Raw genomic sequence first — 104,475 nt, 5'->3', positions numbered from 1 at the left:
CACTCAATTTATTATCTTTATTTATAACTGGCATTATTGTTTCATTCTGTTATAGAATCTTACAAGAAAGAGGCAAAATTGTATTCCATTGTGCTTTATTAGCGGCTTCGGTGAAAAACAAATCAACAATGCAAAAAAAACCCCAAAAACATATCAAAACAACATACTCATCACTTGATTGCTCCAATACAACATTTGGGCACATATATGCGGGACTTTTCGTGGCTGTTTTGATAACTCTCTCTCTCTTAACCGATCAAATCCCGCTTTGGTAGCAGCTTTACACTCAGTATAACCCAAGTTGATAGAGGGTGCCCAGTCTGGATCGCATTCCAGCATTTTATTAGACTCGTTTTCCTACAAAACACAACAAACATTAGCCTGCAAAGCCACAGCAAACAAAGCAGCATAACGCAACAAATTCAATTCAAATCATTATAAGACTTTTTTGTAACCTACATCAACAATTATGTTATTTATGTGATAAATCATGTAATAACTACAACAGAAGACTTACCTTTATGGAAATGCTTGGAGCAGACTAACATGTGAGCTGAAGTGTTTTGGAACATTATATTTGGTCTTCGAATGGCTGCAATCCAGGCCATCGTTCTGCTCTTTGTTACTTGGCTTGAACAATTTCTCTTCCACGACGTAATCGGATAACAACCGCTCTCTTTACCCGTCAGCTTCCCATGGCTGTCATGCGACCGGCTATTGCAGTTAATAATACAACAGCTTCTTGCCATTTTTTGTGTTTCTTTTTATCGCTGTCTGACTTTTCATGTGAAAGCCTGCATGCGCTAGTACCGCTTACCACTCGTACTTACAATTCTTTGCGGTTTTACCCTGGAAATAACATCACATTTTCAATCTCTATACTGGGGCACATAGGTGACTGATCTCCATTCCTGTTTACTTTTCACACCTCAGATATCTACTACAACTGTGAAACATGCCACCTACAGAAGCTCTCTGATGACACCGCATTGGTTGGGTGTATTAAGGGTAAACAGGAACTGGAGTACAGGAGGCTGTTGAGAAACTTACAAGTGAGGCTGGTGACTCAAATAAATTTATCCTCATCAACAGAGGTCTTCCTTTCCGGGGGCGGTCCTCATGTGAGCCAGTGTCATCCAGCGCTTGATGGTTTTTGCTACTGCAATTAGGGGCACATTTAAAGTTTTAGCAATATTTTGGGTTTTAAATGCACATTAGAACAGACATGCATCAACACTACATATGAGCGGGCGGAGGGAGGTTTGGAGTCTTCACACACCCCCATTCTGTGCTGCCTGTTGGAGTGGGGGGGGGGGGGGGGGGGGGGGGGGGCTGAGAGGAGGAGTTGGCCGTCCGATTGGGGTCTGGAATGTGGGGCCTTCCTGTTGCTGCCAAGTCGGGGCAGTCTGCTTCTCTCCACCCCAGGGAAAAAGGTAACGCTGCCTGGGTCTGGGTGCAGTTTCCCCCTCCCGGGGCAAGGGTACCTAGACCTGGGGCTTAGAGTACGCTTTGGGAGTGTGATTGTGTGTACAGTGTCTCTTTATGTCTGTCTCTATGTTGGGTGAGTGTTGAGTAATTGCATATGAGAGCATGAGGGTGGGAATGGATGTTTGTATCTGTGTGTGCCTGTTTGTCTGTGTCCATATGTCAGGTTGGGTATCAGACGCCACCTCTCTAGGGACATCTCAGGCCCTCCAAGGTACGGAGGCCTAGCTCCCCCCACCACTTACCCTGCCATGGGCAGACGCCCTCAGACATCAGTGCATTGGTGGTTCTTTGTGTCCAGGGATGGGTGTCCAGGTACACACCGGCTCACTCCTTGTGGCTGCTTGTCAGGGCCTGGAGCCTGGGGCTTGCTCGGGCCACTTTGGGAGTGGGGTGCCCTCGGCCTCTCTGCCTGGGGCTCGGTCACTCTGGCACAGCTGGCTGCCGGTGGAGCTCACGGGCATGTCACTGCAACCCCCCCTGGCTTCTGCTCCGCGGCTGCTGAGTGACCTCTCATCTGGGACTCTCCTCAGCTCTTTCCGGGATAGTGGCCCGGCTGCCCCTCTGTTGGTCTACCTTGATCTCTTGTGTTCTGAGGGCCTCTGGATGTCTGGAGTTTTGATCTCCTCCATACCTGCTTCATGCCCTGGAGGACGGGGCTGTGGCCCCCCACACCCTCTAGCACAGGGGTGGGCAATTCCAGGCCCCGAGGGCCGGTGTCCTGCAGGTTTTAGATCTCACCTTGGGTCAACACACCTGAATCACATGAAGAGTTCGTTACCAGGCCTCTGGAGAACTTCAGGACATGTTGAGAAGCTAATTTAGTCATTTAAATCAGCTGTGTTGGTTCAAAGACACATCTAAAACTTGCAGGGACACCGGCCCTCGGGGCCTGGAATTGCCCACCCCTGCTCTAGCAGATCATTACATGAAGGAACCTTTTAAATACAAGCGCGCTCATGCTCACAGGTGTACACACGGGTGCTCACCTTTTTGGCTCCTATCTCAAAGCATACTGTGCGCTGTTGATCTTACAGTAATGTTTAATATTTAGTATTTACTATTATATTCCCATAGATCAACGTGATGATGTTTATTATATTGCTCTTTTTTTCTGCTTGTTTTCTCTTTTTTCTTTCTCAACAGGTGATCCAGGTGATTGATATATGTATTTTTTGTCTGCTTATTTTGTTGGTTTTTGTTTTTTGCCCTTTATCATCGTTCCTCTTCCCCGCTGTTTTTCTTTCCCTCTTTCTTTCTCCCCTTTCTTTTCCCCAGTCAAGTCTGTCCCGTATTTAGCAAGTGAAAATAAAATAAAATAAAATAAACAATAAAAGGTGAATCAAATAGACCATTACGGCAATCTGGGATGGTCCATTTAGTAAAGTAAATCCGTTGGGCATCTTTCTTCGCCTTTAGACAATAATTCTGATGGCAAAAGAGCCAAACGGGACAGGCAAAAATAAATAAATAAATAAATAAATAAAGCAATGTTCTGGACTGCCACAATATGAATTCTAACAGTTATCAAAAAGGGCTGTCAGATGTGTACCAACCCAGACTTCTGCACAACACAATTAATGGTCCCAACCCCATTATTACGGCAAGAAATTCCACAAATGAACACCTGATTCACTAACTGGTGACTACATCAATGAAGCTCACTGAGAAAAGGCCAAGGGTTTGCAGCGCTCACAACAATGCAAAAGGTAGCTACTTTGAGAAATCTAAAATATAATACATTGAGAGTTATTTATCAAAATTTTCTTTACTATATAATTCAATATATCTTGCTTGATATATTGGATGTCTTCAATATGTATCTACAATGTAGAAAGTAGTACAAATAAAGACAAATCATTAAATGAGAAAGTCTGTCCAAACTTTTGACTGGTAGTGTAAGATCTTGTAGTGTCACCATCTCATAAAATAAGCCACTTATGGGTGGTCAAAGGAGCTTGCAAAGAAAAGCGTCTGGACTTCTTTAAGTTACTTGAAGACATTTCCCCTCTCATCCGAGAAGCTTCTTCAGTTCTAAGGTCAAATGGTGGAGAGTCCCAGATATAAGCCTAGTGGGAGTGACCCCCCACAGAGGGACAAAAGGACCCCCTGATGAGCCTCTAATCGCCTGAGCCAAGGTGTGAAAATGGGTGTGGGTCCCAATCAGCCAGAGTTTCGGGTGAGTTCATTGTGAAACCTGGCCCCACCTTATCATGCGAATTCCTAAGATCAGATGGCCCAGGATGTGAGTGGGCGTTAAGGCGTCTGGTGAGGGAACTCAAAACTGGATTATAGATGGCAGAGAGTTGGTGTCGTAAACCACCGCCTCTGTTCAAAGATGGTCGCTCACAGTGGACATAGATGGCTTCTTTCACTCCTCTTTCAAACCATCTGTCCTCTCTGTCCAAAATGTGAACATTGGCATCCTCGAAAGAGTGTCCTTTATCCTTAAGATGCAGATGGACTGCTGAGTCTTCTCCTGTGGAGGTGGCTCTTCTGTGTTGTGCCATGCGCTTGTGAAGTGGCTGTTTGGTCTGTCCAATGTAGAGGTCTGGGTATTCCTCGCTGCACTGTACAGCATACACCACATTGTTAAGTCTGTGTTTTGGCGTTTTGTCTTTCGGGTGAACCAGTTTTTGTCTGAGCGTGTTGCTGGGTCTGAAATGCACCGGGATGTCATGCTTGGAGAAAACTCTCCTGAGTTTTTCTGATACACCGGCTATATATATATATACACCCTCTCCCACCCTATGGGAGATGCCCCCAAGGGTGGTGGAGAATGACCGAGCTAAAATCCTGTGGGACTTCCAGATACAGACGGACAAAATGGTGGTGGCTAACCAACCGGACATAGTGGTGGTAGACAAACAGAAGAATACGGCCGTAGTGATCGATGTAGCGGTTCCGAATGACAGCAATATCAGGAAGAAGGAACATGAGAAGCTGGAGAAATACCAAGGGCTCAGAGAAGAGCTTGAGAGGATGTGGAGGGTGAAGGTAACAGTAGTCCCCGTGGTAATCGGAGCACTAGGTGCGGTGACTCCCAAGCTAGGCGAGTGGCTTCAGCAGATCCCGGGAACAACATCGGAGATCTCTGTCCAGAAGAGCGCAGTCCTGGGAACAGCTAAGATACTGCGCAGGACCCTCAAGCTCCCAGGCCTCTGGTAGAGGACCCGAGCTTGAAGGATAAACCGCCCGCAGGGGCGTGCTGGGTGTTTTTTTTGTTTTGTTTTTATATATGTGTATGTATATGCATGTATGTAGTGAGCAATCAGAACAATCAGATCTGGAATTTGGGAAATTAAACTTTTTTGTGTGTTCTTTACCAATTTAAATGCAAACCTGTGTTTCCTTTCCATTCATGTTCATTGCTGTCATTGTGTCACAAAGGTTTTATGTTTACATTTGATATTTGAATATTCTTAAGACTGAGGTTTGTTAATATGACTTCGATGTGTTACTAAGATTCCCAACTTTGCAGATTGAGCATCACAGTAAATGTTTTAGTGGTTACTGATCCGTTTAAGCTTTATTAGGAAAACCTCTCCCTAATTGTAGTGATCTACTTATCTAAATGCCATCAAATACCAGTGTTAAAAAACTATTTTTGGTAACTTGCTTTTTAAATTTTGTTTACATATAAATAAGATAACCTTTATTAGTCCCACGCGTGGGACATTTTTTGGGTTAGAATGACAATGCCATGGTCCTGGGTCATTTTGACCCAGCGTTCTTAGTTTTCCTGTCGTTTTGTATTTTGTTCTTTATGTTCCCAGGATTGTTTGGTTTGGTTTCTTTGGATTCTCCCTGTGTCCGTGCTCATATTGTGGTGTTTGTTCTGGTACCGTGTTCCCACTCCTTGTGTTCTCCTCATCCCCTCATGTATTCCTTCATGTTCTCTGCCTCTCTCTCTGCCTCTCTCTGTGTTATGTTTAAGGTCTGTGTGTTGGTGTCAGTGTTTTCAGTTTCGTGTCCTCTCCGTGCTATCATAAGTAATTGTCCTCAGCTGTGTTCCCCGTGTGTTCCCACTTCCCTCATTACCTTCTGTGCATTTATGTCAGAGTATCCCTTTGTTCCATGTTGCGTCGTCCCTCTTGCTGTGTGGATCTCCCTGTGTGCCTCTCTGTAAAGTGTAGTTTATATTTTCCCTAGTGTAGTTTAGTTTTGTATTCGTGCCAGCCAATAAAGCTGTTATTTTGAGTTAATCCCTTCAGTCCAGCGCCTGGATTTTGGGTCCAACTCCTGCCTGCCACACAGCGCTTCTTGACAGCCGACCTTTGCCAGCGCCATCTTACCCTTCCGACTATACATACATTACACAACATCACATGAGGAAGACAGGTCAGAGAGGTATAACAATGGAAAATGCACAACATGAGGAAAGACAAGGAGAAATAATAACTCCCCCCAGACTGAGCTCCAACAGGGAGATCAGTTTGAGAAGAGAAAAAAAAAACACCTGAGCACATAGCACATGTGTTTGGTTAGTGCTTGTTTTGGGTAGTGTGAACAAACTGTTTCTAATTTTACAGTTGGTCTAATGTCCGTCACTAGTCACCAGGTCTCTCAATTCCCGTTGTTCTTCTTCAAGATGTTATCCATATAGCAGGGCCATGAACGTCTCCTGGATCTCATTCATATTGCGTTTAAAAACACAGAGTACTCACAGCTTTGCCCATTGTCTATCATGGCGGCTACAGCCTTGTGGGATTTTGAACAGCTGTAGCCGCTTCTTGTTCATCAGGTCCGAGCCAGCTTCAATCAGCCAGAACTCTGTTATCGTGGTTCCAAATTGGTAGATGTTGTTCAATGTCTTCCATCGAGAGTGTTGCCAGACACACGTCGCAACCGACCATTGAGTATCCAGCAGAAAACGTTTCCGCAGGAAAATCAGGCTCTCCCATTCCCCGGGGGTTGTCAGTTTCGTTAAGGGACCAGTTGATAAAATCCATACAACTAAATTACATTATGTTTTATAATCGTTGAACTTGAGATTTCTGGTACAACACTTAACATAAACACTTTATACATATATGATTCTAAAAAAATTAATTAACACGTCCTGTAATGCAGTTTAAATCAGCCCAACTTTAATTTTCAAATATAAAAATGTATATTTGCCAACACACTGGACACCCTTCTGCTGAACAATGACAAGTATATTGCCACAAATGCAGCTGGTGTTATTTAATAACACTTTAAACATGATCAAATTTCAGATTTATATTTATTTTTTTAAACGATTTAAACTTTAAAAACCTTAAAATGAAACAAGTCTGAAATTTAATTATTCTGAAACTAGGTTTAGGCTTCTCAAACTTTGTATTGCAAGTTACATTACTGATATAATCAATATAAAATGTATTTATTTTTCAGCCACAAGTACAGTCTCTAGCTCAATCAACACAGTTGTTTAACAATCAAACACAGATGCTTGTTACATTGTAACATTTGTAATGGTGTTTTGTTTCTCCGTCCTGGCATTACTGCCTAAATGGCTGTCATGGATTTAGGTGATACAAATGCAATGATGAAAGTCTTTAACATTGTTGTAATTTCCCTTAAGTACAGTGGAAGTGGATGTGGGTTTGAGATGCAATGACTGTGAACCTGCATTTGGCCATCTTCACTGATAACACCATCTGAGATGGAGAGCTCATCTGTCCTGGTGTCCTGCAAGGAAACAATCATATTCTTTAGAAAATTAAGTGATATTTCCATAAAAAAATGTTTCTGCATCTGCTGTAGAACAGATCTTAAGTTTGACAATCTGCATTATTACACTATTACCAAAGAAATACTGTAACTTTGACATAAACAATTATGCCATCCATACACCCATCAATTTTCTTACACTTATCTGCAAGGAAGCTGGCAGCCTAAATAAAGAATCCCCTCCCTCTCCCCTCCTCCAGTGAAATTCCAGCAGGTCCTGGTTCTGCTCCGGGGCCTTTCGTGTTAGCACATGGCCAGAAGACTTCACCCAACAGACGCACAGGAATCATTCTTGTCAGATGTCTGTACCACCACAACAGTCCATTTGTCGATAGCTTGTTCCCCTCTTTGCTCACTCGTGAACAACAGCCTGACATACATAAAGTCCTCCACTTGAGGCAGCAACTCATCCCTGATGTAGATTGGGCACTTCATTCTTTTCCTGCTGAGGGCCATGAACACAGAGTTGATGATTAATATTCCCACCGCTCCATACTCAGCTGTGAACTGCTCCAGAGATAGCCGGATCCACCACCTGATGGTTATCCAAGCCCAACAGGACCCCTCGTCAGCTTGATGGTAATTACGACCACGACAGGCATCAACCACCTTGTGGCCACTGCTCCTTGCAGCAGCAACCAGCTATGGAAGTGCAGAACTACCTAGCCTCCCTCAGAATGCTGTGAAACTGGGAGTTGATGATCTGCTGAACTGGGGTCTCTGTCAGGCATCCTCAGTGCACCCTCACTATACAATTGGGCTTGCCAGGTCTGTCCAGCATGCTCCTTCACCACCTGATCAAACTGACCTGTGAGTTTTGATCAGTTGACAGCTCAGCCCCTGTCTTCACTGAGTGTAAATAACATACAGCTGCAGATAGCCAAGCTTTGCATTGAGATGAGTATCTTTCAACCTCCTGCACTCACTCCCCACTGGAGAGATGACATTCAGTGTCCCACTTGTGAGTCTTGATAACCCTGACCACCATCCAACACACATTAATGTCGTGAAAGCTTATTTTTAAAAAGGGCTACGCAAAAATCGCCACTAAATTTTATTTCTGGTGATCTGCTGAATAATTTGGGCACAAAAAATAATTTTGCTGTTCAAAAACAGCGGATATGGGATATGATCTTTCAAAAACTTCAGACCAAACTGTTGTTGTTTGTATTTACTTACACAGCATGTCTCGCAGAATGTACTGGAGCAGCAACAGCATAGAGCAGTCATATCTCAAGTCCAAAAACAGAAGAAAGGGAAAGATCAGTAAAGCCAGCACACAAATAAAGCGAGAAGTTAAGGTCTAAAGTATGATTAAAGTTTAGCATGATTAACATAAATGACACTGAAGATTACGGTACTAATATTTTGGCAAATCAAAATCTTACCACTTAGTTGATGTCTTTCTTTCCAAAAGCTCCTTTTCTAGACATGTAAGAGTTTTATGTATTTTGGGTGCTGGTCTGAGCATCAAACAAACTAAAAAAGCAAGTAGAGGGAGAAAAAAAACAGAAAATTGTTTATTAGCTGACTTGATCCTTTGATTTGAACTTATAACACAGAAAGTCAATATACTTGTCATACAACCAAATTACACTAACACATATAGTACTTGTTAATAAAATTAGCGATTTAAAATCCACCACTATGTCTAAATGGTTTTCTAAATGTGTGGTATTGTGACATTTTTATTTCTGTATTTGGCATTACAATTTCTAATAAGCACTGACCAGATAAAGCATGTGGCATTGTTTATCATAGACTACCCCAAAATGTTTCTGATTCTGATTGTGGATATAGAATTTAACTTGTTTATTTAGAAGCACAAGATAATTACTTTTTTCCCCATCTTTAAAACCAACCAAGATGTTCAACATTTAGCAGGCCCATAATCTGGTTCATAGATGTGATAAATTTGGCTTTCACAACAAGACTTGTATCTGAATATGATTTTAAACCAAACAAAAACTATTAAGACTACTAATTTAAGAAAAGTTAGTAGACTTACTACTAAGTTAGTAGTAGACTAGAAAAGTTTGGGTTACAAAACCTTTGCTCACAGACTGTTGCTGAGGGATCACCTATTCCTAACTATTTAAAACTACCAGAATGAAATCACTGTAGCACCTGTTTGACATTCCTTTACACAAGTCTTCACTTAGCAATCAGTATGGAGGCCTTCGAAGGTGCCACGTCTGCGTTGTTCTTTACCATCATGAATGGAGGAACTGAGAAGGCAGGTGCGAGTCGGAGTAAGAGACGGGGGTCCGAGGAAGACGAGTGCTCAGTAGTATTTGATAAACTGGAAATGGAAAGCTCACATGTAAGTTCTCGTGTTTTTAAATCAGATATTGGATCTGTACATGCGACATTATATTTTTCTTTAAATTGTGAAACTTGCTGTAAATACAACTGAGGTAAACTAACAGTCTTATTTAGAAACTGCATAAAAAAAACCTTTGCAGGTTGGTGCAGGACAAACAGGTTAGCCTGCTGTACTGTGATGGTTTAAAGTAAAGAACAGTGTGTGACTGGCGCACAGCAGCTGCGATTTGATGATCAGAGTAAGGTTACATGTGTAGCAGAGATTCATATAAATTTTAACTAATGATGCTTAAATCCATTTACTGAATTCTACCCTCACACCAGTTTTACAAAATCAAAAAGACAGCATAAACAGTGTACTGCCAGACATTTACTGTACATAAATTCACTGAGCATTGGAAGCCTGCGTCTGAGTCCAACTTTTTAGGTCACCCTATCAGGTTGTGTGAAACTACTCTGCAGGTCAGTGCAGGATAAACAGGTTAGTTTGCTGTACTGCAATGGATTTAACCTCCTAAGACCCGGACTCTTCCACGGCATGCATTTTTAATTTCTCTTTGATATTTGGGCTGATTGGGACCTGATGGATGTAAAAACAAAGAATTACCAGATTTTTTTTTTTTACCTAATTTTTGTTTCTAAGAAAAATGAGAGCCATATATGAGGATATTTTTTTAAATTTTCAATAGAACAGTAGCAGTATAATGTCCTCGTAAGTGGATATCAGGCCCTTGTAGAGCAAAATTAAGTATTTTGGTCTAAATAACCCAAAATGTGATGTCCACATGTGTGGATGCCAGGTCCTAAGAGGTTAAAGTAAAGAACAGTGTGTGGGACTGCTATCAGTGGCTGTATTGCTCATGGTCATTCAGGTTACATAAAGGGTAGCAGAGATTTGTATAAATTTAGCTGATGCTAGTAGCCTGATTAGATCCAGTGACTGAATTCAACCTTTGTATCAACTTTCTAGAGTCTAGAAATGCATACAGTCAGTGTGGGCAATGGAAATCAGCCAGGACAACTCGTGAAAAGTGTGCAGTTGAGGTGGTACAATTTAGTTGTGTAAATCCACAAAGGTCAGCTGATCAAAGCATGTACATCAGGAAAATCTACTGTAGTGCTCAATAGAAATTGTTGTGATTCTTTTACCCACACTGAGCCACTACAACTGATTTTAGAGTTCCCCCACCTGCTGAATCCACTTTAACCTCTAAATGTACCAATTTTTCTGCTTAGATTCAAAGACATCCTCTACAATGTAGGCAACAGAAAATAGAGTATTTTTATTTCCCTTTTTATCTCTTCAGATCTGAGCTGGGCACAATTAGAATAAAAAACGGTTAGACTAAAGTTATTTTATAATTGTGTTAATATAAGACACAAAAACAGAAACATCCTCCAAAGAGCTTTTTAATTACTTTGAGTACATTTCGGAGCCTGTACATTTTTTTACTTCTACTTGATTCACGAAGTTGAAACAGTACTTCAACTTTTGCTGAAATACTTTTTAACAGTTGTATTTGTACTTCTACTTAAGTACAGAATGTCCCTACTTGGTGGCTTCACAAGTTTTGAACCAACAGAGAATAAAACTGGGGACTTTTGTGTTTTCAGAACTAGCAAGTTCTCAAAGGCTCAGATGGCTTCCACTAATTAAGGGTAGCAAATGCAGAGCTTATGAAAGAGCTATGTATCCCAGAAACCTCCAAGAATTTAAAAAAGACAGTAAAACTCAAGAAAGAGTGATAAATAATTTTAATTGTCATTTAATAAGATCAGGAAGGTCACAGTTTTCTTCATTTCATGCAATACAGTACAGTATTAAGGACATAAACAATATGCATCCCTGATAAATAATTTTGTTCATCTAAGAAAGTAACACACAAAGCCTTCATAACATGAACTTCATAAATGAGTCATCAGGTTTTCATTTTCCATTTTGTGGTTTTAGCTACCAGTGCACTTTAAATGCATTAGTAGCTGCACTGATGGAGGCAAAATGAAAACTTGTGCATGTCATTGCTTAAAGTAAACTAGACTGATATGTAACAACAGCCAAGTTCTTTGTAGCAGGTAGCCATAATCAAGAAATAGCAGAAATAACATGGGAGCAGAGGAAGCCTTCACCTTCATAAATTACTTTTCACACTTTTTATGATTATGTCAAACATAAAGAGCTCCATTAGAAATCAGCGAAGCTCAGTTTTAATTAAATGGGGAAAGAATGCATGTGCTGAAGTGAGGCAACAGGTTGATCAGCAAAGTTGCTGATGATGTCCTCTTTCTATTTTAGCTCCAACTCGAGCCCAGTGTAAGGCTGAGGAGCAGCAGACCCAGGGAGAAGCAGGTTGTGGAGGCAGAACTGTTGCTCCTCTGAGTCCAGACTATTCTATCTCTTTGGTTTTGTACACTTCTGTAGACGTTTGTCATGAGTTGTGATGTGCTGTCGTTGAAGTGCAGTGTGGTGCTGAAGAGGTCAATCTGGTAGTGAGACATTTTTTTGTTTCCAGTTAGCTCCATGAACCACTAACAGTGTTTATGTGCTTGCAGCAATGATAATTAGGAGACACAAGGAAGAAATGAAATAACACCTACCAGATCTTTGCTGACTTTAATTGGTTCCTTAAAAACGGTCCAGACCACCGCCTCATTACAAGCGGGGATCGTCAAAGATCCAAGGTAGCGGTAATACTTAGAGAGAGACACATTGCCAAGCAGGTCTTTCAGGGAAAACCCAGCTGCAGCCGAATTAAACGAAACGTTGTTGTCTGAGGACAGAAACAAGGCCTACATGAAGGAACTATTAATGAGACGATTTCGAGCCAGAAACAGGAGAGGAGTTGTTTTTTTTAAAAAATGTTACCTTTTTCTGTGATGTTGGCCAAGTAAGAGGTCAAATTGCGCCAGCTTTCCGGCTGACCAGTTGAGTTGCCTGACATTACCTGGGAAAAAAAATGTGTATTGATTGTGTTGTTTTCCCCACCTCATAGTTTAAAATAGACCAACACGGAAAAACACCTCAATGATATAGTGACGTTGTAATACATAATAATTGTAATACATAATAATTATCTCTAAGACATAACAGCTATATCTGAAGTAGACAGCAGGCATTATAAAAACTTGCTTGCTGCTTCTCTCACCTCAATAAAGAAACCAAGTGCAGCAATTCCGATGGGATCTTTAGCAGCTTCAATTATATTCCGATTGTAGATTGGCTTGGTGTTCACAATATGCAACTGGGAAAAGTAAGTTATTTAGTTGGATTTTTTCTTGTTTTTAATATCAATATTAAGATTTTATTAGCAAAAAGAAATGTCAATATCATCAATACAAAATGAAAAAAATCTGTGCCTCCATAGGATAGCGCTTTCCATCCACTGTGTGCTCTGAGCCGGGGACAGAGGAGCCGTTGCCCCAGTGGAAGTGGAATTGCACGGTGTCATATTCTCCGCACAGGTCCCCTCCTGAAATCTTAACTCCGCTCTTAAGGGTCACTTTGACTGGAAGAAGGAGGAAAAACAAAAACATGGTGAAGTTACACCTAACCTGAAAGAAGTAAGAGGAAATGTTCAGGTCCAAGGCAGTTTAATTGTAGAGAAGAGGGGGGCGCTGAAATCCAAGTAAGACATGTTGTCTTTTTTTTCTTTTTCAAATTATTATTACTATTATTATTATCTAAAAAACACGAGATGACACTTTTGTGGCCTTACACCCGGTGTTTACCTGTGTCGCCAGTATTTTCTATGGATGTCATTGCGGAGGTGTTGTCATACTTGAAAAAAGTGAATTCAGTCAGTTTGTCGTTCGGTGTGGCTGATGCTGAGACGATGTTAATGGGTGACTGTCGGGTGCCGTTGCAATATTCCGGGGAAATTGTTGACCAGGTTGTGTCATCTATAAGCAGAAAGGGCACATAAAGTCACCGGAGAGCGGTCACCCAGTGGGCAACATGGAATAGATAATGGAGATATTGGGTACTTACTGCAGGATGGGAGATGATAACACCAGGCTAGATAAAAAAAAAAAGAAGATGGGGTTAAAACAGGACATTCAGATTCCCTTATGTAGACAAAAAGCTCTTAAGTGAATACATACCTATAGAGTCCGATGCGCAGTGAGCGGTGGGTAGGACGCACACAACAAACGCAACAACTTTAAACCACTCCATCTGAAAAGAGCAAAAAGCCACATTGTTTAGAATCGCACATATTTAAAAAAAATACATTAAATTAAATTAAAATACTTTGAAAAAATGTAAAACACAGAAATAAATGAATGAATTTATGAATTAACATGTTGCTGTATGGAATGACAAATATAAAAACTTTCACCATTCAATTCTAAAAATTAACTAGTGCTAAAATTTCAAATGCTGCAGTTAATAGAGAAAAGAATGCAACAAATGCAGGTTTCTAACTGTAGCCACTTCACCTGAGCAGCACAGTGTCTTACCTTTGATGCACCTGTGCCTCTGTTCAGCCTGTTTTCAGATGCAGCTCACCTCACCCTCCCTCTTTTTATTCCCTCAGTGCATCCTGCAGCTGGCTGGACACCGCCTCCATGTAACATGTGAGTTGGTCTTTATCTCTCCGCAATAATTTCGCGGAAGTACAACGGAGTATTAATGCGACATTAAGAAAAAAAAATACATTATCGATCATTTTGAGAATAAAGTCGAAATTTCGAGTTTAAAGTCGTAATTCTAGATTACACTCGTTATTTCAAGACAAAGCGGAATCGCACTTCAGAATCGGTTTGCGTAACAAGAAAATAAATACTTTTTCTTTTGGCACATTGACAAAGTGTAGGTGTCATTATAAAAAGGTGAAAATATGAAGAAAACTGCACCTTGGGCAGACGGAAAAAACACACAACTTTGGACAGAAAGGTTATGTAAAGGTTATTACAGCCTCGTGCAATAAATATGATGCATGTTTTATAACAAGACGGCTGATAAATTTAATCCAAACAAGGCATTTTGTAAAGGGTACAGCAAACTTTTTCTTCAAAATAGTTTCGACTTCAATCTCAAAATGATCAAAATGATCGTTTTTCTTAATGTGGCCTTAATACTGTGTCGTGATGATTAATGATCTCACTTTTTTCATTTATTGTTTTACACAATCAGGAACTGTTTTGTTTTTGTTTTGTTTTTTTTTTGTTTTTTTGCCTGTCCCGTTTGGCTCTTTTGCCATCAGAATTGTTGTCTAAAGGCAAAGAAAGATGCCCAACGGATTTACTTTACCAAATTGACCATCCCAGCCTTGCCGTAATGGTCCATTTGATTCACCTTTTATTGTTTATTTTATTTTCACTTGCTGAATACGGGACAGACTTGACTGGGGGAAAGAAGGGGAGAAAGAAAGAGGGAAAGAGAAACAGCTGAGAAGAGGGACGGGGGAGAAGGGCAAAAAACAAAAACCAACAGAATGAGCAGAAAAAAAAAGAAAAAGAAAAAAAATGCATATATCAATCACCTGGATCACCTGTTGAGAAAGAAAAAAGAAAACAAGCAGAAGAGAACAAGAGTAATAGAATAAACAACATCACAATGATATATGGGAATATGACAGTAAATACTAAATATTAAACATTATTGTGCAGCACATAAGATCAACAGAACACAGTGTGCTTTGAGGTAGGAGCCAAAAAGGGTGTCGTTTGTGGGTGTGATCACCCGTGTGTACACCTGTGAGCATGGACGCGCTTGTTTTTTTTTTAAAAGGTTCCTTCATGTAATGATCTGCTAGAGGGTGTGGGGGGGGGGGCACAGCCCCGTCCTCCAGGGCATGAAGCAGGTATGGAGGAGATCAAAACTCCAGACATCCAGAGGCCCCCAGAACACAAGAGACCAAGGAAGACCAACAGAGGGGCAGCTGCGCCACTGTCCCAGTAAGAGCTGAGGAGAGTCCCAGATGAGGGCTCACTCAGCAGCCGCAGAGCAGAAGCCAGGGGGGGTTGCAGTGACGCGCCCGTGAGCTCCACCGGCAGCCAGCTGTGCTTGAGTGACCGAGCCCCACCTCCGAAGTGGCCCGAGCGAGCCCCAGGCTCCAGGCCCCGATAAGCAGCCACCAAGGAGTGAGCCGGTGTGTACCTGGGCGCCCATCCCCAGACACAAGTCCGCCACTGGCAGGGGAAGTGGTGGTGGGGGGAGATAGGCCTCCAAACCTTGGAGGGCCTGAGATGTCCCCAGAGAGGTGGCGTCTGATACCCAACCTGACATATAGACACAGACATACAGGCACACACAGATACAAACATCCATTCCCACCCTCATGCTCTCATATGCACTTACTCCACACTCAACCAACGTGGAGACAAACATAAAGAGACGCTGTACACACGATCACACTCCCCAAGCGTACTCTACGAACCGAGTCTAGGTACCCTTGCCCCTGGAGGGGGGAACTGCACCTAGACCCAGGTGGTGTTACCCTTTTCCCTTCGGTGGGGAGAGGCAGACCGCCCCGACTCCGCAGCAGCAGGGAGGCCCCACACTCCAGACCGCAGTCGGACGGCCAACTCCTCCTCCTAGCCCCCTGCTCCAGCAGGCCGCAGAGAACGGGGGTGGAACTGTGCAGTGAACAAGAATGAAAACCGTTTGACAAAGAGGGAGATTGTTTTATCATCGGGTTTTTTTTTAAATCATGTTCTATTTGTGTTTTCGTGTGATTGTGTCGATTCATGAATAATAAGACGATTTAATGCGACTCACTGCTAAAACAACATATCAGTCTTTGCCTTGGTAGGACTGTTCCTAGACACCCAGTAGACAATTACAGACAGCATGCTTTCCATCATTCAGGAGCATTTATGCTTTCCTATGTTGATCTGCATGACTTTTTTTTTCTTTTGTGTTTTTCTTGAAAGGTGATAGGTGTGAATGCATGACAGTTAAGTGCAGGTGACAGCTTGGGTTTTGAGTAGCGATCCATCAATAGTGTTTTCAATGCCAGCATTTTTGTTTTAATTAAATGACAAACATTGCAACTAACCAGAATGCTATGTGGGTAATTACACTAACAAGTAATCTTAGATCTCTGCTACAGTTTCTTCTTCTTGAAAGATCCTGGGAAGCTGGTTGAACACACAAAGCTTTGCAATACGATAGACGTATTGATAGACAGTTCGAGTGTGTTATCACCCATCCAAATCAGTAACAGGAAGACAGCAGCATCTGATTGAGAGTCGTTGCTGTCATTAAAATGGAATGGGTTTTTTTTTCAGTTTTTCAAATTTCCCACAACCGGTTTTTAGTGAACATATGTGACGCACATTGACTGAAAGAAGGTGAAAAAACAAAAACACGATAAAGTTACAGCTAACCTGCGAGGAGTCAGAGGAAACATTCAGGCGCAAGGCCAGTCCCTCCTGTAATGTTAACTTCTTTCGTAAGGTTAACTCTGACTGTAAGAGAATGGGAATACAAAAACAGGATGAATTTATACCAAACCTGTGAGACCTAAGAGAAAATGCTCAGGTGGAAGGCTTGTGCATTTAATTTTAGGATAGGGAACTGCATTGCAATTCCAGTTAGACAATTTAGCATATTTTTGTTATTTTGTTTGTTTTGTAGTTGCTAAAGTAAGTCGAAAACAGAACTTTCAGGGGACAAAAACATTTTTGTAGCCACTACTTTCTGTTTTTTGCTCTTGACGAAGGCGGTCGCTTTTTACTTTTTGTTTTTACTTTTCCTTGGAACACTCTCTCACAGTCTGTTTCTAAAACCTAAAAGAGAATTATGGATTTGATTAACTGGGCTCGGGACAGCCCGAGTGCCCTGGAGGTACTTTCCCTGCTGGATACACGATGGACGGGTGACAGACATGGAGGATCGTATGCCTGGCGGGACTGTCGATCGAGGACGCTGAAGATATCTACCTATTCGGAACCATGATAACAGAGTTCTTGCTGATCGGAGCTGGCTTGGCCCTGGCTTATCGAAGAATTAAGAAAGCGGAACCGGCTGTTCAAATCCCCACAAGGCTGCCTGCTGGGATTGAAACGATAGGACGAGGAGTGAGTTTATCAAAATGGGCTCATTGAGTGGAGCATGAATAAGATCTTGGAGAAGCTTACGGCTGCCATGAATACTCAGAATAAAATCTCTGAGTGCAAACTGGATTACATCTTGGAGAAGCTCACTGTGGTTGTGAGTTCTCAGAATCGGCTCTTTGAGCACAAGAATGACAACATCACGGAGCGTAAGGTTGATAACATCATGGAGAAGCTCGTGGCTCTCCAACGGGAGATTGAGAGACCAGTGTTAGACTGTTAGAACAGCTTTGAAATTCATATGAGTTGTTCACACTAAAGTAAAAAACACCATCACTTCATGCGGATACCCTTTCGGCGCCAGCTGCGGTCTCAAGGCTGGAGCCAAACAAAAACACACTGATAACGACTGTGTTTAGATTGTTCTTCCCATTCTACCTGGGTTGGCTAGAAGACTGTTTACTTAGCCTGGCAGGGTGAAGGACACTGTCTCAGCTGAACTCTGGACACATACACACACGCACACAGACATATATACACATGCAGATGTACACTCATCCCTCTTCCCCCTCCAAACGCCTTCGACACTTATTCCCCTCCGATGCTGACGGTGGATGCACTGTCTACACTGGCTGTCTCTCACCCTTTACCCACCCCTTTTGCTTGTCATGTGTTTCTTTGGTGTATTAAAAGTTTTTTTCATGTCCTATGTGCAGAGGTTTTTTTTTTGTTCTCAAACTGATCTCCCTGTTGGAGCTCAGTCTGGGGGGAGTTATTTTTTCTCCTTATTCAAATTCAAATTCAAATTCAAATTCAAATTTTATTTGTCACGTACACAGTCATACACAGTACGATATGTAGTGAAATGCTTGGACAACTGCTCGTGACCTAAAGAAAACAAAAAAAGGAAAAGGCTATGAATAAGATAGGAAATAAATATGAAAAATTAAAAAGGGTAAATTTAACTAGGAAGGAATAGAATATAAATTAAGGTTAAAAATGAAATAACTGTACAACACAAATTAGAATGAAGGGTAAATTTAACTGGGAAGGAATAAAATATAAATTAAGGTTAAAAATGAAATAACTGTACAACACAAATTAGAATGAAGGGTAAATTTAACTGGGAAGAATAAGATAAAGATAAATATATAAATTAAAGTTGAAAATAAAATAACTGTACAACAAAATACACAATACACAATATAGAACTATATAAGAATGTATGAAGAAATCTAAATATAAATAAATATATACACAATAACAGCAGCTGTACAAGTATTAACCGGAAATGAAGAATATAGTGACCAGTGTTGTGCAAAACCAAAGTCCAGAAAGTCCAGTGTGTGTGTAAGAACCATATGTGTGGGTCAGTACTGTGTGGTGGTGTGATTGAGAGACCGTATCGCCTGCGGGAAGAAGCTCCTCCTCAGTCTCTCTGTGTTGGTCTTCAGGGAGCGGAATCGCTTTCCTGACCTCAACAGAGAGAACAGTCTGTTGTTGGGATGGCTGAGGTCCTTCACGATCTTCCTGGCCTTGGTCCAGCACCGCCTGCTGTAGATTGAGTGCAGGTCAGGGAGCTCGGAGCGGATGGTGCGCTCAGCTGATCGCACAACCCTCTGTAGAGCTCGTCTGTCCTGCATGGTGCTGTTCCCGAACCAGGTTAAGATGTTTCCCGCCAGGATGCTCTCTATGGTGCACGAGTAAAAGTTCCTGAGCACCTTATCTTTCCTCATGTGGTGCATTTTCCATTGTTATACCTTTCTGACCTGTCTTTCCCATGTGATGTTTTTGTGTAATGTATGTATGGTCGGAGGCTAAGATGGCCCCGCCATTGCGTGCAATAGGTCGGCAGCTTTAACATGAAATTTCCCCTTGTGGGACTAATAAAGGTATCTTCTCTTCTCTTCTCTTCTCTTCTCTTCTCTTCGTGTTGTTTTTCTTCAAAATCTTTGAAATGAAAAGTTGTAATATATTCATATTCCAGGTATTCCTCATAAAATATGTTTGTAACATGAGGCCATTTGCATTTTTATTTATTTTTTCATTAATTAAAAATAAAAATGCAGTTTTTGTATCACTACCCCACTCTTCCACAAGTGGGGTCAAAAATGACCCCAAGGAGTTCCTAAGGAATCTTGTATGAAACTTTCATTCTTAGCAACTCTGACTGTCCCACTTACATTTCTGATAGAAAAGGGAATTAATTTTTACAGAGTAACATACACGATTTATACTCAGGGCTGCACATAAGTGGTCTGCAGGTACGCATTCGCTGTCAAATTAAAGTATTCCCGGAAATTTAGAGAATACGTGCTTCTTTTGCGGTGGAGGGACAACAAAGTAATTGCTTATGGAGTTTGGTTCTTCGACATCTTTAAGAGTTCTGAACAAATGTCTGTCCTCCTCCAGAACATCTTATGTACGCAAACGCGAGTTCCAACTTCTTATCTGGTACATGTCTTTTATTTTGACAGCGAATTCGCACCTGCGGACCATTTATGTGCAGCCCTGTTTATAGTTTTCTGTGCATTTCAAACATTGTCCTTTCTGAAGTTTTTTTTTAAATATCTAAAGCAACATGGCTGCTATGAGTTCAAATAGGATCCCTGTGGATCTTGCCCTACAAGTGATCCTGGACGGATGGGATGAAGAACCCATCGGAGGCATTGACCCAGAATCTGACATCTAAGATATACAGGACCCAGACTATTGTGCCCCCCACTGAACAAAGCCAGTCAGATACAGAGGAGTCCTCTGATGAGTCCTCTGAAGAGGAAATGGATATTGAGTCCAACAGTATGAGCCCCTCTTACTGCTCTAGCCACAATATTCTGAATTAGTCAGTCAGCCAGGGCTTGCACCTGGGTTTAGTACTGTCTCCCCAATAGATGCATGGAAGATGTTCATGTCTGATAATATAATAGAAGAGGTTCTGACATGCACAAACATGGAGGCACGAAGAGTAGCCACAGACAGGGGAAAAGAGTGGAAAAATGTAATCAAACATAAGCTCCTGGCCTTCATTTGACTGACCATTCTTGCAGGAAGTGAGAAGAACTGGGATGTACCAGTCTGTGTGTTTTTGGGGAGTCCTCTGCATAACCCATTGTACAAGGCCATTATGTTAATTCAAAGATTTAAAGATATTTGCCGTTTCTTGCACTTTGATGACAAGAAGAGCAGAGCCTACTGACTGAAAACAAACCACATGGCCACAAACCACATTTCTGCTACATATGGGGCCTGTTCCTGGTCAACTGTCGACAGAAATTCATCCTCAGTGATTGTGTTACAGTGGATGAACAACTTGTGCCTTTCAGAGGGAAGACCCAGCTTCTGCAGTATATGTCAAGCAAGCATACAAAAGTGATACAAGTGATATAAAAAACTGCAATTTCTTAAAATTAATGAAAAAATAAATGAAAATGCAAAGGGCCTCATGTCACAATCATGTTTTATGAGGAATACCTCAAATATGAAAACCTTACAACCCCTTTTCTTTTTTAAAGATTTTGGAGAATAACATCTGAGTTTATAGCAAAATGCATTGTTTCTATTTGGGGTCATTTTTGACCCCTCTCGTGGAAGAGTGTAGGTATTGGTAGGTTGCGCATCCAAGGGTTAAGTATTGTTTTTTTCACCTTGAAGCACTGTCAAGGAAAAAGGGATAACAGCCCTTTGCAAGAGAAAGGCTGTTTTGTCGCAGGGTTTTGGTTTAAATCATGTTATTTGTGTGAATTAATGATGAATACGAGGAAGTAAACTGAATCCTTGACTGCTATCAGTTTTTCATTTTTTTTGTTTTTATACCAACCCCTTTAAACGAATATAAAAATCTTCAACATATATGTGGTTTGCCCTGTACTTTCTGGGAAACACAGAAACCAGTTCGGGAAATTCAAACAATCCTCTGAATAATTGTTGCTTCAAGTTTTCTGTTATAACATTTAGGCCTAATTCTTTAATTTAACTTATAGCAACAGGACAACAGCACCATTCCCCAAATAATCTGATCAAATGCTTAAACCTTGAACTACATACAAGATATACAAGCTGAGAGGAGACAGACTTTATCATTTTTAATTTGGTACCTGAAAGTCTGCGTACACACAGAGCCATCACTCATACATGAAACTGTACTTTTGGCAGCGATCCCTTCACAAGCATTTCCTCTTGAAGACTTTATTAATCCCTGAGAAAATTATGTGATCACAGTTGCTCCAAGACAATAAGGACAGGACCAACTATTAAGACAAAATGTCCTCTGGGATTAATAAAGTACTCTGTTTCTGATTGTTTTAAGATTTAAATAAAGTTAAACTACAGCACTCATCATTCCATCCAGAGCAACAGAGACTAGAAGAAATGTTTATGAAGGCTGGATGGATTGCTGCCAAAAGTACAGTTTTATGTATGACTGATGTTGAATGATGTCTGGGTGTGTAACTAGACTTTCAAGATCTAAATTAACTGGCTTTGTGTGTAACTATTTACACACCAAGCCATTACTCATCAGTACTCATACATGAAACTGTACTTTTGGCACCAATCCATTCAGCCTTCATGAGCATTTCCAAGACAATAAAGACAAGAGCAACTCTTACCACAAAATCTCCTCTGGGATTAATAAAGTTCTCTTATTTTGATTGTTGTAATACTTAAATAAAGTTAAATTACAGCACTGTTCATTCCATTCAGAGCAACATAGACTAGAGTAAATGCTAGGTTAGATTAAAATGGATGAATGAAGAAAACTGTTTACTGGAAATAGTTTTATAGAGTTAGAGTGCAAAACGTCTGAATGGTCAAACTGACCATAAAGTATTATTCCTTTGTAATTTGTACACCTCAGATTACCAGTGCGACAGTGAAACACTCCACCTGAAGAAGTTCTCTGATGGCACCACAGTAGTTGGATGTATTAAGGGTAGGTAGGAGCTGGAGTACAGGGAGCTCTGTTGAGTAGTCCAGAAGAAATCACCTCCATCTGAATGTCAGCAAGAAAACAGAGGTGGTGGTTAACTTGATGCATCTTGATGAATGCTCAATCATCCAGCTAAGGAAATCCCCAAAATTTGATTCTGTTCATCTGTAAGTAGCGTTTTCAGTGAGAGAAACGTTGTGTCACTCCAATCCAATCCAATCCAATTTTATTTATAAAGCACTTTAAAATACCCAGCACAGGAACAAAGTGCTGTACAGAAAATAAGTTAAAACAATAGAATAACAGAAAACAGCACAACAAATAAATAAAACACATAAAACATAACATTAAAACAGCCCTATATTAAAACAAAAACAAGATAAAACAGCATTGAATCACCTAAAAACAACTGAAATAAAAAAAATAAAAAAATAAAAACCAACATCTCACGTGGTGTCAAAGGCCAGGGTAAAGAGGTGGGTTTTCAAGAGTGACTTAAAAACAGATAAAGAATTGGCCTGTCTAATCTCTAAAGGAAGCTCGTTCCACAGTTTTGAAGCTGCTACAGCAAAAGCACGATCTCCTCTAAGTTTACGCCCAGTCCTGGGTATCTTCAGGAGCAGCTGATCAGCTGACCTGAGAGAGCGGGTGGGTGTATAAGGCTGTAGCAGCTCAGAGAGATACGATGGGGCGAGTCCATGGAGAGCTTCACAAGTAAATAAAAGAATTTTAAAATAAATCCTAAAAGAAACGGGCAACCAGTGAAGTGAAGCTAAAACAGGGGAAATGTGCTCAAACTTTCGAGTGCCAGTTAAAAGACGAGCTGCGGCATTTTGCACCCTCTGTAGATGAGTAATATATGATGCGCTGACCCCAATATAAAGTGCATTACAGTAATCCAGCCGAGTGCTAACAAAGGCGTGGATCATTGTCTTAAAGTGCTGCCGTGAAAGAATTGGCTTTATTTTTGACAGCTGCCTGAGGTGAAAGAAGCTAGATTTTACCACTGCCTTAATTTGATTATTAAACTTCAGATCAAAGTCCACTTTGACCCCCAGGTTTGTGACAGTTGGCTTAACATACTGGGCCAGGGCAGAGCGTTCTCACTCCCGAGGCGTAACATGTCGACGTTTTGTCACGTCCCGCGGCGTTCCTGAGGAACGCGAAAGGAGACCTTCGGCGTTCTTATGGTACGCGGCGGGTTATGGCTGGAATCCAGTGCAATGACGCTCCCGCGGTAGTAGACGTTCCAGCCCTGTATTCCAGCCCTAAACCTAACCTTATCCCTAGCCCTGACCATAACCTTATTCCTGACCTTAACCAGGACTTTAATGATGTTAAATAGCGTGTTTCTAAGCGATTTGAAGAAAAAGAGCGAACATGTGTAGGTTCAGTCCAGACGGTTTTCATATTTCGTCTTTTTCCGAGGTCGTCATTTAGGAACGTGGTGGGTAGCCGAAAACGTAATATGGTGACGATTTGTCACCTAGCGTAAAATGTTACGCTTTGGGAGTGAGAACGGGTTGGCCAGGGAATCTACATACACATTGGGGGTCTCAGTGGAGCTACCAAAAACCATCACCTCTGTCTTTTTATCATTGAATTTTAAAAAGTTAACAGACATCCAAGCCTTAATGTCATCGAGACACTGAAGTAATGGCTGTGTAAAGTATCTGCCTTTTTTCTTTAGAGGGACATAGATCTGACAGTCATCAGCATAAAAGTGGAAAGCAATGCCGTGCATGCTTTCTCAGTACAGAACCAAGAGGAAGCAGATATAAAGAGAAGAGGAGGGGGTCTAGAACTGAGCCCTGTAGGACACCACACAAGAGGGGAGCCGAGGACGACACAAAAAGTTCGCCCCGCCAAGTAGGACCTGAACCACTCCAGTGCTGTGCCCCTAATGCCCACCCAGTGCTCCAAACGAGAGAATAAAATGGCATGATCCACGGTATCAAATGCAGCTGTCAAATCTAAAAGCACAAGAACAACACAGTCCCCAGCATCAGTCGCTAAAAATATGTCATTAAAAACTTTTAAAAGGGCTGATTCAGTGCTATGAAAGGGTTTAAAACCAGATTGGAAAACCTCTAACACATTTTGCTTTTCCAGGAAGGCCATTATTTGGCTGTAAACTACCTTTTGAAGAATTTTGGAAATAAAAGGTAGTTTGGAGATAGGCCTGTAATTTGCAAGAACCGTAGGATCAAGAGCAGGTTTTTTAATCAGGGGTTTGACTACTGCATGTTTAAAATCTTTAGGGACAACACCTGACATCAGACTATGGTTTACCAGCTCAAGAACCAAAGGACCAACTGTAGGTAACACCTCTTTTAAAAGTCGAGGAGGGACAGCATTATTTGGAGACCCTGCAGGCTTAAGATGACCAACAGTCTCCTTTAAAAAGGACAGAGTCACAGGCTCAAACCTGTCAAAGACAGCAGAGCAGGAAACAGAGACTGAGAGGTCATGAGCACAAGGATAGATTTGAGCCCTTGTGGAGGAGACCTTCTCAATAAAAAAGTGTAAAAAATTTTCACAGTCTTCTGATGAGGGCTCGATACAGTCAGTATATGGTGCACTAAGAACAGAGTTAATAGTTTTAAATAAAACACGTGGGTTGTGGCAGTTTGACAAAATAATGTCAGATAAGTGTTTTCTTTTGGCATCTTTTACAGCATCTGGAATGACACTTGTAGTTTGTCCTTTTTCCACTTGCGCTCAGCTCGACGACAGTCGTGTCTGACAGCTCGAGTCATGTTGTTCAGCCAGGGCTCAGATTTACTTTTAGGCAGTCTGGTTTTTAATGGAGCCACAGTGTCCAAAGCAGTCCGACAGGTGGAATAAAACCATGAGCTCAGTTCCTCAGTCTGGCTGCATAAAAAATCCGGGATCTTACAGATCTGGTCAAAGACTCTTGAAAAGTGCTCAGCAGTGGAGGAGTTAAAAACACGACAGAGCTGAGCAGCAGCGCGAGGTTTAACTGAGGCACAGACAAGAGGAACTTCAAACATCACAGGACTGTGGTCAGAAAACACAGCATCACAAATCTCTATGTTAAAAACAGAAAAGCCATGAGATAAAACAAGATCAAGTGTGTGTCCACGTTCATGTGTGGGACCTGTCACACATTGCACCAGATTAAACGAATCAATAAGGTTTAAAAAGCCCTTCGCCATGGGCATATCAGGACAACACACTTGAATATTAAAATCCCCAACAATAAGAACACGATCATATTTTGGCATGAATTCAGCCAAGAAGTCAGCAAAATCACTCACAAAATCCTTATTGCATTTTGGAGGCCGATAAACCACCGCACACAACACTGTGTGAGAGCAGCCCAGCTCAAACACAGACAGTTCAAAGCTGGTAAACGACGGGGTTGATAGCTGCTTACATTTAAAATGACATTTAAAGATCGTAGCTATTCCTCCTCCTCGGCCCAACATACATGGGGAATTAAAATAGCAGCAATCGCCAGGTAGAAGATCTGAGAAGATGCTACACTCACCGGCGCTCAGCCACGTCTCGCACACACAGAGAAAATCCAGTCCTCGGGATGTGAAAAAATCCTTCAGGATAAACGTTTTGTTCGGTAGGGACCTAGCATTTACCAGGCCAATCCTGGCGGTAAGCGGCGGATTCCCGTCGCTACCCGTCCTAGAAGCCCGACACAGAGGCCGCAGGTTCCGCAGATTCACACCACGCTGGCGGGGGCGAGGATAGCAGAGTTTTCGGGACTGGAACATCCCATCCGGGCCGATGACAGGTACCAGCCAGGTACCAACAGGTTCCAACGATTGCCGAGAGAAACAGAAGTTTGGCACCGCTCCTTGTTTTCTGGATAAGGGCTTAAGAGAATACCTTAAAGAAGCTTTCACCTTCACCAGGAAGCCAGCCCTTCGACCCCGGCGACGGCACTTATGCCGGAGTGGTGGATCTGGAACACGGCACAGGTGAGCCGGGATCTCCGATATTAGCGGGGGCAAAGTTTTATGTCCAGTTTGGTTCCACTTTGCCCAGCCTTTGGCAGAAGGTCCGAGATCGAGTAGGGTTAGGCGATCATACACCAAGAGAGAGTTGGCATTTATTACAATAGTCAATAAAATCAAAACAAACAAACATAACACTGGCAGTGATAGACGGCAAGCCACACGCACCGGCGCCATCTTCTCCACATGTCATGATCTAACATGCGATAAGTATGTCCCATTTGACCTCTTCAGCCTCAGCTGACTTCAGGTTTCCCAACCTTATAAATCGTACCTTTGCTCAATGACTGAAACTTAGCATCACTGGTGAACAATGGACAGGGAGGTCAGTTAAAAAACTTGCTAACCACACAGTAGTCTCAAATTGAGTCTCAATGGCATAAAAAGGTACCCCACAGTGTTTCTATGAATACTTTTTCTCATCTGAAACATATTGCTACCCTTTTGTATTGGATTACACAGAGCCAACGTCAAGAAAGCAATGACATTTAACACCACAAACCAGCACACAGGCTACTTACTCATAATGAGGTCTTTTTTAACTGTCTTAATTTTGGATGATGGTCAATCAAATACACTTAACAGCATGTTATTTATATTTCTGAAAATATACATTTATGGTTTTATCTTTGTGCCTTTTCTTATATTTCAAGAATATATAGCGCACAAGCAGATCTCGACTTTTTTAAAAATTAGTTTTTTTACACATTTACATACAAGCATTTGTTTTCTTTCCATTTATGTTAATTGCTGTCATTTTAGAACTTTTAAATGTTTTATGTTTAAATTTTAGTTTTTAAGCTGAACTTTTTGAATAAGACTGTGATGTGTCACTAAGATGCCGAAGCTGCTGCATTGAACTGCGGCCGCAAGGTGGTTGGTGCTAGCAAACCGTCAGGCGTCTCAGGAGGGGACAGCGGTGCTCTACTTGCACTGTGTATAGTGCTGGCGGAGCGCTGCTGACTTTGACTGAGAAAATTGTCAGGCGGTGGAAGGAATACTTCGTCTTCTGAGGAGGAAGCAGAGTCTGGAGATGAGGGGAATAACCCGCCAATTTCCGCAGGCGAGGCCATTGAGTAAGTTAAACAACTCCTTGGTGGCAGAGCCCCTGCTGTTGATGAGGTCCGCCCCGAGTTCCTGAAGGCTCTGGACGTTGTGGGGCTGTCCTGGTTGACACGCCTCTACAATGTTACGTGGAGATCAGGGGCAGTACCCCTGGACTGGCAGACTGGGGTGGTGGTCCCCATCTTTAAGAAGGAGGAACAGAGGGTGTGTTCCAACTACAGGGGGGATCACAATCACAAGTGGCAGAGGGCTTTCACTTCAGTGGCCTCAGAATCTCATCTCTGCTTTTTGCACATGATGTGGTTCAGTTGGCTTCATCGGGTGAAGGCCTCCAGCGCGCACTGGAACGGTTCGCAGCCGAGTGTGAAGCAGCGGGAATGAGGATCAGCACCTTCAAATCTGAGGCCATGGTTCTCAGCCGGAAAAGGGTGGAGTGCCCACTCCGAGTCGGGGATGAGTTCCTGCCCCAAGTGGAGGAGTTCAAGTATCTCGGGGTCTTGTTCACGAGTGATGGGAGAAGGGAGTCGGAGATCGACAGACGGATTGGGGCTGCAGCTGCCGTGATGCAGACGCTGCACCGGTCCGTCTTGGTGAAGAGGGAGGTGAGTGTAAAAGCGAAGCTCTCAATTTACCGGTCGATCTACGTCCCTACCCTCACCTATGGCCAATAGCTCTGTGTAGTGACCAAAAGAACGATACAAGCAGCGGAAATTAGCTTCCTCCGGAGGGTGGCTGGCCTCTCCCTTAAAGATAGGGTGAGAGGTTCGGCCATCCGGGAGGGGCTCAGAGTAGAGCCGCTGCTCCTCCACATCGAAAGGAGCCAGCTGAGGTGTTTTGGGCATCTGACAAGGATGCACCCTGGGTGAGGTGTTCCGGATATGTCCCAGCAGGAGGAGGCCTCGGGGCAGAACCAGGACACACTGGAGAGATTATATCTCTCGGCTGGCCTGGGAATGCCTTGGTGTTCCCCCGGATAAGCTGGAGGAGGTGGCTGGGGAGATGGAGGTCTGGGCTTCTCTGCTTAGGCTGCTGTCCCCGCGACCCGGCCCCGGATAAAGCGGATGAAGATGGATGGATGGATGTGTCACTAAGATGCTTAACTTTGCAGATGGTTTTAAACACTTAAGTCAGATAGACTTACTGTAAAATGACAATCTAAACTTCCTAAAATCTGTAAGAAATGCATCTCAGATGGAAACTTTTATAAGTGATGAGAAAAGATTAAAATATCCATGTTGAATGTATTTACCTTTGGTTTCAGTTATCTCAATACCATCAAATAGCTTTGTTACAAAAGCAGGAACAGCATCGTGAGAATGGTGCGTGTTGTTTAGCCTGATATTTCAACATTTCATTGATGATATAGCTCGTTAACCACTACACATTCGTACATTTGTAAGGTTAAAACGAGAGTGGGAAAAACAATGGCAGCTTCACAGCTTTTAAACCAACTGGGAATAAAACTGCACACTTTTTTCTGAAGGTACATGGTTTAAGCACTTTTTGTGAACTAGAACAGCAAGCTCTTAAAATATTAAACAACTTGGCCTGGTTAAGGAAACCAAATGCGGCTATGAAAGAGTCCAGCCAGCAATGTATCATTTTAAAATGGCCGAAACTTCCAAGAGGGAAAATTGCAGAAACAGTCACAAATAGTTTTCATTGTCATTTAATAAGATGAAGTCACAGTTTTCTTCATGTTCAAGCAATACAGGAAAGAATTAAGGAAATAAACAATGTGCATCAATAATAAATGAACTTCATTTTTTGTCATGTGCAGCGAAGGTTGGACCCCTTCCGACCATACATCCATGGCTCGTTGGGAGGACAGGTTGGAGAGAGGTAAAATGATAAGAATAACAATGAAATTAAACAACATCAGGGTCATGGGGAGAAAAGAGAACTATCCTCAGACTGAGCTCCTAACTGGGAGAGCAGCTTGAGGACGGTAAAAAAAGCACTGCAGCACATAAAAAAAAATATGAATCTTCACATCTTACACCATGTCAAAAGGACGTCGTAACCACTATTGTTTTATAAAGCTTTAAGCCTAGTTATCACTGGTGTCACCAGTGTTTTCTATGAATGTCATCGTAAAGGTCTCAATATAGTTGCCAATTTCCATCAGGTTGTTAATATTCAGAATGCCATGAATACAAATAAAATTTCTGAGATTATACAACATCTCAGAAACAAAGCTCATGAATGAATACACATGTGATTCCTGCTTGCAGGAAATGGTGGGCACAAAGATGCATACAGCAAAGGCAGCTACTACAAATCACTTCATGTGAAACGAGTGAAAAGCCAAATTGTTTATAACAATAATATTGTTAATAATAATAATAATAATAATAATAACCATCATCATCATCAACTAAAATGAATTAATAATACACTAGTGTTTGAAATAGCTAATTTACTTAAAAATAAACTTTGAACATTAACTTGAATATTAAATAAAGCTAAACTTTTATTTGTTACAGTCAGCTTCCATTTTAGACTTTGACCTCATTCCATCCAGAGCAACATAGACTAGAATAAATCCTCATGAAGACTGGATGGATTAATGCCAAAAGTACAGTTTTATTTATGAGTGATGACACATAAGTAGACTTTCAGGAACTAAATTTACTGAAGTACTTAAAGCAGTTTAGGTGCTTTCGGTTTTGGAACTGCTTCTGTCAGTTGTGTCTAATGTTTTTGTGTGAGAATTTTCATTTTAATTATGTAAAATATGCAGTTAAGCAGAATGCTATGTGCAAAGTCACATGAAACAGGTTTCTGAGATGTCTGTGCTCCAGTTTCTCAGAAACTCTGTACTGTTTAAAGGACATATGGGCATTATTAGCAGGTATCTGTGCAATGTAGTCAGTACAATCTATGTACACACCTGCAGGCCTGATAGCATTTTTGTCCAAGTATAACTTTAGGAGTGGCTCTTTTGAAGTCAGAATAAATTAGCAGTTAGGTATATTTTTAACATAGCAAAGTTGCAAAGGCTTTACTGAAAAAATAATTTCACCTTTGATTTTCACTTCATGGTAAAGGTTGTTATCTGAAGATGAAGAAAAAAACAGACAAACAAACAAATGTTCTGATCATGTATTGGGCGTATTATGGCACATGCAATTGTATTCCATGTGATTAAAGCTAAAATAATTTCCACGTACTCTCAGCCTACTCTTTCTAATGGTGCCCATTTTGAAGGGGAAGATTAAAAATCTGTCACTCAGTAGTGTCAGATCTATGAATTAATCACACAACAAATTAAATCTTTTTTTAAAATATGCAAATTATCCAATAATATTAATCTGTCCAAATAAGATCTAAAAAATACAATTGACCATAGCTGGTAAGTTAATAGATAACTTGGAAGAATTTGGGTCAATTTGGACATAGGTTTTGTGTTAAAATAGTAAATTAAAACACCACTTAATATTAAGAGAAAACATTGCATTTCCTTTCATTGGCCTCCTCAATCCGCGCTTCCCAGGACACTGTGAGGCCTCAGAAATAATGATCATGCCTGGCCGGAGGGATGTTTTTGCAATGTGCTGTGGGAACTTTAGCAGTTTAGCCAGGTCAGCCTGTAGCTTCCAATCCGAGGCTGTGTTAAGGAGGCCGGTTGTTAAATGTGGGCGCACCTGGGGTTTCTCTCCAGCCTTAACGAAAGAGATTGCCCTCCTCGGAGCATGATGGTGCTTGCTGGTGCTGATTGCTGAGTCAATCTTTTCAGCAACTACTCTGAGCACCTGGTCATGCTGCCAACGATACCGACCATCGGCCAAGGCCTTTGGGCAGCTGCTAAGGAGGTGTTTTAGGGTCCCTCTTCCAGGGACAGAAGGGTCGCTCGCTCTTCCCCCACAGATGGAGGTTTGCTGGGCTTGGCAGAGTGTCATATACTGCCTGCACTAGGAAATGGATCCGGTGGAAGTCTGCCCGCATGATGTTTGCCCATGTGACCTTACGCTGCAAGGTGCTCTCCCACCTTGTCCATGCTCCCTGCCGCTTCACAGTAGTTATTGGAACTGTATAGACAAGCAGAGGCACAGGATTCGGGGCAGGATGGAATGCTGGTAGATCCAGGCTTTAAATCTTTTCAGAACATAAAATCATTAGTAAACATGAGCAGAACATACAGGGAGTGCAGAATTATTAGGCAAGTTGTATTTTTGAGGAATAATTTTATTATTGAACAACCATGTTCTCATTGAACTCAAAAAACTCATTAATATCAAAGCTGAATGTTTTTGGAAGTAGTTTTTAGTTTGTTTTTAGTTTTAGCTATTTTAGGGGGATATCTGTGTGTGCAGGTGACTATTACTGTGCATAATTATTAGGCAACTTAACAAAAGACAAATATATACCCATCCATCCATCCATTCGCTTCCGCTTATCCTTTTCAGGGTCGCGGGGGGTGCTGGAGCCCATCCCAGCTGTCATAGGGCGAGAGGCAGGGTACACCCTGGACAGGTCGCCAGTCTGTCGCAGGGCCAACACACAGGGACAGACAACCATTCGCGCTCACATTCATTCGCACATTCACACCTAGTGACAATTTAGATTATCCAATTAACCTATCCCCACAAGCTGCTTGTCTTTGGACGGTGGGAGGAAGCCGGAGTACCCGGAGGGAACCCACACAAACACGGGGAGAACATGCAAACTCCACACAGAAAGACCCCGGCCTGATGTTGGAATTGAACTCAGGACCTTCTTGCTGTGCGGCAACAGTGCTAACCACCGTGCCACCGTGTGATGGAGCATTGTCCTGCATGAAAATCATGTTTGTTTTTTTTGTTTTGTTTTTTGCCTGTCCCATTTGGTTCTTTAGCCATCAGAATTGTTGTCTGAAGACCAACAAGGATACCCAATGGATTTACTTTGCCAAATGGATCATCGTGGCATTGCCGTATTGGTCCATTTGATCAACCTTTGTTTTTATTATTTATTATATTTTATTTTCAGATGTTACAGACGGGACAGACATGAGTGAGGGATAGGAAAGGGAGAGAGAAAGAGGAAGGAAAAGAAAAACAGAAGGGGAGAGGGACAGTGAGAAAGGGGGGGAGAAGAAAAAAAAATCTCCTGGATCACCTGTTGAGAGAAGAAGAATAGAAAACAGGCAAAGAAAAAAACCAAAGCAACATACTAAACACAACACCATCGCATTAATCTAGCTAAGTGTAGACAGCAGTAAATACTAAATATTCAATGTTGTTGTGCAGCACGCAGGACAGACAGCGCACAATGTGCTTTGAAGTAGCAGCCAAGAAAGGTGTAATTTAAGTCTACGAGCAGTGAACACCCGTGTGCACACCTGTGTGGATCAGCGCGCTTGTATTTAAATGGTTTCCACGTGTAATGGTCTGCAAGAGGATGTAGCGAGCCATAGCCCCGTCCCCCAGGGCATGAAGCAGGCATGGAGGAGATCCAGGCCCCAGACATCCAGAGGCCTCAGAGGGCATCCGTGCCACCCTAATGGGAAGGGCTGAGGATCCCCAGACGAGGCGTCACCCAGTAGCCACCGAGCAGAAGCAAGAGGGGGCTGCACCGGCATGCCCGCCGGCTCTGCCGGCAGCCAGCTGTGCCAGAGTGAACCGAGCCGCAGGCCCAGAGGCCGGAGGCCCGAGAGGCCCCCCGCACCCCGGAGAAGGCCTGACCGAGCAACAGGCGCCAGGCCCCGCCAGGTAGCCACCGGGAGTGAGCTGGTACATACCTGAGTGCCCAGCCCCGGACACCAAGAACCACCAATGCACCGACCCCTGAGGGCATCAGTCACCGGCAGGGAGTGTGGTGAGGGGAGATAGGCCTTGGAGGGCCTGGGAGTTCCCAGAGAGGTGGAGTCTAAGACCCGACCTGACATATAGACACAGACAAACAGGCACACACAGACACAAACATGCATTCCCACCCTCATGCACACATGCATCACCAGTGTGTGAATGTGTGCGTGAATGGGTGGATGACTGGATATGTAAAGCACTTTGGGGTCCTTAAGGACTAGTAAAGCGCTGTATAAATACAGGCCATTTACCATTTTTTACCATATACAAACACTCAGCACTCACCCAACGTAAAGATTTGACATAAATGGACATGTACACACAATCACACTCCCCAAACATACTCTATACCCCGGGTCCAGGTACCCTCGCCCCCAGAGGGGGAAACAGAACCCAGACCCAAGAGATGTTACCCTTCCCCCCGGGGTGGAGGCAAGCAGACCGTCCCAGGCCCCGCAGCAGCAGGGAGGCCAATCGGACAGCCAACATCTCCTCCCAGCACCCCCGCCCCAATGGCTAGCAGAGAACGGGGGTGTGTGAAAACCCCATACCTCCCTCCTCCCGCTCATGTGTAGTGTTGCTGCGTGTTGTTCTAAAGTGCATTTAAAACAAGGGAGAGCATGGTGCTGCTGCCAGAGAGCAGCAGGTGTTAGCACGGCCCCTCCCGAGAACCCTCAATGTCTACATGGATTTAAAATTGAGAGGTGGGCACCAGCGCCAGAGGTAGGTTTGAGTACACAGACCGTCCACTGGACGCTGTTAACGTGCCCACCCTCAAGGCCCTATATATATATGTATGTTATGAGAGTGTAAGTAATGTGGATGTCTAAGTTGTGAGATAAAATTGAGGCACAGGTGGCCAGAAGGGGACAGGGGGCGGGGGGGAATGTCTCCCCTGCACCCTTGTGACACACCCGCACCCCAAGGCCCTACCTGTGTGCGTGAGTGTGGTGGAGCGGGAAGAGGGAGGTAGCCGGGGATGGGGAGGAAAAGGAGGGAGGGGAGGATGCCCCTCCCTAGGGCCAGCTCCCCCACTGACCCCAGTAGGCACCCCCGTCCTCTGGTACCCACCGGGGAAAGGGAGCCCAGGTCCATCCAAACCGGGGCCTACGGTAGCACTGCCAAGCCCCACAGGACCTGGGGCAGCCCACCCTACCCCACCGCAGAGGAAACTGTACCCACCCCAACATTCAATCGTCTCCCAGACTACACAAGACAACAGACACCCAGGTTAAGTTTATTCTCCACCTCTCCTATGTCTCTCCCCCACCTGCAGAGTGGACTCCTGCAAGGATGGAACAACCTCCCTGCCAGTTGAAGAGCCCCCCAGTTAGGCCGATGCACAAGAGGCCCCCTGCGCCAGAGCTGAGCCCCCGTGCACCCACCCGCTCACAACCTCGGTGACACACCGACGAGGACCGAAGCCCCCAAGGCCCAGCCAGAGCCCCAGCACGGAGGCGAGGCACCCCCGAACCCCAAACCCCCACGCCTGCCCCGGATCCACTCAGGGGCAGCCAGGCCACCAGGCCAGTAACCTATGTCCACCAGTACAGACCATCCTCCAGCCCCGCTGCACGCAGCCACGAGGAGAACAACCTCTAAGAGCGACCAGAGCCACTAACCAGGTTACCTTAGAAAAATCAGTCTTGAGATATTTCATGGCCCAGTCTTGACATTTCAGCTTGTGTGTCTTGTTCAGTGGTGGTCGTCTTTCAGCCTTTCTTACCTTGGCCATGTCTCCGAGTTTTGCACACCTTGTGCTTTTGGGCACTCCAGTGATGTTGCAGCTCTGAAATATGGCCAAACTGGTGGCAAGTGGCATCTTGGCAGCTGCACGCTTGACTTTTCTCAGTTCATGGGCAGTTATTTTGCGCCTTGGTTTTTCCACACGCTTCTTGCGACCCTGTTGACTATTTTGAATGAAACGCTTGATTGTTCGATGATCACACTTCAGAAGCTTTGCAATTTTGAGACTGCTGCATCCCTCTGCAAGATATCTCACTATTTTTGACTTTTCTGAGCCTGTCAAGTCCTTCTTTTGACCCATTTTGCCAAAGGAAAGGAAGTTGCCTAATAATTATGCACACCTGATATAGGGTGTTGATGTCATTAGACCACACCCCTTCTCATTACAGAGATGCACATCACCTAATATGCTTAATTGGTAGTAGGCTTTCGAGCCTATACAGCTTGGAGTAAGACAACATACATGAAGAGGATGATGTGGACAAAATACTCATTTGCCTAATAATTCTGCACTCCCTGTAAGCTGCCTCAGTTTTACAACTACATGTCAACTCTTGGCCATTTCTTTTTGCTCTCTCTACCCTCTCCGTATTCCTCTCGCAGTCATTGTACTGTAACAACAAAGGTAAATGAAACAGCAAAATCATTTATTACCTAATAAAAGCCTGATGTATACTGCTTTTTGACAATATTTTAACTGAATAAGGGCTGCTTCTAGGCACTGACAAGTAACATCCTTCTGACTTTCTCTCTGGAGCTCTGTTGTGTTGTAAATAAGCTCTGAAGCCCAGTTCAGCCAGAATAAAAAACTAATAAGCTACCTCAGCTCCTTGGCTGACAACTAGTGATAGCAGACTTATAGCATGCAACTTATTGAAGCTGGAGAATTGATTTATGCCACTGAATTTTCTCTTCTTCTTCTTTCAGCTGCAGCAACACAAGTCTAATTTATTAACACACCATGCTACTAAAGCATGCAAAGCCTCTGCGTAAGTGCACTGTAACATTATAACATCAAGAACATTGGACATTTAAACTTGTTTTCATTGCAGCATGCACTGTCTCCAATAGACAAAATTTGAAAAATATAACATTAGGGCTGCTTTGATTAAATTAGAGGTGCTTGTGGTCCATCCTCCTGTTCTTATAAAGGGGAACCACTACAGTCTGTCAGTCCAGAGACACTGTCCCTACTTCCATCTGATTCCTGTCTTGCAGAAAGATTTCAGCCAAGACAGTTCAATAATATTTGCTTATCTTATCCACCCCACCACCACAAGCTTATTAACAGTGCTATCACCCACTCATCAACTGCAAGGCATATTTCCAGATACATAAAACAAATCAGACATTTTGGATGTTTTTTCATAGCATCAGGTGTCATCTGCAGAAAAAGGTGTGAATTCCTGATGATTGCAGTCTGAAGAAATCAGCTTAGATGTGATAAAGAGAAGATGTACATGAGTAGAGTTAATGGGTTATTCATCTACCAGCCAGGTCAGATTGACAATCTAGTAGTAAATCATTTAACAAAGTATTTTCGCATGCTATGTTTTGTTTGTTTGTTTGTTTGTTGTTGTTGTTTGTATCTTGAACTGATAGATAAAGTGAATTCAATTAAAGTTGATTAAAATAAAAAAAATAAAAAAATAAACATATTGATTAATCTTAGCTTGCCCAAAAAGAAAGGCTTGCTTTGTGTAACAAAAATAAATGAAAAATAAATTTGCTATGCACAGTTACAGCAGTTTGAGATTTTCAAAGTAATCATATCAGAAAACATAACTTAAAAATGTCTGACTTTGCTGCCCTCTAGTGGTAATGAAAGCAACACTATGGTTTCATTATTTATTATTAGTCCTTTATTTATCCAGGTAAAAATTCCAAGAGAGACCTGGAATCATGACAGCAAAAGTCAAAAAAACAAAAACACATGCACAACATAACTCCTTAACAATTAACCCTCTCAGGCTCAAATTTAACTTTTTGTTGCTAATGCACAACCAAGTCCTGCAGTGGTACTTCTGAGTAAAAAAAAATCATAAAATATGTATGTGAGGTAATCAGGTTGTTAGTTTTTAACTGTTGCAAATCGGCAACGCCTGCCTTGAGAGAGTTAAAAAAGTAACAGACTGCATCTAATTTACAGTCCCCCCTTTTTTAAACTGCTATTATTCATTCTTCTTTGATTCTAAGTGAGAAATGCTGCACTTTGTTTCAATATTGATCATTACCACTGCTATTTATTTATCTCTTTATTTGAATAGTAGTGCCCTTTTCACTGTGTAATATTTTCTTTATTCAACGGTGCAACAGACTCACAATAGTTGAAATGTGCAATTCCCTGGTATTCCTATCCTACTTGTTGCTATTATATACTCTGTATTTATGTCTCTGAATTTATATATGTGTATATGTGTATATATGGTATAATTCTATTTCTGCTTACATTCTTTTGCCATTTCTATCGGTGCTGTGCTACTGGAAACAGAATTTCCGGGAGGAACCCACCCGAGGTAATAATAAAGTTTTATCCAATCTCTCTAATCTGTCTAATCAGAGCTATCATCATCTCTATCATGCCCCACAGCAATAAGTAAACAAGAATAAAATACGTTTTAATAGAAAACATATGTAGTTTATTTAATGACAGTTTGCTCATCTTACATCATTGTCTGGATTTCTATTTTTTATTGTGCTGGTCAGCGCTCCACTTGAATAATATTAACAAAATGGAATAGGGAACTGTGATGGTTTGCAGTTTGGTAAATGCATGAAGGTCAGTGTGCCTCCTACCTACCATAAAATCAGCTGATGTTTTTGGTACATTAACTCAAGCATATTTAATGAAGCCATGCAAAATATTGTCTATAAACTTTGAAATAACCTTCAAAATAAATTTGACTGGGTCTGAATTTTTTTCTTTTTAATTCAGGTTTAACACATTTAAAATGTGTTAAAGACTAACTAGTGTAGATATATTGACCACTTAAGTTATGGTGGCACAAAAATGCAAGGTTTTATCAAGGTAAAAATTTGCTTCTTTAAATGGCGCTAATTTTTCCTTTCTTTTTTTTTTAATGAGCTGATTCTGAGGGATCATGTAGGATTCTTCACATTTTTGAGTGGATTTCTGCTCAAATTTCTTTTTCTTTCATGAATATTAAAATAGATGAAAGAAAGACACCTGAACACTAAAACATGATTTCAATAAATGACTTCTCACAGTGGACTTTATTTACTACACTCTATTTGTGTCAAAGAGGTCCAGAGGCCTGTACATGATTGCGGACTCCAGTGCAGAACCAAACACGGAGACAGCAGAGAACTTAAAGTATAAATAAAGGGGAAAACTCAACAAGGGATCCGTGGCTTGGTGATTTAACTTGGCGAGGTAAAACAGAGGAGTGATTTTACTGATACGTAGAGGGGGTAGGTGAAGGTCTGGTCAGCAAGCTGAGTATACTGACGATGGGCTGGCCTGAGTTCCAATCACTTAACATTTTGAAAAGAAAATCTGTGTGTTCTTTTAGCCCAAATCCCAAGAAATATGGCACCAATAGAAAGCCCACGATGTCATCTTGACAGTAAAGTAGTACTCATATACATTGCATAAATTGTGCTTGGCATAGAGGTCTCAGAGTGATGTCCTCCACAAAGGACAAAAATTAATTACTGGATCTTTTGAAGTTATAAAACAGAGGCTGTCACTGCCTCTAAAGTGTTTATTGATACACTTTCAGAAGGTTGTTATCATCCATTCAGATGGAGGATCACTAACAGGAGGATGGGAAGACTCCAGAATCAACTGTCGCTGACTTCCGGTGGATACGGCAGTGTTTACAGGTAAGATGATGTAAATTGATAGCATTTCTGGAGTGATTATTATAAGTCAGCGAGTGCCAATAAGCACTCAATAATGTCAATGTGGTTCTGTTGAGTAATACAGCGAGTCCTGATATAACAGCTTTGAAAAGCATTTGTAGATATTTGTCTTGATACAAGCTCAATCATCCCATTAAGGAAATCCCAAAAAGTTGATTCTGTTCCTCTGGTCGTAGCGTTTACAGTGGGAGAAAGGTTTCATCACCCATCCAAGTGACATCAGGTTTCCCCAAACTTATACACAGTACCTTACACAATATCTGAAACTAGCACCACTGACAAACAATGGGCTGTGAGGTCAGTTTCTTGATCATTAATAAACAAATAGTCATGACCACTGATCAACAACCACTGATACCATTGATCAGTGGCCATGATATTATATTATTACATGCTTCACTGTACTTGTGGTGCTTATGTAGGGTTTTTTACGAGAGAAGACAACTATGCTCCAATTATAAGTTTTCACAATTTATTGTCAAAATGGTTAGAACCCTCTGTCTGACTCAGAGACAAGAGGCTGCCGTGCCCAGGCACTAAACACTTTTTATTATGTGTGATAAACAGGACACAAAGGTGATTGGTCAAAAGTTGGAAGAAAGCAACAGTTCTCCTTATTTGGCTGAGATCCAGCACTTTGGCTCATATTTCTTCTTCTGCAGCTTTCTGGGCATCTCTTTATTTGGAGATGACACTTCTGCTGCTCTCTGCAATGCGCGCGTTCTCCTGGTAACCAATTCTTGCCCTCCAGTCAGGCCTGTAGACTTAAAGAAGGGGGGCAGAGTGCATTCCATCAGGTTTATGGCGCACAGCAATATTTGCCTCTGTCATGGCTAACTTACAATTAAGTTACTAGTTACCAAAAATGATCATTTTCAGCCACATGTTCTCAATAAATATTCTTATTAGCTATAGTTCTTCTAGCTCCAGTGCTTAATTTAAACTGTGTGACAAAGCTCTGTGTCGTCATTGTCCACATGGGCGAGCGGGAACAACACAATGTGCGACATCCAGCAGCATCCAGCCTCCACACAGATAACATTTTCCATGGCCCTTTTGGACTTTGTCGTTTGTTTGTGCCTGGAGAGTCCAATTTTTGTTTAGGGTTTTTGCAGCACCCTGTGCAGAAGGAAGACACTCACACTTGCAGGTGTAAGCCAATTTGCAGAGGTCACACATTAGCTCTTCCAACAAAGAAGTTTGGTTATGTTTATTTATAGTTTAATGATGGGACCACATGCTCTGCATCTTCAAAGTTTCTTTGTTATTATTCATACACAGTAATGTGATGTATAGTGATATCTAGTATAACTGGACCAACCTCGTCCCTCTTTAATTTATGAAGACTGAATGTTGAATGTTGGACCTTGTGTATCTTGGGGTTTTTTTTCTGAACTTTGTTGACCTCAGTCTTTTTGCAGCCACAGAAAATAAAACCAGGAGTACTCTAAGTGCTTCTTCTCTAGGTGGATGATGATTACACTGTGTGACACAGGATGTCACCTTTGGTCTTGTGAGGAAGCAAAACCTGAGACAGTCACGCCTACCTCAGGACCTCCACTTGTCACCTACTGATCATTATGATTATGAAGATGACAGTGAGTGCAATTAAGACTGTAAACAGCCACGACCGTGACTGTTTTGATGCATGTTTGTGCATTTTGTCTATTTCTTTTGCAGCTGTTTATTACTAACAAAGTGAAACCAAATTCTGTAGTTTATATTCTGTATGCATTTTCATCTTTACCAGCCACAATCTAACTACAATTAAGAATCCAGCATTCAGAAACTGTTGCCTCAGTGGCTTTATAAAATATGTAAGTAGTTCAGGTAATTTAGCTAGCTTTTGAATTACCACAAACACTTATAATATTCTACCTGCACAGTATGTTTTTGTATGAGATAGAAAAAGTAAGGTAAAAAAAAGTCTTCCTCTTAGCAAGGTTGAAGTTATATAATTGATGGTAATTCAGTGAATATACTCGGGTGCTTCCCTTTGTTCCTTGGTACGTTGCTTTTCAGTGTCCTAGAATGTTTAATTGTCTTTCTGTTTGTAATCACTGCCTGTTTTTCACTTTGTACAACTTCTGCGTGTCCTATTCCTGTAAAATCTTTTACTGATACATGTGTTTTAATGTTAATAACACATCTTTCCTGTCAACATCATGTATTCACAGCATATTTGAGAAAGGAGATTCAGTTTAGTATAGTAGTGATTTAATAGTTACAGTGTGCCACTACCATTTAGGAGATTAGAATGAAAAAAGTACACAAGGACTAAGGAGTCACTTGCGGTTGAAGAACGATTTGCATTTTTTTTTAAACCTAGAGTATTATTTGTTGTTGTTTGCACTTCATAACACAAGTTTCAGGCAGCCCCCCTCGCAGAGATCCACAAATGTAAGATGCATTCAAGTCCCAGTGTAAAACTGGGACATCTGTTTTTTGTTTTGTTTTGTTTTGCCAAAACATGTAAACTCCTTTTTCTAAATAAATTGAACAACTCGCAACCCCTTTATCAGAAAGCTCGGAGTTACCAATTACAGACACTTAGCAGTAGCCTATAAATGTTTAGTGCACAGCTGCAAGTGGGTGGGGCCGTCACTGTGGATCATCCTTTGCAGTCATTTTTACACTGGGACAATGCAACTGAAATACCACCTCGATCTTCGCGTTCCAGACGATTCGTCCGCACGTATTTAATGGGTTGTTGGTGAGCGAGAGAGATGTTACGTGTTTTTCGACATTTGTACGCACAGGTTTTCGTAAGGTAAAATAATCGGATTCGTGGGGCTGAACCTAAAGTAAGCTGTGCGTTAATGGTCAGTATTTAATTTTGTAAAGTAGTTTTACGTGTGGCCAGGTTGCTTCGTATTTGGGTGTGGATTAAAGCTTGTGAGTCCTCAAATCATTGTACACATTTGTACATCTTAGTTTACACGTGTGGATCATATCGTACGCATTTGCTAGACTTATGAAGCAAAATTCTCTCCATTACTTTGGTTCAGGACCGAAATCCGTTGCGAAGTGGCTGTACTGTGTCTTTAAGGGAGAGTTGACGGGACACAATTGCTTTAAATGATACAAGAGGAACAATTTAACAGTGTGTTAGGGAGACGCGGAGAAAAGCAAACAGGGGAAAATAAACAGGCTGTTATTTCTATTTGAAGGACTGGTAGAAACATATAAAAGATTTGCAGAAAAGCAGTTACTTTCTGAATTTACAGATCAATTTACAAGTACTGCTAACACAAAATGTTGTGGGAAGCATTTCCAACCCATAAAAATTTATTTAATTGATAGAAAATAAATTCAGCCTTACAGTTTTTCTGATATCGTCTACATGAATTTGTAATCTGACTCAAAACTTCCAGTACTAGTAGTGCTCTTTAAAAAAAGAAAAGAAATCACACTTTATCTTTCGTCGGGAGCAACACCATGGACTTGATATTCAGTGCTACGTTATTGTCAGGTAAGACAACTTTGTACCTTCTGATTTTGTTTTTCATTTTCTATTTATGAATTACAGCAACCTATGAAAAATGGACTGACCTGGGCCGGTTCTAGACAGGCATATATGAGGGGGCAAACAGAAATGTAGCAATGTGCATATTGTGGCAATGGAGGAGGGAAAGGGGTGGGGTGCTGTGGATAACTGTTTTTGTCATGTAATTGGATTGGCTGTCCCACCTAAAGGCTAAGCTTCTCCTGGTCTAGTTCTTAGGGTCACTGAGGCATGCAAACCCCCTGACCACATTAAGGTGGCTATCCCTCAGGGGGAAAACTGAAAAATAAAACAGCAAAAAATAAAATATTTCTCATCAGATTATAAAAGCTAAAAACATGACAGTTACCTTAATTGGATGGCCTGTATCAAATATATTCGAACCCAACAATAACACTTCTCACTATTGCCAATATTAACAAAACTAAAAGGGTAGGAAAATAGAATAATAAAAAAAAAAGAACACCAAATATCCATCAGGATCTTTGCAACCAACAACATAAAATTTATCTTAATTGGATGGCCCAAATCTCAAATTAATTGGCAAGACTAAGTAAGAATAAAATGAGACTTCTCAATATAGCCAATATTTACAAAACTAAAAAGAGTTTGCATAGTAATAAAACACACACACACAATTCACCATGTCTCTTCCTACAACACTCAAACTAATTTGTAGAACACAATGGATTCAGAACAGAACATATTAACTTTTTTTGTCTTTTTTTTTTTTTTAATTACAACAAACAGAACTCTGTGTTTGCAACTAAACACTCTCCTTTCTCCTCAATCCGCTCTACAATAACAGTCTCCTGTTTCTCTTTCCAAAAACTTTCATCCATATCCAAGTTATTCATTATGAACTTCTATTGGGCCAACATCACCAAATTTCTCTTTCTTTTATGTAACATGGTGTGACGATAGGGGTTAAGACCTATGACAAAGTGGAGAAGGAACTCTCATACGATGCTGAAGACACACCAATTAGCAGGACTGTTACAAACAATTTTCAATATTCTTATGTGAAAATCTAGTTTCCATTCTTGAAAGTCCCTGTCAAGGATGTTGAGCAGGGATCTTTTCAGAGACTGATGGGGAGAATCATAGGGTCACCAGAGTCTGTATGGTCCAAAGTTGAGAGCGCAACACTTTGTTTGTTCATTGTTTTCCTTCTCTTTGTTGGATGTGACTCCTCCTCAGCAGGAGATGACACCCCCCAGCAGTCATCCTCACAGATGTTTTTTAAGGAGTCAAGTGCTGCACTAACAACCTCAGAAGCACTGCACAGATCAATTCACTGACACTATAGAATAGCATTTGCTGGTTTTAAGTGCACCCACAGTACGAACTTTCCAATCTCAAAGAATTGATGCCTCTTAATTTGGCATAACAGGCCTGATGCCTCGGTGCACAGGTCAACGGCAGCATTATCATCCTCTGTCATCTCATACAGGATACTAAGGATTTCTTCTTGATTTTCCACAGTGCACCTTGTCACCACATAGTGGCTTGACCATCTGATCTCAAGCAGCCTTTTTAGACAAGGTGCATCATGTTTATTGAGCACATAGTGGTGGTGAAAAAAGTTGTAGAGTGAACTAGAAAGATTAAAAAATCTTTTTGCACATGGCTCACTCTAATGGCATGCACAACCACTAAGTGCAGTTGGTTGTTGTAGCAGTGGATGTATGGGACATATTTGTCAATCCTCTCAAAGCGTGTACACCACATTTAATCCTACTCATTACAGAAGCCCCATCATAAAACTGGCAAAGTATACTGTCAGCATTGTAGTGTTGAAATCTCCCAATTCTTTGAATCTTTGGGCTGAAGGAAGGACAATACTCGGTGTATTTATGCTCAATCAACAATCATTTATTTCCATACAATTCAACACAAAGAGCATTAGAACCATCATGATGGGGAGACCTGCCTGAAGAGGGTCACAGCAAGTCTCAAAATGGTGACGGTTTACACAGCTTCTTATACCCTCTAACGGCCCCCACCTAATCGTAAAAGACCAAACATTAACATTCTTTCTCTCTTACGGCGCCTGAGTTATGACCTCGGCAGTTGTTTCTCTGCTTTCTGTAAGGTGGGGGTGTGGAATGTGGTCTGTCTATCTCCCCTGTCTTAGACACAGAGTCTCCTGCTTACAACCTTCTTTTCATGATTCAACAATTAAGCATGTAATACATTCACAGCAGATCAAGGATACAGAGTGATGCACACTTATCTAATAAACTAATAAGTGAATATGTTCTTTTAACTTAAAAGTATAATGAGAACTAAACTACATACAGATCACACACTCTATATTAAAGGGTATAATATGATCTACAGCAGTATTCTAATTCAACTACTTTGATTACATATATAAGGTAACATATAATAACAGAATAATCTGATAGTAGCCAGCATCAGAAAGATGTAACAGTATCTCAGAGGTGATGTACTTTGCATTAAGTTGTTGCAAGTCAAGCAACCCAGTAAGATGCTCCTCTGGCATGGAATTCCCGATGAACCGTATTATCACAGACACATTTTCCACATTGAACCTATCCCTGGTCCCATCACTTTTGAGGCAAAAGCTTCTCATCCTTCTCTAAGGTATATTCCATCAGTTGTAGAAAAATACCTGAAGCAATGTCATCATCATTACCCGCTGCATCATGTCTCAAGGTTGGGTGGCTGTAGCTCAGGTGGCAGAGCAGGTCAGCCACTAATCAGAAGATCGGTGGTTCGATCCCAGGTTGCCTCCTGTCAAGTATCCTTGGGCAAGATACTAACCCCATGTTTGCCTACTGGTGGTAGTCAGAAGGCCCGGTGGCGCCAGTGTCCGGCAGCCTCGCCTCTGTCAGCGCGCCCCAGGGCAGCTGTGGCTACAATGTAGCTTGCCATTGCCAGTGTGTGTGTGTGTGAATGACTGAATGAAGTGTAAAGCGCTTTGGGGTCCTTAGGGACTGAGTAAAGCGCCATACAAATGCAGGCCATTTACCATTCAGGAGTACCGCGAAGCCCCAACTCCTTTACACAGAGAAATATATAGCACTACCAATACTCTTGACATAGCAATGTTTTTTTCACATTGTGTTTTACCAACCAACATTGAATCCACAGTCACCCCTGTGGCCTCTGTGTTTTTATGCTCAGTCCAGATAGCTGAAGCATGCACATGGTTGTGGCTGGACACATGCCTCTGTAGCCCCTTGTCTCGACCAGGTGCTGTTTTCCATTTGTTACAACCAGTTATGGTAAAAACTACATCCTTCTCATTAACAGTGCTGCTCAGTATTGTGGTGTGTTGCAATTTAAGTCACTGGGTAGCTGAGCAAGTTGCTTTGGGACAGCAATTGTTGGCAGAGGTACAGGAGAAGCAGCACCTGTTGATGCCACAGGAGCAGACATGCTAGCTGTTGTCTCTGATGTACCAGCAACAGCGTCATTGCTACTGGTATTGGTACAGGCAGGAGCAGCACAGAATTTTTTAAATGCTTGGAAAAAATAATGTAGCTCACTTTCTTTTTCACTCACTCCCTTTGTGAGCTGCTGGAAGCTGGGGTGAAACGTGAAGAAGCTTTACTAAAATCACCGTGATTACATCAGTATGTGAAATGAGAAAACTGTTGAGTGCAGAGTTGAAAACTGGGGCAGGGCTTTGTGTCGCGGACACAGACACAGGCCCTTCAGTCAACTCTGTGCAGCAGACAGGCTCACAGAAAGATACACTGCTCTACTAGACTGAAACTGTGAAAACAACAATGGAATCGTTGACTGTATAAATATGTTTGTATTTTTTAGTTGTTAATTATCTCACGAGATAATAAGTGATTTTTACGACAGAGGTTTGCTGCTTCATTTTGCTCTGCCCTACCTGCTGAGAAACCTGACACCAGGTCATTTGCATACTAACAGTGATTGGATGTTTAGCTGGGAGGAGGGTGAGTAGGGGTTCTCTGCTGAGGGTTGTGCGAGTTTGCGCACCAACAGAGCACAGAGGGAAAGAGTGGACGAGATGTGAAACTAGGGCTGCACGATTTTGCATAAAATGAGAATCACAATTTTTTTGCTTAGAATTGAGATCATGATTCTCTCACAATTTTCTTTTCCAATATAAATATTTCTTGCACTTATTAACTGCACATCAACTTCGTAACAGTTGAGACTGAACATAAAAACAATAAATAAACATAAAAACAACAAATGTCTCACGTTTTGTTGTTGCCGCAAAACGTTGTACTGCTTGAAATTCCGTCTCCGCCGTTGCTCAACACTGTGTGTATAGAGCAGGTAGTGCAACATTTTTAAAATAGTTGTGGGACGGCACTGTGTAGCGTTTGTCTAGGATGTTGATCATTCTCCTAAATCCCTCGTTTTGCACAGTGTTGATGGGAGCCATATCTTTGGTCAGGTGATAAGTAATGGCCTCCGTAATTTCTTTGTGCCTGCAGGAGGTCGACAGGTATGGGGAAGTGCTGTATAACGTTCCCGTTATTAATGTTTGGGTGGCTGACGGGGACGGATTTTCTCCTGTCACTTTCTTGGCCTTTACAGCTTCGTCATATTGCACATTATGGTGACGTTTGAGGTGGTTATACAGATTTGTAGTGTTACCTTGCGGTGCTGCTACTATGGCAAGGGATAGCTCAATAGGTAGAGTGGTGGCCCCATGATCGGAAGGTCGGGGGTTCAACTCCACTGAACGGCTACCCTGAGGTACCCCTGAGCAAGGTACCGTCCCTACACACTGCTCCCCGGGCGCTGCATTGGTGGCTGCCCACTGCTTCACTGGGTGAATGGGTTAAATGCAGAGGAACTATTTCCCTATGGGGACTAACACACACACACACACACACACACAAAACACAGCTTGCAAATGATATTTTTTTTGACTCTCATCGTCTTCTTTGAAGGCAAAAAACTTCCACACGGAGGAATGAGAACCTTTTCTTGGAAGTAATTTTACAGTGGGGTTGTCATTCTCACCGGTATCAGGAAACGTTTTCTCTGCGCTCATTGTGTTTTCTCCCCTCGGGCAGTTTCACGTGCTCTAAGTTTTTTTTTGTTTTTTGTTTTTTTTTTTCCCTGCCAGATGGCTTCTGTATCACGTGGTATAAGGCTCCACCCTTGTCATTTGTTGAGCAGGAAGCGTGAGCGCTTGTTTTCATGCAGATTATGTCCCGGATCAAAATGCGGTACAATTAATCGTGCAGCCCTATGTGAAACCATCTCATTTGTGCCTTTTCTAGTGGATTTTTCAGCTACTGTAGTAAATCTTGTCCATATTCATGTTTGTGGGTAATCTATTTTATTTCTTATTTTGTTATTTATTAAGTTTGATTTAAGGGGTAGGACATTTGTTTAAGGGGGCATATAGCCAGCCACGGGACTGATTGGTACTTTATGCAATAAAAACTGCAGACTTCCTTCTAAATACAGAAAGTGCAATAATCTTTTTAATTATGTTTTTCTTAATGTTGTGATATAATGTACATTCACAACTGTGTAAAAATAAATAAAAATGGTATATTCTTTAACCCTTTAAGACCTACCATAGAACCAAGTTCACCAGAGCTTATATTATATTTTTACATGCTGTGGAGCCATTTTTGGAAGCATTTCAAGTTGCTATACATCAATACAACCATTATAACCCAGATTTTAATAATATGTATGCATTAAGTGCATAGTAATTACATAAATTGCAAAAAAGTGCAATAAACTACAAAAAAATGTTTAAATCGTTTTTGTTTTTTTAACATATATTTCTAGTTAGAGAAATTTAAGAGGCTTATCCCTCAAAACTGTAAATACAAAAAAGTTGCACAAAATAGTTTCCTACCACAGGAAATTTATTTTGAGTGTCTTCATAGTTTTATTTTTGAAATACACCATTTTTTATATACTGCAGGAAAAACGAAAATAAATATTATACTGCAAATTTGCAAAAAAGCAGCATATGCATCAAAATAAACTATTTCCAGCAGTGCAATATGAGTCCTCAGCATCCCAGAAACGACACAGAAAGTCATAAAGTCAAAGATAACTTTTAAAAACACCAGTATAGGCTCATGAGGCCCTGATGGTAAAAAACTACATTTCTGCGAAAACGACGTCACTTCCGGTTTCGGGCAGGTCATGGTGGACATGTGAAAGTTCGCGCTGACGTCTATTCCAACATAGGAAGTGTTATGAACAGCTGATCGGATTGGCAAAGCGTGTTTCTGGAATATTATGTTTGTGTTACTGCAAGCGCTTTTTATGCAGTTTTTGCAAAGCTATATGTGGAAGGAAACCGTGACCTAGGACAAGCTGATGACATAAGATGTAAGTACAACTCCTCCGGTTTCATATGCAAAAAACATTTTTGCGCTAGCTTACGTGGTTGCAGTGCTACCGGGATTTAAAAATAGTTATGCAAAACAGAGCGTGCCCGCTCCGATCGGTTTTAAAGGGTTAAAAGCCACAACAACACAATTGCGGTTGTGTCGAGAAGAAAAAGAACATTTGCATTTCAATGTAGTTGCAGAACATTTTGACATGAAAAAAAAGCATCGTTTGATATCATATTAACTTTTTTTTAGGAAGCTGTGTTATATCATGTCATAGCATGACTTGTGTGGCAGGCATCAAGTCTGTCAATTAAAGCTGGTCTTGGCCAACTAAATACAATAGTTGGCCAACTAACTACAACTAATAACTGAATCATTCTTGAAATTATAAAGCTATTGGGGAAGCAGAACATATTTGCAATAAATATCGATTGAATCAGAATACTTTATTAATCCCTAGGGAAATTATGTTATGTTATTATTGAAATAGTTAGTATTGGATTTACTAATGAGATATAAACATGTCCATTGGAATTTTTTGATTGCTTACATTTTTGGATAACTTGGCATGCCTCAAGTCAAATTGACCCAGGAACATCATTGCTGTGCTAACTAACATAACAGGAGGGTTAAGTACAAGTGGTAACTGCCTGAATTAACCATGAATGACAGTATAAAATAAATATTTATAAAACGTCAATGTCACTTGCAAACAATGAGCTCATATTCAATCATATATGTAAATCCACATCTAAATACTTGGTTATTCACTTATCTAGACTTTATAAAGATCTAAAGTTATCTTTATACTGAATATAAGATTATCAATCAAGAGCAAACATTTAATAAACAAATCTGTATTTACAAATTACATACTAAGCAGGATTAAAGCTTTATAAATGATGAATTTAGCACTTATTAATACATTACTAACTCTTTACAGTGTGGCATTATTATATAGTGTTATTATGTAATATGGTACTATCACATAGCTTTATCAAACAAAAGGCTCTCAGAAACTGGGGAAAACTCTGACAGGAAGAGGTCTGGCAGACCCAAAGCCACAACTGAATCAGAGGACAAGTTTCTGAGAATTAACAGCTTGTGTGATAGGTGGCTCACAGGACAACAGTTTTAAGCACAGCTTAGTAGTGGGCGTAGTAAGCAAGTCCCAGTTTCAGCTGTGAAGAGAAGACTTTAAGCTGCAGGTTGGACAGGACGAGTTGCTGCAAGAAAGCCATTGCTACGATGCCACAATAAGACAAAGAGGCTTGTCTGGGCAATGAAACACCAGCCTCGGATTACTAAAGACTGGAAGAAGGTATTATGGACTGATAAATTGAAATTTGAAATCACGCAGGATTTTTGTATGCCTTCAAGTAGGTGAAAGGATGTTTCCACAGTGTGTGGCATCAACTATCAAACATGGAGGAGAAAGTGTGATGATCTGCGGCTGTTTTGCTGGATTCAGGGTCAGTGACTTGTACAGACTGAGAGGCACCCTGAACCAAAATGGCTACCACAGCATTCTGCTTACAATACCCTCTGGTATGTGCCTAGTTGGTCAGGGGTTCATCCTACAGCAGGATAATGACCCAAAACATAAGTCCAAGCTGTGCCAGAACTACCTTAGGAGGAAAGAACAAGATGGTAAGCTTGAAAACATGGAGTGGTCATTACAATCTCCAGACTTGAACCCCATCGAGCTGGTTTGGGATGAATTGGACAGAATAGTGAAAGAAAAGCAACCTACAGTGCCGCACATTTATGACAACTTCAGCAACAGACATTGGAAAAACTTTCTGAAGAATACTTGATTTCTATTCTCTGTGCAGTCAGTGCTGGCAGGGTTTGGGGTTCCAGGGGTGCTCCGCCTCCGTGCTGGGGCTCTGGCAGGGCCTTGGGGACTTGGGTCCTTTCACACTCTGGAAGACCTCTGGATGTCTGGGGGCTGGATCTCCTCCATGTCTGCTTCATGCCCTGGGGGACGGGGCTATGGCTCCCCACACCTTCTAGCAGATCATTACATGGAGAGACCTTTTGAAAACAAGTGTGTTCACGCACACAGTTGTCCACACAGGTGTTCAAAGACACAAACTACCCTTCCTTGGCTCTGGCCTCAAAGCATACTGCGCACTGTCAGTCTTACGTGCTCCTCAATACCATCCAGTATTTACTATTTATTGTTACAGTACTCATCTAGGTTGTTGCTGTGGTCTCCCTACTGTGTTGTTCTCTTTTTGCTTGTTTTCTTTTTTCTTTTTTTATTCCAACAGGTGATCCAGCTGATTTTTTTTTTTTTTTTTTTTTTGTGTGTCTTCTCTCAGTGTCCCTCTTCCCCTCTGTTTTTCTTTCCCTCCCATTCTTTCTTTTTCCCTTTCTTAGCCTCCATTCATCTCTGTCCAGTCTATAATAACTTAAAATAAAATAAATAAATAAATAATAATGTTAATAATAAAGATCAATCAAATGGACCAATATGGCATAGCCATACTGACCCACTTGGAAAAATAAATCCATTGACCTTCAGACAATAATTCTGATTTCTAAAGTACCGAACGGAACAGGCAAAAAAAAAAAAGGAAAGCAAACAAACAAAATGGGCTCCACATTAAAGTTTTATAAGTGAAAAGTTACTACCTTTAAATTGTCTTACTCTAGTGCACTCTAGTGGTAATGAAAGAAACACTCTGGTACTCGAGAGGTAGAATGAAATTAGACTAACACAGCGTAAACAGTTTCCGAAATGTCATTATGATTAGTAGTGCTATAATAATAATGTTATCTTTTTTTACAGTGATTTTAAAGATTTGTGTTCATTATTCCTCAGTGTTAAATGCTGCACTTGGTTTCAATATTGATCCCGTGGCTTGGAAGACCCTGAGTAACTCTGCTGCTGGTTTTGGCTACCAGGTGGTGCAGAGACAATCAGAGTAAGTCCGGACATGCATTGTTATGTTGAAAATGAGTTTACAGCTGCATGTTTAACATTACTGCTATTTCTTTTTTATTTATTTACCATCTCTGTTATGCTATATGGACATATGGAGTTTATTTAATTAGAGTTTGCTTTCTAGACTTACATGATTGACTGGATTTATTTTGTTAGTTTGCTCGTCAGTGCTCCACTGGAACAGCATTCACAAAATGGAAGAGGAGAAATATTTAGGTGCAGTACCTCTGCCCAAAACTGCCAAAATATACAATTGCAAGGTAGGTAACCATTCATTTCTAAATGTGCTAAAACTCGGATAGTATTTTGCCATAAAAATAGATATCCATAGATCCTGTCGCATACATTTGTTTAAATCAAATCACAGTTACAGTAGATTTCCATATTAGATATCTTAGTATGTAACGTTCAGCCTTAAAAATGAAATAAACTTTCCAACTGATGATAAAAACAAGAAAAAATTTCTTAAATTTTGACAATAGTGACGAAGAAAAGTAAAACTGAGTTTTGTTTTGCATTCCTTCATTTTGAAAATATACCAGATGAAAACTACTGTTTATCTCAGTTTCCAGTCTAGACGATACCACTTCTTATAGTTATCATGAATTGTGGCACTTTGTAGTTCTCAATTTGAATATTGTTTTCTTCCTTACACAAAGTGTATTTTAGGAGTGTTTTAACACATTTGTAATGCTTTCAATACAGCACCAGAGTTTGCAGTCAACATGTCGCTTGGTTTGTCAATGAAAAGTGATCCGACAGCACAAAACACTGTGGTGAGTTACTGAACTGCAGACATTACCAGTGATTGTATCTCTCTATATCTATCGCTATATCTCTCTATCTCTCTGCCTCCCTCTCTCTTCTTTAAACAGACTAAAAGTCAGCAGATTTTAAAGATTTGTGTCGGAATTTCTTGTTTGATTTTATATAGAATTAATAATTGTTTAAGTGACAAAAAATACTCAACCTGCTGAATTATGGCATCTTGGCTTTGTCTCCTCTCAGGTGTGTGGTCCAACCATTCCGAAGGACTGCAGAAGTATCACCATGTACAACGGTGTGTGCTTTCAGATGGAAAGTTTCAAAAGGATCAGACCACCCATACCTTCTTCTATTCAAGGTAACAGTAAATGGTCTTTGCCTCTCTGTCTCATTCTCTCTCTCACACACACACACACACACACACACACACACACACACACACACACACACACACACACACACCATGTATATCATTACTCCTGGTGTGTGGTATTCACTGACCCTTTACTAAGGTACAAAATCCTTTTGCTTGCATGATATCAGTTTGAAAAGATATAAAATTAACCCTTAAAAATTAACATAATTCTGAATCCATCTCTTTGACAGAGTGTAGAACACAAGCAGACATTGCCTTTCTGTTGGATGGTTCAGGCAGTGTATATAATACTGATTTTCAAACGATGAAGGGATTTGTGAAAGATCTAATCCAATCATCTCTCTCAAGTGACACACAGGTGAGCAGCTGCTGTCTCTCTGTCAGCAAAATCATAGTAAAGACATAAAATAGCTACATTTTTATTTCTATTGAGTATTTTTTCTCTCTTTTTCAGTTTTCTGTTTCCCAGTTCTCTACTTCACCCGAGGTTCACTTTTACTTTAAGAAATTTTCCTCATCTGGATCAGTGGAGACTGACATCAATGACATCAGTCAACAGGAGGGAGCTACTTACACAGCCGAGGCCATCAGATATGTTGTGTAAATAATGCAGTTATAATAGTGAAGAAGTGCAGATACATTATTGTCCAGTTGATTTTTTTTCCATAAATCTGATCACATTAAGTACTGTGTGGACTGTATGACTGAGGGAAGCCTTTTAAAAGACACACTGTACACAAACTTGTGCTTCAGAGTGTCATCTTCTACTGAGAAGATGTTATGGCCCCAACTAAGGCTAAATTTAAATATTTGCTGAGTTTAATTTGAAAAAACAAACAAACAAACAAACTTGTATTAGGTTGTTTTGTGCAAAAGTTTAAAAAATTGCCAAAGAGAATGACATGCAGAAATAATAATAATGTGGTTTACCTGATTGTGTATAATTTACAAGATCAACTGTAAAACTATGTTATCAATTTTTTTTTTTTTTTTTTAATTTGACAGGAACAATGTTTTCACACCACAAGGAGGTTCCAGACCAAATGTCAAGAAGGTCTTGATAGTAATTACGAATGGACAATCTCATGATCGGACTGATCTGGGAGGTGCAGCACAGCTAGCAGAGAGTAAAAACATTGTTCGATTTGCTATTGGGGTAAGTACTTCCATTATTTAAACCTGCAGAATGTTGCATTTTATACTAATAATGAGTTTTGTTCAGTTGTCACACTACAGTCAAATGAAGCTGCACTATAGGGAGAAAATTCCAGGCTAGTTGTTTGTTTCTCTATAGTGATAGATCAGCTGGAGGATTAGGACTGCCTAATCTAATTGGTTATTATTGGGCATCCAGCATGCATAAAATATTATTGTGGTGCACATCCCCTCAATCCAATTGATGCCAGAGCGAAGCAGCCTCCTGCTCCTCGTTGTTACACGTTTTAACATGCAATGCCTTATAGTCACCCTTATTAAGCCTACCTTCCAACCCAGTTGTTGCTGGATTTTGGTCACGAATAAGAGGCCACTTTGGTTGGCTAACTGTAATAGATGCTCACAGACACTTTGCAATCTTACTCATATGTTTTGGGCATGTCCCAGGCTGTCTGAACTTTGGCATCAATTCTTCAAAATAATTTCAGATATATTAGGTATAAATCTAACTCCGACTCCATGTTGCTACTTTTGGCAAACCATTAAATAACCTTGGTACCACAGCCATCCAAAATAACCTTATCGCCTTTGCTTCTCTTATTGCCCAAAAAGAATTTTGTTGTCATGGAAATCATCTCAGCCACCATTAACCAAAGTCTGGTTACATGACATCCCAGGATATTGCTGTATGTACCTACAAATGCCTGTCTGGCATTTGTCTGGCATCTGATAAATAAAAATGAAAAATAAAAAATAGGAAGAAAACTCCTGAGCCAGCCACTCATTACAGCTCCGAAAGCTGCTTGGCCGGAGAAAACCAGGCGATGAAACTCCTGTTGCACAGTTTTTGTGCTCTAAATGTTTCGACTTTAGAATAATACCACTTATAGTCAATCATAGAACATACAGCAGCCATGAAATTTTACAAACTGACTTACTGCAGCAGTGATATCGTTTAGCAGTACCACACTTAAATTCAGTGAGCTCTTTAGAATGATGCATTCACAAATATTTGTAAATTCAGACTGCATGGCTAAGTGATTTTTTTTTTTTTTTTTTATGCCTGTAGCAATGTCACTGAAAACACCTGAATTCAAAGATTAAGAATTGTTATTATATACTGGCCACATATTTGTATATACACCATAAAATGTCTCTATAGTGCATTTATTTAGATCAATTTATTTGTTTAGATAAAAGCTAATCTCACTGACCATGTAACCTTGAAAATAAAGCATGGTAAATAAATGAAAAAGCTGAATTATTAATGTAAACATGAGATATGTGTGTAATACAAATACAGCTAGTAGAGGAAAAAAATATGTGTAAAAACGATTTTATAGCATGAGATGAATGTTATCATGGATTTAGGTTCTATTCAGTGTTAGAGAGTTTAAAACCTGTTTGTAAATTTTATTATAAATCAAGTGAAGTTTAACGAATGTATTTTAATAAAGTGAGCAAATAATTTTGCATAGTATGAGGACTCAAACATGTTTGTCAACAATCGTAGGTGGGGAACGCATTTACTAACCCTGATGCCAAAAGAGAACTGCGCACCATTGCATCATCTCCCTCAAACAAACACGTCTTTCAAGTGAAGAACTTCAATGCACTTGAATTAATAAGACAGAATCTGCAGGACAAAACTTTCTCAATCGAAGGTACAAACATAAATTTATTGTTACAACTTTGTAAAAAGTCCTGTAAATGTTTCAAAAATTTAAATAATTGCACTGTAATAAATGCTACTTTCAGCTGCTCACTTATTCACAAGGGATTTTTTCACAGTCATTATGAGGATCTGTGTCCTTCTGGAATTGAAGCAGTTAACTTTCATTTGTTGTGTAAAATGCTACAATAAGAAGCAACTAAAATTAGTACATTGTATTAACTTTATTGTACTGTATTCAGTAAAGTCACATGTTATGTTTTTTAAAATAAACTGTAAAAAGATAATTTTAAATAATTACTTGAAACATAAAAAAATAAACCTTCAAATTGAATTTGACTCATCGTGTCTCTCTTTTACCTTCTCATTTATTTTTCTGTTACAGGATCTCAAAGCAGTGGAGAGTCACTGAAAATGGAAATGTCTCAAGAGGGATTCAGTGCAGTTTATGTGCCCGAGGTAATTAAAACTACCTGAAACTCACCAGACAGTCTAGTCATAGAAAGAAAGATTCACATGTGCCTTTGTGGCAGTTTTTAAGACCTAAGGGCAAATAGACAGTTAAACACAGTCCAGATTTTAAAGGTAAAATATACTGTATATAAAATGTTTATTTGTCTGCACTGTAGGGAATTCAGATGTCTATTGTTGGTGCAAACCAGTGGAAGGGAGGCTACGTGCAATACACAACTGGAGGCCAGAAGGTGAAAACATATGAGGACATGTCTTTGGAGCCTGACAGTTATCTTGGTAAGAATATTACAGCTTTAACAATCTAACTCATACACATGTGATCATGTATATAAACAGCTCTGCTGTAATTCTTTGACACAAACACACTGAAGAGTTTGCATAACAGACATAATTTAAAAGGAGGAATCAGGAATCTTAATCTGCCTTCTCCTTTTGAAAACCAAAATTCTAGGTTACTCCATGGCGATTGCTAAATCCTGGCATGGCTCTCTGACAGTTGTTGGTGCTCCAAGATATAAACACAGAGGAGTTGTGTTTGCTGTTAACAGAGAAAACTTGAAAAACCAAAAGATTGAGCCCTTTTCATCACAGGTATTCATTTGTATTAAGACAGATATGAATTAAATTATAATTTCCATAGAAATTATTATCTCAGATACAAAAATAATAAGATCTTCCTTACACAGTATCAGACTGGTGAATATTTCGGGGCAGAGGTGTGTACCATGGACATAAATAATGATGACATCACTGATCTGATCTTTATATCAGCCCCAATGTACATGGAGCCTGATAGAGAGGGAAGAGTTTATGTTTGCAGATTAACTGGTTTGGTAAATCAGTTTTATTTACTGCAGTTAAATTAATTGGTTTATTTGTCAACTTCCCTAATGATCATATAATATTCACTCTCCTCCATTTAGATTGTGGAGTGTAATTTTGATGATCCATTAGTACTAAGAGGACGTGCAGCTGTCAAAGGAAGGTTCGGCTCTTCTCTTGCTGTGCTGCCTGATCTAAACTCAGATGGATTCAGGGATTTGGCAGTTGGAGCACCTTTGGAGAATAATGGTGAAGGCAGCATCTACATATTTAACAGTGAAGGAGGAGGAAGAATCAGTCCTACCTACTCACAGGTACACAACATCAAAGAACTCACAAAGATGACTAAACTTATTTATCACTATACAATCTGCAGCTTGACTAATTAAAATATGTCCATGTACACAGAGAATTACTGGCTCTGAGGTCCAGTCAGGACTGAAGTTCTTTGGTCTGTCAATCAGTCAGTCATCTTTTGACCAGAGTGGTGATGAACTGCCTGACTTAGCGGTGGGTTCAAAGGGCACAGTTGTCTTACTGAGGTAAGTCCAAGAAAGTGTAATTGTACTTTTGTCTATTGTAATTCTGCAGTATTTGTTGATATACATATTTACAGTATGCATTAATGATCAAATATTTAGGTACATTTTAAAGTTCATTATTATAAGAATGGCACAGATTTTTATAATATCATATTTATGTTGTATAAAAATAATTAATTATTTATGATTAATTATCACATAAAACATTAACTCTAATTTACATTATTTCTGGTAAGAATTTGGGGGTTTGGGATAGGATTTGTGTTTTGTTTCCTTGTTCCCTATTTCCCTTGTTATCTGGTGTCTTTATATTGCCTGAGTCTCCCTCTGTTCCTTGTTGCATCATCACGCTAGACTGCATGATTACCCTGTTTGCTTTTGTTTTGAAAAGCAGCATTAAAGCTGCAGGAAGGAACATCTGGCTGAACAAGGCTCGGGCATGCACAGCTATCTGCCATTCACATGTTTCTTACTTTCCAGATTAAGACCCATAGTAACAGTAAAGGCTGAGGTATCGTTTAGCCCAAAGAAAATCCCTACACAGAATGTAGAATGTTCAAAACCATTGGAGAACACAGCTACAGTCTGCTTTACTATGAGCAGAGTGTCTACAGTCAATGAAGGTTCATTACCCTTCCCACTTGTTATAAACCACTGCCCATCATTTTTATTTTTAATGTATTTACATTTGCAATATTTTAATCAAATTCTGTTTCTCTATTCAAGCTCGAGCAGTGATTGATTACACTTTAACACTGGATGCCACTCGCAAGCCTCCAAACAACCGAGCTTACATCAGTGGGAAACAACGAGAGCAGTCTGGATCAGTTACTGTTGACTTAGGAAGACAACAATGTATAACTATAAAATTCCTCATTGAAGTAAGATCTAATAACAATCTTAGAAAAAAGTCCTAAAACCAACAGAGTTTTGAGTCATTAAACAAATGATTTTCTTTTAATTCATTTTATTTTTAAGACTCCTCCAACATTGAACCTAAACCTCTTCTTGCAGGCTTGCCCTGAAGATGCTCTCAATGAACTTTCCAATGAGCTCAAATTCACGTTTAATGGTTTGCCCTCAAACACAAATCTCAGACCAAGTCTTGCCCCGCAGGCCCAAACAACAACCATTCATCATGTAAGTAACCTTTTAAAAACCCTATTAACTTACCAACTGAGGCTAGACTTTATGAAATTATGACAAACCTTTAGGTTTGCCCTTACCTTTACTGAATCCATTTTATTAAAGGCATGCATCTGACTAATACTGCTTTGAGAGACTTCTGTTGAAGTACTGGAAGTAAATGAGTCACCAGTGATGGTCTCTGTTTAAAGCTGAGCCCATGAAGACCTTCTGCCTGTTCACAAAAAAATATAAAATAGAAAAAAAATGTATATATTTTTTACAAGTTTATAAGCAATTCTACACCAAAACATAAATATGAAATATACTCTACATATAAGTTATAACATAATATAAACAAATGTACTTGTCCACTGGTTAATTACAAAACCTTGTGGGTGCAAGGACCTCACAGCACAAGCAGACTCCCAACGTATTATATGACTGTGCTGTATGTTATATATCATGTGTGTATATATATAATGTTTTTTTTTCTATAATGTCTACAAATGTCAAGAAGTCACAAGCAAAGTGAGACCACTTCATAGTGCATGTTTAAGGAGGGTTTATTCATCAAAATTATTTATAGATTAAATAGACATAACATTATTTTGTCCATGTTCCATGTCCTGATATCAGACAGAAATGTCACATGATATTAAACAGAAGCTTAAATAACCAACTGAACTCTGTAGAGTGGGAAATTATCATAAAGAAGTTCATTTTAATTTGTAGTTTCAAGCTGCTCTTCATATTTTGGCCACCAGATGTCACCAAAGAGAACTGTGTCCAAATGCTTTGAGTAATGAGTTTGTGATGTGTTACAGACAAAATAGTATTTTACTTATTAATCACCAGTGTTGGGCAAGTTACTTTGAAAAAGTAATTAGTTATAGTTACTAGTTACTTCTTCAAAAAAGTAACTGAGTTACAAGATTCTAAAAGTAATTAATTACTTGAAAAGTAACTATTGCGTTACTTTAAAAAAAAAAAAAAAAAAAGTTTAACCCTCTGGGGTCCAGGTTATAATTGGCCATTTTTAACTACTTTTGATTTTCGCTCTACATTTCACCTTTAAAAGCTATTTACTTTGCCTTGTTTGGGATCATCCTTTTCAGCACAACCTCACGTGTCTGAATTTACAGTTATGTTTTCATTTTGACATACTGTATTAACACAATTGATATAAAATCAGACAAAAAACATTAAATCCGAGTAGAGTAGAAGTTATATTTTTTTTACTATTTCAACCAATAAACATGTTTAATAAATCATATTTCATGAATTTAATTCAAATATAAATTGTCAATTTTAAAATCCTATGCACAAGTTTTGCAAACAACAAAGTTATTTGCATCCATTTACCTTTTACACTCTTTTTTTTTTTTTTTTTAATAACCATTTCAAACTATTTACAGAACAATCAGCTGTTCTGCATTCAATAAGATGTCACACAAATTATTTGTGCCACTCCAAAAAAATACTTTCTGTCCACTATAAAGGAGAACATCACAGCCTGATACCTACAGGTCTGACAGCAGCAGGTGTATCACTCCTTTTTCTACCTGGAAACAGCAGTCACCTCATTGTTCTGACACACAACACAAAACTATCTACAACCCTACACACTAACTCTCTCTCTCTCTCTCTCTCTCTCTCTCTCTCTCTCTCTCTCGCCATCACTCCTAAAACATCTGTTTTTTGTTTTGTTTTGGGTTTTTTGCTCATAAGCAGAGAGTGCTTGCTAGCGCTGTCCTTAGACAGTAAACTTGACAAAACAATTCAGGAAAAAACGTCGCATATATATTGTTTATCATGACTCTGGTTTTACGTGGCCTATCAACACAATTTAAAAACTGGTATATATCACCTTGTTGCTTTGTCTTTAAGTGGTCATGTGATTGGCTTACCACGACTACTTTATTCTTCCTCAGTCAAAGAGCAGCACTCATGCGATTGTTTTGCCCCCTTAGCTCCAGGTGTTGTGCCAGAAAGTGATTGCCATCGGCGGGAGCGCACACAGCTGCTTAAAGCTGTAGCTTTAAGCAGATTGCTTACATCTACTTCCATAGTGTGACTTCTAAACAGAGAAACAGACGAACAAATTTAAAATTAAATTTTGTTTTTTATAATTATTTATTCTGTAATATGTTGCATACAACATGCTTTTCATTTTAAATAAATGTTCTTAATTCCAAACTAGTCCCTTGTTTGTTTGTTTTTTGTTAAATTACAGGACTAAAGCTGTTACCTGTAAATTTAAATCATGTTTTTATTAAGTACTCTGTATCGGCGAGTACTGAAATGCAAGTACTTGTACTCATACTCGTTTTCAAAAAAGTGGTATCGGTGCATCCCTAGACCGCACCTTTATTTTCCTCCTGTGTCAAACAACTGAAACCAGCTGATTGTTGTGTGAGTACAAGTGGAACAGATGAGTGAAACTGAGGCAAGCAGTCTAACAGTTGGAGGGGATTCAAATTTTGGGAACCTTTCTTGATTCCCGCCCTTCATTGGCTCAATTGGTCAATTTAAAATCCTTCTTTTGGTTCTTAAAACACTTGTTTTTTTTATCCTCCAGTATAACTGCTTCCCCAGTCTCTCAAACAACCTCACATCAGATCAGGTGCAGCTTTTTGAACTGTTCCCACAATTAGATTAGAAGTGTGCTAAGGGGGGTTTCTGTTACTGTGGCTCTGTGTTTACATTCAAAACAGACTCAAAGTCCTTTTAATTTGTGCAGGGTTGCAGTTATTAACTGTGTTTTTTGTGTGTATATATTAACTGTATTTTCTAGCTTTGTAAAGTTTTATTTTGTTGATTTTATTGCCTGTAGACATACATGTAGTAGCACATTGGATCACCATAAAACCACTTATTTAGTCTTTAAATAATGTATAATATGTACTTTTCCATCATGCTCTCTTCCACAGTTAGGGTTTGAGATCAACTGTGGAACTGACAACAAATGCGTTGATAACCTGAAAGTGGATTTCAACTTCACCAGGTGAGGCACTGTTACAAAACTTAAGCTTTGCGTGTGAATCTTGTTTTCTTCAAATGTGTTGTTATTTGCAAGCTGAATTTAATGTCACTTAACTTGTCTTTACATGACCATCATTAATATTTTTGAAAGTGATGACACTCAGTTGTTTTGTTTGTGCTAACAAGCAAATATTAGAATGTTAACTCAATAAAAAGGGATGAATGTTTTTTTTTCTCACATTTAGCGCCAATATCTTAGCACAGCCATTTTTACCTTACTGTTTGAACTAAAAAAATAACATGACTTATCAAAGCTCAAAGTACATCATATTTGATATACTCTGACATTGGTATGCCTGTAGTCTTGTCTTGTTTTGCCTTGTTCTCATCCTCCTTAATACTCCACAGATCCTCAGAGGTTAAACTAGGCATTGATGAGCTTTTAGATGTCACAGTCACAGTGGAGAACAGAGGAGAAAACTCCTACAACAGTCGTGTTATTCTCACGTACCCAGCTGGACTCTCCTACAGGAAGTTCACCATTCAGCAGGTAAAGCATCAGGATCGAGTCTGTATCAGTTCATCACTGATCTGCAGCTCTTCCAATGCATCCAGCAGTCATTTTGTTTTCTAATAAAGGGAAGAATTGAGTGCAACTCTGTGGACAGTGAAGATGGCTTAACACGAGGAAGGACAGACTGCACTATTGACAAGCCAATTTTCAAGAACAGAACTGAGGTTTGTGTTTTGTTTTTTGTTTTTTTTGTTTTTTTTTTTTTTGACCAAATGATCCATTCTCCCTTCTGCACAGTTTAGTAAAAACAGGAGTCATTCCAATCTGTCTTCTTCATTTGAATTTAGGTTTCCTTCATTGTCTCCTATGGGATTGAAGCAGACAGTCAACTTGAGAGGAAGCTCTTTGTCACTGCAAATGCCACCAGGTACTGTTCATTTAGTCCAGGTGCACTTCATTTAAGCAAAAACCTCACATATACGGTACAAATCATTTCACTTTTCCTTTTCAGTGGAAATCAGGAGCATGCCCCTACAAGTGAACTCTACAAAAAGAAATGGATTGATGTAAAATACAGCATTTCAATGACATTTGAAAGGTATGTGTTTTTCTGTTTTAACAAAAGCAAACCATTAAGAAATTAACAAATGATGATTTATTGATATTATTTATAATAATAGTTATTTAATAATTGAAATATTTTTGTTTAACTCCTCTCAGCTACAGAAGTTTCACGTTGGGGATAATTCATTTGCAAAAACCCATCCAACAATCAATCAAGGTACAAATCTGTATATATCAGTATTTTTTTTTAAAGTTCATTGTATGATTTAGACCTAACTACAATGATTGGTTGTTCTCTTCTTTTCTTGTTTAGGTTAAAAATGATATCAGAGCGCTTAATTTCACTTTAGTGATCAGGGTTCCAGTGAAGCTTGGTGAAAAAGACATTTGGGTGGATTTGAGCAGCCTACAGGTAATATACATTTCAGATGTTTTAGCTGCTGACTCCAAAAAATGTTTCAATCTTAGCTGTGGGATGGGCACATGTGGCAAAGTTAGGACCGTTCAAACAAAAAATGTAAATTTCAGATTCCAGACTGTCAGAGAGGAAATGATGAAGAATCAGATGTTAGAGATTTTGTTCCAATTATACTAAAGAATAAAGTAGTGGTAAGTATGCCTCTGCACCTTGCTAGATGACAAAAATTCATAAATTCACCTCACACTGGTTCACAGCTTTTGTTTTATTCAGTCTCTCTTAAATCACCCACAGGATTGCTCTGTAGCCAGGTGCAGAGTGTTCAAATGCAACACTTTCATAGAAAAACTGCAGAGTAGGACGTATGAAATCTCTGCCAACCTCAGTTCAGGATGGATAGAGCAGGTAGTTAATGGATAATTTTTGTTATGTTTGGATTAAAACTGTCACTTTATTTGAACTATATTCTTTAGAAATGTCATATTCAATTAAAGAACACAAACTACATAAATTAAGCTTATCTCATTGGTTTTTTCTTTTTTTTTTTTCTCTCTTAGACTGGACTTGAGTATACCAAGTTCTTCTTGACCAGTACAGCCAGTCTGGAGTATGACGATAACCAGTACTTCTACTTTTCAACAGGGTCCAACTACAATCCTCCTGTTTACAAGGTGATTGCACATTTTCTCCTGTTTGAAATGCACAAGCGTGGATTATTTTGACTTTCTATCACTTCATCTATCAGATTGAGACAGTGGTGCAGGTGTATCCTACGCCAGATTTCATCAAACCAATTGTCATAGGATCCCTGGGAGGGTTGGCTTTTTTGGTTGTACTCACGGCTGGGCTGTATAAGGTGAAACACTCTTCTTACTGTTTTTTGGTGGATTTCACAACTTCAAAAAGTTACTACAGTTATTGTACTGTTATTTCATTTTTTTTCCCTGCAAGGCTGGATTTTTCAACAGTCATTATAAATGGACCCTCAATCAAGAAGAAGATGGCCCAGGTCCAGGAACTGATGAAGGTGCACCTACAACAAACACATATTTGTAGATGTGTATGCATCCTCCTGTTTTAGAAATGAACCTGCTAGATTCATATTAGAACAGACTGAATAAACAAAAAACAACCTAACACCACTTCCTCACTCATTCATTCACTATCACCTCTAGCAGAGGTTCCCATCTGTTGTTCATGGTCCTGACAAAGGGGCACAAAGTGAACCTTACAACGTGAAAGTAAATTTCATTTTAGCAATAGACACACAAAAATTTCTTTTTCAGGACCCTAAAACTTTTCAAATCATACTGTGAGAGAAGGACAGCACAATTGTGTACAAACTGATTAAATCTCACGCTGGTACCTGATGACAAGGCATAAGGAACAGACACTGTATGTTGAGGGACCACTGTAGAAAAGGTCAGGAATTACCATCCTACGATACAATACATTCAGTAATTTTGCTTCATTGTAAGACTTCTTGCATGATATTCTGTTATTTGCGATTACCTGGGTGATTTTCTGGACACTCCTTTAAGGTGTATTTTTAAAGTAACTATTATTACTATTAAGAATCAAACTGCTTGTCTACAATTAGTTAAAAAGCTACTAAAGAACTGCTGTAATTGTGAAAACATTTACAATGTGAATGGCTTTGTTAAGAAATGAATTATGAAATATGTAACATGTATAAAAATAAATTATATTATTCTTCTGTATTTATTATATGGAGGATGTGGGTAGAATTACATTTCATATGAAGCCTTATCATTCTATCATATTAATTAGAAAAATAACAGCAGACATACAGAGCAGATATATTATTTTATAATTAGTTTACAGAAGACTAGCATCATATTAGAAATTAATGCTTTATAACAGTGGTTCTCAAACTGTGGTACGAGTACTGCTGGTGATACTTAGGCTCCCTGTAGTGGTACACGGGGAATCTCCCCCCAAAAAATTTAAGATTAAATAATAAACCATTGTGGAGGTATGCAAAGACAACACAAGAGTTCCCAAGGCTCTTCTCGGAGCTGGAGTCAACCAGAAAACATCGTGAGTCCTCTATAAAGAGCAGCCTTTCCTTATCGCCAGCGGTCGCGGCCGCTACAGAGTGCTGGCAGGCTCGTTGCCCTGGGCCTTAAAACTGCAAAGGCCGCACGGCGCAGTCATGCGGATGGTAAAAACACAGCAGCACCTTGAGAGCAGTGTAATTCCCAGCGGGTGGACAGCGGCTCTAGCGAGGCCACCACAAGATGGTATTTCATGTCGTCGGTTGAAACACCATGAAGAGCAAAATGAGCTTCAACGTGCACAAACCATGAAGAAAGGTTGTGAAGCCAAAAATCCGGCAAAAATTAAGACGTACAGCTCTGCTATCATTCCCGACATAAATGAAGACAGAAAACTAAACAGCAGTGACGTTTGTAGGGTTATTGAAGTTGGGCTAGCTGGTATCTAATGATGTACTACGTGGTGGCTAGCTACATAGCTATGTTAGCATAACATAAACACAGTGAAACTGGAAGATGAACTTTTTTCCACTAGATAAAAGTTAACATGAGGGTCCCCAATGAGTAGGGACAAATGTAACTGCATGGCAGGATGCTGTAAACCAGGGGTGTCCAAACTTTTTTCACTGAGGGCCACATACATAAAAATATAGGAGGGGCTGGACCACTTACTAGAAATTAGGTATATAACCTAAACTTTAGTGTATTAAAGTTAGAAAAATCACTTAAAAGTGGTCAAATATGTTATATTGTTGAATATAATTAAAGACAAAACTGCCTTCATCACAGCTTTCCATAAATGGATCTTTATTGATTTATTCAGAAAAAGCTTTGGTAGCTCATTCTCAGACAAGCAGACTCAGATTTCTTGTTAGACGGAAGATTTACAGTACAGAGAAAAAAATAAAGGGGAAAATGGGACGGGTACATTTCAAGCTTGTTATTTAAGTTATCATTTTTATAGCAGCAACCCTTCCCATAAGTGATATGGGTAGACATTTCCACCTAGCCAGATCACCTTCTACTTTCTTTAAAAGTGGGATATGGTTTAATTTAGTTAGATCTGCAAGCTTGGGAGAAACATTAATACGTAAATATTTTATATTTCCCGATTGCAGTGGTGTAGAAGAGGAATTATGGAAGGAGCAATTAATCGGAAGGACTGTAGATTTTGACCAGTTATTTTTTTTACTCACCTAAAGTGCTCGTGCTCTCGTCCACTCCCCGCAAAAAAATTAGCAGCTGTGCGGTGTCTGTGGCATCGGTGCTCTCACTGCTTGCGATGGAGTAAAAATCAAAAGCACAAGCTTTATCAGACAGTTGCAGTTTAATGTTGGGTGACAAGTCTTCAGTGCGTCACACAACTGTATTTCTGGACATGCTGACGTTGTTGAAGTCCTGCACTTTTCCGGCCACATTATTTCGGTGACTTTAACGAGGCCTTGTTTTATGAGGTCTCCATCTGAAAAAGGCTTGCCATGTCTTGCGATGAGTTGGGTGACCTCATAGCTGGCTATTGTAGCCTTTTCTTGGACCTTTCGAGCACAAAAAAAATACTGTTGCTGACCCTGCAGGACAGCTACCCTTTGCTTTAATTTCTGCTCTCCCTCAGCACCAGTGTAAGATGCATAGGCCTGATGTTTGGTTTCATAATGACTTTGTACATTATACTCTTTCATAACTGCCACAGTTTCAGTGCAGATCAAACAGACACTTCCCCTTGGATTCTTTGAAGAAATATTCACTCTCCCACCGTGTCTGAAATTTTCTGCACTCACTTTCTACCTTTCGCTTCTTTGGTTCTGCCATGTTTAGTAACTTGGGGTAAATTTCTTCTGTGATTGTCCTTTTTGGTTGAGCAACTGCCTTAATCAACAGTAGCTCCCCCTGGTGTTAAAACTAAGAAGTGCAATACACTCAAGCAAAAGTTGAAGTGCGGGGCATATTCTATTCTATTTATAAAATTACTTGTGGGCTAATTAAAAATGGCCCGCGGGCCGGAGTTTGGACACCCCTGCTGTAAACGGACCAAACTTCAGTCAGGGGAACAACTGCAATATAAGGTTAATCATTAATATACTGCTGCATGGGCTGGGCTGTAGTTACATCGTAATGCTTTAAAAACTGAGTTTTAAAATGAATAGTGGTAATAAAAACCAACAGAGGCCGACGGTGATCACTGCCTTTTTTTTTTTAGTGGCTTGTTCAGATTAAATAGAACAAAATAAAATGCATTAAAACATGTAAAAAAAAAAATGCAACAGCATTAATAAACACAGAATAGTTTGGACCTGGAAGCAGGTTTCATCAGGTCATCAGACCAGATATCCCACCTGCTGTAAATGTTTTAATGCAGTGCAGTTGTTATTATCACTCATCACATCCTGTTTATGACAGTTATAATATAAATATAATTCATATAAGAAATTAAATTGTCTTGTGTAAACTATATTTAGTGTTAAATAGACCTATACTACTGTACTTTAATGTTGGTTACAGTGGTGGTACCTTAAGAGCCATATATTTTATGAGGTGGTACTCATTGTGAAAAGTTTGAAAATCATTGTTCTAAGCCATCTAAGGAACTTACATACATTCTCTCCTTAGACTAAGCCACTTAACGTTTGTGAAATCGGACTCCGATAACCCTACCCTGGGCCGGGCAAACTGTTCACTAGACTTTTCACTCATAGGGCTTTTTGAATTGATCTTTGTCTGGTCCCTCACCTACTACCAATTTCAATCAGCTTCTGACTATTAAAATAGTTTCTTAAATTATTTTTTTTAAAAATGCACTTAGTGAAATAGTGTTTAACACCAAACTCAACTAAATACTGAATCATGTACCATTAACAAGCTCTGAAACTAAATGTAAGAGCCTAAATAATAAAAGAATTCATGAGGTCATTACATATACCTCCTTCGTAGCACACTGAGCCACAGGAATGTCCTAACACCTATACCAACTGAGCAAGCCAGCTTCTTCTGGCATTGAAGAAGAAGAAGGTGTACTTTATTGGTCCCCGTGGGAAAAATCCCTCTCTGCATTTAACCCATTCACTTAGTGAAGCAGTGGGCAGCCATTGGGCGCCCGGGGAGCAGTGTGTGGGGACGGTACCTTGCTCAGGGGTACCTCAGGGTAGCTGTTCAGGGGAATCGAACCCCGACCTTCCGATCATGGGGCCGCCACTCTACCTACTGAGCTATCCCTATCCCTGCCTGCACCCTACAGACATCCTACAGAGAAAGCTGATTTCCATTGTTTATTTCCACAGCCAGAAGCGACTGGAGGATATGCTACATCCTTCTATTTTTAAAAAGGGGAACCACAATCCCAGTCTGTTAACACAGAGCCACTGTGCCTCATCTATCATGTAATGTTGCAGACGGGTGTCAACCACCCCTTTCATCCCCAGGCTCAGCTTCCTCTTCACAAGACATGCCAGAGGGACTAAAGAGATCCACCACCCGAATATGTCCTAGATTGAAGTTCTATAAGTCTATAATTTAAATGGTAGGTTTATTTGAATAGTGTGAGACAAAATAATAACAACAACCCCCCCCCCCCCCGAAAATATGGAACGCCAGGACTGCCATAATGAATTAATTAAATACACCATTAAATAATTAATTAAATGTGGCAATAATTAATTAAAATTGGAATTAATTAATTAAATAAATAGTTATGGCACATGTAATTAATTAATTATTGACACATTTAATTAATTATTTATGTATTTCACATTTTAATTAATTATTGACACATTTAATTTATTAATTATTGACACATTTAATTAATTATTTATGTATTTCACATTTTAATTAATTATTGACACATTTAATTAATTATTGACACATTTAATTAATTATTTAATGATATATTTATTTATTTCATTTTGGCAGTCCTGGCGCCTGGCTCTCATCATGAAATAATTTTATCTGTCAGCCTCACCCATCAAACTCAGGGGGCGGGGCTAACCCTGCCCATGCAGCTTCTCTAACATTTGATTGGTTGCCGTGCAAAGTAAGTCAAAACAGGTCGATCCTAGATAATCGATTGCTTGTGTAGACTTGGGGCAGCCAGGTATCCCAGAATGCAGATCAAATCACAGGCAGCAATGGTGGTGGTGTAGTTTTAAAATACCCCGTTTTTCTGTCACCAGCTACACTTTTAACAGTGTTTTAGCCGCGAATGTCGCGACGTATGTCTGGTCAGGTTGTCAACATAGAACATGTTTGCAAAAGTGCTCAGATGTTTTCAGAGATTTCACTAGCTCTGCTAACAATTAGCATGCAGAGTGCACCGAGGGGGTTACGTTAACCGGTTTGTTTACTCTCCGTGTTCCACATGTTGCATTCTCAGATTCTTATTTTCACCGAACGATCGTCTCTTTCCGCCTGGTCTTGTGTCTCTGTGCTTCTGTAACATAAAGAACGAGCTGACATTTTTCTCACGAAACCAGCGATCAGCTCAACAGACCCTCAGTTTACCTGCATGCATTCTCCTCCTCATCTGTCAGCTGTTTAACACCTGCTGCTAATTCAAGAAACACGCCTACGTTACCTGGTGATAGTCACAGTTTAACTGGGCAGCCGGTACTCGATATAACGCAATGTCAGCGCATTTTTCTGCACAAGATAAGGAAATATAGTGTTTTCCCCGAGCGCAGAGCTGCTGGAGCTTGTTTCCTTACAGAGCACTTTATAAGCGAACCAGCTTCATCAGCGGCTGATGTCCAATCACCGGCAAACAGCTTTGACACTTCAGCTGAGTTTTAGCTCTCAGTGGTTAAACGCTGGACTTCATTCACTCAGGTTCTGTCTGTCGGGTCACGTTTACTTCGCTGTTTTATTTACAACTGAGCAAATCGGTTTGGCTGAGGTTAAAGTTACGTTTCATAACTGCATAGTTTCACAGACGTTTAATGGTTCACTGGCACGTGTTAGACTGAACTATCATCTAAATATCATCTGTTTTTTAATAGTTATTCAACTGTATTCCAAGCACCAGCTGTCTGTTAGAATGTGATTTTTTTTTCTCTCTCTGTTGGCAGAGGTATAAAAATGCGCAGGAAAAGCTGACGTGCATGGCGAACTTCACCGACGATATTTAGGGAGGAATAAACACACATCAAACATAAATGAACCATTTGCCTGTCTCCATAATTGAGAGCATTTTCAACACTCTCTCTCTCTTTTTTTTGCTTTTTCGGTCATGTTATGTTTACCTGTCAAAGGCTTGTTACAAACTATGAAACACATCGTGCAGACTTCTGGATGTTAGAAGAAAACTAATGCTGCTCATGAAGGAGACTAAAGGCAGGAAGGTGTCCTTTAAAACTAAACATGTTAATAGGACCTCCCTAATTTATATCATAGTTTATGATATAGCACGTGTATTTCAGTAATAGCCTGCTGATTTCAGTGTAGTGGTAAACAGTCGAACAGCTCACGTAGGCGTTATCTGTGATACTCCTTAACTATAATTTATCCAAGTTAACTTCAGTTAACCATTCAGACGGTTCTTTTGCAATGAAAAACATAAACACCCATGCTGCCGGTAGGTTTCCTCAGTGCCAGCTGTTAACATTATAGCTGCTTATGCAGTAACCATGGTAACCACGGACTCTGAGCGGCTGGCTCGACGGAGGTCAGACAACAATTTTACATGTATGATCTTAAAACAGGACACAGCCACTATACGTGCTGGCCTCATATCAAATGTGAAGGCAGACTGAGTCTATGTTTGACGTTTTTTATATCTAATCTTCCTTTTCAAACATTTAAACAGCAGCGAGTCTGCAGCTGAGGGAATACAAACTCAAATTGTCGGAACAGGTTTGCTCGTTTCTTGGATTCATTTGGTGATTTATTAAATGTATAACTGTTATTCTAATCTGCTGCTGAGTCTCTTACACTTTTCTTTATGCTGTATATTTTCACGTCTCTGGAATAGTTGGAATTTAGATAGTCAGCTGGGAAACTTTGTGTTAACTCATGGAGCTGAGGATATCGTGGATATCGTGGATATGCTGACCTCGCTGCGTGGTGTACAGAGCGAGGTCAGCATGATTAATATTCACAATAAAAATATTAGCCGAACATCATGGAAGTCTGTATGTGTTTCATAGTGTCGAACAACCTTTGTACAGTTAAAGCCAGCAGTTACTACATGACGGAAACACCAACGTTATCTCTTTTATGCGTTTATACACAGGTCACGCTGATTACTGAACAAAAACCCAAAGATCAGATGTTAAACAGATTTATTTGCTCTCTCGCCTCCTTAAACATGTTTTTAATGTTAGTTATAATTCAGAATTGGCGACTGAAACACGTAGGACACATAAGAACATCAGGAAATAAAACACCGATAAATATAACCTCAGTAAAAGAAGTCAGCGGGGGTTACTACAGCTGTGTACCGGGGCCTGCGCTTTGTCGGTGGGATTGCTTGCGAGGCGAGCGGGTCTATCCCACGCTTTGCCGTGAGACTGGGCAGACATCTCCGAAATCATCGAAGCACTTTTGCAAAGAGGCTGTATCTTGACAAACTGACCAGACACATGAAGATTAAACCACTTGATTCTCGGCTAAAAAAATATTAAAACGGTATTTGGTGACACACAAACAGGGTTTTTCAAAGCTCAGTTCTGTTAGCTTCCACATGCCGGTTGTTGTGTGCTAGAAACAATGGCCACCAGGCCAAAGCAATGGTTTTGACTCGATCAGCGTTAACCCCGCCCCCTGAGTTTGATGGGTGAGGCTGACAGATAAAATTATTTCATGATGAGAGCCAGGCGCCAGGACTGCCAAAATGAAATAAATAAATATATCATTAAATAATTAATTAAATGTGTCAATAATTAATTAAATGTGTCAATAATTAATTAAAATGTGAAATACATAAATAATTAATTAAATGTGTCAATAATTAATTAAAATGTGAAATACATAAATAATTAATTAAACGTGTCAATAATTAATTAATTACATGTGCCATAACTATTTATTTAATTAATTAATTCCAATTTTAATTAATTATTGCCACATTTAATTAATTATTTAATGGTGTATTTAATTAATTCATTATGGCAGTCCTGGCGTTCCATAAGAAAATGCATTTCAAACCAGTTAGAAGTTAATTTGCATTTTCATGAATGAAATAAGTATTTGATTCCTGCAAAATGTGCTTTAGTACTTGGTGGCAAACCTTTGTTGGTAATAACAGGTCAGATGTATTTTGTAGCAGCAACTGAAACCTTCAGCTCCCTCCACAGATTTTCTATGGGATTAGGGTCTGGAGACTGACTAGGCCATTTTGAGACCATAATATGCTTCTTCTTGAGTCAATCCTTTGTTGCATTGGCTGTGTGTTTTGGATCACTATCATGCTGGAATACCCACCCAACCCATTTTCAATTCCCTGGCTGAGGGAAAGATGTTCTCACCCAAGATTTGATGGTACTTGGACCCATCCATCCTCCCTTTGATGCGGTGCAGTTGTCCTGACCCCTTGGCAGAAAAAACACCCCAAAACATAATGTTTCCACCTCCATGTTTGATGGTGAGGACAGTGTTCTTGGAGTCACAGGCAGCATTCCTCCTCCTCCAAACACACCGAGTTGAGTTAATGCCAAATAGCTCGATTTTGGTCTTATCTGACCACAACACTTTCACCCAGTCCTCCTCTGAATCATAGAGATGTTCAGTGGCAAACTTCAAATGAGCCCTTACATGTGTGTTCTTGAGCTGGGGGACCTTGCGGGTGACTATGGTCACAGCTGCTTTGAGATCATTGATAAATTCTTCCCGAGTAATGTAAGCCAGTGTTCCACACTGTTCTCATTCCACACTGATCTCACTTTTCTCATTATCATTGAAGCTCCACGAGGTGAGATTATGCGTGGTGCTCCAGGCTGAGGGAGATTGGCAGTTATATTATGGTTCATCTATTTGCAAATAATCACGCCAACTGTTGTCACCTTTTCACCCAGCTAAACGCGATGGTCTTGGAGCCCATTCCAGCCTTGTGTATGTCCACAATCTTGTCCTGGACATTCTTGGAAAGCTCTTTGGTCTTGGCCATGGTGCAAAGTTTGGAATATGGATAGATTGAGTGCGTCTATGGACAGATGTCTTTTATACAGGTAACAAGTTGAGAAGGCTTCCAATGTCAGCTCATTACCTGTATAAAAGACACCAGATATCTTGCTGATTGATAAGGGATCGAAAAAGTATTTCACTCATGAAAATGAAAATTAATTAATAACTTTTTTAAATGATTTTTTTTTTCAATTTTTTTGGTTTTTGTTCGGTCTCTCACTATTCAAATAAACCTACCATTGAACTTATAGACTGAACATTTCTTTGTTAGTGGCCAAACATAATAATTTTTCCCTGACTGTATAAACAGCCATACATAGACATGAAGTAGGTGCATATTAAATACAGGCCCGTTTAACCAACTCATGCTGACTCCCTTTTACAAAACTGGCACAAATGTCTCAGACAGTTGAGACATTTCACAGGAAGTCAGGCGAAAAGCAGAAATGCACACTGTATTTTTAGATTTTTCTGCTTTTTTACGCAGAGGTTTCACTTTCTGTCCATAATGAGGTTAAATCTTTTTGACAATGTCAATCCATTAGTATGAAAACAAATTGACACTATATATACAATAAGCCTTTTTTTCCTTTTTACAATTTGAAGTGAAAAGTTCAAGTGAAAATGTTTTTTCTGAGCATAACAACATTTTAGCAAATAATTTTGTTTCACATCTGCATATAAGAACTTAAGCTAGACAAAAGGTTTTATAGGCTATTGACTATTTTAATTAGTGCCAAGAAGGTTATGTTTTTTGTAGCATATGTGTGCATGTTCATGCATGCACGTCATTCTGTCTGTAAACAAAATAGCTCAAAACTTTTAAAATGAATTCCAATAAAACTTTGCAGGGATGTAAAGTTGGGTCATGCCAATGATCCATTAAAATTTGGCTTACATTCATCAAGGTCTTGAAGGTCAACTTAATGATTGATCTGTCAAAAACTGACAAAAAGCCTTATAAATGGGATTCTTACAAGTGTGGTGTGCAATGTCAACATATAGAATGTACTATTAAGATAAATACCTTTATTAGATAGATACCTTCATTAGTCCCACAAGGGGAAATTTCATGTTAAGGCTGCCGACCTATTGCACGCAATGGCGGCGCCATCTTACCCTCCGACCATACATACATTACACAAAAACATCACATGGGGAAGACAGGTCAGAGAGGTATAACAGAAGATTTACAATACGATGTCGTGTTTGACCTCTAACCTCTACTTCAAGATCAATAGATTAATCTGAAAGTCAAAGTGATATTAATGATATATAGAGCTATTTTAAACATATGCTTCTTATTGCTAGTGTTGTATATAGGCATATAGGGAATGCTGTTTAAGATTCTCATTATCACAGGGGAACACCCAGGCGTTTCCAGCGAAGGTGAGAAGTCTTGTTATGCTGCTGAAGTTGTGGCTGAAGTGTGAGTTGAAGATCTCACAGATAGGGGTCTCTGCCAGTATCCTCCTGTGCCACCTCACTACCACAGGTGGTTATCAATTGACAGCTCAGCTCCTCTCTTCACCAGAGTGTCCAAAACATAAAGCCTTAAATCTGATGATACAATTGCAAAATCGATCATTGACATGCAGCCTAGGGTGTTCTGGTGCTACTTGCTCTTATGGACATCCATATGTTCAAACATGGTGTTCATTATGGATAGACTGTGATTTGCACAGAAGTCCAATAACAGAACACTTGAGTTCAAATCATGCAGGCCTCACAGTCATACTCCTCAGGGTCTGACTGTCATTACCCACATAAGCACTGAAGTCTCCCAGAAGGATGACTGTTGGGTCTGGGCTTCCACAGGCCCCGCTGGTTTAGAAACTTATTCTCGTTAATGACAAAAACAAGACGAACATCTTTTACTTGCTAGCAAGGGAGGCCCTGGTCGGTTTCTCAGAAAAGCACTCTGAATCCAACCACAGACTGACCCCACCATAGGCCTCCGCTTGCCACCTTTTATTGAAAACAGTTACAGTACACACAAGCGCCTCCCATTGTAAAACCCCTCCAATGGTTACAAAAGACAAGGCACTATGTATGTATGTGTGTGCACGTGTAAGCACGTATGTGCATGTGTATGCATTTGCAAGTGTGTGTGTGTGTGTGTGTGTGTGTGTGTGTGTGTGTGTGTGTGTGTGTGTATGTATGTGAGTATGTGTGTTTGTGTTTGGGGGTGCGTTTGTGTGACGACCTGCCCACAAAAGGATCATAAATGCAGGAAGTTTACTAAGCAACAAACAGAATCTTTAGATAGGATGTGCCTAATAAAACACTTCAGCCTCCCCCACCAACAAACTGGCTGGAGAGGTGGTCAGAGACAAAGGAATGTCTTTGATCCTGCTGCTTGAACTAAGACTTACAAATTTAAGTAACACAATGACATTTAACAATTTGACTCCAACAATGACTGAGTCACAAGATAGAGTTCCCTCAAACACCCCTCGGAGTGACACCAAGAAGAGTACTCAGAACTGTCATTTGGGGCATAAGTACACAGGACAGTAAGGACCTGTTCTCTGGCCTGAAGGTGCAGGGAAAAATAAACATGTGCAAGCTCCACCATACAGTATAGACAGCAGGCATACAATTATTGCCATCCCAGCCCACCTCCTCTCATCAAGGGAAACTCCAGACTCAAAAAGAATTCAAGCCCTCTCCAGAAGACTGGCTCCAGATCCAAAGTCACGCATTAAGATGAGCCCAACTATATCTAGCTGGTATCTCTAAACCTCCTGCACTAGCTCAAAGTACTTCCCTACCAGAGAGATGACGTCCATGTCCCAATCACCACCCTTGATATACAGGGATTGGTCTGCCAAGGCCTTTGGCTTTAGTCTTTCCAACACACATTGCAGGAAGTGGACCTATCCGGTCTTTAAGTGATGATGTGATGAATCCTGCTATCAGGCCCAAACTACTCTGCATTTAATAAGGCTGTTTTGTATTTAACATATTTTAATGCTTTGTATCTTGTTCTATTTAATCTCAACAAGCCCCTATAAAACAGTCAGTGATCACTGTTGGCCTCTGTCGGTTTTTATTACCGCTAATCATTTTAAAACTCTGTTTTTAAAACCTTACAATGTAACTACAGCTCAGCCCATGTGGCAGTATATTAATGACTAACCTTGTATTGTGGATGGGTTATCTCATTTGTTCTCCTGACTAAAGTTTGGTCCGTTTACAGCATCCTGCCATGTGATTGCATTTGTCCCTAACGTTTGGGAACCCTCACGTTAACTTTTATAGAGTGGAAAAAAGTTAGCATTCATTTTCCAGCTTCACTGTTTATATTATGCTAACATAGTTGTGTCGCTAGCGATCACGTAGCACATCATTATATACCAGCTAGCCAACCTTCAGTGACCCTACAAATGTCACTGCTGTTTACTTTCCTGTCTTCATTTATGTTGGAAGTGATAGCAGAGCTGTAGGCCTACGTCTTAATTTGTTTTGGAAATCCCCAAATCAGAACATGGTATATTATATACCATACCATACCATATTATATATGGAAACTAGCAAGCTAACTCCCTGATAACTTCTAACGCCATTAAATTTCATAAATTTGGTTTTCATGGATGCCTGGATGTTAAACTGAATTGTTACACCTGATAGAGCAGCAGCGGTGATCATTTTATTACAGATGAAAAGATTTAGACAGTTTTTAACTCTCAGTGATGCCTCTGTGATCATGTGACTTAAGGACCTGCAGCGGAGTTTGGGCCCAGGCACAGCTAATGACGTCAGACTTAAACACCGGATAGGAGGCCGAGACTATGTCTGCTCTGTGGACTGCAGCCTGCCAGACACCATGGGCTAAGGCCCAGCCACAAGGTAATCTTCATTCAACCCATATGGAAAAGAAGTAGTAAAAACATATATGATTTATATATGATTTATTCATGAAAGTGGCCACTTTCATGAGTAAATCATATATAAATCATATAAGGCTTACATGATTTACTCATGAAAGTGGCCACTTTCTCATTACTTTCATATATTTTTTTAGTAAGTATACAAAACCTACAAGTTTCATTGTATAATTCTTCAAGGGATCTTATGTGTTTTCACTCTTGTATGCTTTTCATACAAGTTTCATACAAGACAGATAAAAACTTTATAAGATTTATATATATCGTTTCCATATGGGAAGCACCCTCCCTAGGCCTGTTTCCTTAGTGTTTCTGTGACAAGGGTCGTCTGATTTCTTCTTTGTCTGGTTCCTCACCCACAGCCAAATTGCCTACCAGTGGGCAAAAGCCCCCTGAAAACATTTACACTGTCAGATTTCTTCCTTTTTTTACTTGTGATTGCAATGATTTCATCTGGTTGCCCAGAAAGTAATAGATTATTCAATCTTTTTAGTATATGTGATATTGTTTTTAATTGTGCTTTAACAGTCACATCAATTTTAAATAGTTTACCAAAGTGTTGTGTGTCAAATATAACAGACAGTGATATCAGTATTATAACTCCTCCTACATTAGAGTTCCTCTAAATGACTGTCTTAAGTTTGAGCATTCACTCTGTGCATTCTGCATTTTAGTTTCAACAACTCCTTCAGCACTTTCAGAAGAAGTAACAGCTCATTTGAGTAGTCACACTGAAACAGAAAAAATCACACTTAAGTTTATTTTTTTCATGGGAGTAACACAATGGACTGGATCATCAGTGCTATGCTGTTCTTGTCAGGCAAGTTTGTGCCTTCTCATTTTGTCTTTCAAAATTGTGGCAACATTTTTCACCCCAAAAAAGATTTTTTGGAGTACTGGTAATACAAATTAGAAGTGAAACTATATCTTCTAGACATACTTTGCTAGTGGCAATTTACTTATTTCTTATTTGAATTTCATCCTCTGTAAACAAAGCTACCTGCAGAAATGTGTGTTTGAAACCATAATGACCACAGTAAGGCTGTCCTGACAAAAGATTGACAGCATGTTATAATGATGAGCAATATTTTTTTATTACATTTATATTTCTCACTGTAAATGTTTCACTGTTGAACAATGTAAGATGCAAGAAGCCAGGAACAATGCAAAGTTAGCACCATATTATATGATTATTTAGAGAAAGATGTGTCCGGTCATGCCCAAAAAAGTGTAATTTTGTTTGCTGGTAACTGAAATGACAGTCCCTTTTGATTTTTCCTGTATCCTAATCATGTGACAAAGTATTTGCTACTCTGTATTGTTTGAATATCCCAAAAAATCACAGTTTGCTGATTTTAATTAAAATTTTGGATTTGTAGAGTTGTAATACAAACCTCAGACATTTTCTGTGTTAAGCGTGTGTGTGTGTGTGTGTGTGTGTGTGTGTGATATAAACTGATGAATCTGACATAGTTGAGGAGGACAGGATGTATGTGCACAATGGCGTGATTGTCCATTCAGTTCCTTTTTTTCAGTACTGTAAAAGGGCAAATGTATACACTATTATAATGATCAGTTTTCATACTGTGTACGTATGTATGTGCATCATACTGTTTAAATACCTAATAATTAGTTTGAGCGATCTCGTTCTTTCGGTCACTACCCACACTTCGTGACCACAGGTGAGGGAAGGGGTGTAGTTCGACCGGTAAATTGGGAGCTTCGCTTTTACGCTCAGCTCTCTCTTCACCACAACAGACTGGTACAGCGTCCACATGACTGCAGTTTCAGCATCAATCAATCTGTCGATCTCCAGCTCCCTTCTCCCATCACTCGTGAACAAGACCCCGAGATACATAAACTCCTCCACATGGGGCAGGAACTCATCCCTAACCTGGAGTGGGCACTCCACCCTTTTCTGTCCGAGAACCATGGCCTCAGATTTGGAGGTGCTGATCCTCATTCCTGCTGCTTCACACTTGGCTGCAAACTGTTCCATTGTGAGCTGGAGGCCCTCACCAGATGAAGCCAACAGAACCACATCACCTGCAAAAAGCAGAGATGAGATTCTGTGGCCACCAAAGTGAAAGCCCTACGCCACTTGGCTGCACCAGAAATCCTGTTTATAAAAGTTATTAACAGAATTGGTGACAAAGGGCAGCCCTGGCAGAGCCGATCACCCACCGGCAATGAGTCCGACCTATTGCCGGCTATGCAAATCAAGCTCTTGCAACGGCTGTATAGGGATCGAATGGCCCGTAGCAATGGGCCAGACATCTCATACTCCCGCAGCACCTCCCACAGGACACCACGAGGGACACGGTCGAATGCCTTCTCCAAGTCCACAAAACACATGTAGACTGGTCGAGCAAACTCACATGTACCCTCAAGTATCCTCGAGAGGATAAAGAGCTGGTCCAGTGTTCCGTGACCAGGATAAAAACCGCATTGTTCCTCCTGTATTCGAGGTACGACTAACAGACGGACTCTCCTTCCAGCACCCTGGCATAGACTTTCCCAGGGAGGCTGAGGAGTGTGATCCCCCTGTAATTAATTTAGTAATTAAAGAAACACAGAAGGCTGAGCTGTTGAAATAAATCACATTATCATTCCATAATAAGCTTTAATAATGTTTTTCTTTCTTTAATTATCAGTGTTAAATGCTGCACTTAGTTTCAATATTGATCCTGTGGCTTGGAAGACCCTGAGGAACTCTGCTGCTGGTTTTGGCTACCAGGTGGTTCAAAGACAATCAGAGTAAGCCAGAGCATAGATATGTTTAATATGGGTTTACAATTGCCTGCTTATAACATTCACCACTAATGCTTAACAGCTGGAGGTTTTTCACTGCACTTTGCTCACCAAATGTTATCTAATGTCTGGATTTCTCTCCTTAGTTTGCTTGTCAGTGCCCCACTTGAACAGTATTCACAAAACAGAAAGGGGAGAATATACAGGTGTACCATCTCTGGTGAAAACTGCCTAAATATACAATTTCAAGGTAGGTAGTTTCTTGATGTCTTAACACAATATCCTGAAACTCTGACAGTATCTTTCAAGTATTGAGATCTTGGAATATGACATTAATTAGATTAATTTGCAGATAAGGTGGATTTCTAGAGAAAAAAACTGAAATGTGCGAGTTTGTAATGCATTGTTAAGCATTTGCCATTTCATGATATAACAAAACACTTAATTGAATGTATTTGTTTGTTTAATTAATTCTTGCTAAAAGTTATTTATTTTTTGTTGATTTTCAGACACAGTAATAGTGAACTTTGATTAGTGTATTTTGCATTCTTTCCCTTTGTAATGTGGTACGAAAAGTGGCAGTCATTTAAATAAAATGTATTTTCTAGTGACCCCAACATTTATTTTATGAGTGTTTTAATATATACTCAATGCTTTAAATACAGAGCCAGATTTTGCTATCAACATGTCTCTTGGTTTGACAATGAAAAGTGATCCTGGAACCCAAAATGCTGTGGTGAGTTGGTGAACTGCAGACGTGTCACACTGGAATGGAAGAATAATCAGCATGCTTGATTCATCATAATTTGATCTTTTCTCTTTTGAGGCATGCGGTCCAACTATTCCAAAGGACTGCAAAAGTATCACCATGTACAGTGGAGTGTGCTTTCAAATAAACCGTTCCAATAGATTTGAGCGTCCCATACCACCTTCTGTCAAAGGTAACAGGATACTAAGTTTGTGAAAACAAACTCAAAATAATAATAGAATCTATAAATACTTATGTCACTGCACATTCACACAATTAATCGCTGTGACCCAATAACCTAATACATTTTAAACAGTCTGAAGCTCATTTATTGCAGTTATTGTGCTTTTTTAAATATTTTTTTTAATTAGTTTTAATTATGCTTTGAATTTTCAATTCAGTTTCATTTTACCCCCCAGAGTCACTTTAATAGGTTGAGATTAGTTTTCATTGCTTTAAGTAGTAATTTTTTGACTTTTTAATTATTTTTAATTATTAGGATTTTAGCTTGGGTAAGATTTAAGAGTTTCAGAAATCATATTACAACACAAACATAATTTATGAAGGCAGTTGACTCCCAGTTATGTAAACATCCCAAGTCACAAATAAGCGTGCACCAAAGATTCAAATGGCAAATGGGACCAAAGTGTGAATCTTCCTAACAAAGAAAGGCCACTTAAAGTTGCTCAACACTACATTTCGTACCCATCTTTTTGGCAGAATGCCCGCTGCAAGCAGACATTGCCTTTCTGTTGGATGGTTCAGGGAGTGTATATAGCGAAGATTTTCAAACAATGAAGACCTTTGTGAAAAATCTGGTTCGGTCTTTTCTCTCAAGTGATACAAAGGTGAGGAACAGACATTAAATATTAAATATTTCTTTATTTCCATAATTGATGGAATGATTGATTTTCTGTACTTTTTTTCTTTTCAAGTTTTCTGTTTCCCAGTTCTCTACTTCATCAAAGGTCCATTACTATTTTGATAATTTTTTCTCATCTGGATCATGGGAATCTAACATTGATAGAATAAAACAACTAGACCAAGCAACTTACACAGCTGAAGCCATCGAACATGTTGTGTAAGTGCTGCCATGATGTTACACATCTTTCACAGTTAATGAAGTATGTCAGAGGTTAGAGATAACTTGTAGAGCTTTATTTTTTTTTTTTAAAAAAAATCATAATTCTTTGTTATATTAGCGAAAATACTGTAAAAGAAGGCATCATGATTTTTATGTAAGCAGTTCTCTTCAACATCTAAAAGATGCACTGTAAAGAAAGATGAACTGAAACTGTTTTCTTCATTCATCAGCCAAAATGTTTTTATACCACAAAGAGGATCCAGATCAAATGCAAAGAAGGTGCTGATAGTTATTACTGATGGAGAATCTCATGACTCACATCGCTTACCATATGTAGCAAGGCTAGCTGAGAGTAAAAAGATTGTTCGATTTGCTATTGGGGTAAGTACCTGCTCAGTTTTACACTGTACCAGTTTCTTCAAAAGGTTAATCCTTTCAATGACCCTGTAAAGTTAACCTAATTTTCTGACACTAATGAAATGAGGCACCATTCTTCATGAGGAGGACTGTGTGGGTGCTAGTAAAGTAAAAGCTGTGTGTGTGTTTCTAGGTGGGGAATGCATTTAATAAACCTGCAGCAGAACAGGAGCTGAAAACCATTGCATCGTCTCCGTCAGACAAACACGTATTTCAAGTTAGGGACTTCAACGCCCTTGAAATAATAAGACAGAATTTACAGGACAAAATTTTCTCTATCGAAGGTACAAACATTAAAAAATGTTACAACTTTGTTAAAATTTCTGTAAACATCCCAGCTATAAAAATTAAAGCAACTGAAGCCACCTGCAGTAAAGGCCTGAGAGATGTTCACCTTTTTTTATCTCTTTACATTAGTGTGTTAAACAACACATAAATGACATATTTTTAATAAAGAGCAAGTGATTGTCTAGAATCAGTCCTTCAGGTCGTGAACAAATTGAAATTACACAGTCTGTCCTTTAAGTTCTTTTTTTATTATTTTCATGTTACAGGATCACAAACCAGTGGAGAGTCACTGAAAATGGAAATGTCTCAAGAGGGATTCAGTGCAGTTTATGTGCCTGAGGTAATTTAAAACACTTTAAACTCAGACAGTCAAGTGATAAAAAGAAAGGAAAACCAAACAAAACTCCAAATTTAAATGCACTGTATAAAACATTCACACATTTATTTTTCTGTACATTTCTGTCTGCACTGTAGGGAATTCAGATGTCTATTGTTGGTGCAAACCAGTGGAAGGGAGGCTACGTGCAATACACAACAGGAGGCCAGAAGGTGAAAACATATGAGGACGTGTCTTTGGAGCCTGACAGCTATCTTGGTAACAACTAACACATAAACATGTGATCATGTAGTATGTACATAGCTGTGCTGTAATTCTTTCCCCCAATCAGTTTGGAAAATAGACAACATATAAAGGATGAGTAAGGATTCCAAAGGCTGAGGAAGAGTATGCTTTAATTAGGTGTTTAATGTTAGTCATGTTGTTTTTGATTGTGCTTTATGTCACATAAAATATGAAATACCACAAATGACAACATTTCAAGACAAAAACATCTTCCATGCACCTTAAATATTAATGAAAATATTTATAAATTCTCTGTATGACTATATTTGACTATTTTTTACTTTTTTAACTGAAGACTGCTTGACTATTAAATTCTAGGTTACTCCATGGCAATTGCTAAATCCTGGAGTGGCTCAGTGACAGTTGTTGGTGCTCCAAGATATAAACACAGAGGAGTTGTGTTTGCTGTTAACAGAGATAGCTTTAGAAATCAAAAGATTGAGCCCTTTCCATGGCAGGTACGTATGTACAGTATAAAGTGATAGACCTGAATGACAATGTAAAATATATTTAGACTATATATAAACAAAACTGTACTATTTTCATTTATCTGATTATTTTCATCAATAATGTGTTTCTTACACAGTATCAGACTGGTGAATATTTCGGGGCAGAGGTGTGTGCCATGGACATAAATAATGATGACATCACTGAGCTAATCTTCATATCAGCCCCAATGTACATGGAGCCTGATAGAGAGGGAAGAGTTTATGTTTGCAGATTAACTGGTTTGGTAAATCACAGTTTTATCTACTGCAGTTAAATTAATCGGTTTATTTGTCAACTTTCTTAATGTTCATATAATATTCACTCTCGTCATTTTAGTTTGTGGAGTGTAATTTTGATGATCCGTTAATACTAAGAGGACGTGCAGCTGTCAAGGGAAGGTTCGGCTCTTCTCTTGCTGTGCTGCCTGATCTAAACTCAGATGGATTCAGGGATTTGGCAGTTGGAGCACCTTTGGAGAATAATGGTGAAGGCAGCATCTACATATTTAATGGCGAAGGAGGAGGAAGAATCAGTCCTACCTACTCACAGGTACACAACATCAAAGAACTCACGAGGATGACTAAACTAATCTGTAATGTAAAGTCATTTTCTGCAGTTTGAATATCAAATATTTTCATGTACACAGAGAATTACTGGTTCTGAGGTCCAGTCAGGACTGAAGTTCTTTGGCCTGTCAATCAGTCAGTCATCTTTTGACCAGAGTGGTGATGGACTGCCTGACTTAGCGGTGGGCTCAAAGGGCAAAGTTGTTTTATTGAGGTAAGTCCAAGACAGTCCAATCATGCATTATTACTGTCCATGTTTAATTCTATTAACTATTTCTGTTAAATAAAAGAAATGAATGCCCCACTGGTTAAAAGTTTAGAATGAATTCCATGAATAAATCTTTTTAATTATTACAATAATTTATGACATTTCTAGACACTTTGATATAAACTATTAGATAAAAACAAATGATGCATGATCAAAAACCTTTAAGCAGTAGTGGTTTGTAAAAAATGCAGTGTGGTATTTTCCTGTGATGTTCATTTCTAGATCAAGACCCATAGTAATGGTGAAAGCTGAGGTGTCATTCAACCCAAACCAAATCCCTACTCAGAATGAAGGCTGTTCAAAACCATTGGAGAACACAGCTACAGTCTGCTTCACCATGAGTAGAGTGTCTGCAGTCCACACAGGTTCATCATTCTACTCTACATCATTCAACAACAAAGCCACTGCCCATCATTTGTAGCATTGAATCCAAACTGTGTTTTATTCCAGCTCAAGCAGTGATTAATTATACTATAACACTGGATGCCACACGTAAACCTCCAAACAACCGAGCTTATGCCAGTGGGAAACAACAAGAACAATCTGGATCAGTCATTGTGGTCTTAAGAAGACGACAGTGTTCAACTCTAAAGTTACTTATTGAGGTAAAAATCGAATAATATCAGGAAAAACAACAAACAAACAAAAAAAAACCAATGCAAACAATCAAAGTTCAGTTCAGAGAGTCCTACAACACTGAATACAAACCAAATTGCTCTTTTTTTGCAGGCCTGTCCAGAAGATGCTCTTAGTTCTCTTTCCAATGAACTCAAATTCATGTTTAATGGTTTGTCCATCAACAGAAATCCCAGACCAAGTCTTTCCTCACAGGCTCAAACAACAACCATTTATCCTGTAAGTAATATTTAAACACAGTGTATTAACAAACAATTGGGCCAAGAAAACAACTTAAGTCTTTCCCTCGTATTAATTAATTAATTAAATTATTGACATGAAATTGACCATTAAACTCAGTTAAAGTGTCAGTTCTAAGTGATCCAGGCCACTGAACGTCTTTTTAGTTCCAGAAAAAATTTCTGTCATCCAAAAGGATTTACAGCATCTGATGGGGAAAACAAAGACTAAAGGCCTTTACAAACTGAACATGTAAAATCCATGCAAACATTTTGTGCATTAAAACATTTTTCGAAATCACTCATTCTTAATGTAGATGTTCACGGCGACCTTTTGTTGGACAAATTTGCAGCTTTTATTTTATTTTAAATCAAGCTCAATATCTTGGGCGTAAATACAAAGATGTAACTAACAGTTGTTTTTTTGAATACAAATGTTCTGCAAAAAACACATTCCTTTTTTATAATGCGCTCCCTATATAATGGCCTTAAGAGTGAAACAAAGTTTGAAACAAAGAGTGGGTCAAGGTGTTATTCCTGTAAGAGTCACTAGCCCACCAGCTATCATGTGAGCTAAGGCAGCGGTCCCCAACCTTTCTTGCGCCACGGACCAGTTAATGTGTGACAATATTTTCACGGACCGGCCTTTAAGGTGTCACGGATGAAAAGAACAAAGTAAACAAAGTAGTCCAACATCCCAAGATTAGCTGGATTTAAGCAGACTTCAAAGAATTATAATAAGAATAAGTGATCAGCTGTTGTATTTCCAGCTCTCTATGTCCACCATGGAGCACAGTAAAAGGCTTTAATGTTTAAGTAATCATTTTATTTCTCTTCCGCCACCAGAAAGAAAATTACTATTGGATATTAATGTATGGCTAATTGTACTACCAGTCAAAGACTAATGCAGTAGTAACAAAAAGCAATTAAAAAAAGAGCTCAAAATACACAATTCTTAACTTAGAATGACAGCTTGTGTCTGAGATCAAAGTTGTCCAGAAGTGGATCAAGAATATTATCAGAAATTGTTTTCTTCCCTGCAAAAAACCTCCACGAGATGGTAGAATGAAAAAATTGGTTGTTGGATTTCCCCATACAATGTGCTAATTGGAATAAGTCATTCATCATTTAAATATGTTTTCCAAAATGTTCTCTTCCACAGTTAGGGTTTGACATCAACTGTGGCACTGACAACAAATGTGTTGATAACCTTAAAGTGGATTTTACGTTCACCAGGTGAGGCTCATGTATAGAGCTTTGTTTTGCTTGTGCTTGTATTCCTTTTCCTTTATTCTCATCCTCCTTAATACTCTGACAGATCCTCAGAGGTTAAAGTGGGCATTGATGAGCTTTTGGATGTCACAGTCACAGTGGAGAACAGAGGAGAAAACTCCTACAACAGTCGTGTTATTCTCACGTACCCAGCTGGACTCTCCTACAGGAAGTTCACCATTCAGCAGGTAAGGCATCAGGATCAAGTCTGTATAAGTTCATCACTGATCTGCTGCTCTTCCAATACATCCAGCAGTAATTTTATTTTTATAACAAAGGGAAGAATTGGGTGCAACTCTTTGGACAGTGAAGATGGTTTATCACGAGGAAGGACAGACTGCACTATCCACAAACCAATTTTCAAGAACAAAACTAAGGTGTTTTTGCTTAGAATATCTTTCTCTCACTTCTTTATAGTTTTGTTTACAGCAAAAAGAGATGACGCAATTTGATATGTCTCCTCCATTCAATTAAGGCTTCCTTCATTGTCTCCTATGGGATTGACACCAACAGTCAGCTTGAGAGGAAGCTCTTTGTCACTGCAAATGCCACCAGGTACTGTTCCTTTGGTATATTTTTGTATAGTCCCACAGATAAAATATGAATCATTTCACTTCTTCATTTCAGTGGAAATCAGGAGCATGCCACTACAAATGAACTCTATAAAAATAAATCGATTGATGTGAGATATAGCATTTTTATGACATTTGAAAGGTATGGGTTCTTCCACTTGAAATAAAAAGCATCGTTTAGAAATTAACAAATGTTGTATTACATGGTATTTATTTAATTTTTTAAATATGTCTGTTTAGCTCTCTCAGCTACAACAATTTCACATTTGGGAGGAGTGATTTGCAGAAACCAGTCCAGCAATCAATTAAGGTCAAAATATAAGTTCTGTATAAATCTATATATGTGCATTTATATGTTCTGTATAATCTAAATCTAATTGTATTGCTTGGTTGTCCTTTTCTTTATCAGATTACAAATGATATCAGAGCACTTAATTTCACTGTGGTGATCAGGATTCCAGTGAAGCTTGGTAAAAAAGACATTTGGGTGAATTTGATCAGTCTACAGGTATTGTGCAAAAGTCTTGAGTCACCCATCATTTCTAAATGGATGAATGGATGTGGTATAATTGGGACAAAACCAAGCATACCTGAATTAAATGTATTTCAGATTGCAGACTGTCAGAGAGGAATTGACGAAGAACCACCTGTCAAAACTTTTGTTTCTCAGATCAGAAAAAATAAGGTGGTTGTAAGTATACCTCTGCACTTGAGCTTTTGAAATTCAACCTCTTTTAGATTTTAACATTCACCTCACCTATCTCAAATTCAGCTATCACAGTTTTTGTTGGATTCAGTCTTGTTTAAATCATTCTCAGGACTGCTCTGTAGCCAAGTGCAGAGTGTTCAAGTGCAACACTTTCATGGGAATACGGGAGAGTAGGATGTATGAAATCTCTGCCAACCTCAGTTCAGGATGGATAGAGCAGGTAATGGATGGGTAGTTTATGTTAAATTAATGTGTTTTGGATTGTTTGCTAAATGTTTAGATACATAACTATTTACCTGTTAAATCAAACAGTATCTAATTTAGGGTCAACTCGCGATGTATTTTTTTCCCTTAGATTGGGCTTCAGTCTGCCAAATTCCTCTTGACCAGCACTGCCAGTCTGGAGTATGACAAAAACCAGTACATCTACTTTTCAGCAGGGTCTGACAACAATCCTCCTGTTCACAAGGTGATTATACAATATTTTCTTTTGTTTGGCATATTAAGAGCTTTAATTTTATTCACATTCTGTCACTTCATCTGTCAGATTGAGGCAGAAGTAGAAGTGTATCCTAAGCTGAATTTCACCAAAGCGATCATTGGAGGATCCCTGGGAGGGTTGGCTTTTCTAGCTTTACTCACCGCTAGCCTGTATAAGGTGAAAGACTCTTTTTATACTTTTTTCAATTAAAAGTTTACAAGTTTTTTTTTCTCATTTTTTGTCAGCTTGGTTACATTTTTATTGGAACTCTAATATATGATTGCTGTATTTTATGTGCTTTTTCATTCACTTCTAGGCTGGATTTTTCAAGAGTAAATACAAACAGATGATAATTGAAATGACAGAAGATGATCCAGGGACGGCTGCAGGTGCACCCTCAGCAGAGTAACAAAGATGACATTTGTAGCTGTACATCTAATCTGAATGACAGATGTAGACCATCCTGATAATTTCAGGGGTGAACATGGTGTGTAGAAATGTCCATGCTACCACATTTGATTAATTAAATAGACAACAGCTTGCTGTGTCTCAAATCACTCCCTTGCCTAGTCATTTGCTATGATCTGTAACAAAGGTTCCTACCTGGTCGTCAGGATCCTCAAGACTCGGGACCATAAAACTGGAGCACCTATTGTAAATAAGAAACCACCACTAGATATTTGTCTTAAGAGGATATATTTATGTAGATTTTCAAGCCTGTAAGTCCAGCAAGAAAGATTGGGCCTTTAAAATCAAATCTAACCTTTATTTTAATGGTCTGTGTATTTTATTTATATCTTTGTTATTAGTTAATTAATGAGCTGACAATGAAATGTCTTTCCACATCTAAATGAATCCAGTGTACTGGATAAGATGTCATCTCAGACATAAAGCAGTATTCATTTTATATCATGCAAAACAAAGAGGAGCAGATTCTTTAGCAGCCTGAACTTCAAGATGTGGAAAAAGACAATCTCCTTTTTCCAGCTTTACCCTACTTAAAGCACCACCTGTCCTCGCCGGTGTCTACTTTCACAGTATTAGTTAACTCTTTGAAATCTTCTATGTATCTCCATGATTTTGACTGTAAACATAATTTAACTTTATGTAATTTCTAAAGACTGGTAAGTCAAACAGAACTATGACACTCTGGCATGTATTTTTAGCACTATTTCAATATTTAGTGAGAGGGCAAAAGCAGATAAAACTTTAGAGGTAAAAATGAAAGACAGGTTTTTCCAGTCAGTGTGATGTAAGAGTGTTCCCTGCTTTGATTTGTAGGGAAACTTATTAATTAATCAGAAATTTAAAGAAATACAAATGTTTAAAAGTAACATGACCGTGTGACCTTTGAATACGAGAGTGACTATTTAAAACAATGACTTTTTAATCTGACCTCAAACTTGTTTATTGTATGTATGTATCTGTCTGTATCGGATGAGGATTTTGTCATCATTTCAAATCCAAGACTATATTTTTTAGCTCTTTCATCAGAAATGTTGGTAGCATTTTAAGGATGAAAGACTCCACTTTCTCTACAACAAGACAGTTCATAATGTTTTAACGGTGCGTTCACACCGAACGCAATAGACGCGACCAAAAAGCGCCAGAGGCCCCTAGCTGGTCGCGTGCACATTCGCACCTCGAAGCGGGTCCAAAGCGAACTAGTGGCGCTTTAAAATGTGCAATTTTCACGCCTGTGAAGCGGAAATGTGGGAGGAAGTAGTGCCAGACGGTATGTTTGCAAGATGGCAGCTGTCGATCTAGCATTTGAAGAGAGCGTCTCTAGAGCAGCAGTGTAAACTTAAGGACGCTTTACACATAAGTCATTACAAAAATTTATTTGAAATAAAATTAAGATACTCAAACAGAAAAACATTAAACATAAATATAAAAGGACCCAGCTTAAATTGGAAAAGCTTCAGGGAGAATGAGGAGAAAAATAAGAACATTGTTTCTGCCCTGGAGAGCCTGCCTCATCAGAAAACTACTGATTGATAGAATGAATGGCTTCGGCTGGACCTGCCTCTTTGAAATAGGTCAGAGCATCACATCACCAGGCTCCTGATTGGATGTTGCAGGCTGGAGTTCAGATTTTTCCAACTCCAGCGGTAGACGCGATAAGCGCAAATGCACAAAATGCACCACATAAACTGCAGCACGTATTTTACTTCAAGCTTCAAACTTGTCAGTCGCACTACTTGGTTGCGCGAATCAGGCAGAAAAGCGTTTTCGCGATGCAAATGTGCTTCTGAAGTTTCGCGCGACCCCCAGTCGTGCTTCATTGCGCTCCTCCATTGACTTCACATGTAAACCTGAAGCTCTGGTAGCGTCTATCGTCTCTCCATGTCCTGATAGTCCTATATCATCCACTATAATCCAGAGCCATACACTATCACTGCATTCTACACTACAGCTCAAAAGTTTGAAGTGAATTAGAAACATCTTATTTTCTAAAAATGCTGAAATTTATTTCATATTTTTAAAATTAATCAGAAATATGAATGTTTAAAAGTAACATTTATCATAAATGATGAATGAGTTTCAAAGGAATATCTGCAGAGACCCATTTTCAGCAATAATATTTGCTGTGTTTCAGTGGTACATTGTGTTAAGTAACTGTCAGTTTGTAAACTTAAATCCCAACTAGTCATGCAAGTCATGCACACATTTTTACATTTTTCCACATTATCGTATTATCACAAATAAATGTTCAGTGATAGACTCACAAATGAACCATTTTATATGATTAATTTACATTGGCATTTTGGTCTTTTTCCCAGTTATTACAGAGAGCCAGGTCTTAGCTGTCTTATATGTATATTATATGTATTTTTCATCTATTGTATTTACCAACATCAAGTAATCACAGGCAAAGAAAGACCGCACCATGGCATGTTTAAATAAGGAAAGTTTATTGATCAAATTTATTTTTAAACAAATACATATGATAATTTTTTCACCGCCCAAAAATACATGTTCAAAGCAACACAACGGTGGCCCACAAAATTGTGAACTCTGCAGAGTGGGCAAGCATAATGAAGCGGTTCATTTTATTTGTGGATTCAAGCTGCACTTCATATTTTTGGCCACCAGATGTCACCATGTACCTGCTTCCATTGTGGACCACTACTACTTCCATTGCAAAGACACACCTTTAATCACAGAAAATGAACGTAAATCTATGAAATTCAGTATATATGCTTAAAAGCATTTAACTTGTGGAAAAAGCTGTAATTTGTTAAAACTGTCACTGATAGTTAGTGATGTGTGATACCACTGATTTCCTTTCCGATCCGATACCAAGTAAAATTCAGGGTGGTATCGACGATACTGATCCGATACTTTGTGCAAAAACTTATTTTATTTATTGTATCTCAAATTATAGCATCATAATGATTACAGGACAACAGATTACTTGTTCTTATCACTTAATAATGCAGAGTTCATCATATAGAAATCAAAAACCTGAAGTTGTGCGCTATTTGAACACCTTGCCTGCCTGCAGCACTAAAGGACTCAGTGAGAGGCGTCTGTCTCGCCCTAGCAGCACCTGTCCCTCAACATACGCTCATCATATTCTGTGATATGATTTACTCTGAGGTGTTTGACAATGTTAGTGGTGTGGCTACAACACCTCCCTTTTTTGCCACATGTATCGCAAACCATCTCAGCTGTTTGTGGAGGTAAAATACGTCCGCACATGACTCCAATTACGCTCAGCCATTGTTGTGAGTGCGCACGCCAAGGGGCTGCGAGACATTTATGCAGCCGTATTTCGCACATGACTATGAAAGGCGGAAGAGGGAGTAGTTCCTTCGAATGTAGACAATCTGAATGATATAGTTACTTTCCACTGTGTTCATGTTAATGGTAAACTACAAATTTACCCTAAATTACTAAAATATCGATATTTTAATGTGAGAATCGATTCTAGAACATAAATGACTGGTATCGGAGGAATCGATCCGCACATCACTACTGATAATGTGAATGGCTTTGCTCACAAATAAACAAAATATGCAATATTTAGCCCTGAGTTATCTAAAACAACAACAACAAAAAAATAACATTATTTTATCATTTTTTGGCAGCACGGTGGCACGGTGGTTAGCACTGTTGCCGCACAACAGTGTTTGCGTGGGTTCCCTCCGGGTACTCCGGCTTCCTCCCACCGTCTGAAGACATGCATCTTGTGGGGATAGGTTAATTGGATAATCCAAATTGTTACTAGGTGTGAATGTGCAAATGAAAGTGAGTGCGAATGGTTGTCTGTCCCTGTGTGTTGGCCCTGCGACAGACTGGCGACCTGTTTAGGGTGTACCCCGCCTCTCGCCCTATGACAGCTGGGATAGGCTCCAGCGCCCCCCGCCACCCTGAAAAGGATAAGCGGAAGCGAATGGATGGATGGATTATCAATGTTTATTATAATAAGTATGTAATTAGAATTACATTTCAATTTTGCTCTTACACGATTTATACAATTTTTAAGTAGACAACAGCTTCAGAATGCACAAAGAAGACATATTCCTGTATAATTTGTTTAGAGAAACATACCATCACACTCCAAAATATAAAAAAAAAAAGATTTTTAAACTTCATTAGAAATATTCACATGAATAATTTTCTTCATATCGACCTGAGCATCATAACTACATTAAGTAAATATGAATGGGTGTTAATAAAGATTTTTGGCATCTGTTGGTAATTTGTAATAATGAACTACACCAACCACCCACAAGAGCAAATCATGACAACAGGAACAAGGAGATAATGAGGACAGCAAAAAAAATCAATAAGGAAACTGAGAAATCAGGTGAACTTCCTGTTAAAAGTGTTGCAACAGATGGTGTTTCATCAATAATCTCCTTTAAGAATGACCCAAATCTTGAGATTTTGGTAAAGACATCAACATCTCCATGGCTCAGTCTACTTTCACAGACTGTTACAACAGCAACCTGGAACCATGATGACTCTGACTTGCACAGCAATGGGCTGCCCTGACCTCCCTGTGGATATAAAACAGGATTCATGATCAGTGATCAACAAACACCAAGCCTGAAAGTATCAGTCCAAGCACATTTAGGATACAATTATAAATATTGTTTTTACCTCTTGAAGGTCCATGGTGTGAGTACAAATTTGATCTGAATCAAAAAGATTGCCACAACTTGCAACTTGAGTTTTCATGTTTTGAAGAACAGCACCTGTAGGAGTCATATTTGCAAATGCAACCAAAGATATTCAGACACTGCAATTATTTAAAACAGCAAACCCTTACCTCTGCTGTTGTTCTTGTTTTCCCAGCCTGTCACCAAACACTGACTACCAATGGGGAAAGACTTTGAATCACTAATGTCCAAACACACAGGCTGGATATAATTGTTGAAACTGACTGATTCAAACAGCTCCAATAGTGCAATATTGGAGCCAGTCATTTTGCTCACTGTAATGTTCAAAACACCCAAAGATGTCTCAAACTCTTCAGAACCATTTATGAGTCTAAGACCAAGAAACACATTCCATTCACTGGCATTTGGACTGGTGCTGTCAGGAGGATTGAAGACACAATTAAAAGACAAATCTCAAACAGCTCATATTTTAAAATTAAAAATTATAAATGCTGTTTGTGTACTTACGTAGAGAAGCATTGTGCAGTTGTGAGTATAACGTTGTCAGATATTAAGCTTCCTCCACATTTGTGTACTCCATTTTGGTGAAGACTTACCATCCAGGGCCAAGTTCCTTCGGGTACAGTGCTCTTGTCTCCTCCTGTGTGACTGTTCACGAGGGTGTTGCCACAAACTGACACTGAAAGAAGAAACAAAAAATGAAAAAAGCAAATGCTTTAGGTTCAAGGCTGGACTACTGTAATTCATTGTGATCAGGATGTCCAAAAAATCTCGGAAAAGCCTTCAGTTAATCCAAAATGCTGCAACAAGAGTACTGACAGGGATTAGAGACAGAGCATATTTCTCCTATATTTGCTTCCCTTCATTGGCTCCACCATTAAATCCAGAATTGAATTCAAAATCCTTCTCCTCACATGTAAGGTGTTGAATAATCAGGCGCTATCTTGTCTTAATGACCTTATGGTACTGTATCACAGCATTAGAGTGCTTCGTGCAGGCTTACTTGTCGTTCCTAGCCTATTTTAAAGTAGAATGAGAAGCACAGCTCTCAGCTGTGAGGCCCCTCTTCTGTTGAACCAGCTTCCAATTTGGATTTGGGAGACAGACACTATCTCTACTTTTAAGATTAGGCTTAAAACTTTTCTTTTGATAAAGCAAACACTTAGGGCTGGATCAGATGACCCTCCTCCCCTCACCCCAACCGGTCGTGTTCCTCCCTGAGTCTGTTTCTGCTCCAGGTTTCTTCCTGTTAAAAGGGAGTTTTTCCTTCCCACTGACCACAGGTCTTGCTCATAGGGGGTCATATGATTGTTGGGGTTTTCTCTATTTTCTATTATTGTAAGGTCTTCACCTTACAATATAGAGCACCTTGAAGCACCTGTTGTTGTGATTTGGTGCTGTATAATAACACTGAATTGAATTACACATACAGAAAATTTGAAAACATTATATACTTATCCATATTCATTTATTGGTACTGAAAAACTGGAACCTGAGACTTACTTGAGGGTCTTGTTAGAAGACCAGGACAGGTGTAGCTGCTGTCAGGGTCCAGCCCGCTGGAGATGAACTGCACAAATCCTGGCCTATTAGAGCGAATGCGGGACTTGATCCAGGACTGGTAACGGGACACTCTGGAGTAGACTCCTGGCAGATTGGGCTGAGCACAACCAAAACCAAAACTTACAATTCCAGACTGGACCCAAACAGAGCCCTGTTTACTCACCATTGGACCTCCTGAGTCTCCCTGTAGAGATAAAGAGGACACATCTGAGAATCTTTGAAACACCTGATTATGTAACCAAATGAGCTGATGAAGCCTACCTGACATGAGTCTTTGCCTCCTGCCAGAACACCAGCACAGATCATGTTGTCTGTGACTGTGCCCACTCCATTCAGGCAGTTACACTGTCTGTTTCCCACAACTGGCACCTCCACTTCTTGCAGCGTTTGAGGGAAGGGTAAGGCCACTGATGGGATGCAAGACGAGGAGCTGTTTACACACAAACCAATGAACCACAGAACACATGAACACTGAAACACCAACAACAGCCTCACCTCCCTCCTTGACTGCACCCCAGCCAGTCACCCAGCTATCAGTGCCATTGTTGAACACACTGCCACTCGCTGCCAGGCACACAGGTCTGATGTAGTCAGTGAATCTGACTGGTGAGGAGAGTCTGAGCAGAGCGATGTCGTTGTTGTTGGTCATACTGTCATAGTTTGGGTGCAAAATGATTTTGACAACATTTCTGGACACCTTATTTGGATTTGCACCCCGCAGGCTCTGAAGACCAAGAGAAACCGTCCACCCAGAAGGACTTGAACTAAAGTTAAAAAAAAGAAAAAGAAAATATAGAAGTTTTGATGAAAAAACAAAACAAAACATTGAACTGTAAACATTTGTATTTATGCATGAGCCAGTATTTTAACATTTATGTTGATGAAATGTTTCAGGAATGTTGGCAGTTTCGGTATTCCCATTCTGACATTTGCCTTCCTTGACAAATATTAGTCAAAGCCCAGTGTTCTGCGATACTGCAGATTTGGTATCAATCTGATATCAAATAAATACAGGGCCAATACCGATGTCAGTACGTTTAACCTATATAGGCAGCTTTCTTAGATTCAAGTTTCTTGGTGTGCACATCTCAGAAGATCTCTCCTGCTCAAAGAACACAGCATCACTGGTCAGTAAAGCCTAACAACAACTCTACTTCCCCACATACTGAGGAGTGCAAGAGCTTCAACCCCCATTATGAGCGCCTTCAACAAAGGCACTGTTAAGAGTATCCTCACCAGTTGCATTACTGTATCTAATGGCTCCTGATTGGGTCCTGCCAGAAAAAGCTATATTGAGTAGTGAGAGTAATAGAGAGGATTGTGAGTGATTCGTTTCCCTCCCTCCAGGACATCTATTGCACTCACCTCACCCAAAAACTCCTCTGCATTACAGATAACTGGTAAATGGCCTGCATTTGTATAGCGCTTTTCTAGTCCATAGGACCCCAAAGCGCTTTACACTACATTCAGTCATCCACCCATTCACACACAGGCGATAGCAAGCTACATTGTAGCCACAGCTGCCCTGGGGCGCACTGACAGAGGCGAGGCTGCCGGACACAGGCGCCACCGGGCCCTCTGACCACCACCAGTAGGCAAACACGGGGTTAGTATCTTGCCCAAGGATATTTGGCATGCAGCCAGGATGCAGCCTGGGATCGAACCACCGACCGTCTGATTAGTGGCTGACCTGCTCTGCCACCTGAGCTACAGCCACCCCACCCCATAACTCCACTCATCTGTCAAACAGCTTTTCCAGTTTTCTGCTATCGGGAAGGGGACTAATGAGCCTCTGCCCTGGAACCAGCAGCCTGAAAGACATCACCTTTGCTATTCACTGATTCCCCCACCCCACCTGCACTTGAACTTGTGCCCACAAACACAAAGTATCGATCGCATCGCGTTAGTATCGATTTGATATCAATGTCAGAGTTGATATCAGTACTATTGATATTTGGATCGATCTGCACACCTCTACCCTGTTCTAGCTGGATCAGTTTAGGCATAAAGATTAAACAGACGTTTGTGTTACACACCGAAAGAAGCAGTGAGCAGCAGACATCACCCACTCTTTGTTGATGAGGGAACCGCCACAAAAATGTTTACCAAATATCTGCACGCTGACCTGCCACGGCCAGTATCCAGGTGGAGCATCTTCACCTCCTACTATCCTGCTGCTGTGTGGAGCAGTGCCACATACTGAAACAAAGATCAGCAGGATCAAACTTCAGAAGCAACATAAATCATTGTGAAATATGGAAAACATTTTTTTCCTTGTTTGTAGTTGTATCGCTGATGAAATGAATTGTAATGTCAAAAACATAGATAATTAAATGAAAAATATAACTTTTATGAATTTTTTTTTTTTTTTACTCAGAGAAACTCTTATTTTTACCTACCATCAAGCTGAGCATTTGATTCTGGAAAGAAACACAACAGGATCAGTGATGTTCAAGAGAGGAAATCCTGACTTTATATTTGCATACAGTTATGTTACATGCAAATGTTGGTCTGACTTACCTGCAGACAGGAGGCTCACCAAAGCCAATAAATGAATCCACTTCCTTAACACCATTGTGTAACTGCACAGTTCTCGCGTGTCCCTCTTTTTATACTTGTGAGCCAGCTGTCAGTGAGTGGCAAATATATAAACCGTGTGTCACGTTTATATTTGCTCCTCCCACGTGCACACCCCACAGCCAGAACACTGAAACATTTCCTTCTTCCTTTAATTTCTGGCACAAAGACTACAGAACTCCAGTGATTTGACAACTATTCGCACTGTATTCGGAAACCATTATGACTCATTCCCTTTACACCCTAAAACTAAAATTGTTTATTGTCAATTTTTTTTCCTTGTCATGAATCATTCCATACTTCATGGGTAAAAAACAGGAACATGTAATCTTTAAATGTTTGTAAAGTATTCAGACTATTTAAAAAATCACCTTAAATTAAGTCACTGATATACTAAAACTACCTGAAATCAAAGATTTATACAGATGAAGTCATGTTAATTTATTTTGTAAGATAACCAAGCCACATGGAGGTGAAGAACAAATTACAAACCATGAGACCAAAGCTGCTGTCTGCAGAGCTCTGTAGACAGCAATAATAAAACAAACTTTTCTGATGAGGAATGCAATTAAATAACTGCACAGTTTACTTAAAATTTAATTTAGAACTTGTAAATAGCAAAACTTCACAGAATTATTAATTATGTATTTAATGTCATTTAAAGAAACTATACTATTATCATTATTGCATATTTTATAAAACAAAAATCTAGACATTTCTGTGATACAACTTGAAACTTTTATCCTGAGTAAACTGATTTACAATGTCAGTAAAACACTTGCAAAAACATCCCTCTGGGTTCTGTATGGAGGCCTGTCTGTAGGTTGCAGGTTAAGCAATTCAACTGAATATCTATAAGAAATTTTAGAACGATGTGTTAGATGAGAGAATATCTTTTGGAATACATGTCATCACTGCAGTAGAGCTTTAGAGAATTGGAAAATTAGTACTTTTAGTAAACTCTCTAATTAAACATGTTAACATATGTCATTGATAGAAATAAATAAGGATTAATATTAATATCTTTAGAGTACAACTCATCACTAATATGTTATCTGACAAAGATGGCATGCACAATAAACAAAACTACACATTCATCCAAGAGTTCATGTTGCACCTATTACTTTTATTATTGAATAAAACGAATAATATCTTCTGTCTGCATGTCCAGATATGCTTTTTGACTTTTTCATGACATTTTAGAACAACTGAGCATACTGTTTACTTTGTTAATATTTTTCTAGCTGGTTCTTGTTTAACTTCTGTTAACATTCCTGCTTGGAGAATAAGTAAAGTAGTTTGGTATTCATTCAGGTCAAAGCTGACTGACTCCACGGTCAATCGAGCTATCTAGTCAGCTGTTATAAACTGCCATCTTTTGAAACCTGGCCTAGGATGACACGGCAACATTATTTTAAATGACAATTTAAAGAGACAGTGATTTAAATTCTATAAAATTTAACACACTGAAAAGATATGCAGACAGTAAATGTTTAATATGAAGCTTTGGCTTACAGTAAGTTGGAGAAGAAAGATCTGTGTTCTCATATCTGACAGCATAATAATGTGTTTTATCAGTTCTCAGCTAAATCAAGAAACAGAAACAATTAAATGTCAGAAACTGAGGTGTTTGTTTCATAATTATTCCATTCAATAACAGTAAAATTATCGGTAGATTTTCACAGTTTACCATATTAATTTCCTTTGATTGTGTGCAAGTGATGTGTGTGTGAGTGGAAAGTAGAGGACTGCTCCCTGAAGCAGAGAACAAGCAAACAACTGGCTCTTTAGGCACTCCCATTCAGTAGTAGTGTTCATCTGCACACTTTTCACACCTTGGCTCATGTGATTAGGTAGAGGATCACCAGCGGGTCCTTTTGTCCCTCTTTGGGGGGAAACTCCCACTGGGTTTAAATCTGGGACTCTCCACCATTTGACCCTTAGAACTGAAGAAGCTTCTCGGATGAGAGGCGATTCACAGAAGTATATCACAGATCACAGAACTACATCAGGGTGTCTCATGCAGCACTTTCAGTGGGGTTGCATAGTTTATTTGACTCCTGATACCTGGCATCTTTTAGCTTTCACCAGCTCATCAATATCAGGCTTCACATCCTGAGCGGCAGCTAACTTCAGGATGTGATTCAAGTGCCTGTGCGTGAGCCTTGAGCGCAGTTTTGTTTTATTTATGCTCATTACAGAGAAAACTTGCTCACAAAGATACGTGGTTCCGAATATGCACAACAGTTTTGCAGCGAGGGCTGTCAAGTTGGGGTAACCTGGCAAGAGATTCTGATAGAATGTGTTCAAGCCAGCTGCGGCAAATTTGCCCTTCAAATCCGAGTCACACTGCAAGTCTATTATTTCAAGTTGGATACTGACGGGAATTCACGGTGAATGGTGAGCAAAAAACTTTGAAGTCTTTCTCCAGTTCACCAAAAATCTGAAATCGTTGCTCAAACTCTAGTAACAGTCCCGTTACTTTATCTTTAAACCGCTTCATATCTGCCACACTTTGGATCGTGCACACATTTTTCAGACAGGGGAAGTGGGCTGCATCACCACCAGCGAGCTGCATCTCCCACAATAACAGCTTCAACTTGAAAGAACGTATGCTGTCATAATACTGCGTGACAACTTTGTTGCCTCCTTGCAGCTGTTTGTTCAAGTTATTCAGGTGCTCTGTAACATCCACCATAAATGCAAGGTCCTGCATCCATTCTGCGGAATGAAATTCTAACAGTGGTTTGCCCTTTTCTTCCATAAACTGTTCAATTTCTTCTCGTAAATCAAAGAAACGCCTCAGCACAGCACCTCAGCTCAACCATCTTACCTCAGTGTGGTATGGCAGGCCATAGATGTGGTCTTTCTCTCTGAGAAGACTGTCAAACTGACGGTGATTGAGGCTTCTGGATTGGATGAAATTAACAGTTTGGATGACCACCTTCATGACGTTATCCATTTTCAGTGACTTGCAACACAAAGCCTCCTGGTGCAAAATACAGTGAAAAGTCCAAAAATCACGTCCTCCATTTGCAGATTGCACTTTATCTCTGAACTTTTTTACAACGCCTGCTTTCTTCCCGATCATTGAGGGCGCGCGGGATCAGTCCACTCCGACCCTGTCCAGCGCGCCGATGAGTGCGGTGAAAATATCAGCTGTATCTGTACCAACTCCACGAACTCCTCGGTGACAGTCAATGTGTCATCAACTCTGCGGATGAAAATTGCCAGTTGTGCAACATCTGTAATGTCCGTGCCTTCATCAATTGCAACTGAAAACACAATAAATGACTTCAACTGGCTGTCCAAATCCGCTGAAAGATCAGAAATCCTGTCGGCAACTGTGTTTCTTGTCAGGCTGATATTTGCAAAGGCCTGGCGCTTTTCAGGGCACACAATCTCTAATGCCTTCATCATACATGTTTATATACAGGAGAAGTGTATCCTGAACCAAATTTCACCAAGGAAATCATTGGTGGAGAGTTTGCTTTTCTGGTTTTACTCACAACATGCCTACATAAGGTGAAATAGTCTGCATATATACAGTTGTGAAAAAGTGTTCACCCCTTTCTTGATTTCCTGTTTTTGTATGTTTGCCACACTTAAATGTTTCAGATCATCAAACAAATTTAAATATTAGACAAAGATAACACATATAAACACAAATTGCAGTTTATAAATGAAGGCGTTTATTATTAAAGGGAAAAAATCCAAACCTATATTGCCCTGTGTGTTAAACTGACCTGAAAGACTTGCTGTGGTAAATGAACTAAGTTACTTGAAAAAGAATGTCTGGTTATCTGTTTTGGACCTCAAGCTGAAGCAGATTTGAGTTCTGCAGCAGGACAATGATTCAAAACACGCCAACAAGTTGACGTCTTAATGGCTTAAGAGAAACAAAAAGGACTTTGGAGTGGCCTAGTCAAAGTCCACCAAAGGGAATTGGATTTAATCTGAGGAAATTTTCTGAAGAAGTTTTTCAATCTGAGTTAAGATTGGCTAAGGTTGGCCAATAATCTAGGTCCTGAGCTGTGGTGCATGTGAGCCATGGCCAAGCATTGCAAGAGCAAGGGAACCTTTTAGCTGTTGTAACATAAAGGAACTTAAATGAAATTAAGGTTGTTCGTGAATCACAAATGTGTTTATAATTCCAGGGACATGTTAACTGTCTACTTTTGGCATATTAAACACAATGAAGCTCTGGTGGCTTGTTGAGTTTTGTGGGTTTTGTTGTAGCGGTGTATTACTTCCAAGTACAGTCATTTCTTTCTGGTTTAATGATTCAATATGTAAATCTTTAACTGGTTTAATGATCTTTAACTGGTTTAATGATTCAATATGTAAATCTGTCTGGCTTTTTGTAGCTAACTGAGTTTAGTTCTTGAGTGTATCTTGCATTTGGTTTATTTATTCAGTCTTTGTCTCCATGTTCAGTGTTTTTCTGTTGCTTCCTGTTTTACTTCATGTTTAACAGTGTTCAACAGAATAATTTATATTGGACCTTTTTTAAAAAAATAAATCTTGATGAAACCATAAAGAGCTGCATTTGATTAAATTTCCTTCTCTTAGATATGCCATTTAACACACACACACACACACACACGCACACACATGCACACACACAGAAAGACTTACAAAAAACTGATGTGAAACTGGATGTGGTTATTATTATTGGGTGTTATGCTGGGTTGACAAGTTCATTTTTATCAGTGGTGCACACATGCAAAAGAAGTGACTTCCTGAAAAGCAGTTTGAACTAATAAGCAGAGGTGGGACCAAGTCATTGTTTTGCAAGTCTCAAGTAAGTCTCAAGTCTTTATCCTCAAGTCTCAAGTCAAGTCTCAAGTAATGTCAGGCAAGTCAGAGTCGAGTCTCAAGTCACTGGTGTAAAAGTCCGAGTCAAGTCACAAGTCTGAAGCTTTGAATTTCAAGTCCTTTCGAGTCTTTAAAAAAGAAAAAAAAGAAAAAATAATGTTGCAGTTATATGCTAAATGTAAATATTAGACCATGTAATTTTAAAATCTGTGTTTTTCTCAACACATGACAAAATAGTGAACTTAGAAAATATACACAAATTGTGAAATTGCACCTCTTTAAAATGCAGCTCAATTAAACCTAGCTCCAAGAATAATTTTCACCGACAGTTCTGAGATAAGCTGCATGTTATTCTTGGATGCGGTTGTAGGACCAGCTTTAAAATCGCATGACAAAAATATCATACACATTAAAAAAAACTGTATCACCAACGTAGCCTGTACAACATTTGCTAGTTAGATGAAGTCAGCTATCTCATCGTAGCATATTTATATGCATATTTATAATCATACGGTTCTTGGAGTGAGTGCATACACTCATGAAGTTTAGTAACTTCAGGTCACTGCAACAAGCCCAGGTACAGTTTACCGACGGATGGGTGCAGGACCTTGAAATGCACCGTGTAGAACGAAAGACCATCGTACGTATCATAAGTTTACCAGTCTCACAAATTGTCGTCATAAATACACATTCCTTAACCGTTTATTAATAGGACCTTTGAGCTCAACGGTAATTAATTAGTAGTGGAAATAATTTCTGGTACCCATCACAGAAATGTAGCAGTGACAATAACACTGTATGCTGTAATCGTACTGGGCAATTGGTGATACAAAAAACCTGTTTTATCCTGTGAATAAAAGTATATGTTTTTGTCAATGTACCATAATAACAGAAGCGAAACGCAATATTGTGTCAGGACAATTCACTATTTATGCACAATAAATAAAGGAGCATAGCGCGACAATTTCTGTTCAGCGCCAGACTTGCTTGTAACCTACATCAACAATTATGTTATGAAAATGACGTATTAACTACTAAAAAACACTGACCTTCGTGTAAATGCTTGGAGCAGACTAACCTGTGAGCTGGAGTGTTCTGGGACGTTATATTTGATCTTTGAATGGCTGCAATCCAGTCACCTCTTTGTTACTTCGGAAACATGGCTCGAACAATTTCTCTTCAACGACGTAATCCGATAACAACCGATCTCTTTACCCGTCGGCTTCCCGTGGCTGTCATGCAGTTAATAATACAACGGCTTCTTGACATTTTTGTGTTTCTTTTTATCGCTGTGTAACTGATTTCAATTGAAAGCCTGCGTGCGCTAGTACCGCTTGCCACGAGTTCCCAGAATCCTTTGCGGTTCTACCCGTGAATGACGTCACATTTTCAATCTCTATATAATATGCATGTTAAATTTTATATTTGGGGTAAAATATCAAGTCTTTTCAAATAAACCGGTTCAAGTCCAATTCAAGTCCCAAGTCATTGGTGTAAAAGTCCAAGTCAAGTCACAAGTCTTAGAACATTTTTTCAAGTCAAGTCTAATGTCATAAAATTAATGACTCGAGTCTGACTTGAGTCCAAGTCATGTGACTCGAGTCCACACCTCTGCTAATAAGCATGCAGAGATGTAATAAGGCTTCAAAAGAACTAGAGCTGGCTGGTTAGTTATCCACCAGCCAGGCAGCATTCAGAGATAAACTGAAGATGTTTTTCTTAATAAAGGAAAGAATTTGCAATCATCCACTTAGAGCAGGGTAGAATGGAAATTTATTGTTTCTGTACATGTACAACAAATTGTTGTACTCTGGTCTTTTAGGCTTGTTGGTGTTGCTGAGCATTGATATGCACACTGATGCCTGATAGAAATGACAAAGTACACACATCACTTGAGCAAAACAACAGATACTTGTGTTTTAAAAAGTCACGTAAAAGGTTTTTATTGAAACAAAAGTGAAAAAAAGCAAGTAGCTCTGAAATGTCATAAAGTAAAAATTAAAAAGTAACTGTATGGATGTTGCTTGGACATTTACCATTTTTTGTGCAAAGTTAACTGAATGTCTTTATTAATATTATAATAAAATAATATCTCCTACTACAGACTTTTTCATCATA

The 104,475-nt window shown here is 39.6% G+C and overlaps 4 protein-coding genes and 1 pseudogene across 8 annotated transcripts; 2 read left to right on the top strand and 3 right to left on the bottom strand.

The window, feature by feature from the left end:
• Positions 1 to 11,313: 11,313 nt before the first annotated feature.
• LOC146568395 (carbonic anhydrase 4-like) lies at positions 11,314 to 13,996 on the bottom strand. Its single transcript, XM_085284432.1, has 9 exons — positions 13,981 to 13,996; positions 13,624 to 13,696; positions 13,511 to 13,537; positions 13,252 to 13,422; positions 12,880 to 13,028; positions 12,669 to 12,764; positions 12,389 to 12,467; positions 12,121 to 12,293; positions 11,314 to 12,006 (listed from the first exon to the last, which is right to left on the bottom strand). Exons 2-9 carry the CDS (start codon positions 13,694 to 13,696, stop codon positions 11,815 to 11,817), a joined length of 960 nt encoding a protein of 319 aa, XP_085140558.1. The 5' UTR covers positions 13,981 to 13,996; the 3' UTR covers positions 11,314 to 11,814.
• A 27,562-nt stretch (positions 13,997 to 41,558) lies between these two features.
• On the top strand, positions 41,559 to 77,090 carry LOC146568393 (integrin alpha-M-like). 4 transcript variants are annotated; one of them, XM_085284384.1, is made up of 30 exons: positions 41,559 to 42,402; positions 51,598 to 51,700; positions 51,877 to 51,980; positions 52,426 to 52,496; positions 52,729 to 52,843; positions 53,092 to 53,219; positions 53,316 to 53,461; positions 53,867 to 54,017; positions 55,530 to 55,680; positions 56,074 to 56,147; positions 56,318 to 56,438; positions 56,614 to 56,753; positions 56,849 to 56,995; positions 57,086 to 57,298; positions 57,393 to 57,526; positions 58,007 to 58,149; positions 58,253 to 58,407; positions 58,541 to 58,666; positions 61,585 to 61,658; positions 62,045 to 62,186; positions 62,276 to 62,374; positions 62,498 to 62,577; positions 62,662 to 62,748; positions 62,871 to 62,931; positions 63,028 to 63,126; positions 63,243 to 63,323; positions 63,427 to 63,537; positions 63,690 to 63,803; positions 63,878 to 63,988; positions 64,084 to 64,853. In XM_085284384.1, exons 1-30 carry the CDS (start codon positions 42,369 to 42,371, stop codon positions 64,186 to 64,188), a joined length of 3,420 nt encoding a protein of 1,139 aa, XP_085140510.1. In that variant the 5' UTR covers positions 41,559 to 42,368; the 3' UTR covers positions 64,189 to 64,853. The 4 variants fall into 4 exon arrangements, with proteins under 4 accessions (XP_085140510.1, XP_085140509.1, XP_085140507.1 ...); XM_085284381.1 differs by lacking the exon at positions 41,559 to 42,402 and adding an exon at positions 76,978 to 77,090 and having other exon boundaries at positions 50,915 to 51,700; positions 64,084 to 64,159; XM_085284382.1 differs by lacking the exon at positions 41,559 to 42,402 and having other exon boundaries at positions 50,916 to 51,700.
• On the bottom strand, positions 43,432 to 45,881 carry LOC146568394 (uncharacterized; annotated as a pseudogene).
• Positions 77,091 to 77,767: 677 nt separating the features above from the next.
• LOC146568392 (integrin alpha-M-like) lies at positions 77,768 to 88,824 on the top strand. Its single transcript, XM_085284385.1, has 30 exons — positions 77,768 to 77,966; positions 79,801 to 79,903; positions 80,044 to 80,147; positions 80,563 to 80,633; positions 80,724 to 80,838; positions 81,366 to 81,493; positions 81,581 to 81,726; positions 81,960 to 82,110; positions 82,280 to 82,430; positions 82,701 to 82,774; positions 82,909 to 83,029; positions 83,375 to 83,514; positions 83,643 to 83,789; positions 83,882 to 84,094; positions 84,192 to 84,325; positions 84,602 to 84,744; positions 84,830 to 84,984; positions 85,109 to 85,234; positions 86,396 to 86,469; positions 86,552 to 86,693; positions 86,784 to 86,882; positions 86,981 to 87,060; positions 87,133 to 87,219; positions 87,318 to 87,387; positions 87,487 to 87,585; positions 87,688 to 87,768; positions 87,896 to 88,006; positions 88,142 to 88,255; positions 88,334 to 88,444; positions 88,584 to 88,824. The coding sequence occupies exons 1-30, from the start codon at positions 77,930 to 77,932 to the stop codon at positions 88,674 to 88,676; spliced, it is 3,420 nt and encodes a 1,139-aa protein (XP_085140511.1). The 5' UTR covers positions 77,768 to 77,929; the 3' UTR covers positions 88,677 to 88,824.
• Positions 88,825 to 92,693: 3,869 nt separating this feature from the next.
• Positions 92,694 to 97,582, bottom strand: LOC146568391 (polyserase-2-like). 2 transcript variants are annotated; one of them, XM_085284404.1, is made up of 10 exons: positions 97,483 to 97,582; positions 97,362 to 97,382; positions 96,999 to 97,161; positions 95,458 to 95,726; positions 95,224 to 95,369; positions 94,903 to 95,146; positions 93,907 to 94,078; positions 93,549 to 93,814; positions 93,380 to 93,474; positions 92,694 to 93,276 (listed from the first exon to the last, which is right to left on the bottom strand). In XM_085284404.1, the coding sequence occupies exons 1-10, from the start codon at positions 97,535 to 97,537 to the stop codon at positions 93,016 to 93,018; spliced, it is 1,692 nt and encodes a 563-aa protein (XP_085140530.1). In that variant the 5' UTR covers positions 97,538 to 97,582; the 3' UTR covers positions 92,694 to 93,015. The 2 variants fall into 2 exon arrangements, with proteins under 2 accessions (XP_085140530.1, XP_085140529.1); XM_085284403.1 differs by having other exon boundaries at positions 97,088 to 97,161; positions 97,483 to 97,570.
• Between the last annotated feature and the right edge of the window lie 6,893 nt (positions 97,583 to 104,475).

The sequence above is a fragment of the Mchenga conophoros genome, linkage group LG8, assembly GCF_057382185.1.
Source record: "Mchenga conophoros isolate Kocher_MC1m ecotype Shallow Benthic linkage group LG8, M_conophoros_male_GT1.1, whole genome shotgun sequence".
NCBI classification, from domain to species: domain Eukaryota; kingdom Metazoa; phylum Chordata; class Actinopteri; order Cichliformes; family Cichlidae; genus Mchenga; species Mchenga conophoros.
The sequence above is the reverse complement of the archived record's forward strand: the minus strand, read 5'-3'. Positions and strand labels throughout refer to the sequence as shown.

Bases quoted from the DNA above. Each gene is read 5' to 3' on its own strand.
- LOC146568391 (XM_085284404.1), bottom strand. From the start codon at position 97,537: ATGGTGTTAAGGAAGTGGATTCATTTATTGGCTTTGGTGAGCCTCCTG. The intron at 97,162-97,361 runs GTAGGTAAAAAT...TCTTTGTTTCAG, and splicing joins ATCAAATGCTCAGCTTGATG to TATGTGGCACTGCTCCACAC. The intron at 95,370-95,457 runs GTGAGGCTGTTG...GCATCCCATCAG, and splicing joins GGGTGCAGTCAAGGAGGGAG to TGGCCTTACCCTTCCCTCAA.
- LOC146568393 (XM_085284381.1), top strand. From the start codon at position 51,522: ATGATTAGTAGTGCTATAATAATAATGTTATCTTTTTTTACAGTGATT. The intron at 52,497-52,728 runs GTGAGTTACTGA...GTCTCCTCTCAG, and splicing joins CGACAGCACAAAACACTGTG to GTGTGTGGTCCAACCATTCC. The intron at 55,681-56,073 runs GTACAAACATAA...TTTCTGTTACAG, and splicing joins CAAAACTTTCTCAATCGAAG to GATCTCAAAGCAGTGGAGAG.
- LOC146568395 (XM_085284432.1), bottom strand. From the start codon at position 13,696: ATGGAGTGGTTTAAAGTTGTTGCGTTTGTTGTGTGCGTCCTACCCACC. The intron at 13,538-13,623 runs GTATGTATTCAC...TTTTTTATCTAG, and splicing joins CTGCGCATCGGACTCTATAG to CCTGGTGTTATCATCTCCCA. The intron at 13,423-13,510 runs GTAAGTACCCAA...TTCTGCTTATAG, and splicing joins TTATCATCTCCCATCCTGCA to ATGACACAACCTGGTCAACA.
- LOC146568392 (XM_085284385.1), top strand. From the start codon at position 77,930: ATGGACTGGATCATCAGTGCTATGCTGTTCTTGTCAG. The intron at 82,111-82,279 runs GTAAGTACCTGC...GTGTGTTTCTAG, and splicing joins TTGTTCGATTTGCTATTGGG to GTGGGGAATGCATTTAATAA. The intron at 88,007-88,141 runs GTAATGGATGGG...TTTTTCCCTTAG, and splicing joins GTTCAGGATGGATAGAGCAG to ATTGGGCTTCAGTCTGCCAA.